Source organism: Pelophylax lessonae (genome assembly GCF_965119305.1).
Source record: "Pelophylax lessonae genome assembly, chromosome: 3".
In the NCBI taxonomy this organism is placed as follows: Eukaryota; Metazoa; Chordata; class Amphibia; order Anura; family Ranidae; genus Pelophylax; species Pelophylax lessonae.
In genome coordinates, this window is record NC_138770.1 from 285,497,130 (window position 1) to 285,641,308 (window position 144,179).

The 144,179-nt window shown below is 45.8% G+C and overlaps 1 protein-coding gene and 1 pseudogene across 24 annotated transcripts in view; both read right to left on the reverse strand.

Moving 5' to 3' along the window:
- Nucleotides 1-29,870: 29,870 nt before the first annotated feature.
- On the reverse strand, nucleotides 29,871-94,361 carry LOC309550473 (annotated as a pseudogene). Its single transcript has 3 exons — nucleotides 94,302-94,361; nucleotides 82,699-83,330; nucleotides 29,871-29,878 (listed from the first exon to the last, which is right to left on the reverse strand). The product of its transcript is annotated as an uncharacterized misc_RNA (transcript).
- A 32,557-nt stretch (nucleotides 94,362-126,918) lies between these two features.
- Nucleotides 126,919-144,179, reverse strand: part of DLG1 (discs large MAGUK scaffold protein 1) — an 818,929-nt gene continuing 801,668 nt past the window's right edge. For all 23 annotated transcript variants that reach the window (XM_082251441.1, XM_082251439.1, XM_082251438.1 and 20 more), the window contains one exon: nucleotides 126,919-127,362. In XM_082251441.1, coding sequence (XP_082107567.1) covers nucleotides 127,256-127,362 — 107 coding nt within the window. In that variant the 3' untranslated portion in view covers nucleotides 126,919-127,255. The remainder of the gene's footprint in view (nucleotides 127,363-144,179) is intronic.

Sequence of the window (144,179 nt, forward strand, 5' to 3'; positions counted from 1 at the left end):
GCCCTTAATAGAACCCAGGGCCAAACGCTTTACTACACCCCTTTGTAGAAACTCCAGCAGACATGATACCGTAAAGGAATGGGGAGGAAACCCCCCACCCCCGAGACTCACACCAAGTAATATACGACTTCCAGACTTGATGGTAAATCTTCAGAGAAGTAAATAATTGCCGAATCCGACAACCAGCCTTCAATACCTGGCTTTCAATAGCCAGTGACCGTAAAGCAGGATGGAAAATAGGTCCTTGAGACAGAAGATCTTCTGTGAGAGGAAGCCGCCAAGGGGCATCGGCTACAAGTCTTACCAGAATGCAGATGATCTGTCCACTGGGACAGGCAAAGCCTGATTGCTGGAATTTCCAGGATGTTGATCGGCAGATTGGACTCCTCCTGAGACCAGAACCCTTGGGCTGATTCCGTGCCCAGGACACCTCCCAAACCCGGTCAGGCTGGCGTCCATGGTAACCACTGTCCAGTACAGGGGGAGAAGATTTCCTTTGTCAAAGCGTCGGGGAGCGGAACCACCAAAGCAGAGACCCTCTTGCACCCCGACTCAACAGGATCAGATTATCCAGGACTGTTGATTCTTGTCCCATTTGGTTAGAATCTCCTTTTGAAGAAGTCTGGTCTGGAACTGAATGAATTGAAACAGCCTCGAGAGCATGCAAGTTCCGAGAGATGACGGGCGATTGGACAACAGGAGCCGAATCGCATGCTGCAATTTCAAGAGTTTTGTTTCTGGGAGAAACACCCGGGCTGAGGCTGAATCCAGAGTCAGCCCCAGGAAGTCCCACTTGTTGGACGGAGTCAAGGCTGATTTTTGAAAATTCAGAGTTTGCACCGGGATGTTCAGATCTTCCTTCAGGACAGATGATGACTCCGCCCTCAGAAGAGGATCGTCCAGGTACCCTAGTACCGTAATCACCTGCTGTCTGAGTAAGGCTAACATCGGGGCCAACACTTTTGTGAACACCCGAGGAGCTGAGCCGAGACCAAAAGGGTAATGCTATGAATTGATAATGCTCCTCGCTGATGGCAAAACGAAGAAAACGGTGAACCCCGATATAAATTGGAATATGAAGGTAAGCGTCCTTGATATCGATGGAGGCCAGAAAGTCCCCTTGATGAAGGGAAGCCACAACTGTGTGAATGGACTCCATTCTGAATTTCTTAACCTTCACAAAGTGGTTCAGGGCCTTGAGATCCAGGATTGGGCGAATCTTCCCCTTCTTCCTAGGGACCGTAAAGAGGTTTGAATAAAACCCCTGAAAATGTTCAGACTCTGGAACTGGTACTATGACATCTTGTGATAGTAAATCCTGCACCGCTCCCAGAAGGCCTTGAAGGACCGGCGCAAATTGGAAGGGAAGAACCATGCCGAGGGCAAGGATTGAAACTTGTAACCGGATCGAATAAGCTTGAATATCATTTGTCTTGGATGAACGAGGTCCATTGGTCCTGAAAGAAATGAAGACATCCCCTCCCCACCCCTAGTACGGGTGAGGGCATCCCTTCAGGCAGGGGAGGGCTCATCCGCGAGACCAGAGGAGCCCGTCTTAGACTTATCACCCCAGGGTCTCTTGGAACCCCTTGTCAAGGAGCGGGAGGATTTAGAACCCTTGTCCTGTGACCCTGCGGGACCCTTGTGAGCCAAAAAGACAGGGCCATGATTGCGGCGAGGCGCCCTGTTTTTTGTAACCTGCAGAAGCAGGGTGCTCTTGCCCCCCCGTGGGACCCTTTATGATCTCTTCCACGGAGGCTCCGAACAAGCGGTCCCCCACAAAGGGCCTTTTTGGAGGCCTGGTCTGCAGACCAGCATTTCCACCAGATCATGCTGCGCAAGGTCACCACTGTCACCGACGCCCTGCAGGCTAAAGGGGCTGCATCCAGGGAGGCAAATATACTGAAACCCCTGTATCAACTGGTCCGCCAGTTCAGAAGAATGCTGACCCTCTTTCAACTCCTGGCGTAAAAGCTTCACCCACTCCTTCAAGGTCTGGGAGACCAAGGTTGAGGCAAACACCGGCCTCAGGATTGAACCTGCCACAGTAAAAAGATGGCAGACCAAAGATTCAGCTTTCCTATCTGCAGGGTCTTTAAAAGATGGAGCATCCTCCACTGGTAGTAATATGACTTCATTTAACCTAGAAACCTGAAAGTCCACCACCGGCGGCATTGTCAGTTTTTTTAAGATGGACTCCTCAAAAGGATACCTCCTAGCGAAACGCTTAGGTATTCCGACCATGCGTTTCGGGAACCCCCACTGACTAGCGACAATGCCATTCAAATAGGAAGGAAAGGGGAACACCTTAGTCACCATGGATGGCCTGCGAGTGCCAAATTGCACCGGTGCAGTCGACGCAGCTGTGTCCTCCATTTTTAAAGTTTCCTGCACTGATACAATCAGTGCCTCCACAAGTGCCTTTTCTTGCTCAGAGGTAGTGGAAGAGGAATTATCCTCACTATCAGAGCACTCGTGTACGCCGACCCCGTGGGGTGACTCACGTCCGCGGCGGCCAAATCAGCCTCAGAATCTGAGGAGGCAAAGGAAACAGGTGAAGGCGGAGGGTGCTTTTTACCAGGTCTCTTTTGTAAGACCATGTCCACTTTAGACACCAGGGACTGCAGGACCGCCGCCATGGTCGCCTCTCAGAGCCGGTCAGGTGGTGACACATATTCTAGAGGCTCCATGGCACCCTGGGGCCAGCAGTAAAAAACAGTGTAAAATTATCAGACAAGCTGTGAACACCCCCCCCCCCACCGCTGTCTCCTGTGGTACCACAGGTTCCAGCAACACTGCAATAGCAGGGGAGGCATGGAGATACCACCCCATGACTCACCACCAAACGTATCTCATCAGGGAGAAGGGAGAGGAGGGGAAGAGCACCAACAGCATACAGCACGCCAATCTGAAAGGAAGAGGAAACGGCCATGCTGTCACTAGAGGCCGCCTGCTGAGCACCACTTCTTGCGGCTTTAAGAAAATGGCAACCGCATTACCTATGGGAAACCACCAACAACATGGCCATGGAGCTGCAGCACATGCAGCTACCAGAAAATGGCAGCGCCGCATGGCGGGTGCATGATTCCTGGGACCCCATGAGGTGCTGTAATTGCCCAGGGGGCCCTTTAGGGACCCCCGCAGGACTAAACGCACACAAGCAGGCATCCAGAGCCACTCAGCGTGCTCCCTCCCCCCCCCTCCAGTCACAGCTCACCTCACCTCAGTGAGGAATGACAGTTTTTTAACCCCATGTAAGAGGGATAAAATCACCATTACACCGCTCAGGCATCCCACGGGAATAGGGAAGGGGGAGCAAATGCAGGGAGGACCCCACTAGTGAAGGGGGGTGCACATGGGTAGGAAGGGCATCTGTGAGACATCCTGACCCAAGGAGGTCCACCCCAAATTTCCAGAGGAAGAGGGGGGTACTACTCATTACACTGGGCTGGCCCCACTCCGGGCAGGTCACTATCCCATCTTGGAATGGGGGGCGCTCCAGGCCATCGGTACGCTGCGACTCAGGCCTCAACCATGTCGGGTGCATCCTCACAAGGTGTTTCACTTGCAAGCCAGCCCCCATCCAGTGGGGCTATGTCACAGCCGAGCTAGAGCGGAGCTGAGGTCTACACGCGCTCGCTGGCCAGACTGGGATGACCGTAAGGATCTAAGATATCCAGTGCGTCACCCGGTCCAGCAGCAGATTGTAGTTCTTACAGGAACAGGCTTGATAGAAGAAAAAAAAACAAAAGGAAAAAGTTCCATCTAAAAAAAGAAAAACATACCAGGACCATAGATACCAGCAAGGAGTTAGGTCCTTACTCCTGACTAGGCAGAATAAAATCTGAGATTCTAGAGCAGGAAGTGGTAGTATACCACCTGGGACTGCCCTATAGGTGTAGTTAAGCTTTGTTAACCCTTTTATGCCTAGTGTTCTACTCCTAGGAAGAGCAGCATTACCCATCTGTCAATGAAGATATGAAGCTGTGTCCGTCAATGAACGAAAGAGAAAGAGCCATTTTATTCCCCATGATTTTTTTGAGCTGTTTTTCATGGAAGATCTGTACGGATCTATTGTGGACCAAAGCAATTTGTATGCTAATCAATTTATCGCTGCAAATCCAAATTTGACCCTTGCCAGACAATTTGGCTGGAAACCTATAACGGTTCCCAAATGTAAAACCTTTCTGGGCCTATCCCCCAACATGGGCATTACTAGACTTAAAGAATTAATTGTGGTCAGATTGGTCCACTGACCCAATTCATCATATGCCCGTGTTCTTTGCTGCCACGGCCAGGGCTCGATACGAGCAAATATTGTGGTTCATGCACTTCAGTGACAATGAACTCTGTTGTCCTCGGGGTGACCCTGGATATGACTTACTCCAGAAAAATCGGCCCCTCGTAAACCACTTCAATCAAAGATTTGCAGCCTTGCTTATTCCCCAACAAGATGTCTGCATTGACGAGTCCCTAAATATGTTTTCTGGCCGCTTTGCTTTCAAACAGTTTCTCCCCAGCAAGCGTGCCAGATATGCGGTCAAGATGTATAAGCTCTGAGACAAGGCAACAGGCTATACATGTAGTTTTATGGTTTACAAGGAAAAAGATAGCAGCATGGAGCCCCCCAACTGTCCAGACTACATAGGGAGCAGCGGCAAGATTGTTTGGAACTTGGTGTCACCCTTATTCAGAAAAGGGTACCTATTATATGTGGACAACTTCCTTTACAAGCATGGCACTTTTTAGACACCTCTTTCAATTAGTAATTGGCGTATGTGGCACAGTGCGATCTAATCGCCTGGGGCTTCCCCCAATGGCTTGTAAATGTCCCACTTAGTCAGAGGGAGAGAGCCTGTTTGAGGTGCAATGAATTGCTTGCAGTGAAGTGGAGGGACAAACGGAATGTTTTCGTTCTGTCTTCCATTCACGGCAGTCCAAATTACAATGGCCACTGGTTGTTGAGAAGCCCCTCTCTGTGTCCACCACTACAACCGTAAAATGGGAGGGGTGGACTTAAACGACAAGATGATGGGGCTGCACCTAATTGCCCATAAGGCCAGACGCTGGTACAAGAAAGTGTCTATATACTTATTCCAATTGGCTCTTTTCAACGCTTATATACTATACAAAGCTTTTGGAAGAAGTGGATCCTTCCTAAAATTCCAGAGAGAGACCACAGCCCTTCTGTATCTCACTTTTTGTCTCAAAGTTTTGAAATTGGAAAAAAGAGAAAAATAAATGCATTTTCCTTTATTTTCTTCATTTTACAAAATAAATGAGAGCTGCAAAATACTCACCGTGCATCTTAGCAAATACCCTGGGGTGTCTACTTTTCGAAAAGGGGTCAGAAAGCCTGAAGGCGGTGATTACGTTTCGGGGTCCTGCACGCGGCTAGACTGCCAAAAAGTCTCACACACGAGGTATCCCCATACTCAGGAGAAGCAGCAGAATGTATTTTGGGGTGTCATTTCACATATACCCATGGCATGTGTGAGCAATATATAATTTAGTGACAACTTTGTGTAAAAAAACAAAAAAAAATAATAATAATTTTCTCGAAACTTGTGTCAAAATATAAAATATTTCATGGATTTACCATGCTCCTCAGCAAATAGCTTGGAGTGTCTACTTTTCAAAATGGGGTAATTTGGGGGGGGGGGGTTGTTATATCTTGAAATTTCTGGGCCTCCGAAACTATGATAGGCAGTGAGGAAGTAAAATGTGCAATTTACGCCATTAGAAAACCTGAAGGTGGTGATCTTTTTGGGGTCCCGTACACAGCTAGGCTCCTAAAAAGTCTCACACTTGTGGTATCCCTGTACTCAGGAGAAGAGGCAGAATGTATTTTGGGGTGTCATTTCACATGGCATGGCTTGAGCAATATATCATTTAGTGACAACTTTGTGTAAAAATAAAAAACAAAAAAAAAATAACAAATTGTAATTTTCCTGAAACTTAGGGCAACATAGAAAATACTCCATGGACTCAATATGCCTCTCAGCAAATAGCTTTGGATGTCTACTTTCCAAAAAGGGGTCATTTGGGGGTATTTGAACTGTCCTGGCATTTTATGCTCAATCTTAGCCACACATCACCCACTCTTCTAACCACTTGAAGACGAAGCATTTTCTGTGACTTTTAGTTTACATGAAAAAATATATATATATATTTTTTTTATTAGAAAATGACTTTGAACCCTCTAACATTATCTATTTTTTTAAAGCAGAGGCCCTACAGAACAAAATGGTGGATGTTGCAATTTTTTTCGTCACACAGTATTTGCGCACAGATTTTCCAAACGCAATTTTTGCAAAAATAACCCACTTTTTTAAATGTAATGCACAAACACACTATATAATTCTTAATGGTTTGGTAAAATGTAAAAGATTATCTTATGCCGAGTACATGGAGTACATAGATACCAAACATGACATGCTTTAAAATTAGAGTGTGAGGGGCTTGCGCTTAGGAAACCTCGGTTCGGTGAATATAAATAAAAATAAAAACAATAACTAAGTAATAAATCAATAAATTAAATACATAAGCTGCTGCTAGGTAGAAAAGGTGATACCTTTCAAACAATACTGAAAAACTAAGTACCTGCGCTGCTTAAACCGAAACCATAAACATAAATATCAGTTGTGTTAATAAATAAATAACATCATAAAGTGCTCGTGCGAATAACTGTGTATATAAATATAGTGTTACACTAAATATAACAGCATAAATATTATAAATAAACTCATATGTGTGACATATCATATATCAAAAGTAATTATAAATATAAAGTTCATAACAATAAATATCTTCCAAACTGAATAAAGTGCAAGTCTCTTGTGCTACTATAAGTGCTCCGTGCTCAAGGTATATGGATAAAGTGCCGGTGCTCAGTCCTTGTGAGTTAGTGCTCCCCTCTCGGTCCCACACTCACCAGAAGCAGAGAGTAATATCGCCTTAAAAACTGGTTGTATAAGGTAACCGCCTCTTATGGATCACCAACAGATATAAGCTGTAGATCTCCTGTGCCTTTATATCCAGGTAAATATCCAGGTGATGCTCCCCAGTATCATGAAAAGAAAAGGGCCATCATCGTGCAGTATGTTCTAAAAGGTTTATTTTCCACGCAATAAAAAGATACACTTACAAAACATAAAGAATCAATCCGCCTTTAGCAAACCCACGGGACGCCAAACGAATGGCCGTGCGTTCCACCCGTGTAACCGGAAGCCGGAAGCCGGAAGAGGTTGCAGCCGGAAATGACGTACTACGTGTTCGGACTATTGGGCTTGACTATTTTTAAGAGACCCCATACCCCTCTCAAGATGTATGTTAGATACATCGACGATATTTTTATAATATGGGAGGGGTCACATAATTCTTTTATGGATTTTATCTCCGAAATAAACGAAATAAACAACAATGGGTATGGGATTGGTTTTACTGAAAGTTTTAGCACTCAGGAAGTAAATTATCTGGATCTTACAATTTTTAAAAATGGTAACAATCTTTTCACTAAAACTTATTTTAAGAGCACAGATCGTAATAGCTACATCCCAACCAGCAGTGGTCACCACCCTAAATGGATCTCAGCTGTGCCGAAAGGGCAACTGCTGAGGATAAAAAGAAACTGTAATAGAGATAAAGATTTTAAGGAACAATCAGAAGTCCTAATTAAGAGGTTTGAAGAGAAAGGATATAAGAGAAAACATCTTGAGAAAATAAGAAATCAAGTGGGTGGCCTGGAGAGAAAAACATTACTGGCAGATAAACCCAAAACTGTGAATAATAGAAGTTTTGAAATTGCATTCTGCACTGAGTTCAATCAACAATATAAACAAGTGGAGAAAAGCATAAAGAAGCATTGGAGCATCTTACTGAGAGATCCTATTTTTAAAAAAATGTTGCCTAATAAACCTAAATTTATTTACAGAAGGCCTCCTGTTCTTAAAGATAGGATTGTTAAGAGTATTCCCAACCCCCCAAAGAAATTAGTTACATTTCTGGATAGAACAGGTTTTTATAAATGCGGGCGCTGTGTGGCTTGCACCACCTGCCGTAAGGACAAAAAAAGGAGCATAAAGAAATTTGAATCCTAGACCACAAAAAAAGAATATGAAATAAAAGAATTTATTTCTTGTAGCAGCACTCACGTGACATATTTGTTACAATGTGAATGCGGCCTGCAGTACGTGGGCCGTACCACAAGGGAGCTTAGAATACGTTTGAGGGAACACATTTGTAACATTAAAAAGGGGTTCCGCAAACACAATCTATCGAACCACTTTAGACTTTTTCACAACAAAGATCCCTCTAAATTAATTTTTTGTGGCATAGATAAAATCAATGCACATTGGAGAGGAACACACATGAGGAGAGCTGTTTCTCAAAATGAAACTTGGTGGATTCAACAGCTTAAGAGCATGGTCCCCTCAGGCCTTAATGTAGATTTAGATATTAATTGTTTTATAAATGATTTTTAATTTTTATACATTTACATTTTTTATATTTTTATATAGTTGTAGTTTGCAGATCACCAACTCAGCACACATCACTTTATGATCTTTAAGTGGAATTTACACAGGATAAATATTAACTGATTTATGAGCCAGCGACATATGTGGCTGAGTATTGTATAAAGTTTGTGTTAGTATCCAAATTAGAGTCCGATATGGACATATGGGTGATAATAACTATATGATAGGCTGCTAGGATATTATGGTGCAATATAACATTATTATTGTGTGTTGTTAATATATTGTAGGTGTGTTGTATTTATTTCTGTATGTAATGTACATGTATAGGGACAATCAGGAAGGAGAACCGGAACTGGACGTTTTTTGATTTTTGATTATATATAAGGTCAAATTAGTTTATCGTTCAGTATATTATACACACCATATGCGTGGCTGGGTTGGCTTAGCCACATATATATATATTTTTTGCATATTTCCACTATATACGGCTTTGGTTCCGGGTGGACTAAGATGGAGTATGACAGTCGGCAAAATGGGGTGGCCTAAGATGGCGGCGTTCCATTTCCGGTCTTCGTCATTTCCGGTCCGTCGCAGGTGTTTATGGTAATTTTAAATTGTGAATGATATATATAGTAGTACGTGTTCGTGACGCCCTCGCTTTTGAGAACGCTTTGATTGGCGGAGCGAAACGCGTCAAGCCGTCCGAACACGTAGTACGTCATTTCCGGCTGCAACCTCTTCCGGCTTCCGGCTTCCGGTTACACGGGTGGAACGCACGGCCATTCGTTTGGCGTCCCGTGGGTTTGCTAAAGGCGGATTGATTCTTTATGTTTTGTAAGTGTATCTTTTTATTGCGTGGAAAATAAACCTTTTAGAACATACTGCACGATGATGGCCCTTTTCTTTTCATGATACTGGGGAGCATCACCTGGATATTTACCTGGATATAAAGGCACAGGAGATCTACAGCTTATATCTGTTGGTGATCCATAAGAGGCGGTTACCTTATACAACCAGTTTTTAAGGCGATATTACTCTCTGCTTCTGGTGAGTGTGGGACCGAGAGGGGAGCACTAACTCACAAGGACTGAGCACCGGCACTTTATCCATATACCTTGAGCACGGAGCACTTATAGTAGCACAAGAGACTTGCACTTTATTCAGTTTGGAAGATATTTATTGTTATGAACTTTATATTTATAATTACTTTTGATATATGATATGTCACACATATGAGTTTATTTATAATATTTATGCTGTTATATTTAGTGTAACACTATATTTATATACACAGTTATTCGCACGAGCACTTTATGATGTTATTTATTTATTAACACAACTGATATTTATGTTTATGGTTTCGGTTTAAGCAGCGCAGGTACTTAGTTTTTCAGTATGCTTTAAAATTGCACACGCCTGTGCAGCGGCAAAAAAATACGTACATTTTTAAAAGCCTTTAAAAGTCTTTACGGGTTACCACTTCGGACTTATAGAGGAGGTCTCTACTGCATGAATTACTGCACTCGACCTGGCGTTCGCGGCGATACCTCACATGCATGCTGCAATTGCTGTTTACAGATGACACAAGATCGACGCTTGCATGCACCTTTGTGGGGGACAGGTGTGCTTGAAATGTTTTTTTTCTTATTATTTATTTTGCTTTTTTATGTTATTTTGACACCTTCCCTTTCATTTTTTTTAATCATTTTTATTGTTATTACAGTGAATTAAAATATCCCCTATGATAGCAATCTGTAGTGACAGGTACTCTTTTTTTAAAAAATTGGGGTCTTTTAGACTCTAGATCTCTCCTCTGACCATAAAGCATCTGACCACACCAAGATTGGTGTGATAAGATGCTTTCCCAATTTCCCAATGGCGCTGTTTATTTCTGGCGAAACCAAAGTCATGAAATGCTAGTAGCTTCCGGTATCTTAGGCCATAGAGATGATTGGAGCCATTCTCGTCTCCAATCAGCTCTATAGCTAGATAACTGAACCACCGGCTGCACTCTCTGGTTACCCGGTGGGACAGGAGAGCCCAAGAAAAACCGCGGAAGGCGGTTTGGGGGAGTCCCCTCCCACTGTTTCTAAAAGCAGTCTAGTGGCCAATTATCCACTAGGATCACTTTTACATTTAAGCCAACTGCTGGCTGTAAAAAACGATACCAAGATGATGCCTAAATCTGCAAGCATCATCCTGGTATAACCACTCAAATTCCAGAAACGTACCAGTACATTGCTGGTCCTTGTTGGCCATATATTGTAGGTTTTTTTTTTTTTTCATGAAACCTGTGAGCTGAACAAAAAAAAGAGAACCCAACAGATTCCTTCATCCACATCGATCGATGTGGATGAAGAAATACCCGCCAGAAAATGTGTAGTATAACCATTAGCCGCCCAAAACATCCAACCCACTTTCTAATGATGGGTGTACATGACAAACTGCAAGCAATTTGTCAGTTTTCAAGCAGGCTCTCGCCCCCCCACTAAGACGAAAATCTACAAGCCATTGGGGGAAACATGCGCCAATTTGTAATTCGAGCAGGTGACTAAAAAGTGGCACACTTGAATAAAAATTGTCCATGTACAAATGGTACCCCTTTCCGAATAAGGGTGACACCAAGTCCCACACAATCTTGTCGCTGCTCCCTATGTAGTCTGGGCAGTTAGGGGGTTCTACAGTGCTATCTTTACCCTCGTAAACACGAAAACGAACTGTATGGCCTGTGGCCCTGTCACACAGCTTATACAGCTTGACCGCGTATCTGGCACGCTTGCTGGGGAGAAACTGCTTGAAAGCAAGGCAGCCAGAAAACTTAATCAGGGACTCATCAATGCAGACAACTTGTTTGAGGGGTAAACAAGGCTACAAACTGCTGATTAAAGTGGTTTACGAGGGGACGAATTTTGTGGAGCCGGTCATATCCATAGTCTCCCCGAGGACGACAGAGTTCATTGTCACTGAAGTGCATGAACCGCAGAATTTGCTCGTATCTCATCCTGGTCATGCATGCAGATAACACACGCATATGGAGGACTGGGTCAGTGGACCAATATGACCGCAGTTCACTCCTTTTAGTTATGCCCATGTTAAGGGAAAGGCCCAGAAAAGTTTTAAACTCGGAAACCGTTATAGGTTTCCACCCGAACTCTCTGGCAAGGGGCGAATTTGGATTGGCGGCGATGAATTGACCAGCATATAAATTGCTTTGGTCCACAATAGATCTGTAAAGATCTTCCGTGAAAAACAGCTCGTAAAATTCAAGGGAATTAAAATTGGCTGTTTCCACCTGAACTCCGGGTTGGGCAGTGAATGGGGGAAGTACGGGCGCTGTAGAATCCGGGGGCTGCCAATTAGGATATGCCAGCACATCAGGGAGGGTACTATGGGCTCTACGGGCCTGTTTTCGAATTCTCGGTGGCTGCGGGCCACTACTTGTGCTAGCCACCGCACCAGCTTCAACTGCACTTATGGGACTCGCCACATGGTCCCACATCACCAAGTGTTACTGCGGTGCTGGTATGTCTAGGACCAGGATGTACTAGGCCACTGGTGCTTGCCAATTCACCAGAAGTTTTAGCGGCACTAGTACCAACACTCTGCTGCATACGAGCACCCTGCAATATCTGCACCTCAGCAACTCCAGAATGGGGTCTGGTACGCCTGACCTTAGCAGGGACCCCTCCTTCGTCTGAGCTTTCTGTCAGGGAGCCACTGCTGTCTACAGGTTCATATACTGGCCCTGATTCTGCCAGTGAGGCTTCCCCATCGCTCTCATCTGACACATGGTCAGTGTAACGGAGCTCCAATACCCAGCCTAGGTATCTCCACTGTATAATCCTTGAAGCTGAGGAAGTGCTACAATATCCATGGCAAATTCCCCCCCAGTAACTGGACAACACGCAGTTCTGGGAGTCAAACTAGACTAAGTTTGTTTATTGAAAAACACAAGGGATCTACAATCTAGGAAAACCCCTCCCTCTTCGAGCCATCCCTCACACAAAACTGAACATCCCATAATAACCTACTCTAGCCAGACAGGAACAATAGAATAGAATGCAGGTATTTAACAATAACAAACCCCCACCCATCTCCTGAGGGACACTGCTCCCTCACTCTTCCAACACAAACCACACTCTTAGTGTCCATTCTGCTACACTGCTCCCCCTTAACCACAAGCCGGCATACACAGTCTGATCCATAACGGATCGGCTTGGGGATGTCCGGGGAGTACTCACCGATCATTTTTCCAGTTCAGTTTGTCGCGATAACCCGTCAGCATTGCCATTCTGTTGTCCATACAAGTAGGGCTGAAGCTTCTTTTCCCTGGGCAGAAGCTTTCTGCTCAAGTAGGTTACGGGTTGTTCTCTGCCATCTTCTCCAACCTGGCTCAATACTGCTCCCAATACAAACATTAAAGTGTCTGGACCTCAGAAGGCCAGTAGGTCTCTGTGATGTGGGCCTGGGATCTGGACTGGCAGGAACGCTGAGGGCAACTGGCCTAGGTCGTTCCCCAGTAAGATGTCGGTGGAGAGCTCCCGTATCAACCCCACATCAATCAGGCATTTTTCAAAAAAGACTGTACAAACTCACTGCAAAGTATATTCCTATGGGCATTAAGTTTAAAAGGCTAAAAATAAAACCTATGTGGATAGAAAATTGGCTAAGAGATAGAATTCAGAGAGTAGTGGTTAATGATTCTTACTCTGAATGGTCTAAGGTTATCAGTGGTGTACCCCAAGGTTCAGTGTTGGGATCCTTACTTTTTAATATTTTTATAAATTATATAGGGTCTGGGATTAAAAGTACCATTTCAGTCTTTGCAGTGGAATAACTTCCTTACAGGATGTCTCTAATTTACAAGCTGACCTCAATGCACTGTTCCCTTGGGAAACTGTGGCAAATGAGGTTTAATGTTGATAAATGTAAAGTTATGCACTTGGGCACTAAGAATATGCATGCATCATACATACTAAGGGGAGTAGAACTGGGGGAAAACCATAGCGGAGAAGGATCTGGAAGTTCTGTTAGATCCTAAGCTTAATAATAGCATGCAATGCCAAGCTGTGGTTTCCAAAGCAAGCAAAGTCCTTTCTTGTATTAACAGAGGCATGGACTCCAGAGAGAGAGATATAATTTTGCCCCTGTACAAATCATTAGTAAGACCTCATTTGGAATACGCAGTTCAGTTTTGGGCACCAGTTCTCAAAAAGGATAATCAGGGAACTGGAGAAAGTGCAGAGAAGGGCAACCAAACTGATAAGAGGCATGGAGGAGGTCAGCTATGAGGAAAGATTAAAGGAGCTGAATTTATTCTCTATTAAGAAGAGGAGACTGGCCATACACTATATGAAAAATCGGGCAAAATTCTATTGTTTTTAACGTTTGGCCAATTTTCTGATAGTTAGTGGATGACGAACGAAAATCTCTTTCAAGTTTTCAGCCTCGAAAAATCGTTTGACAATTTTGAAATATTTTTCTTGAATGATTGAAATTTGGAAGGTTAGTGGCTTTATCGCATGTGAAAAATCGTACGATTTTTCATGCGCATGTACAAGAAAACTTTAACCCGGAAGTAAACAAATTAATGCAACGATCTTTCATCAACACAAGCTCAAATACACATTCAGCTAGCAGGACACATTGTACATTTGGGTTTGCCATTAACTACAGTCATGTAAAAATTGAGCTTAAAAAGTAAAGACAAGCAAAATTTGGAATTTCTTTTTTTTTTTTTTTCAAATAAATCAAAGTGCAAATGTTTTTGTCTCTAGTCCCATTAAGTAACAAGGCTGCATGTTGAGCACATTAAGCAAAATAATGGTAGTACAAATGGTTATGACATCAAATGATGAACAGACATTTGTGGCTATCCACTAAGTAATACAACAAGGCCTATATTGCTTAGTGATTTAAAATAAAGGCATCCTTTTTTTAAACCGCTATGATCATGGATGACATCATGTGCCCACTAAGCAAGATTATGCAACACGCATGGTAAAGTTTACAGGCATGATAGAGAATGAACAGTATGTGCATAATTGTATAGCAGATTTGTTTGAACGTAATTGTGTAATATAATATCTGACGGACACATTATATTGAATCCCCTCTTGAATTCCCCTCACATGTAATAATATTAACCACTTCAACACAGGGCACTTTCACCCCCTTCCTGCCCAGGCCAATTTTCAGCTTTTAGCGCTGTTGCATTTTGAATGACAATTGCGCGGGCAAGCAACACTGTACCTAAACCAAATCTATGTTATTTTTTCCCATAAATAGAGCTTTCTTTTGGTGGTATTTAATTACCGCAAGTTTTTTTCTTTTGTGGTAAACAAATAAATAGACCGAAAAGTTTGAAAAAAAAGTTTTTTGTTTATGTTAAAACATTTTGTAAATAGATACGTTTTTTCCTGCACTGACAGGTACTTATGAGGAGGCACTAATATGCAGCACTGATAGGGGGCACTGATATGCAGCACTGATGGGCAGGGGAGGGCTGGCAACCTTGGGCCTGGGGGGCAAATCCAGTCAAGTGGCCGATTGAACCACCGAATCAGCTCACCATCTATGCCCACGGATATTGATGTTATGAAGCAAGACAAATATGATACAATGTGGTAACATAATTTAATGTTAATAGCAACAAAGGAGGTTTAACAAAAATAATGCATCAATGCAGCCTGACCAGTGCCCATCAGTGCAGCCTGACCAGTGCCCATCAATGCAGCCTGACAAGTGCCCATCAATGCAACCTGACCAGTGCCCATCAATGCAACCTGACCAGTGCCCATCAATGCAACCTGACCAGTGCCCATCAATTCAGCCTGACCAGTGCCCATCAATTCAGCCTAACAAGTGTCCATCAATTCAACCTCTCCAGTGCCCATAAATGCAGCCTCACCGGTGCCCATCAATGCAGCCTCACCAGTGCCCATTAATGCAGCCTCACCAGTGCCCATCAATGCAGTCGGGTCAGTGCCCATCAATGCAGCCTCACCAGTGTCCATCAGTGCAGCTGCACCAGCGCCCATCATTGCAACCTGATCAATGCCCATCAATGCAGCCTCACCAGTGCCCATCAATGCAGTCAGATCAGTGCCCATCAATGCAATCTGATCAGTGCCCATCAATGCAGCCTCACCAGTGTCCATCAGCTCAGCCTCATCAGTGTCCACCAGTGCAGCCTCATCAGTTCCCATCAATGCAGCCTCATCAGTCTCCATCAACGCAGCACCACCAGTGTCCATCAGTGCAGCCTCATCAGTGCTCATCAATGCAGCCTGATCATTGCCCATCAATGCAGCCTCACCAGTGCATACAAGCTCAGCCTTATCAGTGCAGCTTGATCAGTGCCGCCTATCAGTGCCCATCAGTGCTGCCTACTAGTGCTGCATATCAATCCAGCTTAATCATTGCTCCTGATCAGTGCTTACCATTGCCGCCACTTTCTCTGCCCTGCTGACCCCGTCCTATGTCCCACTGAACCCCATCCTCTGCCCTCATGTCCCAGGGTCTGATAAGGAAGCCACAGCCATTCACTGTGAACAGCTGTGGCTTCCTCATCAGACCCTGAGACAAGAACAGTATACTGTGGCTGGGGTGAGACAAATTTAGATGGGGGGGTGCCCAATTTAAGTCTTGCCTAGGGCAGCACAAAAATAAAATACACCACTGGACACTGATGTATTATTGACTAGTGGCAGTCATTAACCCCTTTGTGCTGCATTAGTGGTACCAGTGTCAGTGTATATAAACCATTTCATGCTGCACAATACAGGGGTTAATTAACACTGACACTGGTGCCACTGTCACTAATGCAGCACAAAGGGGTTAATTAACACTGATGATGCCACTGCAACTGATGCAGCACAAAGGGGTTACTTAACTGCCACTGGTCACTAATGCATCAGTGGCCAGTGGCAGTACATTAACCCCCTCCATGCTGCATTTTACAAACAGCATTGTAAATTAACCCCTCCCCCCGAAGAAATTAATCACTTCAGCCAGTTCACACAGCTAAGACACTGACACAACAGTACCTTAGGTAAGGTGTATTACCCTCACTTGCACAGGGCTTCACTGTCTCCTCGCAGATCTTAGCAGAAGCAATCTCCTCTGTCCTCTCTTCCCGCCTCCTGGCCTCTGGATGACATCACGTTCGGCCGGGACTAGGAAGCACCTGTCAGGTGGAGATTGACTCACCAGTCAAAGAGGCCACTTGCTCCGCACAGCTTCCACCCCTGCAGACAGGCATGACACCCGCCAGCCGCCGTTGCATTGTGTTATACTTGCAGAGCTGCAGCAGAGCAGTGACATACTCGCACTTCTCCGCTCTGCAAGTATAACACAATGTAGCGATGGCTGGCGGGTGGCATGCCTGTCTGCAGGGGTGGAAGCGGTGCGGAGCAAGTGGCCTTTTTACGAGGCATCAGAGCAGCCTGGAGGGCAATTGCTTCTCTGCCCCCCGGCCCAGTCCACCCCTGCTGATGGGCACTGATATGTGGCACTGATATGCAGAACTGATGGGCACTGGTGGGCGGCACTGATAGATGGCAATGATGGGAGGCACTGATGAGGAGGGCACTGACAGGCTCCCTGAGCACTGATTGGCATCCCTGGTGGCATGGGTGGGCAATCCTTGATGGCTCTAGTGGCATCCCCAAGGTTCTGCACTGGTAATCAATGCTCTGATTACCAGCACAGACCCCCCCCCCCCCTCCAATCAGGAGAGCCACTGATCAGCTCTCATCTACTCGTGCCTGTCAGGCGTGAAGTGAGGAAAGCCGTTCAACGGCACTTCCTATTTACTATGTGACCAGCTGTGATTGGACACAGCTGGTCACATCGTAGGCTCTTTACTGGGATCGGAGATGCGGTGTGTCAGAGCGGGGGCGCACAGAGCAGTCTATCCTGCTGGACATCATATGATGCCCAGTCAGGATAAAGCAACCACTTTGCGGCAGGTACTTTGTGATATGATGGACGGGAAGTGGTTAAAACTAAAAAAAAAAGGTTCTACCTGCTCAGGTCTACTCATATGATGCCAAACTGTGATCTGAGACTGGGCTAAGGCATTCTGCAGTTGAAATCACAGCTGAAAGAAATGTCAGGGGCAATAAATATTTTACCATGCAGTTGGGCTGCACAAATGCTGTAATGACCATCAAGCCCTAGACCTGCTCAGGATGTTAGGATTAGAAGGCCACTTTTATCATTGGATTTTGGGGGGAACAATGTTCCCTTTAGCATTTGGGTGAGTATACAAATCTCCCCTGTTCCTGTGCAAAAATACTATTTATAATGGTATCCATTACCAATACAGGTTGTGCATTGACAGCCCTACTGCATGGTATTTTTTTTGTCAAAGTTGTAGTTTAAAGATGTGCACTTTAATGACACTTAGGTATGTGTCTCCCCAAAAAAAAAAGAAAAGAAAAAGTAGTAAGAGAGGGGATCAGAAAACAATTTAGAACATTAGTTGTAAAACAAATACCCTATATCAGCATGAACATCACAAATACTGTATGTCATTTATGTTACTTGTTGACAATGATTTTGTAAAGTGCAATATTTTTGAATAATCGGTCATTTTTAAAATAAACTATATAAAAACGATACAATCTTTTAAAACGTTAAGCGTAAAAAACAAAAAAAAGTTCAAATTTTTTTGTTTAACCACTTTACCTCCGCTCACATGGAGGTTACTGCGGCACTTTGCCACGATCCCGTCCAGCGACATAGACCTACGTAGGGCGGGTTCACGGCTCCCAGAGCGCGCTCCCGCGCGCCGCGGGAGCCGAATCCGATCGGATTCGTTTGGGAACCGAACAGTCACCAGATACTGACCAATGATTTTTGGTCAGTGTCTGGCGATCGGTCCCAACCAATGGCAATCTGTCCCCTGTCTGTGTAATGTAAACACAGGCAGGGGAAGTGATGTCACTGTCCCTCCTGGAGTCCTTTCGGTTCCAGGAGAAGACAGAGAGACATCAAAAACGTGAGTTCCACTAAGCACTACACTGACACACCTCACATAGGCACATTTAACCCCTTGATCACCTCTGATCACCCCCAAACCCCTCACAGTGAACACTATATACAGTGGTATACAGATATTTTACTGATCACTGTATAAGTGTCACTTGTGAGCGTAGTTTGCGCTTGCGCTAGGCCCAAATAGGGTTAGGGCACCCGCCACCTATCCCCTAATAAAGTTTTAACCCCTTGATCACCCACAGTTAACCCCTTTACACCCTATTACTCTGTGCACTAAATACAGTATATAGGTAAATACTGATCACTGTATTTAGTGTCACTTGTGACCCTAATTTGCGCTTGCGCTAGGCCCGAATAGGTTTAGGCCACCCGCCATCTATCCCCTATAAAGGTTTAACCCCTTGATCTCCCGCAGTTAACCCCTTCACTCCCTATCACACAGTGCACTAATATATACAGTATATCAGATAACTACTGATCACTGTATTTCCGGAATTCCTCCCGAGTACCCGTACCCAGCAAGCACGGATTTAGGCGTGACACCCGGAATTATTGTCCCGACTGTCCTGACCAACTTGGTCTTTGCCACGGTGACTGTTTCCGTCGCTACTACACACTACTGGATTATTAGCGTAGGGTACAGCACGGCACAGTTTAGGGCACATTTACACAGGGTCTCAAAAGATGTTCGATGGCTATCGTCATTTTGAGAGACCCGAACCTGGAACCTGGAACTCGACGTTTGAAGAAAAAAAAAAAAAAAATACATAAAAGCTAAAAATAGTTGTCGTCTCAGTAATTTTTTATGTTCTTCTACACTTCCTACTGTACTTTTAATGTCCTTTGTTTGTTTTTCATTCTTTTGTGACCTGTTTCTCTTGCAGGTACTCGTCGGCTACCACGCATTGATTTTATATATTCTGACACAAACAGTGTTTGCGCTCAGCATATATGGATACCTTTGCTGATAGCAGCTGTGGTGATTTTCTGATTTCAGCACTGCAGTTAAAATCCTATTTTGGTATACGTGGATAGTGTCGTGTATACCCATCATTAAATTCAGTGGGTGGTTGTTTGGGCGGTTAATGATGAGTAATACTACGCATTATTCCTGTGCTGATTTCTGATAGGTTCTCTTTTTTTTCATTCAGCCCACAGGCTGCATGAAAAAAAAAAAAACCTATATGCCAAACAAGGACCAGCAATGTACTGGTACGTTGCTGGATTTGAGTGGTTATACCAGGATGATGCCTGCAGATTTAGGCATCATCTTGGTATTGTTTTTTTACAGCCAGCGGTCAGCTTACATGTAAAAGCAATCCTAGCGCATAATTGGCCGCTAGACTGCTTTTACATGCAGTGGGAGGGGACTCCCCCCCCCTCCTGCCGCCTTCCGCTGCCTTCCACGGTTTTTCTCGGGCTCTCCTGTCCCACCGGTTAACCCGAGAGTGCAGCCGGTGGTTCAATTATCTAACCATAGAGCTGATTGGAGAGGAGAATGGCTCCAATCATCTCTATGGCCTAAGATACCGGAAGCTACGAGCATTTCATGACTTCTGTTTCGCCAGAAATAAACAGCGCCATTGGGAAATTGGGAAAGTATTTTATCACACCAATTTTGGTATGGTCAGATGCGTTAAGGTCAGAGGAAAGATCTAGAGTCTAAAAGACCCCAATTTTTTTAAAAAAAGAGTACCTGTCACTACAGATTGCTATCATAGGGGAAATTTAAATTCACCGCGATAACAATAAAAATGATTAAAGAAAAAAAAATGAAAGAAAAGGTGTCAAAATAACATAAGAAAGCAAATTAAAAAAAAAAATCAAGCCCCCCTGTCCCCCCGTGCTTGCGCGCAAATGCGCACACAAGCGTTGGTCTAGCGTCATATGTAAACCGCAATTGCAGCATGCATGTAAGGTATCGCCGCGAACGCCAGGTCGAGGGAAGTAATTCTTGTGGTAGACCTCCTCTGTAAGTCTAAAGTGGTAACCTGTAAAGACTTTTAAAGGCTTTTAAAACCGTACGTAGTTTGTTGCCGCGGCGTGCGCAAATTTTTATGTTTCAATAGTTTTTATTGAGTTTGCAAGAAAGATAACAATACATAACTTACACGCACACAATCATCAAACTGCAAGGTTACAAATGGATCAACTCTCATTATAACAAGGAAAACAAAGTTACAGTAGCCCCAAATATCTACCAAATAAGGCTGCGGAAAGGCTCAACGGAGGAATGCGTTGGTAGCAATAATACTTATAGAGGCAAAAGGTGGCAGTAGGGGTGATATCCAAACAGGGGTAAGGGCCAGTTCACCAGGGGCACCCCTAAAGGGAACACACTGTGCCCCACAGAGAAGTGGCAGGAGGAGGCTTAGAAAAAGCAGAAAGGACATCATCCCCTAGCGTTCCTTTAGGGAGGGAGGTAACGAAAAACTTGTTCAATCCGCAATGGAACCATTGGCGTACCATAACTACCAAAAAAGTAGAGTTGAGTTGTCGATAACTAGACCTTACAAACTGTGTCGACAGAGAAAAGGAAAAAGAAAGTCATAGAAGAGAGAACCAGAAGAGAAGGAAGGAAAACAAAGAGTAGGGGAGGGTGGGAGAGTAAGAAAGCGGAGGAAGGAAGGGGAGGGGTCAATAGGGAAGATGATCCCATGGTCCGAGCCTACCAAGGAAAGAAGTATCCACCCACTGCCAGATAGTTCGTCCCCGAAGACCCAGTTCAGAGCGTAATATGGACGTAGGTCGCCCAGGGTTCCCATATCGCTTCAAACTTTGCTTTGGAATCTTCCAGAATGCTAAACATCCTCTCCTGGGTCATGATCCAGGAGATTTTGCGTTTCGCGGAAAGGAAAGAGACTGTGGGTTGTTTCCATTGTTTAGCTATTGTAAGTTTAGCCCCTAGAAAAATAAAGGAGATCAGGGTCTGTGTATTCTTAGGGACTTGAGGAATACGCTGGCAAAGGAGGGCATAGGTTGGGGAATGTGCTATTTGGAACCCCGTGACTCGAAGCACTGTGCAAAAAATTTTATTCCAGAAGTTACGTAGTCTAGGGCATTCCCAGAAAACATGAATGTGGGTACCCAAAAGGCCGCATCCCCTGAAACCCACCGGGGGGGGAGTTGGCAAACATCTCAGCCAGGCGAGCAGGGACCATATACCATCGCATAAGGACTTTTATATTGGCTTCCATGAGACCCACAATGTGGATCCCGCGTGTGGCTCTCACATTACAAGTGTGCCATACCGCTGGGTCCCAGGCAAAATTTAAGTCCTGCTCCCATTTCAACATATATGAAGTCTTGCTATCTGTGTCTATCAGGGATGCATATATGAGTGAAATACCCCCCTTGACATCCCGTATCCTGGAGCACCAACTTTCATAAGGAGTGACCGATAGGGGATCCCTGGACCCACATCTGACCCTAGCCAGGAAATGTGAGATCTGAGAAAAACGAAATCCTTCTGCAGGTGGCATTTTCAGCACATTCCGGCAATGTGAGTATGAAAAAGGACCCTTTGCGTCAAAGAAATGACCGATTCTGTAGAGACCCTTGTCCGTCCACCATTTGAACGCCTTGATATCATTCCCCGGGGGAAAGTCAGGATTATTGAAAAATATGTTTGAGGGGACCCCAGGGTGAAGTAATAGTATTTGTCTTATGCGTGCGCAAATTTTTAAAGCATGTTATGTTAGGTGTCTATGAACTCGGCATAAGATCATCTTTTAAATTTTACCAAACAATTTGGAATTATATAGTGTATTTCTGCATTAAATATAAAAAAAGTGTTTTTTTTACGCAAAAATTGCGTTTGGAAAATGTGTGCGCAAATACCGTGTGACAAAAAAAATTGCAACATCCACCATTTTGTTCTGTAGGGCCTCTGCTTTAAAAAAATATATAATGTTTGGGGGTTCAAAGTAATTTTCTTGTGAAAAAAAAATATTTTTTCATGTAAACAAAAACTCACAGAAAAGGCTTGGTTTTGAAGTGGTTAGAAGAGTGGGTGATGTGTTGCTAAAATTGAGCATAAAATGCCAGGACTGTTCAAACACCCCCCAAATGACCCCTTTTTGGAAAGTAGACACCCAAAGCTATTTGCTGAGAGGCATATTGAGTCCATGGAGTATTTTATATTTTGCCCTAAGTTTCAGGAAAATGACAATTTGTTTTTTTTTTGTTTGTTTTTTACACAAAGTTGTCACTAAATAATATATTGCTCACGCATGCCATGGGTATATGTGAAATGACACCCCAAAATACATTCTGCTGCTTCTCCTGAGTACAGGGATACCCCATGTGTGAGACTTTTTGGCAGTCTAGCTGCGTACAGGACCTGGAAAACCAATCCACACCTTCTGGCTTTCTAAGGGCGTAAATTGTTGATCTCACTCCTTACTACCTATCACACTTTTGAAGGCCATGAAATGCCAAGATGGCACAAAACCCCCCCAAATGACCCCATTTTGCAAAGTAGACACTCCAATCTATTTGCTGAGAGGCATGGTGAGTATTTTGCATCTCTCATTTTTTTGGAAAATTAAGAAAAAACAGGAAAATGCATTTTTTTCCTCTTTTTTCAATTTCCAAAACTTTGTGACAAAAAGTGAGATCTGCAAAACACTTAACATGCCTCTCTGCAAATAGCTTAGGGTGTCTACTTTCCGAAAAGGGGTCATTTTTTGGGGGGGGGGGGGGGGGAGTGTGCTGTCTTGGCATTTCATGGCCTCCGAAACTGTGATAGGTAGTCAGGAGTGAAATCAACAATTTACGCCCTTGGAAAGCCTGAAAGTGGTGATTGATTTTCGGGGGCCTGAACTCGGCTAGACTGCAAAAAAGTCTCACACATGTGGTATCCCTGTACTCAGGAGAAGCAGCAGAATGTATTTTGGGGTGTCATTTCACATATACCCATGGCATGTGTGAGCAATATATCATTTAGTGACAACTTTGTGTAAAAAAACAAAAAAAAAAATAATAATAATATATTTCCCGGAACTTGTGGCAAAATATAAAATATTCCATGGACTCACCATGCCTCTCAGCAAATAGCTTGGGGTGTCTACTTTGCAAAATGTGGTCATTTGGGGGGTTTTTGTGCTATCTTGAAATTTCAGGGCCTCCGAAACTGTAATGGGTAGTGAGGAGTAAAATCAGAAATTTACGCCATTAGAAAACCTAAAGATGGAGATTGATTTTCGGGGTCCCGTACACAGCTAGGCTCCCAAAAAGTCTCACACATGGGGTATCTCCATACTCAGGAGAAGCGGCAGAATGTATTTTGGGGTGTCATTCCACATATACCCATGGCATGTGTGAGAAATTTATCTTTTAGTGACAACTTTGTGTTAAAAAAAATTTTTTTTTTTAGTCATTTTTCAAACACCTGTGACAAAAAAATTAAATATTCAATGAGCTCAACATGCCTCTCAGAACATTCCTTAGGATGTCTACTTTCCAAAAAGTGGTAATTTGGGGGGGTCTTGTACGCCCTGCCATTTTAGCACTTCATGAAATGAGATAGGCAGTCAGAAATTAAAGCTGCGTAAAATTTCAGTATTTACACCATAGTTTGTAGACGCTATAACTTTTGCGCAAACCAATAAAAATACGCTCATTGAATTTTTTTTGTCAAAGACATGTAGCTAAATATATTTTGGCCAAAAAAATGACATAAATTGAGTATATTGGATATTTTTTAAAAGACAAAGTTGAAAATGTCATTTTTTTGCAAAATTTTCGCTCTTTTTTTATTAATATCGCAAAAAATAAAAAGCGCAGAGGTGATCAAATACCATAAAAGAAAGCTCTGTTTGTGTGAAAAAAAGGACGTAAATTTCGTTTGGGTACCACATTGCATGACCGCACAATTGTCAGTGGTCTGGACGTAAGACAGCAAAATCCTCCGGTGGTAAAGTGGTTAAAGTATCAACCAGGTTAAGCAAACTTTGTTGTATTGATGCCAAGAGCGCTTTCATGTTTTCAAGATTTTTGCAGCACACCAGTATGTCTCCAACCATTTTTTGGGCAGTAAAGCCATTTATATAGGTTTCCTCATTATGCACTGTAAAATAAATAAATAACTGCATATGTATATACTGTATTTAGGCTTGTGAAGGATTGAAACATGTGTATGCCTAATATGTTTGATTCAAATTCCTGTGCTGCTGGAAATCTCAGTCGCCAATGCCTCCTCAGCTCTATCTAGACATTTGGAATGGTCAGCTGTAGTACACTCTTCCCCAAAGGAAAACACTGTTTCTTGGTCTATTGGCTGACGAACATCTTCTGCAGGTTCAACTGTGTTGTCATTTTGTCAGAGTGTTCTTCAATAGCTTCTGAAACAACCATTTTGTCTATCTTTTTTTCTAAAATAAGAAGGAATAAAATATTATAAACTGAAGGAATAAAATACCATAAACCATAAAATAACATATTGGATATACAGTGGTGATCGAAAGTTTGGGCACCCCAGGTAAAAATTTGTATTAATGTGCATAAAAAAGCCAAGGAAAGATGGAAAAATCTCCAAAGGGCATCAAATTACAGATTAGACATTATTATAATATGTCAACAAAAGCTGGATTTTATTTCCATCACTGACACTTTCAAAATTACAGAAAACAAAAAAATGGTTTGGGCACCCTGCAGAATTTATAGCATGCACTTCCCCCTTTGCAAGGCTGAGACCTGCCAGTGTCATTGATTGTTCTCAATCATTGTCTGGGAAGACCAGGTGATGTCAATCTCAAAAGTTTTAAATGTCCAGACTCATCTGACCTTGCCCCAACAATCAGCACCATGGGATCTTCTAAGCAGTTGTCTAGAAAACTGAAAATAGTTGACGCTCACAAAGCTGGAGAAGGGTATAAGAAGATAGCAAAGCGTTTTCAGATGTCAATATCCTCTGTTCGGAATGTAATTAAGAAATGGCAGTCATCAGGAACAGTGGAAGTTAAAGCAAGATCTGGAAGACCAAGAAAAATATCAGACAGAGCAGCTTGCAGGATTGTGAGAAAAACAATTCAAAACCCACGTTTGACTGCACAATCCCTCCAGAAAGATCTGGCAGACACTGGAGTTGTGGTTCACTGTAAAGAGATACTTGTACAAATATGGTCTTCATGGAAGAGTCAGAAGAAAACCTCTTCTACGTCCTCACCTCAAAAATCAGCGTTTGAACTTTGCAAATGAACATATAGACAAGCCTGATGCATTTTGGAAACAAGTTCTGTGGACCGATGAGGTTAAAATTGAACTTTTTGGCCGGAATGAGCAAAGGTACGTTTGGAGAAGAAGGGGCACAGAATTTAATGAAAAGAACCTCTGACCAACTGTTAAGCATGAGGGTGTATTAATTATGCTTTGGGGTTGTATTGCAGCCAGTGGCACAGGGAACATCTCACGAGTAGAAGGAAAAATGGATTCAATGGATTCAATGGATTCAATGATGGTAACTTGATGCCATCTGTGAAAAAGCTGACGTTAAAGAGAGGATGGCTTCTACAAATGGATAATGATCCTAAACACACCTCGAAATCCACAGGGGATTACATCAAGAGGCGTAAACTGAAGGTTTTGCCATGGCCTTCACAATCTCCTGACCTCACCTCAACATAATTGAAAATCTATGGATAGACCTTAAAAGAGCAGTGCGTGACAGAAATCTCAAAGAACTGGAAGGCTTTTGTAAGGAAGAATGGGCAAAGATACCTCAAACAAGAATTGAAAGACTCTTGGCTGGCTACAAAAAGCGTTCACAAGCTGTGATACTTGCCAATTGGGGCAGTACAAGATATTAACTCTGCAGGGTGCCCAAACTTTTGCAGACTCCATTTTTTTGTTTTCTGTTATTTTGAAAGTGTAAATGATGGAAATAAAATCTAGCTTTTGTTGACATATTATAAAAATGTCTAATCTGTAATTTGATGCCTTTTGGAGATTTTTCCATCTTTCCTTGGCTTCTTTATGCACATTAATACAAATTTTTACCTGGGGTTCTGTTAAATATTTATTCCAAATTCATAATTCGGCACTTATTGGAATTATATTATATTTACAGCAAGCTTGCAAAATATATGTGATTTTATGATTAATCATAGTATTATTATGTGTGAATGACCTTGATCCAGTGATTAACAATGGAGTTCTTCATCTGAGCTGAGACAGTAAAATGTCAGATAATTCTGGAGAATGTAGCTAGTTGGAAGATGACATATAAGGTATCTGCCGGGATAGTATGTCATGGAAGACAAGAATAGGATCCATGTGTAATAGTAGGAATGACATATATTAGTTTAAATAATGTTAGTTAGGATTAGTGTAATCCCAGTCATAATTAATCGTATTTGTATGTATTTACTTAATGTTATACAAGTCGTATAAGTTGGTTATATGTGTGTTACTTTTGTGTAAGATAAATGATGGTTATATGGTTTAACATGACATCAGCCACATTAGACGTTACAGGAATAGGGTGTTACATGTGGGCTTGTCAATCAAAGATCCACATATGACTCTATGAGCTTAGTACCTCTTCTTGTATAGAACAACTGAAGTTAGCAGAAATTATGGATGATGCCATACAAGGCTTGGAGTATTGGAAGTTCATGACGTATACATGTAAGATAAATTGCCATGAGATTGAGATTTACACAGGACTCTCACACACACAGACCAAGGAAGACCACACATTACTTTTTCTCCACACAAATCTATTCATAGACTTTTTGACAACCTAAGCAGGTGTTTTGCTCTCTGAAACCTAGCAACGTCATTTCCTGCTTCTAACTAGACATTTTACACGGAAGGACACAGAGGAACACACATGGCTATACAGCCATGACTTCAAACTTAACACATTTTTCCATGAATTATTGTTTTTATTCTTCATATTTTTACCTACACTGAACTGAACTGTCATACCTTTTACATTGTATTGTTGATGCCAAGTGTGTTTAAATAAAATCACACTTTGTTTTTGAATCAGTCTGGCTATCAATGCTAATCAAATCGAAACGCCTAAAGAGATTAGAATATTATTAGATATATTCTATATTTTACAGGTTCCCAAACTTTCGATCACCACTGTAGGTAGTAGTTTAGCGTTTGCATTTTAATAACTGGTCCTCATATGTTTTTAAAAGATATAAGCCAAAACAAAATAGGAAAAATAAGCATTTTCATGTTTATTCACTGATAATTTATGTATTAATTAATGTACCTTTCTTGATAATTTTGTGGATTTTGCAGAGCTGATCAACCTCCCTGAGCTTTAAATCAGACCACCGTTTACGAAGCTGGTCCTCGGATCTTTGCACACCGTGTTTAGCATAGATGGCACTGACAACTTTATCCATGATTTGGTCCTTTCTTGTGTTCGGCTTTGGATAGTGTGCATATTTGCCATCATAGTCTTTTCTTTCCAGTATTCGGACCATGGTAATCATTTCTTCCAAGCACATAGGTGTTGCTTTCTTTGTGCTGCGTTGCCACTTCCTGGGCATCACACATCTGTTTCTGGTCTCTCACTCATGGTATGGGTGAACAACAAAATTAGCTCATTAGAATAGTGAATTTTGTCGTGAGGTACCACATCCCTAATTGAGTACACAGAAGTATCGAATGTTGGGGCATAGGTTGGGATTTTAAAGGTACCGTTTTAACATAACCAATATGACACAAGAAATTGTGTGATCTATTATTTTCTTAAAAATATAGCTTTATTGTATATAAATAATCCCAACAGTGGGATGTATGATCATATATCAAACAGACATAATGACAGACAGAAAATCATAAAATACAATATAAAAATGTGCCATGATGGCGAACATCACAGTATCAACATGTAGTCACAGCCTTATTTGAGTGGGTGGACTCCCCAAGAGGTTGCTGCCGGCCTGGGCAACCCTAGCCGATATGCAAACCTCTAGTGTATCCGACTTCCACTACCCGACATGTTTCGCGGTGTGAACCGCTTCCTCAGGGGTATAAGGAATTAACAGTGACCAACTAAAGAGGTGACAGGAGAAAACAAACATTAGCATCATAGTTATACAGTTCGTACTTTAATATCATATGATTGAGTTGTTGCGAATATCGGTATGTGTCAAGAATGGAGCATTGGGCCGTGGCCCCTCAACCTTCTGACACTTGCACGTCATATATTCGATCATAGTTACCACGATTACTTACATAAATAACAGGAAAATGTATTTACACTGACATGCAGGCCGGAGCTCATGCGATATTCCCAGGTGATGAGACTGATGTATCACAAGCATCCAAGATACACGTGCTGGGTGCCAACTAATGTCCCCCAGGCGGGCATGGACGACCACATGTAGAAGGCAGCTTTGCCTAGAATGGTAGAGAGTATATTCTATACTAGTGAATCAATGCAATAAGTGCCAATGGATACTAGTAAGTATTTCATACATAAACCAGATATAGTGCTTAAGATAGACATATGTCCACCCATTAGATAGTTATCATTAGCCATATATTATTGTCATGGGTAACAAAAGAACTCTATGATGGTTGATGAAAATAGTAACAGTATATAATGTCTTGATACCTACCAAAATAAAGGCTAGCAGGTAGCACACTGGTCAGACGATGGATATGGCGGTGTTGCGTACATAGGGAGCGATAGGATATCTATAAGGGAATTGTCCCGTTGTATTCGGGTCTCCAAATGATCCCCTGGATATCTGTGGAGGTATATGTATAGTTGATATAAAATATAAAAAATATATAAAGGAGGTGCTTGACACAACCATGCCAATGTTCCTCAGTAACAGAAAGCCCGAACCCACATGGTTACCCAAAGAGTCAGACATATACAAGATGGGTAAAGACAGGGGTCCGTAGTAAGTGACACCCTGTGCTGGGTCCCAAAGCCATACAAGTACAGCGTGGTAGACGCCATTACCTCTCCTAGTCCGCGTGTCCAGCCTCCATCGTCTGCACCATAACAGTGCCCTGCCGCTGCTTAAGTGTGTGTCGTCAACCCCATCGTCAGTAGAGGGCGACACGCGCCGTACTGACGTCACGGGGTCCGATGTACAACTGCGCATGTGCGTCGATGGACGCAATGCGCAGCTGTGAATACCACAGGCGGCTCCACCTAACAGGGGTTGCGTAGCAACCCGATAACGCCGGAACACAGCATCCGCTGTGGAATGGAAGCGGCGTTAGTGGTGGAAGATTCGTCCGTGTGAACAAAGGGGCGTGTGGCTAGTAAGTCAACACGAGCCTCTGTACATCGCATACCCGCCTCTGGGACTTCATAGGCAGTCCAATGCACTCAATCCAAGGATGGTCTCGGGTTCCACCGGGAGGTGATCGCATGCCATATATTGGGCCGCATGTCAGGGTTCACATCTCTGTAATTATAAAAAACAATAATATGGGTACAATTACAATACTATTAATTGTGTAGCCCTGCACAACAGAGAATGCGATCTGTATTGATGTATATATGCCAAGAAGCCACCCGCATAGGAACTCGACTCTTAGCGGGGGTTTCAATCGTGGCTAAATGATATATCCCTAAATTACAACTGTATATAGAGATAGGGAAAGGAAGTGCACAAGAACATAAGGGGAGAATAGGGTATCACCAGATATTATAATATGGTGGTGTCATTCCAAGTCCTTGAGGTAATACCCCCCGACCCACGGGGTGGGGATTGGGATAGACGGATTTTACAAGCCGAGACTCTTTGGATCGAGAGATTGAATGCTCTCGATCCTCCCGGACTCAACGAGATGCATACCTTCAAAGCATTCTTGTAGTTATATATTATGGGTATAGGAGTGTTTTGATGTTATATCCGATTGTTGGATCCTGGTAGGGGCTTCTCCCCTTGCTTCTTTTCCTTTCCTTTTCTGTATGGTTTTTACTTCCTTTATCCTCCTGTCTGCCATTGCTTTTTTTCTTTACTCATCTGGTGATACCCTATTCTCCCCTTATGTTCTTGTGCACTTCCTTTCCCTATCTCTATACACAGTTGTAATTTAGGGATAAATGGATTTTTGTAAAATCTTACCGTAAAATCCTTTTCTCTTAGCTCATCGACAGACGTAGTCCTCGGTGATACACCACCTTCGGGTTATGTTACCTCCGCAGGAGCAGGACTAGACAGGAAATTAAAAAGCTCTGGCCACACCCTAGGGGCAGTCCCAGAGGGTATATCCTCTCTCTCTCTGCCTCAGCAAATCAGTTATGTGAAAAAGCAGTGCTTAGAGAATTTAACCCAACCCAACTCCAAAACAGAGGGGCGGGGACTACGTCTGTCGATGAGCTAAGAGAAAAGGATTTTACGGTAAGATTTTACAAAAATCCATTTTTCTCTAGCGCTCATCGACAGACGTAGTCCTCGGTGATACACCACCTTCGGGACGTCCCAGAGCAGTATCACAACTGAGGGGTGGGAAAATGGAAATCAAATCCCAATCTAGAAGGCCCAACCGGTGCCAACTAGAAATTTACAATGCTCATCCTTAATGATGAGACTCAACAAAAAAATTTTCAAACAGAAAAAAACCCTCGAGGTAGACCACCGGTCTCCTCAAATTGCGGCCTGCAAAACCTTGCGGCCAAATGAGGCATCCGCCGATGCCGTCACATCAATTTTATAGAATTTAGTAAAGGTATGTACCGACGACCAGGTGGCCGCCTTACATACCTGGACCACTGACGCCTGATGGCGAAAGGCCCAGGAAGTACTGAGCGCTCGAGTGGAGTGCGCCCTAACAGGGAACGGAGGACTCTGACCCTTAATAGAATAAGCCTGTACCACCGTTTGTCTAATCCATTTGGCAATGGTCGCGGCAGATGCAGGCAAACCCTTTCTGGGGCCATCCGTGATCACAAAAAGTGAATCCGTCTTACGGAATGATTCCGTAGCTTTCAGGTATACCCAGATTGCCCGAACCACATCTAAGGAATGCAACGCATGTTCCCGATGATGCTTGGGCTGAGGACACAAGGAAGGTAGTACAATATCCTCATTCAGATGAAAATCTGAAACCACCTTAGGAAGAAAAGATGGCTTAGGATGAAGTACTACCTTATCCCTATGAATCACTAGGTATGGGGACTGGCATGATAATGCAGCCAGTTCTGACACCCTGCGAGCAGAAGTAATAGCCACCAAGAAGGCCACCTTCTGGGATAAAGTAAGCAAGGGAATCTCCCTGATGTTTTCAAAGGGAGGTTTCTGTAGAACCGACAAAACCAAATTAAGATCCCAGGGCGGTAAGGGCGCGCGGACTGGAGGAGCCAGGTGCCGCACCCCCTGGATGAAATTCCGCACCAAGGATTTGGTAGCTAACGGCTTCTGAAAGAAGATTGCTAATGCTGAAACTTGACCCTTGATGGTGCTCAAGGCTAGCTTCTGCTCAACCCCTTGTTGCAAAAAGGCCAATATTCGAGACACCGAATAGGTACGTGGAGGAAATCCTAAAGATTCGCACCACGCAATATAAGTCTTCCATGTGTGATAATAGACTTTGCTGGAAGTCGCTTTCCTTGCTTTAATAAGGGTAGGAATGACTGAAGTAGACAACCCTCTGTCCTTCAGTACTTGGGTCTCAATGGCCAGGCCATTAAAACCAGCGACTGTAAAGCACGAAGGTAACTTGGTCCTTGAGACCACAGACACTCCCTGAGACGAAGTTCCCACGGAACGTCTGCGACTAGCATGTCCAAGTCGGCCAGGCCGGCTTGAGGAGGCCAGCCTAGAATTTCTAGGACCACTGGCGCTGATTGGATCTGAACCAGGCGTCCCTAGAGCTATCTGGCCCCGACCATCCGAGAAAGTCTGGTCGTTTTCTGTTTCCACACATTTATCAGATACCTGATAGTTATCAGGAAGGGTGATCTTTTCTGGTTGAACCTCAGGGACCGAAGTCACCCGACTAGAGGCTACTTGGCCTATCTGGTCAACCAGATCCGATTCCTGTGAGGTATCGGGACTAATCTTAGGAAAGGGTAAAGGAAAAGATCTATTCATGGAACGGTAACTACCGCTTCCTGTGGTACTTAAATGTTGGAAGGGAAGAATCGCACCGGTAGTAGTGGTTGATGCTCGATCTGATGTCCTGAATACCGGTGAAAACGTCCCCCCACCCTGAAACCGGGTGGGGGCGCACCTTCAGGCTGTGTACGCCTTTGCTTCGGGTTTGGCTGGGTTGGTCCTCTGCTTGTCCGACCAGCCCTTCTTGAATCCTCCTGGAGGAGTCTTGCCTTTCCCGCTAGTACCAGCCGGGCGCCCTTTATGGGCGGTAAAGAAAGGTCCTCGCTTGTTGCGAGGTCCCTTAGCTTTTGCAGCCTGTGGCAAGAAAGTGCTCTTGCCCCCAGTGGCATCCTTAATGATTTCATCTAGGTTGGCCCCAAATAGACGATTCCCCTGAAAGGGGAGATTGGTCAAGGTCTTTTTGGAACCTAGGTCAGCTGACCAGCATTTTAACCACAGCACACGTCTGAGGATCACTGCTAACTTAGATGCATGCCCTAATAAGGGAGTTGTGTCCAAGGCTGCGTCACAGATAAACCGTAGCCCTTGTATGATCTGTTCCATCAAATCAGATGTCTCCTGGGGAATATCTTTTCCCCTAAGATCTTGGCGTACCATTTTCGCCCATTCCGTAAGTGTCTGGGAAACTAGACCAATAACAATTACTGGTCTAAATGCTGACCCTATCAGAGAAAAGATAGTGCGGGACTCTGCTTCTATCTTTCGATCCACCGGATCCTTAAAGGACGAAGTGTCCTCCACTGGAATAACCGTGGCTTTATTCAGCCTGGAAATAGGCGGATCCACGACTGGTGGTACCGTCCATTTCTTAATGATGGATTCCTCAAACGGATAGCGTCTAGCAATACGCTTGGAAATAGTAAAGGTACGTTTTAGAATGCTCCCATTCTCCTTTAATCTGATTACCAAAACATTTAGGTACCGGAAAAGCCTTCGCCATCTTGATGGGCTTATTAGTACCGAAAGGCCTCTCTGTTTCAGTTGCCTCTGCCGGTAAAGCCTCAAGTTTTAAGGTTTCTTGCACTGCCACAACTAGTGCGTCCACCAATGCTTCTTCCTGAATTATAGCAGGAGAAGAAGCGTCCTCCTCACTGTCTGAGGGGGCTTTACCTGGGATAACAGCCCTTGCAGAGGAATCTGCAACTGCCGTGACCATCTCTGAATCTGAGTCAGAGGTGTCAGATGGTATAGGGGTAGGCGGGGGTCGCTTCCTTGACCCCCGTCCCTGACAGGCCGCCTCCACCCGAGCCACCATAGACTCCAAAATTGCTGTAAATGACTCTATACTCTGTGCACCGGCGGGTCCCGAGGCCCCCTCGAGGGAAACAGGTGGGGGAATATGTGTGGCAGGGTCCATGATAACTCCAGTTACTTCCTGGATAATATAATTCAAAAGAAAAAAACTTTTTTTTTTTTTTTTTTCTGACCCCCAGCGCCACAAAAAGCCCCTTAGTGTTACCTGCTAGGGATCCCTATCGATCGAGAGAGAGAGAGATAGACCCCCAGGCTCACCACTTGATGCTCAGAGTTAAACTGCAACAGCTTACAGCGCTGTCTTGACAAACAGGAAGTCTTTTGGCTGGCTGCCCAGGAAGAAGGGAGGCGGCTCCGCCCCTCTGCACGCCTTCCGGCGCCTCCCCCAAGCTCCACGAGGTGTAGGATCACCTCAAACATGGCCGCCCCCATGCTGGAGACACGAGGCTACACCAAAATGGCGGCTCGTGCGATCCAGCAAAAAAAATGGCGGCGGCCTGTGCTGACTAGCGGTGTGCTGCAGGACACACAACACTCTCTCTGCATGGGGATATGGCGTGGTTGGCGGTACCGGCCCTGGCGGACCGCATGGCCGTTCGGGAGGCCTGCTAATAGCTGGAGATCTGATTTGGAAGGCAGTCTACATGTCCGTGGCTTCTGACTGGTAGGTAGCTTATACTTAACCCATAAGATTCCCAGAATGCCACAGATTACATCTTTAAAACATGTATACAATAGATTGTTAGCTCCCAAACCAAGCCTCCTGGCTTTTTGCACACATAAAATCACACTCAAAGTAGGAGGATTTGTGACATGTTATAGGATAGAAAGAACTCTTTCTTACCATACAGAGAGGGGCCCGCGTTCACCACAAAACCCGTCAGGGAAAAAGGGGGAACATACTACTCACCATACCGGAACCAGGCGGGCACCAACTCCTGACAGTACCCCTCTCCACCGGGGCGGGAGGGCTGTCGACCGATACGGACGCCGTGACTCATGGTCCTTGGCGTTTCAGCGAGACGTTTAACTCGCGGGTTCAGTCCTTTTAATGGGACTTTGTCGCGGCCGACCCAGCGCGGAGCTATGGCCTGCACGCGCTCGTAGGCTGAACTGGGGTGACCACCGGATCTCAACATCCAGCCCGTCGCCCAGTTCAGCTTTCTTGCTTGAAGATCTCACAGGAACACTGGAGAAAAAAAGCTGTCTAAAAATCCTTTTAGAAAAAAATTCTTGCCAGGACCTAAGATCCCAGCAAGGTATCTAGGTCCTTACTCCTAACTAGACAGAAAATAACTGATTTGCTGAGGCAGAGAGAGAGAGGATATACCCTCTGGGACTGCCCCTAGGGTGTGGCCAGAGCTTTTTAATTTCCTGTCTAGTCCTGCTCCTGCGGAGGTAACATAACCCGAAGGTGGTGTATCACCGAGGACTACGTCTGTCGATGAGCGCTAGAGAAATATCATTTAGCCACGATTGAAACCCCCGCTAAGAGTCGAGTTCCTATGCGGGTGGCTTCTTGGCATATATACATCAATACAGATCGCATACTCTGTTGTGCAGGGCTACACAATTAATAGTATTGTAATTGTACCCATATTATTGTTTTTTATAATTACAGAGATGTGAACCCTGACATGCGGCCCGATATATATGGCATGCGATCACCTCCCGGTGGAACCCGAGACCATCCTTGGATTGAGTGCATTGGACTGCCTATGAAGTCCCAGAGGCGGGTATGCGATGTACAGAGGCTCGTGTTGACTTACTAGCCACACGCCCCTTTGTTCACACGGACGAATCTTCCACCACTAACGCCGCTTCCATTCCACAGCGGATGCTGTGTTCCGGCATTATCGGGTTGCTACGCAACCCCTGTTAGGTGGAGCCGCCTGTGGTATTCACAGCTGCGCATTGCGTCCATCGACGCACATGCGCAGTTGTACATCGGACCCCGTGACGTCAGTACGCGCGCGTCGCCCTCTACTGACGACGGGGTTGACGACACACACTTAAGCAGCGGCAGGGCACTGTTATGGTGCAGACGATGGAGGCTGGACACGCGGACTAGGAGAGGTAATGGCGTCTACCACGCTGTACTTGTATGGCTTTGGGACCCAGCACAGGGTGTCACTTACTACGGACCCCTGTCTTTACCCATCTTGTATATGTCTGACTCTTTGGGTAACCATGTGGGTTCGGGCTTTCTGTTACTGAGGAACATTGGCATGGTTGTGTCAAGCACCTCCTTTATATATTTTTTATATTTTATATCAACTATACATATACCTCCACAGATATCCAGGGGATCATTTGGAGACCCGAATACAACGGGACAATTCCCTTATAGATATCCTATCGCTCCCTATGTACGCAACACCGCCATATCCATCGTCTGACCAGTGTGCTACCTGCTAGCCTTTATTTTGGTAGGTATCAAGACATTATATACTGTTACTATTTTCATCAACCATCATAGAGTTCTTTTCCATCCATTGGCACTTATTGCATTGATTCACTAGTATAGAATATACTCTCTACCATTCTAGGCAAAGCTGCCTTCTACATGTGGTCGTCCATGCCCGCCTGGGGGACATTAGTTGGCACCCAGCACGTGTATCTTGGATGCTTGTGATACATCAGTCTCATCACCTGGGAATATCGCATGAGCTCCGGCCTGCATATCAGTGTAAATACATTTTCCTGTTATTTATGTAAGTAATCGTGGTAACTATGATCGAATATATGACGTGCAAGTGTCAGAGGGTTGAGGGGCCACGGCCCAATGCTCCATTCTTGACACATACCGATATTCGCAACAACTCAATCATATGATATTAAAGTACGAACTGTATAACTATGATGCTAATGTTTGTTTTCTCCTGTCACCTCTTTAGTTGGTAACTGTTAATTCCTTATACCCCTGAGGAAGCGGTTCACACCGCGAAACATGTCGGGTAGTGGAAGTCGGATACACTAGAGGTTTGCATATCGGCTAGGGTTGCCCAGGCCGGCAGCAACCTCTTGGGGAGTCCACCCACTCAAATAAGGCTGTGACTACATGTTGATACTGTGATGTTCGCCATCATGGCACATTTTTATATTGTATTTTATGATTTTCTGTCTGTCATTATGTCTGTTTGATATATGATCATACATCCCACTGTTGGGATTATTTATATACAATAAAGCTATATTTTTAAGAAAATAATAGATCACACAATTTCTTGTGTCATATTGGTTATGTTAAGGGCTCTTTCACACGGGCGGTCCGATCAGATCCGCCTGTCAGTTTTTTAGGCAGATCTGATCGGATCCTCCATGCAGCTCTATGGGGCAGCGAGTGTCAGCGGAGGTCACCTCCGCTGACACCCGCTGCCATCCGCATCCGATCCTGTGCTGAAATCTGGACGGATGGAAACCCTATTTTTCCATCCGTTCAGTAATCGGAGCGGAGCGGATCTGATGAGAGCGGACAAGCGGTCCGCTCTCCTCCGATCCCCCATAGAGGGCAGCGGGTGCCGAGACACCTCCCTCTCCGCTCTGCAAGCGGAGACGGAGCTGTCATCCGCCCGGCTCAGCGGGGATCGCGGATCGATCCCCGCTGAGCAACACGGATCCGCCTGCGGAGGCGGACCGTGTGAAAGAAGCCTAAAACGGTACCTTTAAAATCCCAACCTATGCCCCAACATTCGATACTTCTGTGTACATGGTATGGGTGAAGTTTCGCCTAATTGAGAGGAAGGGCGGAGCACATCAGCTTCTTCCTTACACGAGGTGATGCATTTCCTGTTCCGGGGGACAGATCGTTTTCACGAACAGACTCTTTCACGATTCTTCCATTAATTTTCTTCTGACAAGTATCGGTAAGTAGAAAACTGTACTGCTTTAAAGAGCTGTTGCTAAAGCTAGTATGTATGTATGCATGCTGTGAGTGTTCAAACCATTTTTTTTTTGTTTACAGGCACTATGGTGGATAAGTTTACTTCACCAGATTTTTTACCACAGTTCATACAAATGTATAGAACTGTCTCTGGAAAGGAATATTCAGACAAGCCTAAATGAAGCATATATGAAATGGGCTGAAATTTGCACTGCTGTTTATTCTAAAGCTGATGCTGCTTATGTCAAACGAAAAATAGCAAATATGAGAACTGTGTTCAAATAAGAATTAAACAAAATCTATGACTCTAAAAGATCAGGAGCTAGGGCAGATGAAATGTATGTACCCCATCTATGGTATTTTGAAAGTCTTCGCTTTCTCACTGACAAAGACGATGCTATATCATCAGTATCCAGTTTAGCCAGATACAGAAGATAGGACACAGGACACCAGAGGAACTTGCTGATAATCAGGTAAATTGCATGAAATGCTTTTTATTTGTACCATGTGGATTTTTTTTTTTATGTAAAGAAAAATACATAAACACTTTATGGATTGTCCTTGTTCATTTTACATGCATCTTAAATTGCATGACAAAGAACATCTATGTATACTTTACTGGATAAACGATTATTCCGATAGATGGCTTTGGTATAACCTGACAGAAAATGAGCAGCGGCATACACTCTACATATTATTCTACCAATCTACACCGCCAGGCCCAACAAAGTACGGTATTGCATATATTCCACCCGATTTTGGTGTGCAATTTGACTGAAGAGGCGTGGATGTGCATGGCCTAGGTTCACCAGTGCCTCAGTGTCACTTCGCCAATCACCTAGAATCACATTACCTGCCATAGTGTCCTCCCTATCGAGTATGGCCTGGGCATATATGAAGAGGTAATGCGATGCAGGAAATTGTGCAGAACACAGCAACTGTGCACAATTGTATCAATGTTATCAGGAGAGACATTGATAGCAGTATGGAAGATTCTAAACCTGTTAGCCGTGATACCAAATGCATTCTCAACCACACGTCTAGGTCGTGATAATCTGTAATTAAATATTCTTTGATCTGGGCTAAGATTTTTCATAGGAAATGGTTTGAGTAGATTTTCTCCTAAACCAAATGCCTCATTGGCAACAAAGACAAAGTTGAGTCCATTTACTGCCTCTTGTCTTGATGGCAGATTGGGTGACCCATTTTTTAGACATTTGTAAAACTCAGTTTTGTCTATTATTCCTTCATCGGAGTTTCATCCATTCTTCCCAATGTCCACAAAGATGAACTCGTATTTGGCATTCACTATTGCCATTAACACGATGCTGAAATATCCCTTATAATTGTATTAGTAGGAACCCGAGTTTGCAGGGGTTGTAATACGCACATGCTTCCCGTATATCGCACCACCACAATTTGGGACATTCCAATAATCTTGAAATTGCTTGGCTGTGGCCAGCCATTCCTCCACAGAAGTTGGTAACTGTAACAGAAAATAATAATTGTTTAGAAGATTGTGTGCAATTTTATGTACTATAATAAATTACATTTTTTTTTCTACACAGGATCTATTCTTCAATCCATCGGAACCTTCACATCAGCAGCTAAAACATCAAACGGTTAAAAAAAGACGATCACTACAAGATTCAACTAACAGCTTTCTTTCACAAGCATCTGCTGCACTGAATCAAAAGAGGGATAAATGGCCTAACTGTTAAGAAGATTGGATGGATGTCAAAAGAGCAAAAACAACTGCCTGAACCATTACTGATCCAGCTACTAAATAAGTGAGTCAGAGGGGAGCTCACACAACATACACACTTGGCAGAGTGCAATATCACTCAGCGGCATCAGTCTCAACAATCTCAGCATCCACATCACTGGTGTGTACCATTCCCACAACATGAACAAACGCAAAAACACCTGGGGAAATTATTTCCATTACACATCCTTGTAATTGTGTTCCTGCTCTTTATAAAATTGTGTTAATATGTTTTTTTCATGGTTATACTGTTTACAACCCCCAAAAATGTATTTGTGCTCAGATTTTTGGTTAAATTATGTTTTGGTTAAGAAAAACATATCATTTCTTGCTATACAGAGACAAATATGTACTAAATTCTTTGACACATACTGACCAAATTGCTGTTTTTTGTAAATAATTTCAAACAATAGAGATAATATGATTACCTTTAAATATTCAGTTTGCAAGAACTTTACTATAGCTGCACAGGTTTCTGGGATGATGCGACGTACTGGGCCGATATGGCTGTGGCAAACCTGAGATCTTCATATGTCCTTCCAGGGCTTCCAATAGCCCGAAGTGTTGCTATTAACCGTTGCTCTGCTGTTATACTTTGTCTGAGGACAGTATCCTGTCTTCTTATGAAGGGTGCCACATGGCTCAATAGCAGCTGAAAGGCTTCATCCGGCATTCTTAGATAATTCCGAAAGTCATCCGGATTATTCTCCTTCTGGTCTCTCAACAATGTCACGTGAGAATATTTTTCATGGTTCCTCAGCTATTGCTTGGTCCATTGTCTTCTTCTAGTTTTCGTCTCATGTGCCTGTTGTATTGCCATGATACAAAACATTGCTAAGGCAATGGTCCTCTCATCCACACGATCCATACTGAATGAAAAGCTATGGGGATGGTAATGAAGCGAACAAAGAGGGACAGAAAGATCTGTCCACAACTAATGTACGGTACACCAAGCTTTCACATGCTTTTTTTTTTCCACCTGCACTGTGAATGTGTACATGGTGTGTTCAATAAAAACATGGCAACATTTCATTCTTTGTGTGTTATTAGTTTACGCAGACTGGGATTGTCTATTGTTGTGACTTAGATGATGATCAGATCACATTTTATGACCAATTTGTGCAGAAATCCATATCATTCCAAAGGGTTCACATACTTTTTCTTGAAGCTGTATGTTTAAGTTTTGTTATATGGTTAATTGTTTATGGTAACTTTTATGTGTAAGGAACTTTATGTATTTTTGATGTCCATTAAAGTCTTGTTTTATGTTTTTTATCAAAACTGCTCTTGGTGTGTCTGTTCATTTTTTTTTTATAATATTCACTAGATATTTCAGTGGCTGTCCAGTATACCTTCATTATAAATTTTGTTATTCCCACATTTGATACAACTGGCGTAGTTCGGCAGGATACTGTATGGTCACTAAATATAGAATATTTGGATGAAATATTGTGTTATAGAGGGTGTATGAGGATTATTCATTGAATTGCTGCAAGACTGAGTCAGCAGTTTAGTGAATAATCCCTAAGCACAGTCACTTTGAGTTAGAATAATACATAAAGATTGTGATGAGTTGAGATGCATACTCTGTTTAACCTCCCTGGCAGTAATCCTGAGCGTGGCTCGGGGTTAATTTTCAGTACCAAAAGCGATAACATCGAGCCACACTTGGCATTAACCTGTAGTGATACTTACCTTGTCCCTGCAATCCCCAAATGTCCTCCTGCTGTGTCCGCCGGCCAATGCCGGCATCCGTCTTCTGGGTTCCCTTCCTTGCGAGCACCGTGATGCAGGGAGGCGGAACCCGGGTGGAATTTAAAAAAGTATAAACAAAACACACACATAGTAATACATTGTAATCTGTCAGGATTACATTACTGTGTGAAACCATTTCACCTCAGTTTTGTCCCTAGTGATTTGTCCAGTGCCCTGCCTGCACATTTAATGTTCTTTCTGCCTGGAAACTTCCATGGCATCCAAAAAGCCTTCCTTTAGATCAAAAGCAGTTTTCGACCAGCTAGAAAACAGCGATAGTGAATAGGAATTACTTGAATAATTGAACGATAGTGATTTGTTGGGAAATTCGTCATCAGACACTGAAAGTGATGACCGCGACGATTCTGTGACTGAGCTCAGAGATGTGCGAACTTAGTGACTGTGGTACAGATCAGGCAGCACCTGGTATGAAAGTAGACGTTGAACCCCTTGGCATAGTTACAATTATTTTTGACCGATGAGGTTATTGAAAAAATAGTTACTGAGACAAACCAGCTACTAACCAGCAACAATTAGCTACTCTGCATCGGAAGTTTTCGAGAAGCAGAAAATGGGAACCAGTGACCAAAGAGGACATTTGGAAATTTCTGGGCCTAATAATACTTCAGGGAGTGGTGGACTTGCCACTCCATCCTTTGGCAAGGTCATGTCAGAGTACAGATTTTCCCTTACATAGTTACATAGTTACATAGTAGGTGAGGTTGAATAAAGACAATAATCCATCCAGTTCAACCTGTGTAGGTGTGTGTGGCTGTAATCATCTCACATACCCCTGAATGTTCTGATCCTTGAGATGTAAGTCTAAGAGTCTTTTGAAAGCCACCATACTACCCGCAGAAACCACCTCTTGTGATAGAGAATTCCACAATCTTGTAGCCCTAACAGTAAAGAACCCCCCACGTTGCCTGAGGTTAAAACGCTTCTCCTCTAATCGCATTGTATGCCCTCGAGTCCTCATGCAATCCCTTCGAATGAACAGCTTTTTTTCTAAGCTGGGATCCCCATTAAGATATTTATAAATTGCTATCATGTCCCCCCTCAGACGTCTCTTCTCCAGGGAGAATAAATCGAGCGATTGTAGACGCTCTTCATAGTCAAGGTCCTCCAATCCCCTAATTAGTTTAGTTGCCCTTCTCTGGACTCTCTCCAGCTCCAACACATCCCTCCTGAGGACTGGCGACCAGAACTGGACAGAATACTCCAGATGCGGTCGGACCAGAGTTTTATAAAGTGGAAGGATTATAGTCTTATCTCTGGAATACATCCCTTTCTTTATGCATGCCAATATTCTGCTGGCTTTGGCAGCTGCCGCTTGACATTGCATGCTGTTGCCTAATCTATCATCAACCAAGACTCCCAGATCCTTCTCCATTTTTGATTCCCCCAAGGGTTCCCCTCCTAACGTGTATTGTGCTTTTATGTTTTTAGTCCCCAAGTGCAAAACCTTACACTTCTCCACGTTAAACCTCATTTGCCATGTCGTTGCCCACTCTGTAATTTTGTCCAGGTCATTCTGTAGGATATCTGCTTCATGCTGTGCAGTTATTGCTCTGGCCAATTTTGTGTCATCTGCAAAAACTGATATCGAACTACTGATCCCGACCTCAATGTTGTTTATGAATAAATTGAACAAGGTTGGTCCCAGGACTGAGCCCTGGGGCACCCCGCTTACTACCTCAGACCAGTCTGAGTATGCGCTGTTTATTACCACTCTTTGGACACGCCCTTTAAGCCAATTCCGTATCCAAGAGCAAACCCTGCTGTCGATACCTGCAGATCTTATTTTATAAATTAAGCGCTTGTGTGGAACTGTATCAAACGCCTTAGCGAAATCCAAGTACACCACATCCACTGGTCTCCCCCTATCTAGCTCACAGCTCACCTCCTCGTAAAATGTTAATAGATTGGTTTGACAAGAACGCCCATTTGTAAACCTGTGCTGATTACTGCTGATGATGTTGTTGTCTTTAGCAAACTCTACGATATAGTCCCTTATCATCCCCTCCAGAAGTTTACATACTATTGATGTCAAACTGACAGGCCTATAATTTCCCGGGATATGCCTCTGGCCCTTTTTGAATATCGGAATCACGTTAGCTTTCTTCCAATCCCCTGGTACATCTCCTGTCCTAATACTGTCAGCAAAGATCAGGAACAGTGGTCTGGATATAACCTTACTGAGTTCCTTGAGTACTCTCGGATGTACGCCATCCGGGCCTGGTGATTTGTTTGTGTTGAGTTTATCCAGCCTTTCCCTGATTTCACCCTCTGTTAGCCATAGTGGCAAGTCCTGTGTATTACTACTAACCAAACAGTCATGGTCAGTGTACCCCTCCGTTTCCTGTGTAAAGACTGACGAGAAAAAAGCATTCAGCACGGTTGCTTTTTCAGTGTCCTCTGTAACCATCCTCCCATCATTGTTAATTATGTGTGCAATATGCTCTGCCCTAGTTTTTTTGCTGTTGATATATTTAAAGAATTTCTTTGGGTTTTTTTTACTATCCTCCGCTATTTGTCTCTCAAAGTTGATTTTAGCCATCTTGATTTCTTGTTTACTTTTCTTATTTGCCTCCTTGTATTGCTCGAAAGCCGATACTGTGCCCTCTGATTTATACTTCTTGAAGGCCAATTTTTTTCCCCTAATAAGTTTTTTGACGCTACGGTTTAGCCAGCCAGGTTTGGCTTTGTCTCTTCTAAATTTATTTCCCATAGGAATGCACTGCAAGATGCCTTTGCCTAATATGTTCCTAAAGCATTCCCATTTTTCCTCTGTGGTCAGGGATCCCAGGGTTTGGTCCCAGTTTACCCTTTCCATCAATGAGTACAATTTTGGAAAGTTTGCCCTTCTGAAGTTTAGGGTTCTTATGTTCCCCACTTGCCTTGTTATATTGTTATTTATACTAAATGTGATCATCCTGTGATCGCTAGAGCCCAGATTGTCCTGGACTCCTACCTGCGAGATTAGGTCTGGGTCATTAGTGATCAATAGATCCAGGACTGCATTTTCTCTAGTCGGAGAATCCACCAACTGTGACATGTAATTATCCAGTAAGGTTTCCGTGAATAGGCGGGCCTTCTGTGAGTGTGCAGTCCCCTCGTCCCAGTCAATGTCGGGATAATTGAAGTCCCCCAATATGACGACTGATCCCAATTTTGCCACTTTACTCATTAGTGCTAAGAATTCCAGCTCTACCTCCTCCCCTTGGTTAGGTGGCCTATAGCAAACCCCCACAATTACTTTCCCCTTTTCTCCTTCCCTATGGAGTTCAACCCACACAGATTCTAAATCCATGCTCATCCCATCCGTAATGTCACTCCTTTCTCCCTGATCATGAAATATTTACATTTTGAAAACATCGAAGAATTTGATGAAACTACTCATCCTGCACCAAAACTAAAGAACATTTGGGAAGTATCTCAAATGATTCTAAAGAATTTTAAACGGAGCTGTGTGCCAGAAGGAGATATCAGCATAGATGAAAGTCTAATGGCCTACATGGGAAAGTTCAGCTGGGTACAATACATTGCATCAAAGAGGGCACGATTTGGGGTAAAATCCTACATGCTATGCGAATCGTCTACTGGCTACATTTGGAATTCAGTCATTTACACTGGAAAAGGAAAAAATCAATCCAAAATACAGAAACTATGGAATGGCAACATCTTCCATTCTTTCACTCATTGAGCCATTGTGAAATCAGGGCTATTGTGTAACAATCGACAAATTTTATACGTCTCCTGAACTTTATGAGTTTCTTCTGCAAAACAAAACAGATGCCTATGGAACTATTAGGACTAAACGGTGCGACATGCGCCAACGTTTGACAATAAGAAGCTGAAGACTGGAGAAATTGTTGCCTAGCAGAAAGGCAAAATGATGGCACTGCGATGGCGTGACAAGAAAGATGTGTGCCTAATGAGTACAGTTCATAATACCTCCACTGTTATGGTACGCACGAAAGGTGGGAAAGAAATTGTGAAGCCACAAGTAGTGATAGACCACAATAACAATAGGAGGTGTCAACAGAGCAGACCAAGCAATGACATTCTACCCAGCAATGAGGAAACAGCAAAATAAGTACTACAAGAAGATCTTAAGACATCTGCAATGCTTGAGGAATGCCTACATTCTGTTCAAAAAAAGAAAAAATGACAAGCCTGTGATTCATTCTGACTTAATTTTGAAAGTTGCTAAACGTATCTTTGTGAACTACCAAACACCATCAATGGCTGTGAATAGAAGAGCTGAACATTGTGCTGTTGGTGTTGTCAACCCGGAACGCCTGATTGGTCGTCACTTCATGGAGGACATCCCACCAACCGAGAAAAAGTCAGCACCTACAAGGATGTGCGTGGTTTGTTGCTCGAAGCGAGATGACAGTGGAAGGGAAATCAGAAAGGAAACCAGGCTCTATTGTCCAGATTGTGACGTCGGACTTTGTGCAGTCCCATGTTTCAAAACTTTTCATACCCGGGATGTTTACCAAACAGTGCCTAGTGCAGTGTCTAGTATTACAGTGATAAGTAATATTGCACCCTTGTTTGGACAAATGTCAGTGTTTTTGGTTTGATTACATTATTGAATAAAATGTAATATTATAATATATGATTTTGTGTTTCAAACATTATCATACTGGGGATGTCTACTAGAATCTTGTTTGGACAGATTTAAGTGAGTTATTCCTGTAGCAGTACTCTCATGGGAGCTGCTAAATGTGGGTTCCCCTGGGTTACCATTAGCAACAGTAGGACATTTAAGCATGTTTCCAAGTGTGATTACCTCAGACAAGAACCAGTCCAGTTTCTTTGGTTTTTAGGGTTTATTGAGAACTTGGATAGGAGAAGGGATGAGTGGGATACTCCACCAACTGAACTATGCACAAATAGGCAGGGACTATACAGAATTGCTAATTGATGCTGGTTAGCGCTAACTAACGCTGATTAACGCTGACTGATGCTGGTCACGGCTATGACGCTTACTTTAGCTTCACCTTTGACTGTGAAAAGTCCTTTAACCACTTGCCTACAGTGCACTTTCACCCCCTTCCTGCCCAGACAGATTTTCAGCTTTCACACTTTGAATGACAATTACTTAGTCATGCAACACTGTACCCATAAAAAAAATTGTGTCCTTTTTTTCACACAAATAGAGCTTTCTTTTGATGGTATTTAATCACTACTGGGTTTTTTATTTTTTGTGCTATAAATAAAAAAAGACTGAAAATATTGTGAAAAAACGCATTTTTCTTTGTTTCTGTCATAAAATTTTGCAAATTAGTCATTTTTCTTCACAAATTTTGGCCAAAATTTATACTGCTACTTATCTTTGGTAAAAAAATAACCCAAATAAGTGTATATTATTTGGTCTTTGTGAAAGTTATAGAGTCCACAAGTTATGGCGCTAATCATTAAAAATTTATCACACTTGATCACACCTGATGCACTGAAGGCCTATCTCAATTCTTGAGACACTAAAAAGTCAGGAAAGTGCAAATACCCCCCAAATGACCCCTTTTTGGAAAGTAGACATTCCAAGGTATTTAATAAGGGGCATGGTGAGTCTTTTGAAGTTGTAATTTTTTCCCACAATTCTTTGCAAAATCAAGATTTTTTTGTATAAATTGACGTATTAACAGGTTATTTCTCTCACACAGCATATGTATACTTGCAACTACACCCCAAAACACATTCTACTACTCCTCCTGAGTATGGCGATACCACATGTGTGAGACTTTTTCACAGCCTAGCCACATACAGAGGCCTAACATCCAAGTAGAACCGTCCGGCATTCTAGGAGCATAAATTACACATATAAATTCCTGACAACCTATCGCATTTTTGAAGGCCCTGGAGCACCAGGACAATGGAAACCCCCATAAAATGATCCCATTTTGGAAAGCAAACACCCCAACGTATAATTTTTGAGGCATAATGAGTCTTTTTAACGTGTCGTTTTTTTCCACAAGGTTTTGGAAACTGTGGAAAGAAAATTAAAATGCTTTTTTTTTTTTACACAAAGTTGTCAATTTATGAAAAATTTCCAACACATAGCATGTACATAGCAAAAATTGCACCCCAAAATACATTCTGCTACTCCTCCTGATTATGTCAATACCACGTGTGAGACTTTTTCACAGCCTGGTTACATACAGAGGCCTAACATCCAAATAGCACCGTCCGGCATTCTAGGAGCACAAATTACACATAATTTCCTGACAACCTATCACACTTTTGAAGGCCCTGGAGCGCCAGGACAATGGAAACCCCCATAAAATGTATAATGTATAATGAGTCTTTTGAATATGTCATTTTTTTTCCACAAGTTTTTGGAAAATGTGGAAAGAAAATTAAAATGCATTTTTTTCCACAAAGCTGTACATTTATGCAATATTTCTAACACATAGCATGTACATAGCAAAAATTGCACCCCAAAATACATTCTGCTATTCCTCCTGAGTATGGTGATACCACATGTGTAACACTTTTACACAGCCTAGCCACATACAGAGGCCTAACATCCAAGTAGCACTTTACACAAAGTTGTCCATTTATCCACTTTAAGACTGGGCCTATTTCTGACACTTGGTGTTTACAAGCTAAAATCATTTTTTTTGCTAGAAAACTACTTAGAACCCCCAAACATTATATATTTTTTTTTTAGCAGAGACCCTATAGAATAAAATGGAGATCGTTGCAATATTTTTTAACACACCATATTTGCGCAGCAGTCTTCCAAATGCAATTTTTTTTTAAAAAATTAACTTTTTTAAATTAAAAAAATAAGAAAACAGTAAATTTAGCCCAATTTTTTCCATAATGTGAAAGATAATGTTACACTGAGTAATTAGATACCCAACATGTCATGCTTCAAAATTGCGCACGCTCACAGAATGGCGCCAAACATTGGTACTTAAAAATCCCCATAGGCAACATTTTAAAAATTTCTACAGGTTACCAGCTTAGAGTTACACAGGAGGTCTAGGACTCAAATTATTGCTCTCGCTCTAATGATCGCGGGGAATACCTCACATGTATGGTTTGAACACCGTTTACATATGTGGGCGGGACTTGCGTATGCGTTGGCTTCTGCGCGCAATCTAATGGGGACAGGGCGCTTTAATTTTTATTTTTTATTTTTTTTCCCATTTATTTTATTTATTATTTTTACACAGTTTTAAAAAAAAATGTTTCGATCATTTTTATTCCTACTACAAGGAATGTAAACATCCCTTGTAGTAGAAATAGGCATGACAGGTCCTCTTTATTGTGAGATCTGGGGTCAAAAAGACCTCACACCTCACAACTACACTAAAAAAGAAAAAACGGAATTTTTGTAAAATCTTACCTGTAAAATTCCTTTCTCTGAGTCCTCCGACAGTCGCCGCCTCTTCATATTCGTCACATATGGGGTATTAGACTTTGCTCCGAAGGAGTAGCTAGGCAACAGAATATGTTAACATTAAAGCTTTTAACATATCCCACCCTCAAGGGGTGGTCCCCTCAGTCAATACCCTCCTACTTCCTGCAACCATATCTCAGTTTTAGTGGAATAGCAGTAGAGTATACAACCAAACCCCAAAAGAGGGGCGGGGGCGGCGACTGTCGGAGGACTCAGAGAAAGGAATTTTACAGGTAAGATTTTACAAAAATTCCGTTTTCTCTTACGTCCTCCGACAGTCGCCGCCTCTTCATATTCGTCACATATGGGGACGTCCCAAAGCAGTGCAAACATGAGGGGTGGGAAACGCATCCGCGCCGAAAGGCAACGCAGTCTCCGCATCAAGGAAAGGAACCTTACCAAAGGAAGGAAACCAGCTGGGCAACAGCAAAAAACAAGTGCTCAACAGGAGCAACAACCCAGGAAAAGACAAAAAACCAGGGGATATAAAACTTATCCCAACAGCCAGGAGTCCCCAACAAGGGACCCTAGGGAACAGCCGCACTAAGAACCTTGCGGCCAAAGGAAGCATCCGCCGATGCCTGAACATCTACTTTGTAGAATTTTGTGAAAGTGTGCACGGTCGACCAGGTCGCCGCCTTACACACCTGGGCTACAGAAGCCCCATGACGACAGGCCCAAGACGTACTCAGAGATCTAGTAGAGTGCGCCTTCACAGGCACAGGGGGAACCTTCCCCTGCAAAGCATAGGCCTGTTCAATGGTCTGCCTGATCTATTTGGCGATGGTAGAGGCCGAAGCCGCCATGCCCTTCCGAGGACCCTCTGGAAGAACAAACAAGGAGTCCGTCTTTCGAAAAGACTCAGTCGATTTAAGGTAAACCCTTATCGCCCGAACAACATCCAGAGAGTGCAATCTCACCTCCTTTGGATGTTTAGGCTTCGCGCACAACGAAGGCAAGACAATATCCTCATTAAGATGGAATTCCGAAACTCGTTTCGGAAGAAACGAAGGATTAGGTCGCAAGACCACCTTATCCAAATGAATAACCAGGTACGGAGACTTGCAGGACAAAGCCGCCAGCTCCGACACTCTGCGAGCCGAAGTGATCGCCACCAAAAAGGCGACCTTTTTGGACAACATAGACAACGAGATCTCCCTGATCTGTTCAAAAGGAGCACGTTGTAACACAGATAGAACGAGATTCAAGTCCCAAGGGGGCAGAGGATCCCGCCTAGGGGGAACCAGATGCCGCACACCCTGAACAAAGGTGCCAACCAATGGGTTGGAAGCCACGGGACGTTGAAACAGAACGGCCAGAGCAGACACCTGACCCTTTATCGTAGCCAGCGCCAAACGCTGATCAACACCCGTTTGAAGGAAAGACAGCACACGGGACACCGAGTACGTGCGGGGTGAAAACCCCCTGGACTCACACCAGGCAAAATAGGCCTTCCAAGTACGGTAATAAACCTTCCCTGAGGAAGACTTCCTCGCGTTGATTAAAGTATGAACGACCTCTGGAGAGAGACCCCTCTCCTTCAGGACCTCGGTCTCAACAGCCAGGCCGTCAAAGCCAGCGACTGTAAAGCAGGATGGTATATCGGTCCTTGAGACAGTAGATCGTCTCGAAGAGGCAGACGCCACGGGGCGTCGACCGCCAGATTCACGAGGTCTGCGTACCAGGACCGGCGAGGCCAGTCCGGTGCCACAAGAATCACCGTGTTGCGTTCCGAGTGTAACCTGCGAAGGAACCTGGACAGCAACTGAATCGGTGGAAACGCGTACATCAGCCCGTACTGATGCCACGGGGCCACTAACGCGTCCGACGCGTCTGCCCGAGGGTCGCGCGTCCTTGCCACGAACCTCTTCACCTTGTTGTTGAGGCGAGACGCGAACAGGTCCACATCTGGAAGACCCCACTTCGCGCACAACATCTGGAAGACAGCCGGGTGGAGAGACCATTCCCCCTGATCCAGGGTCTGGCGACTCAGATAGTCCGCCTGCCAGTTCTCCACTCCCGGAATGTGAACTGCCGTTATCGCCGGGACATGAGTCTCGGCCCAAGACAGAATGTCGGCCACTTCTCGAGCCGCTCGGGCACTCCTGGTGCCCCCTTGGTGGTTGATGTAGGCCACCGCCGTGGCATTGTCCGTCTGCACCCGAACCGGGCAACCCTGCAGCCGGTCCGTCCAGCGATGAAGACAGAGACTTATCGCACGCAATTCCAGAATGTTGATCGGAAGGGAAGACTCCCCCTCCGACCAAGTCCCCTGGGCGGACAGAACGCCCAGAACTCCACCCCAGCCCGACAGGCTGGCATCCGTGGTGATTACCGTCCACGAGATAGGACGAAACGACTTGCCCCCGGACACCAACGGGGACTGGAGCCACCACAGAAGGTTTCCTCTGGTGCGATGACTCAATGAGATTTGAAGATCCAGAGATTGAGGTCGCCCGTCCCACCTGGACAGGATCTCCGCTTGGAGACCCCGCGTGTGAAACTGGGCGAAAGGAATCGCCTCGAAGGCCGAGACCATCAATCCCAGACATCTCATACACGTCCGCAGAGATGAGTGCGGAACGTCCCTGAGGGACCTGACTTCCTCCCGGAGAGTCCTGAGTTTGTCTTCCGGCAGGAAGACCTTTGCCTGCACCGAGTCCAGAATCATTCCCAGATAGGGGAGACGAACCGACGGACTCAGTGTCGACTTTGGAAAATTTATCGTCCAACCAAACTCCTGCAGAGTTTGCATCGTGACAGACAGGTCCTTCTCCAGACCCTGGCTGGTCGCAGACCGAACCAGAATGTCGTCCAGATACCCCAGGACAGAAACGCCCTGGGCCCTCAATAATGCCAGAACCGGTGCAAGCACCTTGGTGAAGACCCGCGGAGCCGAGGCGAGACCAAAGGGCAACGCCACGAACTGGTAGTGATCCTCCGCAATGGCAAATCGAAGGTATCTCTGATGACCCTCGAATATGGGGATGTGAAGGTACGCATCCTTCAAATCGATGGAGGCCATGAATTCCCCCGGAACCAGGGCAGCCACCACCGACCGCAGGGATTCCATGCGGAACTTGCGAACCCGCACAGAGCGGTTCAGAGCCTTCAAGTCCAGAATCGGACGAACCTTGCCCTCCTTTCTGGGCACGGTGAACAGATTGGAATAAAACCCCCGAAACCTGTCCCGATGAGACACCGGAACCACCACTCCCTGAGCCCTCAGGTCCCGCACCGCCAGGTGCAGGTCCCGCAAGCGCTCTGGAGACAGTTGAAGATTTGAGGGAAAAAATCTGCTCTCCGGCCGAGAGAGAAACTCGATCTTGTAACCAGATCGAACGATTTCCTGAACCCATCTGTCCCGCACACGGGCCAACCAGGGCTGAAGAAAACCGAGCAAGCGTCCCCCCACCCCAAAACTGGGTGAGGGCGCCCCTTCAGGCCGAACTGTTATGGGCTGCAGATCCGGATTGGCCGGACTTCTGTTTACCAGACCAGGGCTTCTTCTGAGAGCCTTGACCTTTGAACGGTTTGCCCTTGTAGTGCGGCCGAAAGGCACGAAAGGACCCCTGAGGGGGCCGAAAATTAGCATGCTTCTTCCCAGAAGCCCCCTTAGCCTTGGGGAAATGGGGCAAGAGAGTGCTCTTACCCCCGGTGATCCCCTTAATCAACACATCCAGGGACTCCCCAAAAAGGCGAGACCCATCATAAGGTAGATTGGCTAAGGTCTTACGTGAAGATTGGTCCACCGACCAACATTTTAACCAAACCAGGCGGCGAGACAACACCGCCACGCTGTGCACACGTGCAGCCAACGGAACCAGGTCCAGGTCCGCATCACACAGATACATGACACCCTGGTGGATTTGATCCACCATATCCAGGGTCGCCGGCGAGGCCGAGTCGGCCACTAGGACGCGCCTAAGCATCTGCGTCCAACTTGCGATCGCCTGGGCCGCCATGAGAGAAGCAAACAGAGCCTTAAGCATAGAACCCGTAACAGAATAAGTATGACGGGCAAGAGACTCCAGTCTCCTATCCGTGGCATCACGGAACACAGGGGAATCCTCTGCAGGAATCGCAGTGGCTTTGTTCAAAACCGCAATTGCGTGATCCACTGGTGGAGGCACACACCACCTTTCATCAGTGGAAGGCGAAAAAGGATAACGCAGCTTGAATCTACTTGGAACCGCAAAAGGTTTGCGCAGATTGCGCCACTGATCCTTAACAGCGCGCTGAAAATCATCATTGCAGGGAAAAACCTGCGGCGTCCTGCATTTCCTCTGCGTCCCATAAGCCGCCAAGGCAGCGGGGGGACACACTTCGTCCTGCAAACGCAGCGTTTGCTTAATGGAAGCAATCAACTCATCCATGATTGCAAGCTCTTCAGGCGAGCCAGGGGGAGAATTATCAACCCCCTCAACTTCAGCCTCCACCTCAGACCCCACTAGATCAAGAGAGGAGCGGGACCCCGATAAGGAGGCCCCCGCCATAACAGCCCCATCACCTTCACCCTCAGAATCAGAGGAAAGAGCAACTCTGGGCCTTTTAGTAGATTGAGCAGCCACCAGCATCTGCACCTGAGCAGCAAGGCCAGCCACAATAGTGGCTAAATCCCCCCCTGGGGGGGAAACAGCGGTCCCCTGGCTTTCCACCAATGCTGTAGGAAATTTGCCCTCCTGAGAATCCATTGCCCCTGTAATGCCAGACAACCAAGGGTTAACTGCCCCTTTTAAGCAAGCGCGGCAAGCGCAGCCCACCGCACCACACTCAAGCACAATGAGACCCCCACAGGGAATATGCAAACTGAACACAGGCAATGGATAGCAAGAACAGAAGGATAAAACCTGAGGAGACCCTCGCCGCTGCTGCTGCCTCGATCGGTGTTCCTGGAAAGAGGAAGCGATGCTGCCAGGGCGCTCTATGTAAGCCTATGGAGGCTACAAGAAAATGGCCGCCATGCATGTAAAACATGCGGCCGGAGCGAGTGTAGGCAAAATGGCGTCGTTTGGCGCCGAAACCGCCGCTCCACAGTGCATTAAAACACACATTACATTCCAGTATCAGAATACATGTCAGATCGCCGCAGCGATCGCTGTATATGCCCAAACATGCCAAAAAAACATGCCCCACAGCACACAGCTTCTCACACTGACCAGTCTGACACACACAGTGTCATACAGCTCCCCCCCCCCCCTTGCAGCCCACAGCATGCAGCCGAGAGATAGGGAGACAAGCAGTGTGAATAGAGGCAGGTTACACAGTCCCAGACTGACACCCCCCCAGACAGACAGGTCCCCACATAAATACACTTACCTCACATGGCGTGGGGGACCCGCACAGGCGAACAAGCCGCTGCACATGAGGCGGGGAGAGTCGCATTCAAGACGCACACAAGGGGGGTTAAGAAACCGCACAGCGTCCAGTGAGGTAGCCACCTCACCAATCATCCCTGCACCGAACAGGGATGGGTCGTTCACTGTGCCAGGAGCGTTACCTGGCTGAACGCTCGATGGCAGACTGGGAAGCCACTGACCCACGACCTGCGACCAGGGGGATCAGCCCGAGACCCAGTCCGCATGATCCTCTTCATCCGAAGAACTAACTAACGCTGACAAAATAACAGCTAAGTAAAGGGAGAGAGAAAAACTCAAACAAAATTTTAAAAAGAAGAAAGAGTCTGGGACAGAAAGTCCCAGCACAGAGAGAGCCAGCCACTCCTGACAAGCTAGACATTAAAACTGAGATATGGTTGCAGGAAGTAGGAGGGTATTGACTGAGGGGACCACCCCTTGAGGGTGGGAGATGTTAAAAGCTTTAATGTTAACATATTCTGTTGCCTAGCTACTCCTTCGGAGCAAAGTCTAATACCCCATATGTGACGAATATGAAGAGGCGGCGACTGTCGGAGGACGTAAGAGAAAAAAAAATTGTTGAAAAAGAAAAAAAAAAAGCGGCCCTTTAAACCGGTTGCTAGGCAACGACTTTTGATGTAGCTCCGGTCCTCCAAGACCATAGAGTCTAGTGAGGGCCATCTTGCCCTCACTGGACTTCCTGACTCTGAGGATCCGGGACCGGATAGTTTTCCCCGCTGCCGGCGGGAGGGGGCACCTCTTCCCCTGCACCATAAGGGTAATTCCGTGGTGGATCCGCCACTGGGACCACCCTTATCTGAAAGCCGACCGCCCGCCATTTAAAAAAATACTGGGGTTATGGCAGCTATCTGCTGCCATAACCCCAGTATTTAGCTTTTAATGGCCGACGTATATAGTCGCTAGGTGGTCGGTTAGTGTGCATGCATATAGCAAAAATTGCACCCCAAAATACATTCTATAAAGGAAAGTGTACAGGAATAGTCCGAGTCCATCTCCGATCCGCTACTATTTGCGATTTCAAATTCCGAATCGGATTCGGATACTGATGAGAGCTCCATGGTGCTCTCATCAGTCATGGAGAGGACCTGAAGGGCCTCCTCGCTGCTGTACATCCTTTTTGACATGCTGGCTGTGATGGGCTGTGCGACGGGTGACTGCGAATGATCACTGATGGGTGGCAGGTGACAGTCACTGATGGGGTGACAGGTGACAATGACTGATGGGGTGACAGGTGACAATGACTGATGGGGTGACAGGTGACAATGACTGATGGGGTGACAGGTGACGATGATTGATGGGGTGACAGGTGACGATGATTGATGGGGTGACAGGTGATGATGATTGATGGGGTGACAAGTGACGATGACTGATGGGGTGACAGGCGACGATGACTGATGGGGTGACAGGTGACGATGACTGATGGGGTGACAGGTGACAATGACTGATGGGGTGACAGGTGACAATGACTGATGGGGTGACAGGTGATGGTCACCGATGGGTGACAGGTGACGGGCGATGGTGCACGGCGGTACTGATGGCAGTCTCTGGTGACAGGTGCACTTTAGGCTACGTTCACATGTGAGCGTAGCGATCGCGGGCAGAATCACCACGCTTCTGCCCGGGATCCGGAAATCATTGCAAATCGTGGGACGCCTGTGCATTGCCCGTGATTTGCAATAGCACCCCAAACGCTGTGCGATGTTGCCGCGATTTCCGCCTGCCGAATCGCGGTAACATCACGCAAACAACGCATGATGCCCCAAAGAAGCTCTTGTACCTTTTTTGGGCTTCATGCGTTGCTTGCGCGATGTTACCGCGATTTGGCAGGCGGAAATCGTGGCAACATCTCACAGCGATTGGGGTGCTATTGCAAATCACGGGCAAAGCACAGGCGTCCTGCGATTTGCAATGATTTCCGGATCGCGGGCAGAATCATGGTGATTCTGCCCGCGATCGCTATGCTCACATGTGAACGTAGCCTTATGGGTGGCAATTTCTGGGCACTGATGAGGTGACTGTTGGGTGACAGGTGCAATTAGGGGGGCTGAGGACTGTGTGGGGACCTTTATTTTTGTAATTTTACTTTGACAGGTACACAGAGCAGTAACTCACTGTCTCTGGCTCTGCTCTCCTCACACTGGAAACTGTGTGAGGGGAGAAGAGCTAGTAACAGTGAGTTACTGCTCTGTGTTTACATTTTGTGATCGGCTGTGAATGGATTCACAGCCGATCACATAGTAAACAGCCACTGCCGGTGACTAGCTGTGTTCCTAGGGAACACAGAGCCACCGACATGACCACACTGCGCGCTCCCGATCGCGCATGCGAGGTCTCCTTCCGGGCTTTCCTATTGTGATCGGCTGTGTGATTGGAACACAGCTGATCACGTGGGAAACAGCCATGCCCATTGGCTGTTTACCCCCTGCCGGTGACACGCTGCCACCGACAGTGCAGGGTGGCGTGCACACGATCGCGCGCCTGCCCTGCCTGAATGGGCGGACGTCATATGACGTCCGCCCAGAACAATGGCCGCACCGTCCCGCCGTCATTTGACGGTGGGCAGGTGGCAAGTGGTTAAGCTCCCTAAGGTACTCTTTCTGTACTGCTGACAGACACTTCAAGGCCATTCCTGGCGCCCCCTTTACTCCCTATTTTTCAGGGCTTCAAAATTTGGCACCCCCTTTACTGCAACATTCCAGGCTAGCTGTATCTCTGATCCCCTTGAACTCTCAAGGAGTGATCCTCTCTCTTAGGCAAACCCCTGGCCAGATCTTGAGTACTCACAAATGCTGGTTTTACAGAAGAATCCTGCCCCACAGCTCCATTTGGCCAGCACACACTGGATCCTCCACAGCACAGCTCATTCCCTGGTCCCTAGGCTGACTGCCTGGACCACCGTCCTTAACCACTTTAGCCCCGGAGGATTTGGCTGCTCAATGACAAGGCCCTATTTTGCGATTCGGCACTGCGTGAATTTAATGGACAATTGCGCGGTCGTGCGACACTGTACCCAAATGTAGGTGAGGTCCTTTTTTTCCCACAAATAGAGCTTTCTTTTGGTGGTATTTGATCACCTGTGTGATTTTTATTTTTTTGCGCTATAAACAAAAAAATAGCAACGATTTTGAAAAAATAATATTTTTCACATTCTTTTATATGAAATTCTCAAAAAAAATTTAAAAATCAAAATTTTTTAACATTTTAGGCCAATTTGTTTTCTGCTTGACGGACACAGTCTCTGTTCTTCATAACAGTAGGGTTATACTGCCCCCTACAGGAGTAGGTGTTCTGGCTACACCTATGGGCAGTCCCATGAGGTATACTCCCCCTCTCTGCTATAAATTGTCAGTTTTGTAATAAAGCAGTGTCAGAGAAAACAATACCAACCCAACTCAATAATAGAGGGGCGGGTACTGGGCCCGCCAATGAACTTTAGAGAAAAGGATTTTACGGTAAGACAAAAATCCAATTTTCTCTATCGTTCATTGACGGACGCAGTCTCTGTTCCTCATCACAGTAAGGACGTCCCCAAGTAGTGCCATAAAAATGAGGGGTGGGAACAGCAGAAAATAATTCCCCAAGGCTGAACCATAGCCAACCAGGCAAAATAAGACTCATCAGAACAACAAGATGAGAACCACCTGAAAATACATCAAACATCCTCAAGGGAGACTAAAAAAAAACACCCTTAAACGGCATCCTGCAAAAATTTGCAGCCATAGGAGGCATCTGCAGATGCCAGCACATCCACCTTGTAAAACTTTGTAAAGGTATGGACGACCAGGTAGCCGCCTTGCAAAAAAACAAAGATAAATTGGTTCATAAGGTCCCAAAACCATCTGCAAACCATGGATGTTGAAGATGGTACTTCCTAGATTGATATACTAGATTATCGTACGGTCATTTTGACCATTAGCTGCAGCAGCTATAACAATCACAGTATTAATCAAAGAGTCCGAGTTCTGCCTTGGGCAGGAAATCCAACAGAAAAGCTGCAATTGAAACTCAACACCGATATAAATGCAAAATTACTTTTATTGAATATAGACTGACACAAATTCCAGCTGCCAGAATTTCAGCAGGCAAAAATCTTAAAACGCCCAGTGGTACCACATATTGAAAATACCAGTCATTCAACCAGCACATAAATGGGCCCCACACGTCCAGCCATGCTCTCATATGTCAGAACCTCAGAATACCTGCAAAGATGATCCTAGGCAATATAGCCACTCTTCAGTCGGTTAATTAGTGCTTTCACCAAACATACCATCACTGAGCAAGTGTTGGATTCTTAATAGCAAATATTACAGCTCTAAGCAACTAATTAATTAATCTTCCAGCTAATTGGGGAACATATCCCCTACATGATAGCAAAGACCAACTCTAATATATATAACTGCTCAGTTACACTCATATGTAGGGTAATTTATTTTTGGCATCCATCCCAAATATATAACAAAAAACCTGGAACAAATCCTCTTCCTCCTTTTCCCTTCACGCCAGGTCCGCTCTGGTCCTTTTTTGCCCCTGTCCTTGTGGTTCCCAGGTGAGGACCGCCATCCTGGTATGCTCCCGGGCTCCTTGGATCATACAACCTTACAATATATTATTTATAGATCCATGATATAGATGTTGGTGGACCACACATCTATGTAAGTTGTGCACCCACTTGCATTGGTATTACAGATATATTGTTTGTATGATATAGATTACTTATTTGTTCTATGTACTGTATATACAGATGTTTGCTGAGAGAGCTGCAGACCAATATACCCCCTGAAGAAGAGTTTGTTAAAGTTGAAACACGTTGGGGTTTGGGGGTCCGACACCTTGTTACTCCATCACCCACATGCTGTGTGATATCCACCTTTACATGTCCATGTTTGATCATGTACTGAAGAGGTTTTTTAGAAATTGATGTGTTTTTATAACAAGTTGTACATGCAAGTCCCTTTAAGACTGCTTTTTTGTAGTTTTGTCATTATGCAATAAAGTTTTTCGCCTTTTATACATATCTTTTGCTTCATACCTTTTTGCAAATAGTTTACTCACAAGGCATCTCAAACATCCCCTCTCCCCCGTTACTTTTGGGAAAATCCTTTTCTAGGATTTGTTCCAGGTTTTTTCTTAAAGACCAACTCTAACAAGGCAATCTCCAGCTCACAGATCAATGTAATTATCCGTGATTATGGACACCTATATGAAATGCTCCACTTTGTAAATGGCACTGTTTTTTAATGAATTTAATTCCAGAGATGGTCAACAAAGCTGTAAGGCAGTTTAATGTAGTAAATCTACAGATTGCAGCTTGGTAGTTTTCCCAGTTGTGTCACAGAGTTTCTGGAAATATTTGGACAGATTGCCTTCAGTGATGTAGGCCCCATACACATAGTCACATTAGTTCCACGCGGCAGCAGTGCACTCCTTTCAAATTGCCAGACAAATTCCTCTGACACAGAATACAGCCACATAATGCATTTACTCAGGGATAGTATTGACAAGTTTAAGACAGTCTCTTTGGGTAGGGTTCAACATATAAATCAGCCTTAAATATTGGTAGTGGGTTTCCCCGCCAATAAGCAAAGTTCCCTTTAGGCTTTAGATGTGAACTCCTTACCCCTGTCTGTAGCAGGTACTTGTCCCCAGAGAGCGGTCATCGGCCAGTTTTCAGAGGAGTTTTCAAAGGATCGCTTCAGCAGCTGCGGGAGGAGCCTTTACTGCCGTTTACACGGCGTTCGGAACTCGACGATTGTAGCCAGAAGCTGGCCGGAAGGGAGCAGAGCTGTTGCATTGGAGAGCTAGGCGGGACATAGATGCCTACATGCCTATAATGTCAACGTGTTTTGCGTGCATCATGCACGCTTCGTCAGGACGTAATGACGCTGGCTACGTCCTAATTTTATAGTGCCGTCTTGCAAACCTGAACCACAGATGCCTGATGGCAAAAGGCTCAGGAAACACTAAGTGCCCAAGTAGAATGCGCCCTAACAGGGAAAGGTAGAACCTTACAACTGTCTAATACATCTGGAAAAAGTCACAGGAGACACAGGCAGCCCTTTCTTTGGTCCATCCGTGAGTACAAAGAGCGTACCTGAATTTTGAAAAGACTCGGTAGTCGCCAAGTACACCCCGATTGCCCGAACCACATCCGAAGTATGCAGTGCAAATTCCTTAGGATGTTTAGGACACAAGGAGGGTAGCACAATATTCTCATTTAAGTGGAAACTGGAAACCACCATCGGAAGGAAGGACAGATCCGGATGAAGCACCACTTTATCCCTGTGAACCACCAGATAGGGAGAACGACAGGACAACGCCGCCAGTTCCGTCACCCTGTGTGCAGAAGTAATAGCCACCAAAAAGGCCACCTTTTTGGATAAGGTAAGCAGGGGAATCTCCCGAATATTTTTGAAAGGAGGTTTCTGGAGAACCGACAGCACCAAATTAAGGTCCCAAGTTGGCAACGACGGTCGCACCCCCTGGATAAATTACATATTAGGGAATGGGTGGCCAACGGCCTTTGGAATAAAATTGCCAAGGCTGAGACCTGACCCTTGATAGTACTCAAGGCCAATTTTTGGTTTGATCAACTCCCCATTGAAGGAAGGCCAATATCCGAGCCACCAAGTAAGAACGAGGAGAACCCCAAGAGACACCACGCAATATACGACTTCCATGTACCATGATAGGTCTTTCTAGACTGGCATCCATGGTGACAAATGTGCAAATGGGGGGAGGAAGGATTTTCCTACTTTGAGTGCCGGGGACCAAAGCCAGCATATCAGGGACCCCCCTGGTCCCCTGGCTCAGCTGGATCTGGTTGTCCAGGAAATTTGGATCTTTGTCCTATTTGAGAAGGATTTCCTTATGGAGGATTCTCGTGTGGAACTGAGCGAAAGAGACCGCCTCGAAGGACGACACCATCAGTCCCAGAACTCTCATACAAGTCCGAAGGGGTGACCATTTGCTGGACAGCAATAACTGAATCGCAGTCTGGAATTTTTGGAGTTTGTCCGGAGAAAGGCACACCCTGGCTGAGGAGTCCACAGTCAGGCCCAGATAATTGAGTCTCATGGAAGGGACCAGGGACAGCTTCTGAAGGTTCAGAATCCACCCGAACTCCTCCAGAGTTCTCATGGTGACCTCCAAGTTTTTCACCAGAGATGTGGGAGACACTGCACGGAGAAGCAGATCGTCCAGGTAACCCAGGATCGATATCCTCCGCTGGTGTAACAACACCAAGACCGGAGCCAAGACCTTTGTGAAGACCCGAGGAGCAGAGGGGAGACCAAAGGGTAACGCCACAAACAGATAGTGATCCTCTCCCACAGCAAAACACAGAAACCGTTGATGTCCTGCACATATTGAGATGTGAAGGTAGGCATCTTTGATGTCTATGAAGGCCAGGAAATCCCCCTGATGTAGGGAAGCCACCACAGTGTGAACGGATTACATCTTGAATTTCTGAACTCGCACAAAGCAATTCAGTGCTTTTAGGCCCAGAATTGGACGCCTTCTTTCTTAGGTACCATAAACAGGTTTGAGTAAAAGCCCAGATAACGTTCTGAATTTGGAACCGGAACTATTACTCCTTGTTTAACAGGTCCTGCATCGCCCCAAAGAGCCTGTAAGCGATCAAGGGACGTATCTGGGATACGCCACAGGTACGGGAACTGGTAAAGATGTCCCCCCACCGCATATACGGGTGGGGACGCAACTTCAGGCTGAAGGGGTCTTTTCCACAGGTCTGGAGAAAACCGATTTCTGTTTGCTAGACCAGGGTCGCTTGGAGCCACCCGAGGGGGCATTGAAGGTCTTTGATCTCTTATCACTTGACCCTGAGGGACGAAAAACTTTGTTTGCTGAAAAGGAGGGACCCCGTCTACAACAAGGGTCCTTACCCTTGTTAGCCTGTGGGAGAAAGGTACTCTTACCCCCATAAGACCATTGCTAATGTCATCAAGGGTAGCCCCAAACAGGCGATCACCTTGAAAAGGTAGATCAGATAAGGCCTTCTTGGAGGTCCGATCCGCAGACCAGCATTTTAGCCAAAGTATACGCTGATCGACCACTGCCGACACCGACAGTCGCCCCAACAGTGGAGCCACATCCAGCGAGGCATCGAAAAGAATTTGCAGCCCCTGAATCAACTGGTCCGCAAAGGCAGGGGGGAGATGTTCCCCTTCCAGGTCACTGCATAGTAACTTGGCCCATTAAGTCAAGGTTTGTGACACAAGGGCAATAGTAAACACTGGTCTGAGTGCTGACCCTGCCAGGGAGTACATATTGCGAGCCACAGACTCCGCCTTTCTATCCGCCGGATCCTTAAAGGATGGGGAATCCTCCACTGGAATCATGATAGCTTTATTCAGTCCACCGTAGGTGGCACAGTCCACTTCTTTATAGTGGACTCCTCAAAGGGGTAGCGTCTAGCAATCCACTTAGGCACCCCCCCCCCGGGAAATGCTTTGGGCGGTCCCACTCTTTTTTGACCATGTTTTCAAAATACCCAGGAAAGGGGAAAACCTTTGCCGCTCTGGATGGCTTGTGAGTGCCAAATGTAACCTGCCCCTTCAGTCGTGTCCCACCTTTTTTAGGGTCTCACGCATAGATACAACAAGTGCGTCCACCAGTGCCTTTTCTTGCACGGTGGTGGAGGGAGAGGTGTCATCCTCACTATCAGAGGAGACAGGGATTTTAGGGATTTTAAAAACATGGCCGCCATTGATTTTCAATGGGGATCCACCCCAAAATTGCTTCTGGGCTACAGAAACATGGCCGCCCATCCTATGCAGCACATGGGCTACAAGAAAATTGCGGCAGAGCTTCTGAGGGCCCCCGGGGGATATGGGGTGCTTGCAGCTAACCCTGGGGGACGATTGATCATGGTAGTGACAGGTGAGTCCCCCCTGCGCAATCGATTGTCCAGTCGCTGGCGGCGCACCCCCCGCCCCCATCATCTGCAGGACGCCCAGTCCTAGCCCCCCAGGGTTAGCTGCAAGCACCCCATATCCCCAGTGGGTTAGGGGAGGGAGGGGAGGGGAGACAAGTAAGGGGGGGTGCATGACAGGACATAGGGGAAGCCCGGGGGTCTGACTGTCCTAGGAAGGGGCCAGCGTCCACCCCAAAACACACCATACCTGGAACAGGTGGGCGCCATCTCCTGACAGAATCCCTCTCCACCAAAGTGGGGGGCTGTCGGCCTAGGGACACTGAAACTTGGGCCTAGACCTGGTTGTGTGCGACCAGGCGAGACGTTTAACTGGCAGGGCCAGTCCCCGTCCGGTGGGACTATGTCGCGGCCGACCTGGCGCGGAGCTGGGGTCTGTGCGTGCGCGCTCGCTGCCGGCTGGGGTGACCACTGGATCTATATATCCAGCCCGCCGCCCAGATCCTTTTGCTGTTCCCACATTTGATACAAGGGGTCATTGGGGGGGGGGGGGGGAGTTGTGCTATCTTGGCATTTCATGGCCTCCTAGGATTACTTATAAGGCAATCTATTACTCGGCTTCTGGTGAGTGGGGGACTGAGAGGGGAGCACCTACTCCTACTAGGACTGAGCACCGGCACTTTGTATGAGCACGCAGCACTTTTTATGTTGGGCACAGAGACTTTCACTTTAATATAATAATATTGAATGAAGACCATATGAACTTTTTTGCACAAGAATTAATTAATTTTGGAAGATATTTATTCACCAATTTGTATTTTGTATTGTTACACTAATTTGAAATGATTGGATAATGGTTATACTAGACATAGTTTATGCACGAGCACTTTTAGCACATCATTGATGAGCTTAATTTAAGCACAATTATTAATTTGGTCATATATTTATTAAGCACATTTCTGTTTTATAAGCAGCGCAGGTACTTTGTGAATTTATTGATAGAAAGGTACCCCCCTTTTTTATTAGCAGCAGCTTATTTATATAATATCATATTTATTCATTGATTTTTATACACTTATTTATTAATTTTAGTAGGTAATCCTAAGCGCTAGCCTTCCATACTTCAATCAGGGTGATTAACTAAATACGTATGAAAAAAATTGTGTATAAACAAATTCCAAATATATTGAAATACAAATGTAAATGTCAATGTCACTTGACATTTACATTTGTATTTCAATATATTTGGAATTTGTTTATACACAAATTTTTTTATACGGATTTATTTAATCACCGATTGATTTTTTCACTTGGCGCAGTAATATTGATTCATTTAATATATAATTTAAGTGACAACTTTGTTTAATAAAATAAAAATAAAAATGTTTTATTTTCACAAAAATTGTGGCAAGATATAAAATATTCCATGGACTTCAACATGTCTCTCAGCAAATAGCCTGGGGTGTCTACTTTCCAAAATGGGGTCATTTGGGGGGTTTGGGGCTATCTTGACATTTCATGGCCTCCAAAAAATGTTTTTTCGTTTATATTGCAACAAATAAAAATCCCAGTGGTGATCAAATACCACCAAAAGAAAGCTCTATTTGTGGGAAAAAAGGACGCAAATTTTGATTGGATACATCGTTGCATGACCGTGCAATTACCAGTTAACCACTTTAGGACCGGAGGATTTTCCTGCTTTACGTCCAGGCCACTTTTTGCAACTTGGCACTAAGCGACTTTAACTGACAATTGCCTGGTCGTGCAACACCGTATCCAAACGAAATTTACGTCCTTTTTTTCCCCACAAACAGAGCTTTCTTTTGGTGGTATTTGATCACCTCTGCGATTTTAATTTTTTGTGATATTAATAAAAAAAAAAGCGACAATTTTGAAAAAATACCGATATTTTTCTACTTTGACAGTTAAAAAATATTCAATATATTCAATTTTTGTCATATATTTAGGCCAAAATGTATTTTTCACATTTTCTTCTATGAAATTCCCCCCCAAAAAAATATAAAAATCAAAATTTTTTAACATTTTAGGCCAATTTGTTTTCTGCTACATATGTTTGGTAAAAAAAATCGCAATAAGCATATTTTGATTGGTTTGCGCAAATGTTATCGCAGCTACTAACTACGGGAAAGATTTATGTCATTTATGTAATTTTTATTGTTTTTTTTTTTTAACAAGTAATGGCGGCGATCTGCGATTTTTTTTTGCGGGACTGCGACATTGCGGCGGACAGATCGGACCCTTGACTGACATTTTTGACACTTTTGGGGGGACCAGTGACATTACTACAGTAATCAGTGCTATAAATATGCACTGTTACTGTAATAATAACACTGGCAGGGAAGGGGTTAACTTTATTGGTGATCAAGGGGTTAAATGTATGCCTGGTGCTTACTGATGTGTGTGGGGGGAGGGGACTGTGTGACACAGGCACAGATCGCAGGTTCAGCTATGCTGAATCCTGTAATCTGTCCCTGCCTGTCACATAGGAGATCTGCCCGCTTTGTTTACACAAGCGGGCGGATTTCCTCACTCGATCCCCGACGATTGGGGAAGAGCGGCGGTGATCACCGCCTCTCCTCCCCTGGCCCGACTCCCGCTGTGTCTGAATACAGCGGGAGCGCGCCGCCCACAAGGGGAGGAGTCCAGCGATGTAGGTCTATGTCGCTGGACGAAATCAAGCCACTTTGCCGCAGTACGCTCCATGTGAGCGGTCGGCAAGTGGTTAAAGCAGCGCAGTGCCAAATTGCAAAAAGTGCTCTGGTCAGGAAGGGGGTAAAACTTTCCGGAGCTACAGTGGTTAATTACCACTGGGTTTTTTTTTTTCTTAATATAAAAAGGTAAAAAGACCAAACCTTTTGGGAAAAAAAACTGTTTTCCAGTTCCTAGTATAAAAATTTGCAAATAAATCTTTCTTCGGAAATTTCAGCCAAAAATAGTATTTTTGTACTTACCGTAAAATCCATTTCTCTGAGTTCATTGACGGACACAGCGTATTTTCAGAACCATATTTGTACAGTTATATCAACCCCTAAAGGAGTAGGACACTATGCAACTTGGCTACGTCTATGGGCAGTCCTAGCTGGTATACATTCCCCTCTGTACTATAGACCTTCAGTTTAGTAACAAGCAGTGTCAGAGGTATTAATAGTCAATGAACTCAGAGAAATGGATTTTATGGTAAGTACAAGAATCCTTTTTTCTCTTTTGTTCACTGACGGACACAGGGCTCCATATTCAAAACCATAGGGACGTCCCCAAGCGGTGCCAAACATAAGAGGTGGGACAAAAAAAAAATTCCAAGGCTAAACATAAGCCTACATCAGGTAGACAGGAGCTCAAAAAAAAAAAAAATGGAGCCCAACCTGAACAACACACCCCCGAAGAGGGGACAGACCCTGTAAACAGCAGCCTGCAAAACCTTTCAGCCAAAGGAAGCATCCACAGATGCCAACAAATCCACTTTGTAGAATTTAGTGAAAGTTTACACCTAAGGGGCCGCCTTGCAAACCTGCGCCATTGACGCCTTATGATGGAAGGCGCAAGAAGCACTAAGCACCCGTTTAGAGTGCACCGTTACAGGGAAAGGAGGAACCTGACCCTTGATGGAATAGGCCTGAGTCACTGTCTGATCCATCTGGAAATGGTCGAAAAAGCGGGCAGTCCTTTTCTTGGCCTGTCCATGATTAAAAACAAAGAGTCTGAACTCCGTAAAGACTCTGAGACTGCCAGATACACCCGAATCCCCTCCAGGGCATGGGCATTCCAATACCTTGGGATGAGCTGGCATGGGACACAAGGAAGAAAACACAATGTCCTAATTTAAATGGAAGTCAGAGACCACCTTAAGTAGGAACAATGGGCGTGGACATAGAACCACCTTATCTTTGTGGACCACCAGATAGGGGGAACAACAAGAAAAGAGGTGATGGCCAACACAAAGGCCATCTATTCAATCTCTGAATATTTTCAAAGGGAGGCTTTTGGAGAACAGAGCACCAAGTTCAAATCCCACGGCGGTACAGGAGACCGCACTGGCAGATTCAGGTGTCAAACCCCTTGAATAAAAGTACACACCAATGAGTGTGTGGCTAAGGGTCACTGAAACAAGATAGTACTCAAGGTCAACTTCTGCTCAACATCTCGTTAAAGGAAGGTCAAAATCCGAGCCACCAAAAAATAAAAACGAGGGTGTACCCCAATTGACTCAACACGAAATGTACACTTTCCATGTATGATGGTAAATCTTTCTATGAGGTAGATTTCCTAGCCTTCAGCAGTGTCGAAAGCACCGACCCAGGCAACCCTCAACCCTTTAGCACCAGGTTTTCAACAGCTAGCGACTGTAAAGCAAGATGGAGGATTGAACCTTGGGACAGCAGGTCCTCTCCTGAGAGGCAGTCTCAGAGGAACGTCAGCGAACCAATCGCACCAGGTCAGTGTACCAAGACTGGCGAGGCCAGTCCGGGGCCACCAGAATGACCGGAATTCCTTCGGCCTGGATTCTGTGCAGAAGCTGCGGAAGAAGCTTGATAGGTGGGAAACTTCGGTAAATTTCTGAGCTGAGATGCCAACAGGTTCACCTTGAGGGTAACCCACAGCAGACATATCAGATGAAACACATCCAGATGAAGGGACCACTGCCTGCCATTTTTCCACTCCTGTAATGTGTATGGCAGAGAGGGCCAGAACAAAGCGTTCTGCCCACGAGAGAATGCCGGCTACTTCCAGAGCTGCGAACATACTTTTTCACCCTGGTGATTAACATAAGCCACCACCGTGGCATTGCCCGACTGGATCCACACTGGGAGCTCCCCGGGGGCCGACTTGTCCAGTGATCCAGGCACAGCCGAGGTTCCAAGACATTGAACGGGAGTCTGGATTTCTCCAGCGTCCAACAACCCTGAGCTGAGCTCAGTCCAAGGCCACCTCCCCACCCTGACAGACTGGAATCCGTACTGACCACTGTCCAATACAATGGGAGAAAAGACTTACCCTGCCAAATAGCCGGAGATCGAAGCCACCAGACAACCCCTGGTTTCCCGGCTCAGCCAAATCTGATTGTCCAGAGACTTTGGACACTTGACCCATTTCACCAGGATCTCCCTTTGGAGGGACCTCGTATGGAACTGTGCAAAAATAACTGCCTCTTAGGTAGATGCCATCAGGCCCGGAACCCGCATGCAAGTCTGGAGGGAGGACCACCTGCTGGACAGCAATAGATGAATCGCAGCATGCAACTTCTGGAGTTAGTGCAGAGGAAGGAACCCTTCCCGACTAGAGCTGAATCCAGAGTCAGACCCAGATAATCCAATTTTCTGGAGGGAATCAGAGCAGACTTCTGGTAGTTTAGAAGTCAACTGAACTCCTTCAGAGTCTGTATTGTTAAGTGCGTTATACGTTTGAGAATATTATTCTGAACGAATATGACGAGTTATATTTAATTGAGTAATTTCTTTTTAATAGCATATACCAATCATAGTGAATACAGACTCCAGTAGAGAATATAGAAGTATGTTTATTCACAAGACATGTATTCATAATAAATAGTTAGACTTGAGGTGACACAAAATGATAACTTTCACATAAAATACAAACTTCAGTGATAAATGCAATTGTGATATAGGGCTCAGTGATAAAAGTAAAAAGAAAGCAGGATTACATTTTACCAGGAATAGTAGAAACCATAGAGAAGGGTTCTAGATATCAGACCAAAATTGTCTGCCAATTGAGCAGCCAACAGTCACTCCGCTGCAGTTGGAGTGAGAATAGGCTATGCAAAATGGGAGACGAAATCGCTAATATAGCGCTAAATTAGTACTAATAAACCAAATGTAGAAAAACAAAAATCAGTTTTTAGAGAAAAATCTACTATGGTTAATACAACTGGGAATGTAATATATTTACTCTGAGCATAAGATTCAAAACATAAGGAAAATAATAAGCAATAATAATCAAATAATTAGCAATGGATATATACCACTTTAAATGGCTGCTGGCTTCAAATGGTCGTTACCAGAGTCCCAAGATGGCTGCCTTTCCCAAAATGGTGGCCGGTTAAGGAGGAGTTTCAAGTGAGGGATGGAGCAGGATGGAGTACGTATGAGTGAGTATGAGTATGGATGGATGTGTTGTAGTCCCTCATCTCACATCTGGGTTCCTTTTTATTTTGTGTTGAACAAAAGGGCCGTAAAAATCATAATAAGCCAAACCCAGAAGCAGGAACTTCTTTCCCATTGGTTGGGATTACTTAACCATTAACTGGTGGGGTTATTGGGCGACACCTCTACTAGTCACCCAGTGTATTATATATTAAAATTGTGATAATTTCTTCATTTAGGTATAATCATAAAAACAATATAAGAATCTGTCCATATTCTCATGGTACAGGCGTGGCCATCTGATATTTCCATCATGTATCTATATAAAGATTGGTTCTGGTAGCGCCGTTTAATAAGGATGCATTATTAAGCACTTTACGACCAGCCGCCGTAGATGTACTGCGGCAGGCTGGCTCATACAGGCAAAGCCCCGTAAATGTACAGCGCTTGTTTCTGGGGCCCTGGGGCGCGCGTCCCCCGCCCCACGGATGGTCTGATTCAGTCATCAGGTCCAGACCAATCACAGACATAGCTGTGCCTGTGAACTGTAAACACAGGCACAGAAAAGGTCCTCTCTCCCCTCCCAAAATCCTTTGTGGATTTCATCGAGAGAAGAGAGGATCAAAACGTGAGTACTGCACCAAGCACACCCACACACAGGTAGGCAGGCATATTTAACCCCCGATCACCCCCCCCCCAGTTAACCCCCACAGCCGTCACATTGCACACTGTATACAGTATATAGCAGTATTTCTGTATTAGTGTGCCTTGTGACATAATTTAGCGCTAGCGACCGTTACTTTTAGGCTTAGGATAACCGCCGCCCCCCCCAATAAAGGTCTAACCCCCCTGATCCCCCCGTTAACCCCTTCCCCCCTGCCACATTGCACACTATATACAGGTAATATAGAGGTTTTCTGTATTCCTGTAATAGGGTGATTGTGACTTCAGTTAGCGCTAGCGAGTTCGTTTCTGTCCCAAGTAGGTTTAGGGTCCCCACCACGCCCCCCAAAAAAGATTTAACCCCCTGACCCCCCAGTTAACCCCTACACCCCCTGTCACATTGCACACTATAGACAGTATATAACATTTTAAACAAGCAAAAAATTTGGGGGAGCATACTCATATTTCTAAAGCTGGTGCAGCTATGAACCAAAAGACATGTATATTAAAAAAGAATAGCGCACACATGCAAAAGAAATTACTACCAAATTTGAAGACAATCCATAAATAAAAATGGGGATTTGGTCCCACCATATGGCCATATAGTGCTCAAGCCCACCACTACGTCAAAGTACCCCATTATCAGTGGGTCCTACACTGTCCATGAAAAAGAGATGAATCCAGCCTTTCTAACCCTTGGAGATAATACTTCTTGCTGGGAAAGATGTGCAAATGCACTACAGGGGACTCCTCCTATATCCACTTGATAGTTGACACTGATAGAGTACAGGTGTGTGTGGGGGGTGGGGTGGGTTGCTCAACCTCGGTAGTCTGGTCAGACCGAATACATAATAAACAAGCAAAAAATTTGGGGGAGCATACCCATGTATTTCTAAAGCTGGTGCAGCTATGAACCAAAAGACATGTATATTAAAAAAGAATAGCGCACACATGCAAAATAAATTACTACCAAATTTGAAGACAATCCATAAATAAAAATGGGGATTTGGTCCCACCATATGGCCATATAGTGCTCAAGCCCACCACTACGTCAAAGTACCCCATTATCAGTGGGTCCTACACTATCCATGAAAAAGAGATGAATCCAGCCTTTCTAAAGGCCCGTACACACGTACCGATCGTCGGCATACAAACGTCGGCGGACGAAAGATCTGCCGATTGTACGCTTGTTAGTATGGTGCCTCCGACAGCAGTCAGCGCACATTCTGCCGACAAGAATCTGTCTTGCAAGCATTGAAATTTTTGTATGCCGACACCAGAACGGCCGATTGTTCGCCAGTCAGTACAGAATTCTGCCGACACACAGCTACAAATCCCAACACGCATGATCAAACCAAATGAGGTCCCGGAAGAATTTTCTCTAGTAAACTCAACATTTTATCCAGAAAGAACTTTCGGCTCGCGGCAGTCCAAGAAATAGGTGAAATGCGGAGCACATGCTCATCTTGATAAATGTGAGAAGAAGGAAGATGCTCATAATGCCATACTTTTCGAATAAAAAGGCATGTGTCCTGTTATGATGAAGATAATGTTTGTCTATTCTACCTGTTCTATAAAATTTTATAATTAAATAATTTGAACTCTTCACCATTATTTATTTTTTTGCACAGCAAAGATCTAACTATTGATATGACCCTTTATTCTTGTATGAATTAATGTCTAAAACATATTTTTCAGGTTATGCACAATATTAAACATGTTAAATTCAGATAGGCCATTTTTAATTTACAATTTTCTTTATTTTTGGATCTCAGAAATAAACAAAATTAAATATTAATACTCTCCGTATTAAAAAAATAAACATAAAAAGGTCCATTTGGACTAAATTAAATTAGAAACTGCCAAACAGGGGTAAAATAAATAATAGGGGGTTACACAAATTAAAGTTGGTGATAGCTATAATCAGGCTGCCATGAGGGCAGGTTTGGATCCTGCTGGCCATATTGCCACTGGCCATGTGGCATTTGGCGAGGTGGTGGCTGTTGTGGAGGTGGAGGGCATGGGTGCTCCTTTGCACGTGTGGCTGTGCTCTGTAAGGACGCCGTTTTCCGCCTTTTGCAGGACATCCAGAATCATTTTGCGGGCATACTGACACTGCCTGAGGTCCACCTTATCTAAAATTTTGCCCGTCATGTTGCCGAAGGACTCATTGGCCTCCGGTTTCCTACGGAGGGCTATGTTGGCCTCATGTATAAATTCGTCAGTGAGGTCATCCACGTGCTTCCTCTTTTGCCTCCGTTTGGCAGGAGGAGGTGGTGCTGGAAATAGTTCCGCAGGCTCCCCAGGCTCCTGGCTGCAACCTGGCTCCTCCTCAGTAACACTTCCCTGTTGATGAAATGAACAATTGATTAGAATGTTATAGTGTATATAAAAAGTCATGTTTGTTATATTATTGTGAACAAATAGCAGACTTTACATACAGTGGCGTATCTAGGGTCTCCAGTGCCCTTGTTGAGGAGCTGTATTTGGCAACAACCCCCCCCAAGATCAATGTAAAAATGTAACCCCCCCCCCCCAAAAAAAATGTAAAAGGGCATTAAATGTTTTTCATTTGTCCCTTGTTTGCCCAGTGTAGAGCTCTCTAGTGGGCAATCATTGTCTCAGGTGTGAAAACCAAGAAAGAGAGGGGTGAGAGATAGAGAGAGGGAGAGAAAGAGGGGGTGTGAGAGAGAGAGGAGGGGGATTTCAGAGAGAGAGGGGCCTGAACTTGCAGAGGGCTTGATGTAGGGCATTGAGGGTGAAGCGGTGCAGGGAAACAGGAATAAGGAAGCCACCTGCCTTGCTGACCCAGAGTGAGAGACCAGAGACATGGAAGCAAGGATGGATGTATCATTTGCAGGAGCTGTTAGTTTGTTAGTTTTGTTTTAAAAAAGGTTGAGCCAGAGGAATGCTGATGCTCCAGCAGTGTTTGTTAGGACTGGAGGTATGCTGGGGATGCAGCAGTGTTTGGAAGACCGGAGGTGTGCTGGGGATGCAGCAGTGTTTGTAAGACCAGAGGTGTGCTGGGGATGCAGTGAGAGGCAGTCTCAGTCTCCTGGTCTTTTGGCTCAGCTGCTCTCAATGTTTTACACCTGCATGAAGCAGCTCTCAATGTTTTACACCTGCATGAAGCAGCTCTCAATGTTTTACACCTGCATGAATCCGCCTGCAAACTGGGGGTTCTGGGGTGTGCAGGCTGAGTGTATTGTTCAAAAAAGAACTAAAACAATGCCAATGTTTTTGCGACCCACCCCCTTGGCCTCCGCCCCTGGCGGTTGCCTGTCATGCCAACCCCTTGCTATGCCAGTTTACATAAAGGGTCAATTATGTTTTAGCTTATAATTTTGTTACATGATTACATTTTTAGCGGACAATATATAGTGAAATGCCATACCTGAGTAAAACTCTCCTCCAGGATATCTTCATCCTGGCTGGGATCAACAGACACGGAGCCCTCTGCCGAAGTCAAAGGCAGCGTAGAAATTGAAGGCCTCGATTCCAAGGTGTCTGCCAGGAACCGCAGGTTATCAAAGTACCACAGCCGTGGTACATGTACATTTTGTGCAGCTGCTCCAGACTGGGTGGAGTCTTCAATTTTCTTAACCTCCCGCCTGTAGGCACTGCGAATACTGTTTATTTTTCGCCGTATATAGTCAGCATTTGCCCCAGGACAGACGGGCTTGTAGAAGGCCACTAAATGGTCAATGGCCTGTTTTTTTAGTTCCTTATTTTTATATTCAGCCGACTTGACTTTCCACAAACAGGGCAGTTGCCTGAACTCATCAATGAAACTGATGAGAAAGTTGTGGGTGGTGTAATTGTCCACCATTTTGCAGGACAGTATATGCCTGCAAGACACAACACAACACAAAACATATTAAAATAGCATGTATTTTGGGACATAATAAAGATATTCATAGTAAAAGCTGTATAGGGCCCAAAACACACACTTTCTAATAAAAAAGTCGTACCTTTGTTTGTGGGGAAAAGTCGTGATTCGCCGTTCGATCGTGCTCCAACCCTCGATATGTCCACTAGCGAATCGTCGGCCGAAAGATCTGGCGTCCTTTAAATACAGCGCATGCGTCAACTCCTCCTCCAGTGGCGGGCTTGTGCAGGGGTGTGTACGCGCCGAAGATCAGGCCTACATGCGACACACACACCTGAAGCAGTGGAACAATCTTTTAATCAAGAAGAATGTCTGAAAGATCTCAGAGTTCATCAAGTGGGGGCCGAAGTGATTGGGCCACCAGAAAATCAAGGGCTACACCCATGACAAAGGCAGAAATGGTGGAGATGGTCGGAATTTTAGAAAAAATGGACTATGATGGCAAGTTGGCAAATTACGACCGGCCCAATGCCAGGAAAGATGGCATCATGGATAAGGTGGTGGCCTGTTTGCTTAAAAAATTCGGTGTGGAGCGATCGAAAGATCAGATTCGGAAACGGTGGTCCGACCTGAAACACCGTGAGCAGGATCAGCTGGGCCAAATCCATCGGATTTTGAAAAAAAGTAAGTTTTTTTTTTTAAACATGCAATATGTTTTTTATAATTTTGTGTATGTTGTATTAACATGTCTAGATTATAATGTCTATGTAAAAAGTTAGATTACTCATTTTAGTTGTCATGTCGTGATTAGATCGATCTATTGTTGATGTTTTAGTATATGACATTAAAAGTCAGGAAGCCATAGTTAAAAATAAATGGATTTTTGTAAAATCTTACCGTAAAATCCTTTTCTCTTAGCTCATTGACAGACGTAGTCCTCGGTGATTCAACACCCTCGGGTTATGCTGCCCTCTACGGGAGTAGGACTAGACAGGAAAGAAAACATTCTGGCCACACCCTAGGGGCAGTCCCAGAGGGTATATCCTCTCACTTCCTGCTCTAGCAAATCAGTTATGTCACAAAGCAGTGTTTAGAGAATTTAACCCAACCCAACTTAAAAACAGAGGGGCGGGTACTACGTCTGTCAATGAACTAAGAGAAAAGGATTTTACGGTAAGATTTTACAAAAATCCATTTTTCTCTATCGCTCATTGACAGACGTAGTCCTCTGTGATTCAACACCCTCGGGACGTCCCAAAGCAGTACCACAAATGAGGGGTGGGAAAAATGGAAATCAAATCCAATCTAGAAGGCCCAACCGGTGCCAACTAGAAGTTTACCATGCTCATCCTCAGTGATGAGACTCAACAGAAATTTTTCAACAGAAAAAAACCCTCGAGGTAGACCACCGGTCTCCTCAAATTGCGGCCTGTAAAACCTTGCGGCCAAATGAGGCATCCGCCGATGCCATCACATCAATCTTATAAAATTTTGTAAAGGTATGTACCGACGACCAGGTGGTCGCCTTACATACCTGGACCACTGACGCCTGATGGCGATAGGCCCAGGAAGTACTGAGAGCTCGAGTGAAGTGCGCCCTAACAGGGAACGGAGGATTCCGACCCTTAATAGAATAAGCCTGTACCACCGTCTGACTGATCCATCTAGATATGGTCGCGGCAGACACAGGCAATCCCCTTCAAGGGCTATCCGTGATCACAAAAGTGAGTCCGTCTTACGAAAACCACTTTAGGAAGGAAGGATGGATTCGGAAGAAGAACCACCTTATCCCTATGAACCACCAGATCTGGGGAACGACAGGATAATGCGGCCAGTTCTGACACCCTGCGTACAGAAGTAATGGCCACCAAGAAGGCCACCTTCTGGGATAATGTAAGCAAGGGAATCTCCCTGATATCTTCAAAGAGAAGTTTCTGAAGAACCGACCACACTAAATTAAGATCCCAGGCGGTAAGGGTGCGCGCACTGGCGGAGCCAGCTGTCGCACCCCCTGGATGAAATTCCGCACCAAGGAATGATTAGCCAAAGGTTTCTAAAAAGAAGATTGCTAACGCTGAAAACCTGACCCTTAATCATGCTCAAGGATAGTTTCTGCTCAACCCCTTGTTGCAGACAGACCAAGATTCGGATCACCGAATAGGTATGTGGGGGAAATCCAAGAGATTCACACCACGCAATATAAGACTTCCATGTGCTGGAAGTCGCTTTCCTTGCTTTAACTGGAAGTAGGAATAACTGAAGCTGACACTCCCTTGTCCTTCAGTACCTGGGTCTCAATGGCCAGGCCATTAAGCCAGCGACTGTAAAGCAAGATGGAAGATCTGTCCCTGAGACCGCAAATCCTCCCTGAGAGGATGTCTCCAAGGAGCGTCCGCGACTAGCCTCACCAAGTCGGCGTACCAGGCTCGACCAGGTCAGTCCGGAATTTCCAGAATAACTGGAATTCCCTCCACCTCTATCCTGCGAAGAAGTTCCCGCAGCAACTTGAGAGGATGGAAGGCATGCCGTAGCTGATACTGCCCCCACGGGACGATTAGCGTTTCTGCTACGTCCGCTAGAGGATCGCGGTGCGAGCTACAAACCTCCGCACCTTTCTGTTGAGCCAAGGTGCCAACAGATTCACATCCGGGATGTCCCAATGAAGGGACAGCTAGTGAAAAACCTCTGGATGAAGAGGCCATATGCGATTGGATCCGAATCGGGCTGCTCTAGAGCTGCTCGATCCAGTTAATTTAGACAAAATCTGATCGCTCTCAGTTCCGATACCCTATTGGTAATCTGGATACTATCGGAAGAAATGACTTCCCCTGGTTGAGCATCGGAGACTTCCTGGTCCGCTCGCTCAACCGGATCCGATTGTCCAGGGAATCGGAATTCTGATTCCATTAAAAAAGAATCTCCTTCAGGAGAATTCGGGTATGAGACTGGGTATACGGTACTGCCTCTAAGAAGGCCACCATCAGTCCCAGCCAATTGACGGACAGCAACATCCGAACCGTTGACTGAACCTTCTGGAGTTTCTCCGCAAGGAGAAACTCTCTTGCCCAGGATGTATCCAACCTTAGGCCCAGATAGTTCAGTCTCCTGGTGGGAACCAGGGATGATCTTTGGGAAAGCGAAAAAACGCTGATGTCCTGCGATGATGGGGATATAAAGATAGGCCTCCTAAATGTCTATGGACGCCAGGAAATCCCCCTGATGCAGGAAGGCCACCACTGTACGGATGGACTCTATCTCTTCCCAAGTCCAGATTTGGACGCACCTTGCCCTCTTTCCTGGGCATTGTGAATAGGTTCGAATAGAACCCCTAAAACCGTTCAATGTTAGAAGGGAAGAATCGCACCGGTGGAAGTGATCGAAACTCGATCCAGTGTCCTCCAGAAACTGGTGAAGACAACCCCCCCACCCCAGAGATGGGTAGGGGCGCATCAGGCTATATTCTTCAGGCTTGGCTGAGCCGGACTCTTTGTTTAGCCAACCAGCGCCCTTTGAAACCCCTCTAAAGGGGCTTTGGAGGGTTTCGCCTTATCGCCCGCCCTCGCGGAACGAACAACTCTTATGAGCAGAAAAGGAAGGTCCTCGTTAGTTACGAGGTCCTTCTATCCTAACAGTCTGTGGCAAGACAGCAGGTGGTACCGTCTATCCTATAAAGAGGAATTCCTCAAACGGATAGCACCTAGCCATGCGTTTGGAAATAACAGGAGTTCGTTTCAAAACGACCCCATTTGGTAAAGGAAAATCCTTCACCCTTTTGGTAGGCTAACAAGTACCAAAAAAGGAATCTCAGTCTCAGCTACCTCTGCCGGTGTAACCTCAAGACTAAAGGTTTCCCGGACGGACACAACTAGTGCATCCACCACTCTTGTGCTATGGCGGAGGCAGAAACGTGCTCCTCACTGCTGAGGAGATATTACCTGAGACAACAGCCCCCTAGGAGGGACCTGCAACTGCATTGTATCTGAAGTATCTGATAAACAATAGGGGTAGGCGGGGGTCGCTACTTGACCCCCGTCCCTGACAGGCCACCTCCACCCGGGATACCAAAGACTCCAAAACTGCCGATAATGCATTAAAAACAAGTGGGGTACTGGAGGGTCCTGCGGCCACTTTGAGGGGATCAGGTGGGGATACCTATGCGGCAGGGTCAATGATTATACAAGACACTTGCCAGCGACAAAAAATGACAAAGTAAAAAACTTTTTTTTTTTTTTGTGTCCCCCAGTCGCAACAGCGCCCCTCAGTGTTACCTGCCTTTTTGGACCCCACAGAGAGAGAGAGACCCCAAGGCTCATCCCTGATGCACAGAAGTTTTCATCAGCTTGTTCAGTGCTGTCCTATTACAGACAGGAAGTCTTTGGCCCTATTTCCTGGGTAAAGGAGGCGGCTCCGCCCCTTAACACGCCTGCCGGTGCCTCCCCCTGGCTCCACAAGGTGTTTGAGTCACCTCAAACATGGCCGCCCCCATGCTGGAGACACGAGGCTACACCAAAATGGCGGCCTCGTGCGATCTACCAGACAATGGCGGCGGCCTGCACAGAATAGCGGCATGTCTGCAGAAGGATCTCGGCCTCACAACCCTTCACCCTTATGGTGGTCAGCGTGGTCGGCGGTACCGGACCCTGGCGGGCCGTATGCGGTCCGTGGCCGTCGGGAGGCATCTGCTAGCTGGAGGAATGATCTGGGATGCAGTATACATGTATAGACATCGCCCTGTGGCTACTGACAGGTAGGATACCTTATACTATCACAGTAAAGTTCTAGTACTGCCACTGACTACAATCATTTTCACATCTTTACAATTAGATTGTCAGCTCCCAAACCAAGCCTCCTGGCTTCTTGTACACAAAAATCACACTCAATTAGGGGGATCTGTGACATGTTATAGGATAGAGGGGAACCCATCCTTACCATTACAGAGAGGGGCCCGTGTTCACCACAAGACCCGTCAGGGGGAAAGGGGGAATATACTACTCACCATACCGGAACCAGGCGGGCGCCAACTCCTGACAGTACCCCTCTCCACCGAGGTAGGAGGGCTGTTGACCAATATGGACGCCATGACTCATGGTCTTTGGCGTTTCAGCGAGACGTTTAACTCGCAGGGTCAGTCCCCATCCAGTGGGACTATGTCGCGGCCGACCCAGCGCGGAGCTATGGCCTGCACGCGCTCGTAGGCTGAACTGGGGTGACCACTGGATCTCAACATCCAGCCCGTCGCCCAGTTCAGCTTTCTTGCTTGAAGATCTCACAGGAACACTGGAGAAAAAAGCTGTCTAAAAAATCTTTTCTAAGAAAAAAATCCTGCCAGGACCGAAGATCCCAGCAAGGTATCTAGGTCCTTACTCCTAACTAGACAGAAAAAAACTGATTTGCTAGAGCAGGAAGTGAGAGGATATACCCTCTGGGACTGCCCCTAGGGTGTGGCCAGAACATTTTCTTTCCTGTCTAGTCCTACTCCTGTAGAGGGCAGCATAACCCGAGGGTGTTGAATCACCGAGGACTACGTCTGTCAATGAGCGATAGAGAAATATGTATTGCGTTGCAATGAACGTTCTTTCCTGCACAAATCTTCTCTGCAAACATTCCTATTAATCACAGATTATTAATCAAACCTTTAAATAGGAGAAAAACGAAAACTCCGTGCCAAACTATGGGAAAGGAGGAGGAGAGGTTTGGCAGCTCCATCTGCAGTGGAGGAAGAAGATGAGGACATGGGCCCAGATGGTGGCACAGATTCGACTAAAGGTAATTGGTTCCTATGCACTGTCAAACATTACTGTACCATATTTTTCGTAGATAACCATGTACATGTCTTCATATTTGTTACTAAAAGAGCTATCAAGCAGGGCACCATGTCCTAACAAATGTACCTCTTGTGACTTTTATGATATGGCAACTTTTTTGTATTATGTAGATGAAGACATTATTCCTAAGGTGATTCTGGTGGAGACAACAAGTGACCAGACACCAGAGCAACAAGAAGGTTGGTAGGCACAGATTTTTGTGTAGTGGGATCATAGAAATATGTGTATTTGCAATGATTGTTTAACCTTATATTCTTGTATTCCCTTACAAATTTACATTGCAGATGTTGCGTCATGCCAGGATGTGGCATCCCCAGCCAGATCAGAACCCAGATCTCCTGGCAACTTGCCAAGCAGCGTGGAAGCCACATCCGAAAATGTGGAGGATCCTGGACCAAGTGTCCAAGAGCCAATTGTGTGCCCACGTAGGTTTTTTCATAATGATTTTTATCAGTGTTATTTTTAGCCTCCAATTGTCAACACTAGTTCCCTATGGGAGCCTCTTTATTTGAATGGAAGTGGCACCGTAAGTCGGATCAGGATGCTCTGACTTGCGGGGCCACTTGCGCTGTGAAGATTTTTGAGGGGGAACTACACAGAAAAATTGAGCAACCCACCGTGGGTGTCCCCCCCAAGTTCACAACCAGGCCTTTGGTGTGTGGTATCGAGTTTGAGGGTATGCCCACGACAAAAAGACAGCGTGGGTTACCCCCAAAACCCCTACCAGACCCTTATCCGAGCATGCAGCTTGTCAGGCCAGGAAAGAGAACGAGCAAGCGGACCAAACACCCCCTGGACCACAGCAGGACACATGCCCTCAACATGGGGGGGTTTTATTGCTTTGGGCCAGGGGGCCTCTGCACCGCACACCCAAAAGCACCTTGCTCCCATGTAGAGGAGGACAAGGGCCTCATCCTCACAACCCTGTCTGGTGGTTTTGGGGGGTCATGCGGCCAGGGGGTTCCTAGGACTTTGGAAGCAACCTTTAACAAAGGGTGGCCCCCAGATCCCAGACCCCAATCACTATGTGAATGGGTATGGGGTACATAGTACCCCTACACATTAACCACATAAATGGAAGTGTATGTGAATAACGACAAGAGACGTTTATGAAATGTTCTTAAATATCTTCATCCGGTCTTCTCCACTCTGCTCTTTGGATCTTCTCCTCTCCACTCTTCTGCTGTCCAATCTTCTGCTCTTATGTTGTCTGCTCTTTTGCCCTAGGCTCTTCTTCTTCCTCCTGTCCTCCTCCCATGCTGTTGCCGTGCATTCTGCCCGTCTCTGGTCTCTGCATCTTAATATATATACATTACGACCATGCCCTCACAATGACGTCATCATGCGTTCACACCCCTAATGAATATATAGTAAGCTCAGGAGACCGGCAAAATCATCAGCAACAGCATTGGAGGAGGACAGGAGGAAGAAGAAGAGCCTAGGGCAAAAGAGCATAAGAACAGGGTAGGTATTAACTCAAGAGGAATTTAAGATTACCTGGACACCAAATGTTTCTCTATTATTATGACCTCATGTAGGTGATTCACATTGACTCATTTTTTTTTTTTTTTACAGACCATGTTTTACATAGTTGCACATTAGCCAAATTGACCCGTGAGGCTCTCCAATGCTGCGCAGACCTGGAACAAATAAAGGAGACTGCAACGGCCTTACAAATCAAAATGCGCAATTTTGTGGACATGATTGGCAAATTTTAAGCCACAATTTTCGTACGTTTTTAATGTTTGTATTGGGATGTTCCTGATGTTACAAATTTTTTATAAGGTTTTATGGCATTTTAATTACACTCAGATGTTAAAGAGTGTACCCAAGTTTGTGAAAAGCACTTTACAATACCCTAACCCGGTGAATGTTTGATACTAAAACATTTTTACATTCAACAATGTATGTTCAATTCTTTATTAGACTTTCGTTGGGGGGGTCGAGGTCTAAAGCTGTGTAAAGAAGCACTAAATGTATGATGGCTGTCCTATTCCGATATTTACATGTTAATGAAAGCATTTTGGACACTGCCATATGCGAGTTGCTGGAGGTGTCAATGAAATGTTAAAGATACCCCCAGTTTTAACGCATATCACAGTGCGATCTGACATTTCACACAGGATCGGATCACACAAGTTTGAACGACTGTGCGATCCTATCCTGATGCGGCTGAATAAATGCATCATGTGCGACTTTTGTGCGAGTGCAGTGCGAATTGAGCCATACAAACTGTATAGCTGATTTTCGCATGAACATCTGATCGCATGTAATAAAGGAGCAGTGCGCTACGATATTACATGCCATCAGATGTGCAGTGTGAATTGAGACATATACACTTTGTATGGCTACATTCGCACTGAACACGCATACAAGTCGCACATGACCCTTTATTTCTGATGTATCTGGATTGGATCGCACAGTGCTTAACACTTGTGGAATACAATCCTGTGCAAAAAGTAAGTGGCGGGTCACCCTTATGCAATGCTGGAAGGCTGCAAAGTCGCAGACTTCCCACATCGCATAAGTGTGACTCAACACTCAAGGTACTAGCAGTCCTAGGATTCAATATGGCATTGATATTGCCAGTAGCAATCAGTGTAGGGAGATCAGTGTAATCTCTAGTGTATTGCTTGTTCGTTGCTCTAGTTCACTTTCCATTACCTATATATATAACACTTTGAGATGAACAATGATCAAGTTTCACATAACACTGACATATCCTAACATTGGTGGGCAGTGAGAAGGATGTCATAAATGAACACAACATAACAGGTGTAGGTACGTTGTTAATACCCTAATGTATTATATGAAATATATAGTATGGGCAACTTCTGGACAATAACCACCAATGTAAGGTGACATTAGATGAACCTTGGGTGTGACCTAGTTCTCAATGTGACAGGGTTTGTGTAAATTTTGTGGTGTGCAGAAGGCCCTTGTATTTACACCACTGGCTCAAAAATAACACATGGCCATCATCACTTTGGATCAGCTGGTGAGAGACTACAGCAAAGAAACCCACTGATGAATGTATTAACCCTTCCAAAGTCACACATATAACGCATGATTTACACCAAAAATTATGTTGGCCATATGTGCCCAAATGATTAGAATCCACAATACAGAATCATAGCAATTTTTGTTTAATGTGTTCAAAAATAATAGATCGCTGACATTTATCTTGTGTGTCAAATCTTTAACAACATTAATGTGTGTGTGACATTGATTGCTGCCAGGACACAGCTCCTCTCCCCAAGAAATAGTCCAGATATTCCTGGCGGATCTGACGGGCCCTGTGTGATGCCAATCCTGACTGTCCAACTTGCATTGACGTCATGGACTCCACTTGGTCAGGAGGTTGGGCCTCTCCACTTGTACCTGGCATAGCAGGGTCAGTATCCAGTTGCTGCAAAACATAATTGTGTACATTCCTGCGTAGGAAGTTGTGCAAAATGCAGCAACACAAGACCACATTATCCACTTTGTACAGTGCCAGGTGTATGGACGTCAGGAATATTCGGAACCGGTTGGCCATTATCCCGAAGGCATTCTCCACAACTCGGCGAGCTCTGGACAACCGGTAGTTGTAAATCCTTTGGTCGGGGGGTGAGGTTCCTCTGAGGGTAGGGCTTCATGAGATGCTCCCCAAGCGCAAAAGCATCATCTGCGATAAACACAAAGCTCATACCCTCAACAGTTTTCTCCCTGGATGGCAGGTTCAGAGTGCCGTTCTTTAGACGACGAGCGAACTCCGTCTGCTCAATAACTCCCCCATCTGAATTGCGGCCATTTTTGCCAATATCCAAATAAATAAACTCATAGTTTGCATTAACTATGGCTAGCATGACTATACTAAAAAAACCTTTATAATTATAATAAAATGTGCCGGAATTCGGAGGGGGGACAATGCGGACGTGCTTCCCATCAATAGCACCCCCACAATTGGGAAAATTCCACTTCTCCTGAAATTGAGCAGAAATCTCCAGCCATTGCTCTGCGTTTGAAGGAAACTGTGGGGAAAAAAAAAAAAATTGTGCTTGAGCACATCACATTATTAATTACACACACAGTTGTCTGTTAAATGCTTATGCAACTTGTTAAAAATATAAACAACAGGAAGGCAAACGTTTGGATTAGGGGATGTAACATCTACATACATTTATTTTCAACCTCCTATTGTTTTTATATTGTAAAGGGCCATACACACTATAAGATTCTCTGAAGACTTGTTCCTGCAGATTTACCTTTTCTATGTAGTGCAAGGGCCTACCAGATTGCATAGGATTTGAAAGTGTTTGCTGGACCTCATATTATTTGGTTTTGGTAAATCGGAAGGATAAATTGTTCTGACAATCTTATAGTGTGTATGGCCCATTATACTCACCAGCTAGAGCAGAGATTTACAAACTATGGCCCTCCAGCTGTTGCAGAACTACACATCCCATGAGGCCTTGTAATTCTATGACATTCACAGACTAGGCATGATGGAAATTGTAGTTCCTGAACAACTGGAGGGCCGTAGTTTGAAGACCTCTGAGCTTGAGCTTTGGTATATGCTGACTTTGAGATTTAGCATGTGGGTGGGGGATGGGTAAGTAAAACTGGGCATTTATACATCAATAAGGGCTTGTGGTCAGTGAAGGTTTTAACATCATTACATAAACATACACAATCATAGGTGGGAATGGATGGACTGATGTATTTTAGATAAATCATAAACTAGGTAATAAAACATTGGCCAAGGAATAATTGTTTGAGGGAAAGGAATAAAATTACAAAAATTCTACATACTGTTAACAGGCAATGCGTTTAGGGACACATAGGAGAGAATGGTGGGGTGGTTAGTGGGTAATTTTACAAATGGTTAAGATAATCTACATCTTTACTACTATGTGCATGCGGACAGAGGGTAGTTTACAAATAATGGCCTGTGTCAATTGCTGTACATCCAAAAACATCATAATTCGGGTGAAACGACTAATACATGTAATGTAAAAAAACAAACATACCTTGATATAGTCCTTCTGCAAGACCTTGATGATGGCAGAGCAGGTCTCAGGGATGATGACTCCAAGTGCTTGGGGGGAGATGCCTGTGGTGAACTTCAGATCCTGCAGGCTTCTCCCTGTTGCAAGATACCTCAACGTCGCAATTAACCTTTGCTCAGGAGTAATTGCAAGCCGCATACAAGTATCCTGCTTCAGAATATAGGGGGACACCAGGGCAAGAAGACGGTAAAAGATGGGATCCGTCATCCTCAAATAATTCCTGAAGTCATCAGGATTATTTTCCTGGAGCTCCCTCAGCAAGGACATATGAGAAAATTGATCACGGTTAAGCAACCAATTTTTCGTCCAGGAGGTCCGGTTCTTCTTCCTATTGCTCGTACGTCGTCTCAGAGCCAAAACTCCAACACTAACGACAGCAACGGTCTAATTCACGGTCGCCATAATAAATTCTCAAACGATGTCTCGGAAAATAGTGAAATGTCGTCAACCAAACAAATGCTACCGAAATCAGCGCGAGATGCCCAGAAGGGTCACGGCCAAACACTCACTTCCTCTTTTGTAGCGGCGAACGTGCGTGGAACGTAGTGACGCCATTTTCTGTCGGCAGACAAATGTCCTGGGCAAGTTTTGAGCACTTTTCAACAGACAAACAACAAACACGCCAGCCGCGAACATTTGTAGGACGTTCTGTCGGCCGAAGATCGGTACGTGTGTACGGGCCTTTAGGATACCCGCCACCCCCCCAATAAAGATTTAACCCCTTGATCACCCCCAGTTAACCCCTTGACCCTCTGTCACATCGCACACTATATACAGTATATAGCGGTTTTCTGAATTAGTGCGATTGTGACTTCAGTTAGCGCTAGTGAGTTAGTTTCTGTCCCAAGTAGGCTTAGGATACCCGCCATCCCCCCCCTAATAAAGATTTAACCCCCTGATCACCCCCAGTTAACCCCTTCATTGCCCTGTCACAGTGTCACTTTTACAGTGTACAGTTTTTTTTTCTGATCACTATTATTAGTGTCACAGGTGACAGTTAGCACTAGCGTCAGTCTAGGACAGCGCAGATCCCCGCCGCATAGTTAGAAATATTAGTTAACCCCTTGATTACCACATACACCTCCATTACTAGTATAGTATCTGAACCAATCAATATCTTTGATCTGATCAGAACTATACTAGCGTCCCCAATAGTTTAGGGTTCCCAAAACGCAGCATTAGCAGGATCGGTCACGACACCTGCCAGCACCTGCGTTTAGCCCCTCTGCCCAGCCCACCCCACCCAGGCAAGTGCAGTAATCAAAAGATTGCTGTCACTTGCAAAAAACACAACATACGAAACCGCTGCGTTAGTAGAGTCAGGCCGGATCCCTGCTAGCACTAGCAGTTTTTTGGTAGCGGTTGAAATAGGCCTTGAAAACCAGGTGCTTTTTTACCTGTGAGTCACACTACTGTACCTGTAAATTTAGTTGCTAAAATGTCCAAACGGTGGTACACTAGTGAAAAGGCCTACAGCATACTGACCATGTCAGATGAGAGCGATGGGGAAGCCTCACTGGCAGAATCAGGGTCAGTATACGAGCCTGCAGACAGCAGTGGCTCCCTGACAGATAGCTCTGATGACGGATGGGTCCCTGCTAAGGTCAGGTGTACCCGACCCCATTCTGGAGTTGCTGAGGTGCAGAGATTGCAGGGTGCTCATATGAAACAGAGTGTCAGTACTAGTGCCGCTCACACTTCTGGTGAACTGGCAAGCACCATTGGCCTAGTACACCCTGGACCTAGACATACCAGCACTGCAGTATCACTTGGTGACGTGGCGAGTCCCATAAGTGCAGTTGAAGCTGGTGCGGTGGCTAGCACGAGTAGTGGCCCGCAGCCACCGCAAATTCGAAGACAGGCCAGTAGAGCCCATAGTGCCCTCCCTGAAGCTCTGGCATATCCTAATTGGCAGCCCCCAGATTCTACAGCACCAGTATTTCCCCCATTCACTGCCCAACCCGGAATTCACATGGAAACAGCCAATTTTACTCCCCTTAATTTGTTTTAGCTGTTTTTCACGGAAGATCTTTTCACATCTATTGTGGACCAAAGCAATTTATATGCTGGTCAATTCATTGCAACCAACCCAAATTCGTCCCTTGCCAGACCATTTGGCTGAAAACCTATAATTGTTTAAGAGTTTAAAACTTTTCTGGGTCTTTCCCTTAACATGGGCATAACCAAAAGGAGTGAGTTGCGGTTATATTGGTCCACTAACCCAATTCACCATATGCGCGTGTTCTCTGCTTGCATGTCCAGGGCGAGATACGAGCAAATTCTGCAGTTCATGCACTTTTCAATGACAATGAACTCTGTCGTCCTCGTGGAGACTCTGGATATGACCGGCTCCACAAATTTCGGCCCCTCATAAACCACTTCAATCAGCGGTTTGCAGCCTTGTTTACCCCCCAAGTAGTCTGCATCTTGTTTACGAGGGTAAAGATAGCACTGTGGAGCCCCCCAACTACCCAGACTACATAGGGAGCAGCGACAAGATAGTTTGGGACTTAGTGTCACCCTTATTCGGAAAGTTGTACCATTTGTACGTGGACAATTTTTATTCAAGCGTGACACTTTTTAGTTGTCTTCTTCCATTTCAAATTGGCGCATGTAGTACCGTGCAACCAAATCACCGGGGCTTCCCCCAACAGTTTGTAGATTCCAGTCTTAGTCGGGGGGAGAGAGCCTATATGAAAACAGACAAATTGCTTGCAGTGAAGTAGAGGGATACACGGAATGTTTTCGTTCTGTCCTCCCTTCATGCAGACACGACTGTCCAAATTCCTACGGCAACTGGTGTTTTGGAGAAGCCCCTCTGTGTCCACGAATATAACCTTAATATGGGTGGGGTGGACCTCAACGACCATCTTTTGGTGCCTTATTTAGTTGCCCGACGCTGGTACAAAAAAGTGTCTGTTTATTTATTCCAACTGGCTATGCTGAGCGCCTTGGTCTATGCATCGGGGAATGTTTCCAACGCTACCACACACTAGTGGAGTATTAGCGTAGGGTACAGCGCGACACAGTGTAGGGCACACATACACAGGGTCTCGAAAGATGTTCGATGGCTATCGTCATTTTGAGAGACCCTAACCTGAAATGTTACAGTTGAGTTGAAGAAAAAAAAAAAGTGAAAAATAAAAAGTTAGAAAAAAAATTAAAAAAAAGTTACAAAAAAAAATATAAAATAAAAAAGCCAAAAATAGTTGTAGTTTGAGTTATTTTTCTGTTCTTATTCTGCTCTTCTACTCTTAATACTTTACTTTTACTGTACTTTGTTACTGTTTTTCATTGGTAGCCATTTTTTACTTTTCAGGTACCAATGTAATCTTTTATTTCTATTCTATTGTTAACCAGTTTGCCTTGCAGGTACACTCATCAGCTGCCACACTGATTTTATATATTCTGACACAAACAGTGTTTGTGCTAAGCATATATGGAAATCTCTGATGGCAGCGCTGTAGGAGGTGATTTCAGCACCTCAGTTAAAAAAACAATAGGTATACATGGAATTTGTCATGTATACCCATCATTAGAAAGTGGGTTTGGATGTTTTGGGTGGCAAATGATGGGTGTACTTCACATTTTCTGGTGGAGATTTCTGTTGGGTTCTTTTTTTTTTTCCTTCAGCCCACAGGCTGCATGAAAAAAAAAAAAAAACTACAATATATGCCAAAGGACCAGCAATGTACTGGTACGTGGCTGGACTTTGAGTGGTTATACCAGGATGATGCTTGCAGATTTAGGCATTGTCTTGGTATCGTTTTTTACAGCCAGTGGTCTGCTTACATGTAAAAGTGATCCTAGCAGATAGATAGCCGCTAGACTGCTTTTACAACCTGTTTGTATGCCCTACACTGTGTCGTGCTGTACCCTACACTAAAACTCCTCTAGTGTAAACCAAATAGTGTAGCGCTAATAAACAAAGCAAAAAATGTGTTGTGAGTGCCACATAAATCAAAGATAAACGTGCTATTAAAAATATATGTTATTAAAAATATATACAAGTGATAAAGTTCAAAAACATGAGTCCTAGAATGGATAATAGGTGGAGAGCTGTTATCCAAAGATAGAATCCCGATAGATAATGAGGCAGAAGGGAAGACACCCGTGAGAGGTGATGAAAGATGGCTGCTTACCAGAATATATGGGCCCCCAAATTAATGGATAGGCCACAAGAAGCTTTGTGGGAAATCAGCATTCAATCTTGCCTCCACACACACAGGGATAAGGGCTTAGATCCATAGACCAGTAATCGACCTTGACTCCAAATGCAAAGGGTGAAGCGGTGGACTCATATGCAGCTCCAACAGTGTTTGATATTGTACACATAGGAAGGAAGATTAAGGAAGATCATAGCGTAATCCAGTTTAGTGGAATAAAACATTTATTAAAATTGCACTTACATATGGGTAGACGAATACAGGCGAAAACATTAAAACCGCGGCATCCCGCAGATGTACGAAGCAAGCCAGCGTTCCGAGGGGTGTGGTCAATGTGGTGTCCGATACCGCCAGTTAAAAAAACAATAGGTATACATGGAATTTGTCATGTATACCCATCATTAGTAAGTGGGTTTGGATGTTTTGGGCGGCAAATGATGGATGTACTTCACATTTTCTGGTGGAGATTTCTGTTAGGTTCTTTTTTTTTTCCTTCAGCCCACAGGCTGCATGAAAAAAAAAAAAAAAAAACCTACAATATATGCCAAAGGACCAGCAATGTACTGGTACGTGGCTGAACTTTGAGTGGTTATACCAGGATGATGCCTGCAGATTTAGGCATCGTCTTGGTATCGTTTTTACAGCCAGTGGTCGGCTTACATGTAAAAGTGATCCTAGCAGATAATTAGCCGCTAGACTGCTTTTACAACCTGTTTGTGTGCCCTACACTGTGTCGTGCTGTACCCTACACTAGAAACTCCACTAGTGTATGGTAGCGACGGAAACAGTCCCTGATGCAGAGACCAGGTTGGTCAGGACAGTCGGGACAAAAATAACGGGTGTCACGCCTACATCTGCGCCTGCTACAGACACAACATCTTCTTTGGGGGTGTCTTTCGGTAGGGTTACGCGGGAGGACTTATGGAAAGTGCCTCTCATGCAGCCGGCTCACTGCATCTGGAAGGGGAAGTTGGACAGGAACACCTCCTGTGTACAGGTAGGCTTTGATGATCTCTTCCTGGAATTCTCGGAAGGATCCGGTTCGTCCTGACGCCCTGTATAGGACAAAGGTGCTCAGCATAGCCAGTTGGAATAAATAAACAGACACTTTTTTGTACCAGTGTCTGGCTTTACGGGCAACTAAATACGGCGCCAAAAGCTGGTCGTTAAGGTTCACCCCTCCCATATTAAGGTTATATTCGTGCACACAGAGGGGTTTCTCCATAACGCCAGTTGCCATAGAAATTTGGACTGTCGTGTCTGGGTGAAGGGAGGACAGAACGAAAGCATCCCGTGTATCCCTCCACTTCACTGCAAGCAATTTGTCAGTTTTCAAGCAGGCTCTCTCGCCCCCGACTAAGACGGAATTTACAAGCCGTTGGGGGAAGCCCCGGCGATTAGGTCGCACGGTGCCACATGCGCCAATTTGTAAAACGAGAAGGTGACTAAATAGTGGCACGCTTGTGTAAAAGTTGTCCATGTACAAATGATACCCCTTTCCGGATAAGGGTGACACCAAGTCCCAAACTATTGCTCCCTATGTAGTCTGGGAAGTTGGGGGGCTCCACACAGCTATCTTTTCTTTCATAGACCCGGAAACTAACTGTATAGCCTGTGGCCCTGTCACAGAGCTTGTACAGCTTGACCGCGTACTTGGCATGCTTGCTGGGGAGGTACTGTTTCATAGCAAGGCGGCCAGTAAATTTAATCAGGGACTCGTCAACGCAGACAACTTGTTCGGGGATAAACAAGGCTGCAAATCGCTGATTGAAGTTGTCTATGAGGGGCCGAATTTTGTGGAGCCGACCATATTCAGGGTCTCCCTGAGGACGACAGATTTCATTGTCCTTGAAATGCATAAATCGCAGAATTTACTCGTATCTCGCCCTGGACATGGAGTACACGTGCATATGGTGAAGTGGGCTAGTGGACCAATATAGCCACAATTCACTCTTTTTGGTTATGCCCATGTTCAGGGAAAGGCCCAGAAAGATTTTAAAATCAGGAACCATTATTGGTTTCCAGGCGAATTGTCTGGCAAGGGGCAAATTTGGGTTGGCGGCGATGAATTGTTGTGCGTATAAATTTGATTGATCCACAATAGATCCGAAAAGATCTTCAGCTCAAAAAAGTTCAGGTGCGTAAAACCAGCTGTCTCCATGTGGATTCCCGGTTGGGCAGTGAATGGGGGAAGCACTGTAGAATCAGTGGGTTGCCAATTGGGATATGCCAGAGCATCAGGGAGGGCACTATGGGCTAGAGCCCATCTTCGAATACGCAGTGGCTGCGGGCCACTACTCGTGCTAGCCACCGCACCAGCTTCAACTGCACTTACGGGACTCGCCACGTCACCAAGTGTTACTGCAGTGCTGGTTGTACTAGGTCCAGGGTGTACTAGGCCGCTGGCGATTGCCAGGCCGCCAGAAGGATGAGCGGCACTAGCACTGACACTCTGCTCCATACGAGCACCCTTCGATTCCTGCATCTCAAGAACTCCAGAATGGGGTCGGGTACACCTGGGTCTAACAGGGACCGATCTGTCGTCGGAGCTATCTGTCAGAGAACGGCTGCTGTCATCAGGTTTGTATACTGACCCTGATTCTGCCAGTGAGGCTTCCCCATCGCTCTTATCTGACATGGTCAGTATACTGTAAGCCTCTGCACTACTGCACCGTTTGGACATTTTAGTAACTAAATTTACCGGTACAGTAGTGTGACTCACAGGTAATAAAAGCACCTGGTTGTCAAGGACTATTTCAACCGCTACCAAAAAAAACTGCTAATGCTAGCAGGGATCAGGCCTGACTCTGCTAACACAGCGGTTTTGTGTTTTTTGTAAGTGACAGTAATCTATTGATTACTACACTTGCCTGGGGGTTGGGGTGGGGTGGGCAGAGGGGTTAAACGCAGATGCTGGCAGGAATCAGTGCTGATCGTGCAAACACCGCGTTTTGGGAACCCTAAACTATGGGGATGCTAGTATAGTTCTGATCAGATCATATATTGATCTGTTCAAACACTATACTAGTAATGGAAGTGTATGTGCGTGTGTGTGTGGTAATCAAGGGTTTATTTCTAACTATGCCCTGGGGATCTGCGCTATTTTAGACTGACGCTAACACTAGCTAATGTCACCTGTGTCACTAATAATAGTGATCAGAAAAAAAACTGTACACTATAAAAGTGACACTGTGACAGGGCAATGAAGGGGTTAACTGGGGGTGATCGGGGGGGATCAGGGGGTTAAATCTTTATTGGGGGGGTGGCGGGGACCCTAAACCTCCTTGGGACAGAAACGAACTCGCTAGCGCTAACTCAAGTCACAATCACACTAATACAAAATACAATAAAACACTATATTACGTGTGTATTAGTGTGCAATGTGACAGGGGGGAAGGGGTTAACTGGAGGTGATTGGGGGGGGATCAGGAGGGATCAGGGGGTTAAATATTTATTGGGGGGGGCGGCGGGTATACTAAGGATAAAAGCAGGCGCTAAACCTGGTCACAAGTCACACTTATACGGGTATATAGGAAAATGCTATATACTGTATACAGTGTGTGTTCTGACAGGGGGTGTAGGGGTGATCAGGGGGTTAAATCTTTATGGGGGGGGTGGCGGGGACCCTAAACCCACTTGGGACAGAAACAAACTCGCTAGCGCTAACTCAAGTCACAATCACACTAATACAAAATACAGTAAAACAGTATATTACGTGTGTATTAGTGTGCAATGTGACAGGGGGGAAGGGGTTAACTGGGGGTGATCGGGGGGATCAGGGGGTTAAATCTTTATGGGGGGGTGGCGGGCATTTTAAGTGTAAAAGGAAGGGCCGCAAACGCTAAACCTGGTCACAAGTCACACTTATACGGGTATATAGGAAAATGCTATATACAGTATACAGTGTGTGTTGTGACAGGGGTTGTAGGGGTTAACTGGGGGGGGGGGGGGGTATCGGGGGTGAAATGTGCCTAAGTGTGTACAGTGCCTTGCGAAAGTATTCGGCCCCTTTAACTTTGCGACCTTTTGCCACATTTTAAGCTTGAAACATAAAGATATAAAACCGTAATTTTTTGTGAAGAATCAACAACAAGTGGGACACAATCATGAAGTGGAACGAAATGTATTGGATATTTCAAACTTTAACAAATAAAAAACTGAAAAATTGGGCGTGCAAAATTATTCAGCCCCTTTACTTTCAGTGCAGCAAACTCTCTCCAGAAGTTCAGTGAGGATCTCTGAATGATCCAATGTTGACCTAAATGACTAATGATAAATAGAATCCACCTGTGTGTAATCAAGTCTCCGTATAAATGCACCTGCACTGTGATAGTCTCAGAGGTCCGTTTAAAGCGCAAAGAGCATCGTGAAGAACAAGGAACACACCAGGCAGGTCCAAGTTACTGTTGTGGAGAAGTTTAAAGCCGGATTCGGATACAAAAAGATTTCCCAAGCTTTAAACGTCCCAAGGAGCACTGTGCAAGCGATAATATTGAAATGAAAGGCGTATCAGACCACTGCAAATCTACGAAGACCTGGCCATCCCTCTAAACTTTCAGCTCATAAGAGGAGAAGACTGATCAGAGATGCAGCCAAGAGGCCCATGATCACTCTGGATGAACTGCAGAGATCTACAGCTGAGGTGGGAGACTGTCCATAGGACAACAATCAGTCGTATACTGCACAAATCTGGCCTTTATGGAAGTGTGGCAAGAAGAAAGCCATTTCTTAAAGATATCCATAAAATGTGTTGTTTAAAGTTTAAAGTTTGCCACAAGCCACCTGGGAGACACACCCTAAACATGTGGAATAAGGTGCTCTGGTCAGATGAAACCAAAATCTAACTTTTTGGCAACAATGCAAAACGTTATGTTTGGCGTAAAAGCAACACAGCTCATCACCCTGAACACACCATCCCTACTGTCAAACATGGTGGTGGCAGCATCATGGTTTGGGCCTGATTTTCTTCAGCAGGGACATAGAAGATGGTTAAAATTGATGGGAAGATAGATGGAGCCAAATACAGGACCATTCTGGAAGAACACCTGATGGAGTCTGCAAAAGACCTGAGACTGGGACGGAGATTTGTCTTCCAACAAGACAATGATCCAAAACATAAAGCAAAATCTACAATTGAATGGTTCACAAATAAACATATCCAGGTGTTAGAATGGCCAAGTCAAAGTCCAGACCTGAATCCAATTGAGAATCTGTGGAAAGAACTGAAAACTGCTGTTCACAAACGCTCTCCATCCAACCTCACTGAGCTCGAGCTGTTTTGCAAGGAGGAATGGGCAAAAATTTCAGTCTCTCGATGTGCAAAACTGATAGAGACATACCCCAAGCGACTTACAGCTGTAATCGCAGCAAAAGGTGGTGCTACAAAGTATTAACTTAAGGGGGCTGAATAATTTTGCACGCCCAATTTTTCAGTTTTTTATTTGTTAAAAAAGTTTGAAATATCCAATAAATTTCGTTCCACTTCATGATTGTGTCCCACTTGTTGTTGATTCTTAACAAAAAATTACAGTTTTATATCTTTATCTTTGAAGCCTGAAATGTGGCAAAAGGTCGAAAAGTTCAAGGGGGCCGAATACTTTCGCAATGCACGGTATATACAGTTTTTTTTATAATATGCGCATAGGTGTGTACTGTAGGCTATGATTTATGGCCTAACACAGCTGGCAGCCAAGTTGCATTTTTTTTTTTACTAATAATTAGGTTGGCCCTCAAGTCATTATCTGTCCTTTTGATATGTAGAGCATACCTGGTTTGGGTCAGTCTCTTCTTTTCCAAATACCAATGTGGCCTTGCAAAACATTAACATCCTTTTGATGTGTTAAATTAACTTGTCACTGGTCTGTCCCAGAATGTCTGTATGTGAACCCATCACCATACATCCACATACATATATAATATTCTACATAAATCGGCCAACAATTTACATTTTACAATCCCTTTTAGATAACTGCTTTGGCCCTTTTGATATGTAAAAAAAATGCAACTTTTGCAAGCGGTGTTAGGTGCACTGTAGGCTATGATTTATGGCCTATGTACATATAAAAAATGGTGTATATGTATATAAAATATCCTACATGAATTATCCAACACTGGTGACTGAGGTACGCTGCCTGCTAAGTCTCGACTCCTTGAATGTGGATTGATGGGAGAGCCGTGATGCTTCTAGCCTTGCTGCTGCACTATGCGTTTTGCTGTAGTGGTTGGTATAGGTCACTACTGTGACATTGTTTATTGACTCCCAACTGGGAACCCCCCCGGAAAAGCCTGGGAGTCCACTCACAGAAGCAGGTTGTCCAGATGCTACGCAAACCCAAATGGTCTCACCGGCCTAGGAATAGGGCTAGTAACTTGGAGAATGCACGGAGGCCATCCCAAAGGGGAGCACCACAAAACCATGATTTGTGTCCCCCAATGCAAAGAAATGGTAACTACATATGTCCCTTGTAGATGGGAATGTGCAGGTACAGAAAATAATCATCCCCCCCCTTTAAAATAATCACATTTTGTTGCTTTGAAGCTTGAAACGAAGACAGACAGTTTTTATCCAGCTGTACTTACTCATGTGCAAGGTCTAACATTCCAAGCTAAAGATATAACACCAACATGTCATAGCAAAATAAATAAATCAAAAATCAAAAACAGAATCAATGTGTTGGAAAAACGATCACCCACCTCCTAAAGATGACCCATAAACTCAATCGGGTGTAGCCAATTACATTCTCAATGGCACTCAAAGCCATTTGACTTTCCACTGTGATCAGCTGGGGTAATTTTGATTAGCTCAGTATGAAAATCGCTTTCCTGTAGCATTTCATTCCCCGGTAGTGCAACTGAAGCAAACAATCAACTATGGGTGGCAAGGCATTGTCAAAATATCTCCCGGATAGTTTTGGACAGGCACAAGTCAGGAGATGGATACAAAAAAAAAAAAAAAAAATCAAAGGCTTTATCAATACCTAGAAGTACAGTTAAGTCTATTAACCACATTAGGACCGCCCCCTGCAGATTAACTGCGGCAGGCTGCCTCTCCCGCATGAACCAACAGCGGTCACGCGCGTGGTGCTGGAGGGGCCGGCGCGCTCCCACCCCCACTAGACAGCGGGGATGCCGATATACGGGGCCAGCAGCCGCGACTGCCACCGTACACCCGCGATTGTTCATCGCTGAGAGAGGACGGTCAGCTGTTTTAAACACAGTAAAAATAGTGTAATAAAACACCAAAGCAACTGCGCACAGGATAAAGCTGATAATAGATGTACCACCCTCCTAGGTAGGTGCTAGGCAAAACATACATGTGACCCTTTTCTGCTTATCAGGAGGGTCTGATCTGTTAGTTTTGCCTGTCACATGTTTCCAAGTGTAATTCACTGGGTCTGAGGCAGTGTCCCCACTGCAGCCAATGAGGGAGCTCATTGGACAGTGAAGGAAACCTAGCCAGTGGCACACTCTGTTTTATGTCAGTTTCAGTGGGAGGGCATTCCTGCAATGCATCCTGGGATTGCACATAAATAGGAGGGGAGCATGTGACAGGGTGTCTTTGGGCGGGAAGCCAGGTCTCAGGAGGAGGGTGATGGCTGTCTCTCCTGTTGCTGAGGAAGGTGGTCCAGGCAGTAGGCTTAGGGACCAGTGGATGAGGTGTGTTGTAGAGGATCCTGTGTGTGCTGACCAAGTGGAGCTGTGGGGCAGGATTCTTCTGGAAAACCAGTGTTGCGAGTACTCAAGATCTGCCCAGGGGTCTGCCTAAGAGAGGGGGCCACTCCAGAAAGGTCAAGGGGATCAGAGAGCCAGCTAACCCGGGATGTTACAGTAAAGGGGGTGCCAAGTTGTGAAGTCCTGAAGAATAGGGAATAATGAGGGCGCCAGGAAGGGCCCTAAGTGTCTCAGCAGTACAGTCTACACTACAAGTCAGCTACCTCAGGAAGAAGTACCTTAGGGAGCTTAACCACTTACCTACAGTGCACTTTCACCCCCTTCCTGCCCAGGCCAATTTTCAGCTTTCATCGCTCTCACATTTTGAATGACAATTGCACAGGCATGCTACACTGTACCCATATGAAATTTTTATCATTTTTTTCACACAAATAGAGCTTTCTTTTGGTGGTATTTAATCACCTCTGGGTTTTTTATTTCTTACAAAAAAAAAAAGAAAGAAAGAAGAGAACATTTTGAAAAAAATATAAAAGTTTTTCTTATTTTCTGAGTAAAATTTGAAAATGTTTCTCTTTCACTGATGTGCGCTGGTGAGGCAGCACTGATAGGCACTGATGAGGTGGCACTTATGGGCACTGATGAGGTACTAATATGCCGCACCGATAGCTGGCACTGATGAGCACCGATAGGTGGCACTGATGAGCACTGACAGGTGGCACTGACAGTGCCCACAATTAGTGCCGCCAGTCAGTGCCTAGATGAGCAGGTACTGATGGGCACTGACTGGCAGCACTATGGGCACTGATGGCGGGCAGTAATTGGCACTTTATTTACATTTTGTGTAATCAGGACACCGATCAGTGTCCCGATTACTTGTACTTGTCTCCCCTATGAGGAGCCGCTGATCGGCTCTCCTCGCCTCACAGTGTGAGGCAAGGAGAGCCGAATAATGGCACTTCCTCATTTACATGTGAGCGGCTGTAAATGGACACAGCCAATCAAATAGGTAAAGAGTCATGTCATTGACTCTTTACCGAGATCGGGGTCCCGCCGTGTCCTAGCAACATGGCACAGCCACGATCGCCACTCCGCACGCCCCCGGGGGCGCACGAGAGAGGCCGTTCTGGTGCGCCGTCATATGACAGCGTCCCAGAACAATAGCTGCACCGCTCTGCCATCATTTGACAGCGGGCGGGTAGCAAGTGGTTAAAGGACTTTTCACAGTCAAAAGTGAAGCTAAAGTAAGCGGCCTAGCCGTGACCAGCAGTCAGCGTCGATCAGTAGTTCTGTATAGTCCCTGCCTATTTTGTGCATAGTTCAGTTGTTTGAGTATCCCATGCGTCATTCTCCTATCCAAGTTCTCAATAAACCCTAAAAACCAAAGAAACTGGACTGGTTCTTGTTTGAGGTATTCATACTTGGAAACATGATTAAATGTCCTACTGTTGCCAATGGTAACCCAGGGGAACCCACACACAGCAGCTCCCATGGGTGTAGTGCTGCATTTGGGGGCTCGTCCGGGATGTCGCCCTGGGGTACCAGCCCGGTTGCCAAGGGCAACAGCCGAAGAAAACTGTCAAAATCTCAATTTTTTTGTCCGGGACTTTGTTCTAATGCTCAATCTAAGTGTGAGGCCTGCTCTACAGGAGATAGGGAGAGTGGGATGAAGATAGAAATGCACTGTGAAGGTTGCCCACAGCAACAAGGAAATTTCAGTCTGAACTGTAAAATGGTGGGAATCTTTCACCTCAGCTATGAACTGTATGCCACTGTAAAATGCTGGATGGTGGGGTAAAGGCCTCTGACTGTGAATAAAGACTGTATCTGCCAAAGCATGGGCTAGAAGATTCTGCCTAGCAGGAGGAGCCACCGCCAAACAAGGAGTGTGGGTGGAGACGTCGGTCACACCCAGCCAATCAGGAGTGACACGGGAAGTCCATAAATTACTTTCCCCTTCGGGTGTGGCTGAGAGGGAGACACGTGCAAGGAGAAGCAACATGGAGTTTGCTGGAAAGCGAAAGTGTGCAGCCGCAACTATTCCACCCATCGGCGGAGAACCTGCTGGGCAGACCTGGGTGCAGACTGAAGAGCAGGAGGCGACTGTCCTGTGGGATACAGGAGTGCGGATGGTGCCCGATGGAGGACTGGCGTTATGCACTAGAGATGTGGAGCACTTAGGCCTGGTATGTTCCCACAGTGTGTGAGTGTGACCATGCGGGTGTGGAGCCAGTGAGGGCACTGCGGCTATCTGCTGCTGCGGGCGGAGAAGAGCGAGGGTCGGCCCAGACAGTTGTGTGTGTCGTGGGAGAAGGGGATCACTCGAGTCGTGGCAGCTATGGAGTCGGGACCCCTCCGCGGAGGCGGGAGGGGAGTTTTCAGAGTATTGATGGGGCTGGAGGCCATGCAACCTGGCAGTGGTCCAGCTTACCCATCAGAAGAAACCCGATTGCCAGATGAAGGGTGCGTGCAGGTAGTGAGGGCCGGGAAGTGGCCACCTGATGCACCGAAGGTCCCCACAGCAGTAACAGGGTCTGCTCCCATCCCTATTATGGAGAGAAGATGGCCGGCGGCAGTCGGGACTCCTTCCGCCAGTGTGAGCAGTGAAGAGGAGGCCGAGGCCATCAATGTGGGGTCTCCAAGCTTCCAGAATAAGTTTGGGTCAATTGAGGAAGGAATTGACAACTGGAGGTCTGAAGATGAAACAGAATGGGACTGGGGATCTGAGGTTGGAAGCAGTTAGCCAGGTCCTGATACAGTGGAAGTGCCTGACAGAGAGAGACCAAGGAGTCTGTAGCGAGAAGGGAGCTGGCTCAACGTTTGGTGTTCTGTGAGGCCTTTTCAGGCTCAGGATCACAATGAGGCCTATAGCTCCCTCATCAGGCGTGAGGAGACCCCATTCTCTGTAGCTAGGATAGGAAACAGGAAAATTCTCCCTAGGTTTTCACGGATGCAGCAATGGTTACAGGGCAAAATAGCCATTGAATACAGATACGATTACCCATATGTTCCCAGGGAGATCATGCTTGAAATTTAATACAAAAGAGAGGCTTGGTGTGATTAAGCAATCTGGGACTTTCTATTTGTTCCAAAACCATTCCGGGACTCAACTAGTGCAGATCTATGGGACAAACTCACTGCAACGGAAACCAAATGGTACTAGGAGAGGTCCATATATGTGGACCGAGTGGAGGCCAGGCTTGGTCGGCCCGTGTCCAGGGCAATCAGGGAAACCTAGTAAGGGTTCCCCATCCAGAATATTATATTTAAAGAGGAGCTGTTTTCAGAAGAAGAAAATGTCTGGTTAGCCTGCTCAAAGAATACAGAAGTGGACTCAAAAAGTTGCTGTTTGTACCCCATTTTTCCATCACCCTTACCCTTCTAATAGTACAGAGGTGGATGAGGACTAACCTTTTTATTCTACAGACCTCTTGGGCCATCGGGCCGGGGGCACCAAAAAGGGACTCTAAGCTCTTAGATCCTTTGGGCCAACGGGCCGGGATCAGTGGATTACAAATACCAGTGGATTACAAATGACAGCTTGATGAGGCTGTCCTTGGGCCATCGGGAAAAAAAAAAAGGTTGGACTATGTGGGTGACCATTGCAGGAATGGGCGGTGCATCCAGGAAGTCTGGTGGAGGGTGCTCTGGTGCCAGAAGCCCCCAAAGAAGACAACCCTGACTTGGTAGGACTATGGGTCACTCAGGCTCCAGTTAACTATCCTGTCTCAAGACAAGGAAGAGTGATGGTGGACTGCTGTTAAGGAATGCTGCACTCACTCTTTCTATTGACTCTGCATTAGGTAGTTAGTGATAAGGGCACAGACATGCCTATCAAGAGGATGAGGAACGTCGTGTCAAGACTACCGCAGAGAAGTTAGGGAACAGGATGAGAAGGCCGCCTCTGTGGAGAGGGTCTTCTTATCCAAATTGAAGATAGCCAATGTAATTGTGAATATGTAAAGTGTGCTTAACCCTTGCTTTCTCTTCTACAGGGAACATTAAACCATAGAGGTAGTCAGCTAGACTGTATGTATATATTTGTTGATTCTTTCATCAGAGTTCGTTTGGTGGGGGGGGGGGGGGGGCGCATCCTTTTTATGCACCTCACTTGTAAATTTGTACAGCAGATGCAATCATATATTTTTGCACATAATTTATTTGCTTGTATACATGTTCTTTTTCCCCTTTCCAAGTTTGTGGGATACTCCTAAGTTTTTGATAGGATTTTTGTAGGGGGGCGGCTGCCCCAGAGCCAACGGAACGTGGCTCATTTTTGGTGGGGGGTGGATGTAGCACCCTCCTAGGTAGGTGCTAGGCAAAACATATCTGTGACCCTGTTCTGCTTATCAGAAGGGTCTGCTTTGTTAGTTTAGCCTGTCACATGTTTCCAAGTGTGATTCACTGGGTCTGCGGGAGTGTCCCTACTGCAGTCAACGAGGGAGCTCTTTGGACAGTGGAGGAAACCTAGCCAGTGGCACACTCTGTTTTATGTCAGTTTCAGTGGGAGGGAATTCCTGCAATGCATCCTGGGATTGCACATAAATAGGAGGGGAGCATGTGACAGGGTGTCTTTGGGCGAGAAGCCAGGTCCCAGGAGGAGGGTGACGGCTGTCTCTCCTCCTGTTGCTGAGGAAGGGTGTCCAGGCAGTCAGCCCAAGGACCAGGGGATGAGCTGTGCTGTAGAGGATCCTGTGTGTGCTAACCAAGTGGAGCTGTGGGGCAGGATTCTTCTGGAAAACCAGTTTTGTGAGTACTCAAGATCTGCCCAGGGGTCTGCCTAAGAGAGGGGGCCACTCCAGAAAGGTCAAGGGAATCAGAGAGCCAGCTAACCCTGGATGTTACAGTAAAGGGGGTGCCAAGTTGTGAAGCTCTGAAGAATAGGGAATAAAGAGGGTGCTGGGAAGGGCCCTGAAGTGTCTCAGCAGTACAGTCTACACTACAGGTCAGCTACCTCAGGAAGAAGTACCTTAAAAAGCTTAAAGGAGTTTTCACAGTCAAAAGTGAAGCTAAAGTAAGCGGCCTAGCCGTGACCAGCGTCAGTCAGCGTTAACGAGCATCAGTCAGCGTTAACGAGCATCAGTCAGCGTTAACCAGCATCAATCAGTAGTTCTGTATAGTCCCTGCCTATTTTGTGCATAGTACAGTTGTTGGAGTATCCCACTCATCCCTTCTCCTATCCAAGTTCTCAATAAACCCTAAAAACTAAAGAAAACTGAATTTTTGTAAAATCTTACCTGTAAAATTCCTTTCTCTGAGTCCTCCGACAGTCGCCGCCTCTTCATATTCGTCACATATGGGGTATTAGACTTTGCTCCGAAGGAGTAGCTAGGCAACAGAATATGTTAACAATAAAGCTTTAACATATCCCACCCTCAAGGGGTGGTCCCCTCAGTCAATACCCTCCTACTTCCTGCAACCATATCTCAGTTTTAGTGGAATAGCAGTAGAGTATACAACAAACCCCAAAAGAGGGGCGGGGGCGGCGACTGTCGGAGGACTCAGAGAAAGGAATTTTACAGGTAAGATTTTACAAAAATTCAGTTTTCTCTTACGTCCTCCGACAGTCGCCGCCTCTTCATATTCGTCACATATGGGGACGTCCCAAAGCAGTGCAAATATGAGGGGTGGGAAACGCATCCGCGCCGAAAGGCAACGCAGTCTCCGCATCAAAGAAGGAACCTTACCAAAGGAAGGAAACCAGCTGGGCAACAGCAAAAAACAAGTGCTCAACAGGAGCAACAACCCAGGAAAAGACAAAAAACCAGGGGATACAAAACTTATCCCAACAGCCAGGAGTCCCCAACAAGGGATCCTAGGGAACAGCCGCACTAAGAACCTTGCGGCCAAAGGAAGCATCCGCCGATGCCTGAACATCTACTTTGTAGAATTTCGTGAAAGTGTGCACGGTCGACCAAGTCGCCGCCTTACACACCTGGGCTACAGAAGCCCCATGACGACAGGCCCAAGACGTACTCAGAGATCTAGTAGAGTGCGCCTTCACAGGCACAGGGGGAACCTTCCCCTGCAAAGCATAGGCCTGTTCAATGGTCTGCCTGATCCATTTGGCGATGGTAGAGGCCGAAGCCGCCATGCCCTTCCGAGGACCCTCTGGAAGAACAAACAAGGAGTCCGTCTTTCGAAAAGACTCAGTCGACTTAAGGTAAACCCTTATCGCCCGAACAACATCCAGAGAGTGCAATCTCACCTCCTTTGGATGTTTAGGCTTCGTGCACAACGAAGGCAAGACAATATCCTCATTAAGATGGAAGTCCGAAACTCGTTTCGGAAGAAAAGAAGGATTAGGTCGCAAGACCACCTTATCCAAATGAATAACCAGGTACGGAGACTTGCAGGACAAGGCCGCCAGCTCCGACACTCTGCGAGCCGAAGTGATCGCCACCAAAAAGGCGACCTTTTTGGACAACATAGACAACGAGATCTCCCTGATCTGTTCAAAAGGAGCACGTTGTAACACAGATAGAACGAGATTCAAGTCCCAAGGGGGCAGAGGATCCCGCCTCGGGGGAACCAGATGCCGCACACCCTGAACAAAAGTGCCAACCAATGGGTTGGAAGCCACGGGACGTTGAAACAGAACGGCCAGAGCAGACACCTGACCCTTTATCGTAGCCAGCGCCAAACGCTGATCAACACCCGTTTGAAGGAAAGACAGCACACGGGACACCGAGTACGTGCGGGGTGAAAACCCCCTGGACTCACACCAGGCAAAATAGGCCTTCCAAGTACGGTAATAAACCTTCCCCGAGGAAGATTTCCTCGCATTGATTAAAGTATGGACGACCTCCGGAGAGAGACCCCTCTCCTTCAGGACCTCGGTCTCAACAGCCAGGCCGTCAAAGCCAGCGACTGTAAAGCAGGATGGTATATCGGTCCTTGAGACAGTAGATCGTCTCGAAGAGGCAGACGCCACGGGGCGTCGACCGCCAGATTCACGAGGTCTGCGTACCAGGACCGGCGAGGCCAGTCCGGTGCCACAAGAATCACCGTGTTGCGTTCCGAGTGTAACCTGCGAAGGAACCTGGACAGCAACTGAATCGGTAGAAACGCGTACATCAGCCTGTACTGATGCCACGGGGCCACTAACGCGTCCGACGCGTCTGCCCGAGGGTCGCGCGTCCTTGCCACGAACCTCTTCACCTTGTTGTTGAGGCGAGACGCGAACAGGTCCACATCTGGAAGACCCCACTTCGCGCACAACGTCTGGAAGACAGCCGGATGGAGAGACCATTCCCCCTGATCCAGGGTCTGGCGACTCAGATAGTCCGCCTGCCAGTTCTCCACTCCCGGAATGTGAACCGCCGTTATCGCCGGGACATGAGTCTCGGCCCAAGACAGAATGTCGGCCACTTCTCGAGCCGCTCGGGCACTCCTGGTGCCCCCTTGGTGGTTGATGTAGGCCACCGCCGTGGCATTGTCCGTCTGCACCCAAACCGGGCAACCCTGCAGCCGGTCCGTCCAGCGATGAAGACAGAGACTTATCGCACGCAATTCCAGAATGTTGATCGGAAGGGAAGACTCCCCCTCCGACCAAGTCCCCTGAGCGGACAGAACGCCCAGAACTCCACCCCAGCCCGACAGGCTGGCATCCGTGGTGATTACCGTCCATGAGATTGGACGAAACGACTTGCCCCCGGACACCAACGGGGACTGGAGCCACCACAGAAGGTTTTCCCTGGTGCGAAGACTCAACGAGATTTGAAGATCCAGAGATTGAGGTCGCCCGTCCCACCTGGACAGGATCTCCGCTTGGAGACCCCGCGTGTGAAACTGTGCGAAAGGAATCGCCTCGAAGGCCGAGACCATCAATCCCAGACATCTCATACACGTCCGCAGAGACGAGTTCGGAACGTCCCTGAGGGACCTGACTTCCTCCCGGAGAGTCCTGAGTTTGTCTTCCGGCAGGAAGACCTTCGCCTGCACCGAGTCCAGTATCATTCCCAGATAGGGGAGACGAACCGACGGACTCAGTGTCGACTTTGGAAAATTTATCGTCCAACCAAACTCCTGCAGAGTTTGCATCGTGACAGACAGGTCCTCCTCCAGACCCTGGCTGGTCGCAGACCGAACCAGAATGTCGTCCAGATACCCCAGGACAGAAACGCCCTGGGCCCTCAATAATGCCAGAACCGGTGCAAGCACCTTGGTGAAGACCCGCGGAGCCGAGGCGAGACCAAAGGGCAACGCCACGAACTGGTAGTGATCCTCCGCAATGGCAAATCGAAGGTACCTCTGATGACCCTCGAATATGGGGATGTGAAGGTACGCATCCTTCAAATCGATGGAGGCCATGAATTCCCCCGGAGCCAGGGCAGCCACCACCGACCGCAGGGATTCCATGCGGAACTTGCGAACCCGCACAGAGCGGTTCAGAGCCTTCAAGTCCAGAATCGGACGAACCTTGCCCTCCTTTCTGGGCACGGTGAACAGATTGGAATAAAACCCCCGAAACCTGTCCCGATGAGGCACCGGAACCACCACTCCCTGAGCCCTCAGGTCCCGCACCGCCAGGTGCAGGTCCCGCAAGCGCTCTGGAGACAGTTGAAGATTTGAGGGAAAAAATCTGCTCTCCGGCCGAGAGAGAAACTCGATCTTGTAACCAGATCGAACGATTTCCAGAACCCATCTGTCCCGCACACGGGCCAACCAGGGCTGAAGAAAACCGAGCAAGCGTCCCCCCACCCCAAAACTGGGTGAGGGCGCCCCTTCAGGCCGAACTGTTATGGGCTGCAGGTCTGGATTGGCCGGACTTCTGTTTACCAGACCAGGGCTTCTTCTGAGAGCCTTGACCTTTGAACGGTTTGCCCTTGTAGTGCGGCCGAAAGGCACGAAAGGACCCCTGAGGGGGCCGAAAATTAGCATGCTTCTTCCCAGAAGCCCCCTTAGCCTTGGGGAAATGGGGCAAGAGTGCTCTTACCCCCGGTGATCCCCTTAATCAACACATCCAGGGACTCCCCAAAAAGGCGAGACCCATCATAAGGCAGATTGGCTAAGGTCTTACGTGAAGATTGGTCCACCGACCAACATTTCAACCAAACCAGGCGGCGAGACAACACCGCCACGCTGTGCACACGTGCAGCCAACGGAATCAGGTCCAGGTCCGCATCACACAGATACATGACACCCTGGTGGATCTGATCCACCATATCCAGGGTCGCCGGTGAGGCCGAGTCGGCCACTAGGACGCGCCTAAGCATCTGCGTCCAACTTGCGATCGCCTGGGCCGCCATGAGAGAAGCAAACAGAGCCTTAAGCATAGAACCCGTAACAGAATAAGTATGACGGGCCAGAGACTCCAGTCTCCTATCCGTGGCATCACGGAAAACAGGGGAACCCTCTGCAGGAATCGCAGTGGCTTTGTTCAAAACCGCAATTGCATGATCCACTGGTGGAGGCACACACCACCTTTCATCAGTGGCAGGCGAAAAAGGATAACGCAGCTTGAATTTACTTGGTACCGCAAAAGGTTTGCGCAGATCGCGCCATTGATCCTTAACAGCGCGCTGAAAATCAGCATTGCAGGGAAAAACCTGCGGCGTCCTGCGTTTTCTCTGCGTCCCATAAGCCGCCAAGGCAGCGGGGGGACACACTTCGTCCTGCAAACGCAGCGTTTGCTTAATGGAAGCAATCAACTCATCCATGATTGCAAGCTCTTCAGGCGAGCCAGGGGGAGAATTATCGACCCCCTCAACTTCAGCCTCCACCTCAGACCCCACTAGATCAAGAGATGAGCGGGACCCCGATAAGGAGGCCCCTGCCAGAACAGCCCCATCACCTTCACCCTCAGAATCAGAGGAAAGAGCAACTCTGGGCCTTTTAGTAGATTGAGCAGCCACCAGCATTTGCACCTGAGCAGCAAGGCCAGCCACAATAGTGGCTAAATCCCCCCCTGGGGGGGAAACAGCGGTCCCCTGGCTTTCCACCAATACTGTAGGAAATTTGCCCTCCTGAGAATCCATTGCCCCTGTAATGCCAGACAACCAAGGGTTAACTGCCCCTATTTAGCAAGCGCGGCAAGCGCAGCCCACCGCACCACACTCAAGCACAATGAGACCCCCACAGGGAATATGCAAACTGAACACAGGCAATGGATAGCAAGAACAGAAGGATAAAACCTGAGGAGACCCTCGCCGCTGCTGCTGCCTCGATCGGTGTTCCTGGAAAGAGGAAGTGATGCTGCCAGGGCGCTCTATGTAAGCCTATGGAGGCTACAAGAAAATGGCCGGCCATGCATGTAAACCATGCGGCCGGAGCGGGTGTAGGCAAAATGGCGTCGTTTGGCGCCGAAACCGCCGCTCCACAGTGCATTAAAACACACATTACATTCCAATATAAGAATACATGTCAGATCGCCGCAGCGATCGCTGTATATGCCCAAACATGCCAAAAAAACATGCCCCACAGCACACAGCTTCTCACACTGCCCAGCCTGACACACACAGTGTCATACAGCTCCCCCCCCCCCTTGCAGCCCACAGCATGCAGCCGAGAGATAGGGAGACAAGCAGTGTGAATAGAGGCAGGTTACACAGTCCCAGACTGACACCCCCCCAGACAGACAGGTCCCCACATAAATACACTTACCTCACATGGCGTGGGGGACCCGCACAGGCGAACAAGCCGCTGCACATGAGGCAGGGAGAGTCGCAATTCAAGACGCACAAAATGGGGGTTAAGAAACCGCACAGCGTCCAGTGAGGTAGCCACCTCACCAATCATCCCTGCACCGAACAGGGATGGGTCGTTCACTATGCCAGGAGCGTTACCTGGCTGAACGCTCGATGGCAGACTGGGAAGCCACTGACCCACGACCTGCGACCAGGGGGATCAGCCCGAGACCAAGTCCGCATGATCCTCTTTGTCCGAAGAACTAACTAACGCTGACAAAATAACAGCTAATTAAAGGTAGAGAGAAAAACTCAAACAAAATATTAAAAAGAAGAAAGAGTCTGGGACAGAAAGTCCCAGCACAGAGAGAGCCAGCCACTCCTGACAAGCTAGACATTAAAACTGAGATATGGTTGCAGGAAGTAGGAGGGTATTGACTGAGGGGACCACCCCTTGAGGGTGGGATATGTTAAAGCTTTATTGTTAACATATTCTGTTGCCTAGCTACTCCTTCGGAGCAAAGTCTAATACCCCATATGTGACGAATATGAAGAGGCGGCGACTGTCGGAGGACGTAAGAGAAACTGGACTGGTTCTTGTCTGAGGTAATCACACTTGGAAACATGCTTAAATGTCCTACTGTTGCTAATGGTAACCCAGGGGAACCCACACTCAGCAGCTCCCATGGGAGTAGTGCTACATATAAAAGTGATAAATACGTGAATGAATAAATTATTAATATATGTGATTTCATAAAAATATACAAAGTACAATTTATACATGCTGAGCAGCTCGTCTAAACAGCAAATGTGCTTTAAATATTGAAATACAGAGGAGACCGCACTCAAAGTATAAACAAATGAATCAAATAAATTTGAAAAAAGTCTGTTAAATATATGAATAATAAGTCCAATGTGAATGTGTGTCCGTGTCCAAAAAGGTTCCCTTGTGTCTTGTTTCCACAAGTGATGCACCTATGTTAATGCATATTGATTTTTTTTGTACTGTCTTTTTTACACCCTGAATAAAAGTTTGTAAACAAAAAAAAAAAGTGTGCTAGGTTAGCAATTCCTCTACAGCCACTATTCATTCATAATTGTGGATATGTGCTCTCCTCCACCAACACCGCATGCACAACCCATTTACCAGATACCCTTGAGAAGCAGTTATTTGTAAATCCCCCAAAAGTCCACTTGATGTCAGACAAGGACCAGGACCCGATCATATGCAGGGAAAGGATGAAGAGGCTTTATAGTGTAGTAGGTTTTAGAATAACATTTATTAAACAAGTAGCGACTTACAGTTAAAGTTCATAACAACCGGCCGGAGAATTTGGAATGCTGTTCCGTTTTCAACTGCGCTCAAAAGACCAGAAGTGACGTAGCCACGTGCTCTAGACTTGAGACGTTTTGTCAGTAAGAACGTCTGACGTCATCAGGAGTCATATGGTCAGCTACGTCAGTTCCTTATTTATATGCATAATCGAAAAACACAGCTGACCGTTGTTCTCTCTGAAATGATCACAGGTCTCTATGGTCATTTCACAAGCCCATCCCCCATACAGTTAGTAAACACTCCCCTAGGCTCACACTTAACCCTTTGGCAGGGAAGGGGTTAACCTAGGGGTGATCAATGTCATAATTACAGTAACTGCATATTTTTAGCACGGATTACTGTAATAATATCACTGCCCCCCCCAAAAGCGTCAAAAATGTCAGTTAGGGTTCAGATCTGTCCGCTACGTCGCAGACCCGCTAAAAATCGCAGATCGCCACCATTACTAGTAAAAAAAAAAAAAAATAAATAAAAATGACAAATCTTTCCCCTAGTTTGTAGATAACTTTTGTTTTGCGCAAACCAATCAAAATATGCTTATTAGCAGGTCTTCTTTTACCAAAAATATGTAGCAGAATACAAATTGGCCTAAAAGGATGAAAAAAATGAATTTTTGTAAAATTTTACCGTAAAATTCCTTTCTCTGAGTCCTCCGACAGTCGCCGCCCCTCATATAGCCTTCACCAATGGGTATTGACTTCCGCTCCGCAGGAGTAGCTAGGCATAAGACTTGTTAAAAACAAAAGCATTTAACATAGACACACCCATGGGGGCTGTCCCATTGGTCAATACCCCCCTGCAGTAAGCCATCCCAACTCAGTTTGGTAGCATAGCAGTAAGTGTACAAGAACCCCAAAAGAGGGGCGGGGGCGGTGACGGTGACTGTCGGAGGACTCAGAGAAAGGAATTTTACGGTAAGATTTTACAAAAATTCTGTTTTCTCTTACTTCCTCCGACAGTCGCCGCCCCTCATATAGTCTTCACCAATGGGATGTCCCAAAGCAGTGTAGACATGAGGGGTGGGAGACGCAACCGTAGAAAAGGCAACACAGTGCCCACATCAGAGAAAGGAACCTTACACGCACAGTAAGAGAACCTTCTGGGCAACAGAAAAAAAGGCTCAACAGGAGCAACAACCCAGGAAAGTAAATAACCCAGGGGATAAACACCCCAACAGCCAGGGACCCACAAAAAAACAAGGGTCCCCTATGGCATTGCCGCGCTGAGAACTTTGCACCCAAAGGAGGCATTCAGCTGATGCCAGAACATCAACCTTCTAGAATTTGGAAAAGGTGTGCACCGACGACCAAGTCGCAGCCTTGCACACCTGGGTCACCGAGGCCTGATGCCGGTAGGCCCAGGATGTACTCATCGATCTGGTAGAGTGCGCCTTAACAGGGAAGGGCGGAACCCGTTCCCTCAAAGCATAGGCCTGGACAATCGTCTGTCTGATCCATTTGGCAATGGTCGCCGCAGACGCAGCCATGCCCTTCCGAGGTCCCTCAGGAAGGACAAAGAGGGAATCTGATTTCCGAAAGGATTCAGTGGACGACAGGTAAACCCTGATCGCCCTGACAACATCCAAGGAATGCAACGCAACCTCCTTAGGATGCTTAGGCTTCACACAGAGCGAAGGCAAAACAATGTCCTCATTAAGGTGAAAGTCAGACACCGCCTTAGGGAGAAATGACGAATTAGGTTGCAAGACTACCTTATCTTTATGAACCACAAGGTAAGGAGAGCAGTAAGACAACGCCGCCAACTCCGACACCCTGCGAGCCGAAGTGATCGCCACTAGAAAGGCAACCTTCTTAGACAGCAGAGGCAACGATATCTCCCGGATGTTTTTAAAGGGAGAAAGCTGTAACATGGACAGAACCAAGTTCAAGTCCCATGGAGGTAAAGGCTTCCTCCGGGAGGGGCCAAATGTCGCACACCTTGAATGAAGGTGCGAATTAAGGAATGAGACGCCACAGGGCGTTGAAAAAGAACAGCCAGTGCAGATACCTGGCCCTTTATCGTGGCCAGCACCAGGCGCTGGTCCACACCAGTCTGGAGGAAAGCCAACACTCTCGTCACCGAGTATGAGCAAGGAGAAAACCCCCTGGACTCACACCAGGCAAAATAAGCTTTCCAGGTACGGTAATAAATCTTACCAGACTAGGCTTTTCTAGCCTTGAATAAAGTAGGAATGACCTCTGGGGAGAGACCCCTGTCTCTCAGGACCTGGCTTTCAACAGCCAGGCCGTTAAAGCCAGTGACTGTAAAGCAGGATGGAAGATCGGTCACTGAGACAGTAGATCTTCTCGCATCGGCAGCCTCCAAGGAGGCTCGACTGCTAGGTGAACGATGTTCGCGTACCAGGACCGGCGTGGCCAGTCCGATGCCACTAGAATCACCAAGTTCGGTTCCGAGGCCAGCCTGTGAAGGAACCTGGATAACAACTGAATCGGAGGAAAGGCATACATCAGACGATACTGACGCCAAGGGGCCACCAGCGCATCCGAGGCGTCCGCCAGAGGATCGCGCGTTCTTGCCACGAACCTTTCCACCTTGTGGTTTAGCCGAGACGCAAACAAATCCACGTCCGGGGATCCCCACTTCGCACACAGCATTTGGAAGACCTCCGGGTGTAGGGACCATTCCCCCTGATCCAGGGTCTGGCGGCTCAGATAATCTGCCTGACAATTCTCCACACCCGGAATGTGAACTGCCGAGATCGCCGGGACATGAGCCTCGGCCCAAGACAGAATGTCGGTCACCTCTCGTGCCGCCCTGGCACTCCTGGTGCCCCCTTGGTGGTGTATGTAAGCCACTGCGGTAGCATTGTCCGTCTGTACCCGAACGGGACGGCCCCGAAGTCGATCCGACCACTGGAAGAGACAGAGTTTGATCGCTCTCAATTCCAATATGTTGACCGGAAGGGAGGATTCCTCCTCCGACCAAGTTCCATGGGCAGACAGGTTGCCCAGTACTCCACCCCAGCCCGACAGGCTGTCATCCATGGTAATCACTGTCCACAGTAACGGACTGAAGGATTTGCCTTCCGACACAGCCGGGGACTGACGCCACCACAGAAGATCCATTCTGGTCTGGCGACTCAACGAGACACTCAGATCCAAGGACTGAGGTAGTCTGTCCCACCTGGCCAGGATCTCCGCTTGGAGAGACCGTGTGTGAAACTGAGCAAAGGGTATCGCCTCGAAGGCTGACACCATCAACCCCAGGCACCGCATACAGGTCCTGAGTGACGAGGATTGGTTGTCCCTGAGGGACCTGATCTCGTCCTGAAGGGTCCGGAGCTTGTCCTCCGGCAGAAAAACCTTCGCTTGAGCAGAGTCCAGAACCATTCCCAGATAGGGAAGACGAACCGAAGCAGACAAAGTCGACTTCTGAACGTTGATGGTCCAACCGAACTCCTGGAGCGTCTGTACCGTACTCGACAGATCGCACAACAGACTGACAGGCACTCGATCTTAACAGGAGATCGTCCAGATATCCCAAGACCGCAATGCCCTGTGCCCGCAACAGGCACCAGCACTTTGGTAAAGACTCTTGGAGCCGAAGCGAGACCGAAAGGTAGCGATACAAACTGATAGTGGTCCTCCGCTATGGCGAACCGGAGGTACCTCTGATGACCCTCGAAAATGGGGATGTGCAGGTACGCATCCTTCAGGTTGATAGAGGCCAGGAATTCCCCTGGACTCAGGGAGGCCACCACCGAGCGGAGAGATTCCATGCGGAACTTTCGAACGCGCACGAAGCGGTTCAGAGCTTTTAAGTCCAGGATAGGACGCACCTTGCCCTCCTTTCTGGGCACAGTGAACAGATTCGAGTAAAACCCCCCGAAACCTGTCCCGATGAGGTACCGGGACAATCACCCCCTGGGCAAGGAGATCCTGCACCGCTTGATGCAGGTTCTGCAGGTGCCCTGGGGTCAAATGAATGAACGTAAGAGAAATTTAGATTTTTTAATTTTTCTTGGGAATGTTATATAGCAGAATGTGAAAAATATACATATATTTTTTCAGAAATGTCACTCTTTTTGTTTATAGTGCAAAAATAAAAAAATCGCACAGGTGATCAAATACCACTAAAAGAAAGCTGGTATGGTCTGGTATGGAATTTGAGGGTAGCCCCACGCCCGAAAAAAATGGCGTGGGGTCCCCCCCAAAATGGCCTGGTTTGGAAGCTGGGGGGGAACCCCACGCAGTTTTTTACCATTTTTGGCGTGGAGTTCCCCCTCAAGATTCTGATTCATTCTGATCCGACTTGCGGTGCGACTTCCATTCAAATCAATAGGCTCCCATAGGGAACCATTGATTTTGAATGGAGGCAGAAAAAACGCTGCTAAAAGCAACGTGGCCAAACGTGCAATAACGCCAATGGAAAAAGCTACTGAAAGCACGTTTAACAGCTGCTTTTTCCTGGCTTCAGAACTAGCTTTGCAGCACGTTTTTTCTAACATCCCGTGTACATGGAGCCTAACACGGACCCTCAGATTAAAGGACACTCAGGCACATCACACCAGTGATTACCTTCAGAAGTTAGTGGAGGGTGTTCTAGAAGATTTTGAAATTGCAAAGGAACAGATTTTATGTGTTGTGACAGATGACGCTTCTAACATGTTGAGCACAATTGAGAAGATGAACGCAGATGAAGAAGGTAACAAACAGATATTAGTTAGAGGAAGTTTTTAACAACCCCCTATTTCCCTCTGGACTAATATCAAAGCCTTCCATTGGTGGCTTAACAAGGGCCTATTTCGCATTGGACACTTCTTTAACTCCATGGGGCCCCTTTTTTTCCCACACTGTGTCAATTTCCTCAAAATGCCCCTCACTGAGAGATATCGCCACTCCCAGATATCACATTTCCTCCACTCCGTATGGGACGATAAACCTGACCCTCCACAAATCACTCTTTATGAACGCTGGTGCTCGGAAGGGACCAAAGGGGAGGGATTTCCCTCATCTATTCAATACTATCCAACAGCGATGTCAAACCTGCATATGCGCTAGACTGGGAGAGGGACCTGGACGACTGGGGTTTTTGCCTTCAACGCTCCTTTACAGGTATACTGAATGTTTCTCTTATTGAAGCTAATGTTAAATTGCTCACCAGATGGTACCTGGTCCCTACCCGCATTGCGGCCATGTTTCCAAACGCCTCTCCACAGTGCTTTAGGGGCTGCGGTTCATCTGGTGACCACTTGCACACTTGGTGGGCCTGCTCCAAGATTAGGCTATTCTGGAATAAATTATTCCAGATCATTCATAAAGTACTTGATCACCCCATCGCTCAGTCTCCACAAATTGCACTTCTCAACGTCAAGGTCCCTAAACCTGCTCAGAAACTCCTCCATTTTATGCTCCTGGGAGCCAAACTCACCATAGCCAGAGCATGGAAAACACCCAGGGTGTCCATCAGGGAAACCAAGCTTAAGATCTCCTGGATCATGTCACAGGAAAAAATCTCTGGTATTATCAATAATAATGTGGTTAAATTTGAGACCATCTGGGAACCCTGGGCTAAATATGTACAGGTTTCTATTTGATCTGGCCGCCAGACCCTCTTTCTTTTTCCTCTTTTCTCTCCTTATTTCAGCTAACCTCTTGAGCCTCCTATGCTCTTATTCCCTTCTACCCCCTTCCAGTCTATCCTACCTTACTCCCCCCCACACCACCCTTCTTTGCCGCCCTACCACTCTTGGCGGCTTTCTCTGGAAGGGGAATGTGCTGGACCCATATGTCTCGCCACCCATTGGGGGCATGGTATCCCCTCATACTTCCCCTCCTGGAGATACCCTCCGCCTTACCTCGTTGTATATTGCCTGTGGTTTATTCTTGGGCTTTGTATCCCTCTATATGGGGACTCGACCCTCTGCATCCTGTTTCAGCTCCCATAGCGCGTTGGGGGTGGATCTTTGGACTACCCTCTTTGACCTCAACACAGTCGGTTAATGGATATGCCCCCCCTCGAATGTTAGTACTCCTCAATTTTTTATGTATGGTATTCAGGACCATGTCTAGCCTGATCGTTTTACCATGTTTGTTGTATTTTGTATTTGACTTTTTCTCAATAAAAATCAATGAAAGAAAATAGTTAGAGGAAGACAGCTCTGCAAGTATTGGAGAAAGTTTAGAAACTGAAGAGAATGCTGACATTTTTTTAGACAACTTTGTTGAAGAAGCATTAAAGCTTGCTACTATTCATCATATGCGATGTGCTGTTCATACACTGCAACTTGCCATAAGAGATGGATTAAAAGATCGCCATGCAGCTACACTATTTGGCAAATTACGGCAAGTAACTGTTGCAGCCAGGGCCTCCAAAACAGATGCAATTTTGAAAAGACGTGCAGGAAAAGGAGCCATTTTGGATCAAACAACTCGCTGGGGAAGCACTTAATGGTGAAGAAGAAATGGACAATGAAAATCTTGCATTAACTGAAAACCAGTGGACACAAACAAAAGAGCTGGAGAACCTTCTTTCTCACCCCTTCACTGTCACCATGAGGTTGCAATGTGATGTGATGATCTAACCCTGGGTAAATTCCTCTTGGAATGGAAGAGCCTGTTATATCGCCTGAACAAAAATGGAGGGTTAATAGCTGAGGGCATTGCATCTTCAATGATGAAAAGAGAGTCTTTTGCTGGAAAATGAAATCTTGTTAGTTGAAGAAGCCATCCTTGTTTATCCAGAGATCGTTAGTGATGTGGCCAGAATAGTTACTGCAATGCCACCCACCCAAGTCAGTGTCGAAAGATTAATACATATTAATACAGAGGAGTCGGAAGTACAAAAAAACGGAGGAGTCGGAACATTTATCTACCGACTTCACAGCCCTGGCTGTAACGTGGCGCATCTGTACCGTGTATAGAACCTGCTGCTGTAAAACTTAAATTTATATATATATATATATATATATATATATATATATATATAAAAAAGACATTTAAATTGATCTTTCTTGCAAGGTTTCTTTATTTTGTAAATAACGGCTTGGGGAGCCAGTCTGTATAATAAGAGCAAAATTTAGTGCACAATATTAGTGACTTTGTGGATAAATTCTGGTTTCTCTTTGGAAGGAAATAAAGTTTTGCACCACAGTGAGCAACCCTTATGCAAAGAAGCTAAGTTATAGTACACTCAGGCCAAGATTAAAAATTTTTTTAGCTAAAGTTTGGCAACTCTTTTTCAGACTTGGGATAGAAGTGCAAAAAAATTGGTCTTTGGGTGTTGGTGGTGCCTTTACACCATAAACCTATAGAGGTACTCTTGATAAAAGCAAGAATTGGCCTTGCAGAAAAATCGGTCCTTGGGTGTTAATTGTGCTCATGAAATCTATACCAAAAATGATTTCAAGATACAAATCAACACCCACAAAGATAGGCTGCCTAGACAGTCTTGCAGAAATTCAAGATCCCAAAAACACTTGTTCAACGACATTGGCATCAGGGGATTATTAGCTGCTGTTAATCCAGGACTGATTCATTTTGACTCATGTCAGCCAGTCAATAGAGTGCGGACAGACGTGCCATTTTATTTGTTACAAGACCTCCGGCAGCACTAAATGCTCGTTCCGAAAGGTCGCCGGATGCACGGCAACCCAGCAGCTCAATAGTATACTGAGCAAGTTCTGGCCAGCGGTCTATTCTTATGACCCAGTGGATCATCTACTGGAAAGCACTCCATGTCTGTTTTCGCGCATAAATTATCTTTCACTATGATGTAGACACTGCCAATGGGATGCTAAAGCTGACAGCCCTGGGCGCCGATTAAAAAAATGTTGAAATGCATCACTTAGCGGCTCCCTTCTCCACTGCTCCTCGGTTGACCAACAGAAGCCCCAAAACTACCTTTTTCCACGAGACTGCAACCTGCCAGAGTCTGGAAAGGTGTTACATAAGCTCCTCTTTAAGGTATCCTCAAGATATTTCACACTGTGCTCCCTTCTGCGAGAGAAGGATGAGTTCCGAGACTTTCCCCTTATAAGAATGGTCAAGGAGGGTTGTCAACCAATAATGATCCTTCTCCTTGATGCCACAAATTCTCTGGTCTTTTTCCAGGCTTTGAAGAATTAGGGAGCTTATGCACCACATGTTTTCGGAGGCATGAGAAAGAGTCCTTGGGGTCACTGAGGATTACAGTATCTGAAACTGCCTCCTCTCAGCCACGTACTACTGCCAAGGTTTCTGGGGACTGAGAACCATCTCTTAAGGTTTGACTTATGTCTTTCTCTGCTTCAATGCCTCCAAAATGGCCAGAATCCTCCTCTTGTGTGTTCTGTGGCATTACAAGAATGGCGTCTGCATGAAGTGGGCCTTGAAAGGAAGTCTTCCTCTTCCTCCCGCTGCTCTGCCTCAATGACCCTGTCCATGATTCCTTGTATAGTATGCTCCAGCAGGAACACAAGTGGGATTGTGTCACTGATGCAAACATTGTCACGGCTTACCATCCTTGTCACCTCCCCAAATTGTGAGCGCAGTGCATGCATCCTTTTATCAGCAACTATTTGCGTGGGGGAAAGAAAAGCCAAGCTGCCCTGAGTCTGTCCTTGTTACATACTCACACTGGTACTCATTGATGGCCTTTCACTGCATGTGAAGCCACTGCAGCATTTTCAAAGTTAAGTTCCACCTAGTGGGTATGTCACACATCAGGGGGTGTATGGGAAGGTGGAATTCCCACTGAAATTAAGTCAACCGAAGACTAGTTGTGTATGACCGGCTAGAGACTCTTCTGGCCTGCTTTTGAAGATCTTTCAACCCTGCATACCGGTTCAAAAAAATCGCCACACCACCAAACTTATGACATGTGCCTCTGACAGGAGGGGGTGAGCATGGAGCCTGGCCCATTGAACTGCCGGGATTTAAGCATTAGGTAGCCCCAGAGCCAACATAGCTACTCAAATCTACACTGACAGATTGGATTGAACTAACTTCAGGGCTGACCATCTTTATTTTCTCCAAAATCTTCTGCTGTACCGAATCTATATCGTATATTTACCAGAAATCAAACTCTTTGGGCTGGGACCAGATTCTATTTCTCCAGATTCAAAAGCCATCCAACTTATTGACTCGTGACCTTCGTTTCTTGCAGATTGGTCAACAACTGGCTTTCTGACTCCACAAACAGCAGTAGGTCATTTAAGTAGGGAACTGTAGGTGCAATATCTTCTTCCCCAAGTGTACCGCCAGACGCAGGAACTTCTGTGAGGAACGTGCTATCAGAACGTGTAAGTATACATCCCGAAGGTCGATGGATGCCACTAGGCCTCCCAGATTGAGCAGCTTCCTTACTGAGAATATTGTGTCCATCTGAAAACATTTGTACCTGATGAACCGGTTTATAATTTTGAAGTTCAAAATCAAACAACTTTTCGGATTGTTTCTTGACCAGGAAGATATAGGAGTAAAACCCCAAGCCCCCCTGCTCCCTGGAGACCTAAATGATAACTTCCTATTCGATCAGCTCCTCTAAGAAGGAAGTTCTAGCCAGGGCCTTTTCCTGATCCCCCTGGGAGATTGGTCTCAAAGTATCTGCTTGGGGGTGTCCAGGAAAACTCCAGACTGTAACCTCGTCTGATGATGTTCTAGACAGACGAGCTCGATGTTCCTTCTTCCCAATGAGGAAAGAAGGCTCGAAGCCTCCCACTCACCGGAAGTGGACTATCATTGTTTTATTTTTTAGACGATTGCTCTGCAGGCCTGAACAGCACCTCAACTCTACTTCTCTGGGGGTTCCATGCTATTCTTTGCTCCTTTTGGGGCTGTGAGAAAGCACGAAAAGTCTTCCTCAGCAGAGTATTCTTTTTCTTAAGATGGAAGTCTTTCTTTCTATCCGCCATCCTATCCAACAGGGTTTCCAGCTCTGGACCAGAGTGAGTCACCAGAAAAAGAAATCCCACACAGCTTGACTTTTGACGCGGAGTCCCCCGACCACGTCTTGAGCCATATAGTGCATCTGGCTGAGATAAATGAGAGCCGATGACCTGGCTGACATCCAGATAGACTATGCCGATACGCCCACCATATATCTTACTGCTTTAGTAGAGTAGGAAAGGACTCCAACAAATCCTTTCTAGAAGTTCTTGCTTCTACATGCAACGACAATTGTTCGACCCAGCACTTCAGATTTCTGGCCACTACTGTAGATGGCATTGCTGGTTTAAGGTTGAACAAGGTCGAATCCCAAGCATTTCTAGGGAGTGCGCCCTCTTGTTTATGGCATCCTTGAAAATGCCCATGTCTTCAAACGCTAGGTCTGTGCATTTTGAGACCTGCGAGAAGGTGGCGTCAATCTTTGGTTTCTTGTTCAATACCAAAGTTTACTTCCTCAATGGGGAGTATTTTCCTAATGAACTTAAAAGAGTGGACCCAGAAGGGGTTTCTGTCAGAACCTTGTGAATGGGGAAGACTATGTTTAGGCTCCTCAAGCCCTTGGCACATTTTGTTGTGAAAAGACAATTGTGCCCTCTCTTCTTGGATCTCAAGGGTAGTATATATCGCTCTTTAAGAGATCGTCCACCTCCTCCAAAGACAACTTGTAACAGTAACCTTGATGCCTCCCCTTCCCATTTATCCTCTTTAGAATCCCTTATGGAAGGGGGAACGCTTTCTCTGTTCCTACGATTCGCTAGACTTAACTGGGGCGGATGGCAGAGGACTGGAAAGGGAGCTCTGCCGCAAACCCGACTCCTGCCCTGGTACCTTTTTCAGCAAGAAACGCACAGACACCAAAGTTCCACTAATTCTTTCCGGACGGAAGAAAAAAAGCTTACTGCGAGGATTCTTCAACAAGATCCAATATACAAGTTCTACACAGGGGCTTTGGCCAGGAGTCTCTAAGCGGGTTTTTACAAGAGGGGCACTTTTTTCCACCTGAGGGAGTTCTCTTGATTTTAGTGGTGGCTTTAGCCTGAAAAACAAACAGACATGTCACCACACCTATCCATAAGGGCCAGCACTGCACACAACTCCAGTGCTGCAAGACCAATCACTAGACAAAAAAGGGTGCCACCACAGAGAGAGAGAGAGAGAGAGAGAGAGAGAGAGTTCCCAGGCTGCCCTTGTGCAGAACATCTCCCCCATGTTGATGTGCCGAGAGACGTGACCCCCGCACTCGGCAGCAGGCACCTAACAGGAAGAACAGTAAAACAACAGTCCCACAGGAGAAAGACAAGGCACCTCTGTACCTCTCTTACCAGGGCCTTGTTGGTGGTCTGGGTGCCCGATCCTATTGCCAATTATGCCTCCTCCATTGTAGAGTGCACAGTGGCTGCTGTAGAGTAAAAACAGCCTCAAAGTTATCCAGCGTCCCTGCCACGAGGACAAGAAGGAAGACTCAGCCAGGAGACCCACTTCGTCCTCTTGTGTTCCAGTGGCTGGAACCACTAGCAGCCATGCCCCTGCAGGATATGTCTCCCACTGAAACAATGTCATCTGCAATCCAGGACCCGGAGCAGACATACTGGGAGCCCCAGGCAAACTACATGAAGGCTGCTTTCCAGCTGATATCCACAGCTTCTGGGCACACCAGGCAGACCCCCTCGGCTGGCCATCACTCCCCTGAGCCAGAGGAGGAAGGAAGGCACCAGAACACCCCCCTACCATACAGGGTGGTGCTGTAACCGTCCACCACCTTCACAGAGGTACTGCTAACAACTCTTGGATAGAGCGATGCCCCTCGGTATGGTGAAAGGGGCTGAATTTAAAGGGTGTTGTCACTGCAGTGTCTCCTGTAAAGTAGGTGGAGCTGCGCTTTTTCCAAGGCGCTGTCCTGAAAGGGGAGGGTAGAAAAGAACCACACAGTGGATGAAGGAGAAAAAAGATGGGCCCAAAGATTAGACATATTTTTGTTTCTTTGCAGTTACTGATCCCATTCTTATGTTGTTTGTACATGTGTTGCACACTGCTGCTTTTCCTGGAGATGATTGAGATGAGAAATAGTCCAAGACTACACTTTTACTCTTCCTCTCCTCATCCATCTCGATTTCAACTTTAAAGACACAAAAAAGATTAAAGAAATGGCTTGCTGAAGCTGAAGATGCTGTTGATGCTGGCACTCTGTTGTGGGTTAGTGGCTGACGCCTGGCAGTGTGGCTGGCTTGGTGTCACCCTGTTGTGAGTGACTTGCTTGCCGGAACACTGTGGTGGCTGGCGTCACCCTGTTTTGGGTGGCTGGCTTGTAGGAACACTTGTTTAGGCTGGCTGGCTTGGTGTCACCCTGTTATGGGTGGGTGGCTGGCTGGCTTGGTGACTGGTGTCACCCTGTTATGGGTGGCTGGCTTGCAGGAACACTGTGGTGAGTGGCTGGATTGCTTTGGTGTAACCCTGTTATGGGTGGCTGGCTTTCAGGAACAGTCTCTGTGGTGCCTGGTTGGCGTGCTTGGTGTCACCCTGTTATGGGTGGATGGCTTGCAGGAACACTGTGGTGGGTGGCTGGATTGGTCTCACCCTGTTATGGGTGGCTGGCTTTCAGGAACAGTCTCTGTGGTGCCTGGTTGGCTTTCTTGGTGTCACCCTGTTATAGGTGGATGGCTTTCAGGAACACTGTGGTGGGTGGCTGTCTTGGTCTCACCCTGTTATGGGTGGCTGGATTTCAGGAACAGTCTTTGTGGTGCCTGCTTGGCGTCACCCTGTTATGGGGGGATGGCTTGCAGGAACACTGTGGTGGGTGGCTGGATTGGTCTCACCCTGTTATGGGTGGCTGGCTTTCAGGAACAGTCTCTGTGGTGCCTGGTTGGCTTGCTTGGTGTCACCCTGTTATGGGTGGCTGGCTTGCAGGAACACTGTGGTTGGTGGCTGGATTGGTTTTACCCTGTTATGGGTGCCTGGCTTGCAGGAACACTGGTGGCTGGCTTGCTTTGGTGTCACCCTGTTATGTGTGGATGTCTTGCAGGAACACTGTGGTGGCTGGTTGGTTTGCTTTGGTGTCACCCTGTTATGGGTGGCTGGCTTGCAGGAACACTGTGGTGGGTGGCTGGTTTGCAGGAACACTGTTGGGTGGCTGGCTTGCAGGAACACTGTGGCTGGCTTGCAGGAACACTGTGGTGGGGGGCTGGCTTGGGGTCACCCTGTTGTGTGGGGGGCCGGCTTGGTGTCACACACTCACTCACCCTGGCCTGTTGTGGCAGGAAGCTGGCTTGCTGAAACACTGGTCACGGTGGCGGCGGGGGGCTGGCTTGGTGTCATCTGGGTAGCTGGTTGCTTGCTCGTTGGGCTGGCATCCTGTTGCGGTGGGTGGCTGAGGCCAGGGCCTGTGTGTGGATGGATGGCTGGCAGCAAGACCAGAACGGACTGCATCCAGCTGTAACACGAGGCTGTGTGAGGCGTGGGAGGCGGTCTTAAGTGCGTGGTGAAATGGCGTCATGTATGGGCCGCGCAGGCGTGGGAGGCGGTGTTACAAGGCAGAACGTGTGCGCTCAACATATACGGAATGATGTCACAAAAATATCGGCAATATCAGTAAATCCAAAGTCTGATACAGATATATTGGGGAAAATGCATATCGGCCCCTGATATATCGGTGTTGCCGATAATCGGTTGATCCCTAGTTTACACCAGTTAGAACCGCCCATAGGGAGCGCTGCATTTTTTTTTCTGCCTAGTGTCCTACTCCTGTAGGTGAAGCTATAACCCCCAATGGTCAAGAATCAGAAGAGCTTTGTCCGTCAACGAAAAGAGAAATTCTGCCTTAGACAAACAGGCCACCTGTTGCGTTGCTGTAATAGTGCTTGTACTGGATGCTGTAGCCAGCAATAAGACTGGCTCCTGCTCCGGTACAAAGCATGCATCTTCACTTTGAGGTTGAGTGGGCATTTGGCAGAGCAAATACTCGCCTGTTTAGAGTTGGCTCAGTTTTGCCTGATCTCTCCCATAGCTACAAGTAGGGGTGGTTCCCTGTGGGGTACTCACAGATTCCAGTGTGGGAGATTAGATAAGCATGTTCGGTGGGAAAACGCTGTAAACCACGCTGACACTGACTTTCCTGCAATAAATCCTTTTGGCAAAGGGGCCGGAAGAAGTGCCTGAGTACTTTATAGGTCTGAGGTGGAATTGGTTTTAAAGTGTGCAACCAAGTTATACTGAAGCGAATACATTCCAAATATAACCCCATTTTACACAGTAACGGTCAAATATATAGGACTGTGTACAAAATCCATGATTCTTCCTGTGGCCCAGTCTTCAGGAACTGGGTTCCATGGTGATGGACCTCTATAGCACATTGCGGCTAACGCTGCATTACATCAAATTAAAGTGAGCACCGCATGTAGGATCCAGTCCCCTAAGCATTATTACAGGTCCAGCGTAGGGTCTAGATATGGTTACAAAGGTGTTACATAGAAAAGTGACAGAAGAAAAAGACAGTAGCCCATTCAAGTCTGCCCAATTTTTAAAATTGTATTTAACTTTGTCTGAGCATATATCTAGGTTTGTCTCAAACACATTTGAAACCATTTACTGTTGACTGTCTTGCTACCTTTTTACGGAAGTACTCTATGGCTGAAAGCATGCAGATGGGGCACAGACAGACCCTTTCAGTAATCCTATCAGTTTGAGAAAAGCCATGGTGAGGCAAACATCAATTTCTTCAGAAAAGAGAAAGATATGACTCTGGAATAGCTAAAGTCTTTCCAATGCATAGTCTCCTTTTCTATATGAATCTCAATTAACACATTTACAGAAAAAGGTGCTTTAAAGTCCAACTCCATTAAAAACCTAAAAATAGAGAAAGAAATGGTTAGAACCTGTTTCTTTGGTTTACCTTTTAGAGCTTCACTTTCTCTCCTGTTGGCACCCAGCAACACTCTCCATTACTTCCAGACCTCCACCTTCCTAATGTATAAAAAGAAAAAAAAAAAAAGAGAAGCTCCCCTACCTATGTATAATAAAACAGTGTATTGGATGCTGCGCTGCTAAAATAGCATAAAATGAATTCAAATTTGTGCACATATACATACAAATTGTAATCTGGTGCTGGGTTATTATGCTTTCAAAAAGAAAAAGGGTAAAGGGTAAATAGATGAGTAACATAACAGTTCGTTCTATCCTGGTATTCACAGGAATAAAGTAAGAAATGTGATGAAGATAAAGTTCTGAGAATAAATATCACACAATTCCTTGGGAGTGGCGTGTGCTTGTGTTTTTTTTTTTTACATTAGGTGCCACTCTTGTGTTGCATGCTCCCTGGCCCCTCACCTCAAATTAGGTGTAATATGGAAGGTATAGGATTATCCTCCTATGTATGGTTGGTGGTCTCCACCTTGTATCCTCTAGGGGGCTCTCTTTTTGGGCTTCCTATGGGTTCCAGTACTGGGGGATGCTGTGCCTTTAAGGTAGGTCTACATTTATGCTGCCCAGATGCTGATCTCATATATAGTTATACAGATTAAAAAGCGCTATGTTTACAAAAATCCCAGCCCTTGATGCCGCATTACGTCACTTCTGGTCTGCATCTGCCACCTCTCACACTAGGCATTATGTCACTGTCATGCGGCTTCCTCAGGGTGCATTTTAATTTATATAACTATATACAAGCTCGGCATCTGGGCAGCATGAATATAGACCTATCTTAAAGGCACAGCATCCCCCAGTACTGGAACCCATAAGAGGTCCCAGCAGAGAGTCCCCTAGAGGTTAAGAGACCACCAATATCTAGGAGGATAATCAAATACTTGCTATATGATACCTAATTGGAGGTGAGAGGCCAGGGAGCACACAGCACAAGGGTGGCACCTAATGTATAACGTCACAACCCCCCCCCCCCCCCCTAAATATTTATTCACAGAACTATAGCTTCATCAAATTTCTTACTTTATTCCTGGAAATACCGTGATCACCTGGAGAACACAAACTGGTACATTTATTTATTTACTTATTGTTATATTTGGAAGCATATTTATTAACCCAGCACCAGATTATAATTTCTATGTATATGTGCACAAATTTAAATTTTATGCAATTTCAACATTGATTTCAGCAGAGCAATATCTGATACAGTTTTTTTAATTAAATTCAGCTGTGTGGGAACACACAGCAATGCTAACAGCAGCATTTGAATAATGTATCACAAGTATTGTATTTGATCACCATTTTTATACTCTAGAACCAAGGTAGCGCTGTTGTATCAATTTTTTTAAACAATTGTCCGCTAGCTGGGTATTGCACTCTGCTGGCCCCTCCTGCCACTTGTCCACATTGCACAGCAAAGCATTAGGTCTAAAATAAGTCATGTAAAAAAGAAAACAAAGGTTGTATTTAAACATTTGCCACGTTTTGCCAAGCAAGGAGGAGGACCTAGGGAGGGCAAAACATAGTTGGGGAAAAAAAGAAAATCAGAATGTTGGAAAAAAAAAAAATCAATACTTTTTCTTCACAGAAACCTGTGTTGAGAGCATAAGTAAGTTGTAATCAGTGAACTCTCTTAAAAATGTGAACTGCCTGGCTGTAGTATAACTTACTGTACCCCAACTACAACACAAGGCAGAATGATAAATCACCAGAGACACAACCACCTGTTTGAATGGCATAACAGAAAGAAAAGCATATTGATTTGGCAACCAAGAAAATCCAACTAGGCCAACTATCTACATATGAAAAAAATGGTGTTATACCAAAATGAACTGCGCAAGTGGATGATGATTACAAAAATGCACTGATTAGTGCCGTATTAACTTTTAAGGAATATAAAAAAATTATAATAGTGAATATGTGATTTGTGGGAATCCCTTCCACACTGCAAGCAGCAAACAAAAATGTATAAAACGTGATAAATGTGAAAATGGAAATGGATATTGCGCTCAACAATAATATTCTCAAAAAAGTGCTTATGTGCATAAATATAAAAGCTGATCTAAAATCTAAAATTGCTAAAACCATTTATAGCTCCAACTACGTATGGATATCAATGCTGATTATGACCCCCTATAATTAAGGGGTCATATCCTTCTGGTAAGGAGTATCTTAATAGAGCACTGGGTGAAGGTGTTGTGGTGAAGGTTCCCCATCACTCCTATCAAGTCCACGCTTTTTACATTGCTGCGATTAATTATTAATCACTTTTATTCAAGCACTTTAAGGACTTTATTTATTTATATATTTATTCAGTTGAATGTATAAGCTGGCCTTTTGCTTTTATCCATTGTTGTAGTTGGAGCTATAAATGGTTTTAGCAATTTTAGATTTTATATCAGCTTTTATATTTATGCACATAAGCACTTTTTTGTGAATATTATTGTTGAGCGCAATATCCATTTCCATTTTCACATAACTATCTACATACATAAGTTTGAACATGGGATTTTTTTTTTTTTTTTTTTACCAAAGCTAAAAAAAAAAGAAATCAGGCTGTGTGGGAAAGCTTTAGACAGAAATCTCTGTCTTGACATTGGCCAGCCCCACAACACATTCACAAATGATAAGACCACAAGGCTGGAACGAATAGAACTGGTGGGAAAAAGTGTCTTACCTACATACAAACATTACTTAAATACATGAACATTAAAATATTTAGGTTAAATTAGGACACACTGCACACATGCACATTGTTCCATAAAATTTTATTTGCTGTTCTCCTCTTTCTGACAAATGGAATGAATAATGCTGCTTGTTCATCACAAACTAATGCTTATTTGGTAGAGGTTTTAGGAGGATATAGGTTTTTATTAATTCCAAAAATCAAACAAACAAACAATCGATAAGTACCAAAGAATTATAATTCTAAACTTTTATCCCCCCTCCCCACACCCAAAGGCTCCCTTTAAAATTGTTGTGGCTAAAGACAGGTTGTCATGGACATGATACATGCAAGCCTTGTGAAAATGCACAAAAAAAAAAAAAAAAAAACAACTTAGGACTACCGTAGCTGACATATCACACAGTGTAAAAACATGCACATTGCATAAAAAATAAAACAGAGGACTCTTCAGAAGAGAGGAGAACACGCCTGGATTTAATTAAGCGGCTAACCTTCCTTATTCCAGCATCAATTAACACAGCCACTGATGTTTTGTTCATATATCACATGAAAGGAAGATATAATAAATTCCATTTGTCTTCCAAAAGAAAAAAAAATTGGTGATAAAGAGAAAAAAAATATATTTTTATATTTATATATGCACATGTGCAAGAAAAGTACTCCCATAGTTAGAATTTAAAGAAAGTTTAATATATATTTTATTATAACAAAATAGGCAGTTATTGTGGGTAAAATATTAAAATCTGTCTACTAAGAATACACATACAGCATTAAGTCTATGAATCCAATTCTCCAAATGAGATGTAGGGATGTGATCTCCTGTAGTGTTTATTTACATTAGAGAGGCTATGTTAATGACCTGAAAGATTCAACTGTCTTTCACAAAGGTGATCCATATCAAAAATTTGTCATTTTAAATTGTGTTATATGCATATGATTAATCAAGTTTAAAAGTCATTCATATAAAGAATGCTGGAGTACATACAATTCAACAAGACAAAACCAAAATAGATCTTATGACAAATGATTGAAGATAACCTTTCCATTGCCAGAAGGTGCTTTAAAGCATATTGCAGAACCAAAATGTTATGCAATGCAGCAGCAACCAGGCAACAGAATGCTAAGAGAAACTCTGCCTATGTAGAGAACCGGATCAAGTCAAAAGAATAGAGAATTAAATGCATAGGCCAAACCATGCTGTTAAATGCGAATTGTGCAAAGATGCTCACAATATTGTTAAGACCACTTATTTCATGTAACGTTTTTCATTTTTGAAAATTGTCTATAAAGCTTTTTTTTTTTTTTCTTTAAAATGTATTTGCAACTTTCCCTTAAACATTAAGGAATTTTTGCCACTTATTTTCTAACCTTAAATAACTGCTCTAGTCTTTCCACCTTCTTTAAAAACAAAAGAAAACGTTAAGAAATCAAATTTGACAGTCTTAAAATTAAATAAAATATAACCGTGTGAAAGGTGGATGGAAGGGCAGCAAATAAGTGGCAAGAGAACAGTCCCAAACAAATGGGGCCTGCTCCTATGGGAGAAGGTACAGGATGCTGTGAATGGGCAGTGATACGGGCTCCAAACAGAGATTTCTTCATGTTTCATAACTTCTCTTTTGCAGGTATCCAGATGAAGGAGCCAGACTGTTCTTCTATGATCTGTTTCACTTGATTGTAAATTTCCTCCAAAGTATCGCCCTGCACAATTGCTACAAAAAAAAAAATAGTGGCATCAGAAATATTATTGAGGCCGCATTTGGTTTTTATACCATTTTTTTCTGAGACAAATAGCAATTTTTTTACAAGTTATATTTATCACAATCAAAAGATTACTTTACCATACTTGCCAAAAAAAATTAAATTACTTATTGACTCCCAATGCAAACCTTAAAGGATTGTAAATTCTTGTTCAAAAAAATAAATAAAACAAACATTTTATACTTACCTCCTCTGTGCAGTTGGTTTTGCAGAGTGGCCCAAATCTTCCTCTTCTCAGGTCCCTCTTCACTGCTCCTGGCCCCTCCCTTCTGAGTGCCCCCACAGTAAGCAGCTTGCTATGGGGGCACCCGAGCCGAGCTGCAGCTCCGTGTGTCCATTCAGAGGTGGCGCTGCCCCTCTCTCTCCTGATTGGCTCACTGACTTTGATTGACAGCCGTGGGAGTCAATGGCGCCACGGCTGTCTCTCAGCCAATCGGGAGGGAGAGTCCCGGACGGCCGAGGGACTCGTGGACATCGCTGGACAGAGGGGGCACAGGTAAGTATTAGGGGGTGCTGGGAAGGCTGCTACACCCAGGCGGCTTTTTATGCCAATGCATAGCATGCATTAAGATTGAAAACCTTTCTGCCTTTACAACTCTTTAAAGGGTTAGATCACCTTTACTGAAAAACTGTCTAGGCGGATAAGGGGCATCCTTTAGATAAATACAAACTGTGCAGCTCTGACTGAAGTTGGAAAATAGGTGTAGGCTATTTACATACCTCCTGAAGTCTGACTGGAATACACCCAGTAAGTTACTAAGTGAAGCCTAGTCATTATTTCTCATCTCCACCATCACAGGAGTTATGGTCTATTATGGGAAGGAGGTGGGACTTTGACTGCTGGAGCAGATTCCACTAACTCAGAGGGTACAAAATGCTTAAAATAGGATCAACCTGATGCACAGCCAAAGACAAAAATCACAAACAGGCATGACTATTTTAACAGGACACTGAGTCAGCACCAGTAGAGGCTAAGAGAGTAAGGCTCGGTTCACATTTGTGCGATGCGGGAATGCTGCGAATATGCAGCGTGATCCCCCATCGCATCCGCACATCTGGCAGTTCACACTGCCATATGCGATACGCAGGGGGTGTCAATTAAATGTTAACCACACCCCCAGTTTGATCGCATATCGCAGTGCGATCTGACAGTTCGCACAGGATCGGATCGCACAAGTGTTAACCACTATGCGATCCGATTCTGATGCGGCTCAAAAAAAGCCTCCTGTGCATGTTTGGTGCGGATACAGTGCAAATTCAGCCATACAAAGTGTATGGCTGAACTCGCATCCGCACATGAGATCGCATGTAATGAAGGAGCAGTGCGCTCCGAATTACACGCGATCTCGCAAGCCGCAATAATGTGAACCGTCACTCAAGCAGCCACCAACAGGTGGAGAAAAACGGAATTTTTGTAAAATCTTACCTGTAAAATTCCTTTCTCTGAGTCCTCCGACAGTCGCCGCCTCTTCATATTCGTCACATATGGGGTATTAGACTTTGCTCCGAAGGAGTAGCTAGGCAACAGAATATGTTAACAATAAAGCTTTAACATATCCCACCCTCAAGGGGTGGTCCCCTCAGTCAATACCCTCCTACTTCCTGCAACCATATCTCAGTTTTAGTGGAATAGCAGTAGAGTATACATTCAAACCCCAAAAGAGGGGCGGGGGCGGCGACTGTCGGAGGACTCAGAGAAAGGAATTTTACAGGTAAGATTTTACAAAAATTCCGTTTTCTCTTACGTCCTCCGACAGTCGCCGCCTCTTCATATTCGTCACATATGGGGACGTCCCAAAGCAGTGCAAACATGAGGGGTGGGAAACGCATCCGCGCCGCAAGGCAACGCAGTCTCCACATCAAAGAAAGGAACCTTACCAAAGGAAGGAAACCAGCTGGGCAACAGCAAAATAAGTGCTCAACAGGAGCAACAACCCAGGAAAAGACAAAAAAACCAGGGGATACAAAAAACTATCCCAACAGCCAGGAGTCCCCAACAAGGGACCCTATGGAACAGCCGCACTAAGAACCTTGCGGCCAAAGGAAGCATCCGCCGATGCCTGAACATCTACTTTGTAGAATTTTGTGAAAGTGTGTACGGTCGACCAAGTCGCCGCCTTACACACCTGGGCTACAGAAGCCCCATGACGGCAGGCCCAAGACGTACTCAGTGATCTAGTAGAGTGCGCCTTCACAGGCACAGGGGGAACCTTCCCCTGCAAGGCATAGGCCTGTTCAATGGTCTGCCTGATCCATTTGGCAATGGTAGAGGCGGAAGCCGCCATGCCCTTCCGAGGACCCTCTGGAAGAACAAACAAGGAGTCAGTCTTACGAAAAGACTCAGTCGATTTAAGGTAAACCCTTATCGCCCGAACAACATCCAGAGAGTGCAATCTCACCTCCTTCGGATGTTTAGGCTTCGTGCACAACGAAGGTGAACCGCCGTTATCGCCGGGACATGAGTCTCGGCCCAAGACAGAATGTCGGCCACTTCTCGAGCCGCTCGGGCACTCCTGGTGCCCCCTTGGTGGTTGATGTAGGCCACCGCCGTGGCATTGTCCGTCTGCACCCGAACCGGGCAGCCCTGCAGCCGGTCCGTCCAGCGATGAAGACAGAGCCTTATCGCACGCAATTCCAGAATGTTGATCGGAAGGGAAGACTCCCCCTCCGACCAGGTCCCCTGGGCGGACAGAACGCCCAGAACACCACCCCAGCCCGACAGGCTGGCATCCGTGGTGATTATCGTCCACGAGATCGGACGAAACGACTTGCCCCCGGACACCAACGGGGACTGGAGCCACCACAGAAGGTTTTCCCTGGTGCGATGACAACGAGATCTGAAGATCCAGAGATTGAGGTCGCCCGTCCCACCTGGACAGGATCTCCGCTTGGAGACCCCGCGTGTGAAACTGCGCGAAAGGGATCGCCTCGAAGGCCGAGACCATCAATCCCAGACATCTCATACCCGTCCGCAGAGACGAGTGTGGAACGTCCCTGAGGGACCTGACTTCCTCCTGAAGAGTCCTGAGTTTGTCTTCCGGCAGGAAGACCTTCGCCTGCACCGAGTCCAGTATCATTCCCAGATAGGGGAGACGAACCGACGGACTCAGTGTCGACTTTGGAACATTTATCGTCCAACCGAACTCCTGCAGAGTTTGCATTGTGACAGACAGGTCCTTCTCCAGACCCTGTCTGGTCGCAGACCGAACCAGAATGTCGTCCAGATACCCCAGGACAGAAATGCCCTGGGCTCTCAATAATGCCAGAACCGGTGCAAGCACCTTGGTGAAGACCCGCGGAGCCGAGGCGAGCCCAAAGGGCAACGCCACAAACTGGTAGTGATCCTCCGCAATGGCAAATCGAAGGTACTTCTGATGACCCTCGAATATGGGGATGTGAAGGTACGCATCCTTCAAATCGATGGAGGCCATGAATTCCCCCGGAACCAGGGCAGCCACCACCGAGCGCAGGGATTCCATGCGGAACTTGCGAACTCGCACAGAGCGGTTCAGAGCTTTCAAGTCCAGAATCGGACGAACCTTGCCCTCCTTCCTGGGCACGGTGAACAGATTGGAATAAAACCCCCGAAATCTGTCCCGATGAGGCACCGGAACCACCACTCCCTGAGCCCTCAGGTCCCGCACCGCCAGGTGCAGATCCCGCAGGCGCTCTGGAGACAGTTGAAGATTTGAGGGAAAAAATCTGCTCTCCGGCCGAGAGAGAAACTCGATCTTGTAACCAGATCGAACGATTTCCAGAACCCATCTGTCCCTCACACGGGCCAACCAGGGCTGAAGAAAACCGAGCAAGCGTCCCCCCACCCCAAAACTGGGTGAGGGCGCCCCTTCAGGCCGAACTGTTATGGGCCGCAGGTCCGGATTGACCGGACTTCTGTTTCCCAGACCAGGGCTTCTTCTGAGAGCCTTGGCCCTTGAACGGTTTGCCCTTGTAGTGCGGCCGAAAGGCACGAAAGGACCCCTGAGGGGGCCGAAAATGAGCATGCTTCTTCCCAGAAGCCCCCTTAGCCTTGGGGAAATGGGGCAAGAGAGTGCTCTTACCCCCGGTAATCCCCTTAATCAACACATCCAGGGACTCCCCAAAAAGGCGAGACCCATCATAAGGCAGATTGGCTAAGGTTTTACGTGAAGATTGGTCCACCGACCAACATTTCAACCAAACCAGGCGGCGAGACAACACCGCCACGCTGTGCACACGCGCGGCCAACGGAATCAGGTCCAGGTCCGCATCACACAGATACATGACACCCTGGTGGATCTGATCCACCATATCCAGGGTCGCCGCCGAGGCCGAATCGGCCACTAGGACGCGCCTAAGCATCTGCGTCCAACTTGCGATCGCCTGGGCCGCCATGAGAGAAGCAAACAGAGCCTTAAGCATAGAACCCGTAACAGAATAAGTATGACGGGCAAGAGACTCCAGTCTCCTATCCGTGGCATCACGGAAAACAGGGGATCCCTCTGCAGGGATCGCAGTGGCTTTGTTCAAAACCGCAATAGCATGATCCACTGGCGGAGGCACACACCACCGTTCATCAGTGGCAGGCGAGAAAGGATAACGCAGCTTAAATTTACTTGGTACCGCAAAAGGCTTGCGCAAATCGCGCCATTGGTCCTTAACAGCGCGCTGAAAATCAGCATTGCAGGGAAAAACCTGCGGCGTCCTGCGTTTTCTCTGCGTCCCATAAGCCGCCAAGGCAGCTGGGGGACACACCTCGTCCTGCAAACGTAGCGTCTGCTTAATGGAAGCAATCAACTCATCCATGAATGCAAGCTCTTCAGGCGAGCCAGGGGGAGAATTATCAACCCCCTCAACTTCAGCCTCTACCTCAGACCCCACTAGATCAAGAGAGGAGCGGGACCCCGATAGGGGGGTCCCCGCCAGAACAGCCCCATCACCTTCACCCTCAGAATCAGAGGACAGAGCAACTCTGGGCCGTTTAGTAGATTGAGCAGCCACCAGCATTTGCACCTGTGCAGCAAGGCCAGCCACAATAGTGGCTAAATCCCCCCCTGGGGGGGAAACAGCGGTCCCCTGGCTTTCCACCAATACTGTGGGAAACTTGCCCTCCTGAGAATCCATTGCCCCTGTATGCCAGACAACCAAGGGTTAACTGCCCCCTTACAGCAAGCGCGGCAAGCGCAGCCCACCGCACCACACTCAGGCACAATGAGACCCCCACAGGGAATATACAGACTGAATACAGGCAATGGAACACAGGAATAGAAGGATAAAACCTGAGGAGACTCCGCTGCTGCTGCTGCCTCGATCGGTGCTTCCAGGAGAGAGGAAGTGATGCTGCCAGGGCGCTCTATGTAAGCCTATGGAGGCTACAAGAAAATGGCCGCCGTGCATGTAAACCATGCGGCCGGAGCGGGCGCCGGTAAAATGGCGTCGTTTGGCGCCGAAATCGCCGCTCCACAGTGCATAAAATCACACACAATATTATCCCATTATATGGATACATGTTAGATCGCCGCAGCGATCGCTGTATATGCCCCAACATGCCATTAAAAACATGCCCCACAGCACACAGCTCCTCACACTGCCCAGCCTGACATACTCAGTGTCATACAGCTCCCCCCCCCCTTGCAGCCCACAGCATGCAGCCGAGAGATAGGGAGACAAGCAGTGTGATTAAAGGCAGGTTACACAGTCCCAGACTGAGACCCCCCCCCAGACAGACAGGTCCCCACATAGATACACTTACCTCACATGGCGTGGGGAACCCGCACAGGCGAACAAGCCGCTGCACATGAGGCAGGGAGAGTCGCAATTCAAGACGCACACAATGGCGGTTCAGAAACCGCACAGCGTCCGGTGAGGTAGCCACCTCACCAATCATCCCTGCACCGAACAGGGATGGGTCGTTCACTGTGCCAGGAGCGTTACCTGGCTGAACGCTCGATGGCAGACTGGGAAGCCACTGACCCACGACCTGCGACCAGGGGGATCAGCCCGAGACCCAGTCCGCATGATCCTCTTCGTCCGAAGAACGAACTAATGCTGACAAAAATAACAGCTAAGTAAAGGTAGAGAGAAAACTCAAACAAAATATCAAAAAGAAGAAAGAGTCTGGGACAAAAAGTCCCAGCACAGAGAGAGCCAGCCACTCCTGACAAGCTAGACATTAAAACTGAGATATGGTTGCAGGAAGTAGGAGGGTATTGACTGAGGGGACCACCCCTTGAGGGTGGGATATGTTAAAGCTTTATTGTTAACATATTCTGTTGCCTAGCTACTCCTTCGGAGCAAAGTCTAATACCCCATATGTGACGAATATGAAGAGGCGGCGACTGTCGGAGGACGTAAGAGAAAATGGATTTTTGTAAAATCTTACCGTAAAATCCTTTTCTCTTAGCTCATCGACAGACGTAGTCCTCGGTGATACACCACCTTCGGGTTATGTTACCTCCGCAGGAGCAGGACTAGACAGGAAATTAAAAAGCTCTGGCCACACCCTAGGGGCAGTCCCAGAGGGTATATCCTCTCTCTCTCTGCCTCAGCAAATCAGTTATGTGAAAAAGCAGTGCTTAGAGAATTTAACCCAACCCAACTCCAAAACAGAGGGGCGGGGACTACGTCTGTCGATGAGCTAAGAGAAAAGGATTTTACGGTAAGATTTTACAAAAATCCATTTTTCTCTAGCGCTCATCGACAGACGTAGTCCTCGGTGATACACCACCTTCGGGACGTCCCAGAGCAGTATCACAACTGAGGGGTGGGAAAATGGAAATCAAATCCCAATCTAGAAGGCCCAACCGGTGCCAACTAGAAGTTTACAATGCTCATCCTTAATGATGAGACTCAACAAAAAAATTTTCAAACAGAAAAAAACCCTCGAGGTAGACCACCGGTCTCCTCAAATTGCGGCCTGCAAAACCTTGCGGCCAAATGAGGCATCCGCCGATGCCGTCACATCAATTTTATAGAATTTTGTAAAGGTATGTACCGACGACCAGGTGGCCGCCTTACATACCTGGACCACTGACGCCTGATGGCGAAAGGCCCAGGAAGTACTGAGCGCTCGAGTGGAGTGCGCCCTAACAGGGAACGGAGGACTCTGACCCTTAATAGAATAAGCCTGTACCACCGTCTGTCTAATCCATTTGGCAATGGTTGCGGCAGATGCAGGCAAACCCTTTCTGGGGCCATCCGTGATCACAAAAAGTGAATCCGTCTTACGGAATGATTCCGTAGCTTTCAGGTATACCCTGATTGCCCGAACCACATCTAAGGAATGCAACGCATGTTCCCGATGATGCTTGGGCTGAGGACACAAGGAAGGTAGTACAATATCTTCATTCAGATGAAAATCTGAAACCACCTTAGGAAGAAAAGATGGCTTAGGATGAAGTACTACCTTATCCCTATGAATCACTAGGTATGGGGACTGGCATGATAATGCAGCCAGTTCTGACACCCTGCGAGCAGAAGTAATAGCCACCAAGAAGGCCACCTTCTGGGATAAAGTAAGCAAGGGAATCTCCCTGATGTTTTCAAAAGGAGGTTTCTGTAGAACCGACAAAACCAAATTAAGATCCCAGGGCGGTAAGGGCGCGCGGACTGGAGGAGCCAGGTGCCGCACCCCCTGGATGAAATTCCGCACCAAGGATTTGGTAGCTAACGGCTTCTGAAAGAAGATTGCTAATGCTGAAACTTGACCCTTGATGGTGCTCAAGGCTAGCTTCTGCTCAACCCCTTGTTGCAAAAAGGCCAATATTCGAGACACCGAATAGGTACGTGGAGGAAATCCTAAAGATTCGCACCACGCAATATAAGTCTTCCATGTGTGATAATAGACTTTGCTGGAAGTCGCTTTCCTTGCTTTAATAAGGGTAGGAATGACAGAAGTAGACAAACCTCTGTCCTTCAGTACTTGGGTCTCAATGGCCAGGCCATTAAACCCAGCGACTGTAAAGCACGAAGGTAACTTGGTCCTAGAGACCACAGACACTCCCTGAGACGAAGTTCCCACGGAACGTCTGCGACTAGCATGTCCAAGTCGGCCAGGCCGGCTTGAGGAGGCCAGCCTAGAATTTCTAGGACCACTGGCGCTGATTGGATCTGAACCAGGCGTCCCTAGAGCTATCTGGCCCCGACCATCTGAGAAAGTCTGGTCGTTTTCTGTTTCCACACATTTATCAGATACCTGATAGTTATCAGGAAGGGTGATCTTTTCTGGTTGAACCTCAGGGACCGAAGTCACCCGACTAGAGGCTACTTGGCCTATCTGGTCAACCAGATCCGATTCCTGTGAGGTATCGGGACTAATCTTAGGAAAAGGTAAAGGAAAAGATCTATTCAGGGAACGGTAACTACCGCTTCCTGTGGTACTTAAATGTTGGAAGGGAAGAATCGCACCGGTAGAAGTGGTTGATGCTCGATCTGATGTCCTGAATACTGGTGAAAACGTCCCCCCACCCTGAAACCGGGTGGGGGCGCACCTTCAGGCTGTGTACTCCTTTGCTTCGGGTCTGGCTGGGTTGGTCCTCTGCTTGTCCGACCAGCCCTTCTTGAATCCTCCTGGAGGAGTCTTGCCTTTCCCGCTAGTACCAGCCGGGCGCCCTTTATGGGCGGTAAAGAAAGGTCCTCGCTTGTTGCGAGGTCCCTTAGCTTTTGCAGCCTGTGGCAAGAAAGTGCTCTTGCCCCCAGTGGCATCCTTAATGATTTCATCTAGGTTGGCCCCAAATAGACGATTCCCCTGAAAAGGGAGATTGGTCAAGGTCTTTTTGGAACCTAGGTCAGCTGACCAGCATTTTAACCACAGCACACGTCTGAGGATCACTGCTGTCTTAGATGCATGCCCTAATAAGGGAGTTGTGTCCAAGGCTGCGTCACAGATAAACCGTAGCCCTTGTATGATCTGTTCCATCAAATCAGATGTCTCCTGGGGAATATCTTTTCCCCTAAGATCTTGGCGTACCATTTTCGCCCATTCCGTAAGTGTCTGGGAAACTAGACCAATAACAATTACTGGTCTAAATGCTGACCCTATCAGAGAAAAGATAGTGCGGGACTCTGCTTCTATCTTTCGATCCACCGGATCCTTAAAGGACGAAGTGTCCTCCACTGGAATAACCGTGGCTTTATTCAGCCTGGAAATAGGCGGATCCACGACTGGTGGTACCGTCCATTTCTTAATGATGGATTCCTCAAACGGATAGCGTCTAGCAATACGCTTGGAAATAGTAAAGGTACGTTTAGAATGCTCCCATTCTCCTTTAATCTGATTACCAAAACATTTAGGTACCGGAAAAGCCTTCGCCATCTTGATGGGCTTATTAGTACCGAAAGGCCTCTCTGTTTCAGTTGCCTCTGCCGGTAAAGCCTCAAGTTTTAAGGTTTCTTGCACTGCCACAACTAGTGCGTCCACCAATGCTTCTTCCTGAATTATAGCAGGAGAAGAAGCGTCCTCCTCACTTTCTGAGGGGGCTTTACCTGGGATAACAGCCCTTGCAGAGGAACCTGCAACTGCCGTGACCATCTCTGAATCTGAGTCAGAGGTGTCAGATGGTATAGGGGTAGGCGGGGGTCGCTTCCTTGACCCCCGTCCCTGACAGGCCGCCTCCACCCGAGCCACCATAGACTCCAAAATTGCTGTAAATGATTCTATACTCTGTGCACCGGCGGGTCCCGAGGCCCCCTCGAGGGAAACAGGTGGGGGAATATGTGTGGCAGGGTCCATGATAACTCCAGTTACTTCCTGGATAATATAATTCAAAAGAAAAAAACTTTTTTTTTTTTTTTTCTGACCCCCAGCGCCACAAAAAACCCCTTAGTGTTACCTGCTAGGGATCCCTATCGATCGAGAGAGAGAGAGAGATAGACCCCCAGGCTCACCACTTGATGCTCAGAGTTAAACTGCAACAGCTTACAGCGCTGTCTTGACAAACAGGAAGTCTTTTGGCTGGCTGCCCAGGAAGAAGGGAGGCGGCTCCGCCCCTCTGCACGCCTTCCGGCGCCTCCCCCAAGCTCCACGAGGTGTAGGATCACCTCAAACATGGCCGCCCCCATGCTGGAGACACGAGGCTACGCCAAAATGGCGGCTCGTGCGATCCAGCAAAAAAAAATGGCGGCGGCCTGTGCTGACTAGCGGTGTGCTGCAGGGCACACAACACTCTCTCTGCATGGGGATATGGCGTGGTTGGCGGTACCGGCCCTGGCGGACCGCATGGCCGTTCGGGAGGCCTGCTAATAGCTGGAGATCTGATTTGGAAGGCAGTCTACATGTCCGTGGCTTCTGACTGGTAGGTAGCTTATACTTAACCCATAAGATTCCCAGAATGCCACAGATTACATCTTTAAAACATGTATACAATAGATTGTTAGCTCCCAAACCAAGCCTCCTGGCTTTTTGCACACATAAAATCACACTCAAAGTAGGAGGATTTGTGACATGTTATAGGATAGAAAGAACTCTTTCTTACCATACAGAGAGGGGCCCGCGTTCACCACAAAACCCGTCAGGGAAAAAGGGGGAACATACTACTCACCATACCGGAACCAGGCGGGCACCAACTCCTGACAGTACCCCTCTCCACCGGGGCGGGAGGGCTGTCGACCGATACGGACGCCGTGACTCATGGTCTTTGGCGTTTCAGCGAGACGTTTAACTCGCGGGTTCAGTCCTTTTAATGGGACTTTGTCGCGGCCGACCCAGCGCGGAGCTATGGCCTGCACGCGCTCGTAGGCTGAACTGGGGTGACCACCGGATCTCAACATCCAGCCAATCGCCCAGTTCAGCTTTCTTGCTTGAAGATCTCACAGGAACACTGGAGAAAAAAAGCTGTCTAAAAATCCTTTTAGAAAAAAATTCTTGCCAGGACCTAAGATCCCAGCAAGGTATCTAGGTCCTTACTCCTAACTAGACAGAAAATAACTGATTTGCTGAGGCAGAGAGAGAGAGGATATACCCTCTGGGACTGCCCCTAGGGTGTGGCCAGAGCTTTTTAATTTCCTGTCTAGTCCTGCTCCTGCGGAGGTAACATAACCCGAAGGTGGTGTATCACCGAGGACTACGTCTGTCGATGAGCGCTAGAGAAACATAACTTCCTGAATGAGAACAGAAAAACAAGAATGATTAACAAAAGGGAACACTGGCAGGTTTCCCAGCCTCAAAACAAATCTCGAAAGAAAAATTGGACAACAGGTCCACAAGGTTAAGATCAGCCAGTCTAAGGAAAACAGTCTCCAAGCCTTAAACTTCTGATCCTACATATCAGGGAAGAAAGGCTCCAATGAGTAGGGAAGTCTTGTACAACTATCAAATCCCACGTGACAAAAAAGTTCAATACCCCAAGAAAATTGGTCAAAGACCTCAATATTTGGACATAACCCTTACAAAAACACCTGAAGGCAGAGAGACTGACAAAGGGGAAAATTGTGCAAACATTAACCCCCACAATAAATATCTTGCAAAAGTGTGAAGAATAGTAAATAAAGTGCAATATGTGACCAATTAAAGGATACAGATGAACATGAATAGGTGAATTAATATAAACACAAGTGACTGGTATGTAAAGTGCCAAAGTGCAACGTACTTGTATTGTGTACCTAATAATAATAAGGTATATTAAATAAACTCAAGTAATATAAGTGAATTAAAATAATGTAGTAATATGTACTGCACTATTTTTCTATTGTTCAATGGACTATTTATTATTGAATTATTTATGGACTATTTATTGATGTGAGGTTCTGGAATTGCTGCTATATTTATTTATTTATGGTGGTTTCAAGTATTTATATTTCATATACCCACTGTGAGGGTCAAATTATTCCCAGCTGGTATTTCTAGCACCTATATAGTACATTTTGGAGTTAGCATTATCCTATCACCACTCTTCTCCAATTTATCACGTCACCACGGATTTATTTTCTATTTGTGCGCTACTAATTTATGATCAGTTGTGTCATCATCATATTATTATTTTTTTTTATTTTCACCATTTCTATATTGCACCTTGTTGGATTTTACTTTTGTATACCTGGCATCACGTTTTTAATATAGACACCTACCTTTTACCTACTTACATCACCTGAGTTTATTAATTACATATTACTACATTATTTTTATTCACTTGTATTACTTGAGTTTATTTAATATACCTTATTATTATTAGGTACACAATACAAGTACGTTGCACTTTGGCACTTTACATACCAGTCACTTGTGTTTATATTAATTCACCTATTCATGTTCATCTGTATCCTTTAATTGGACACATATTGCACTTTATTTACTATTCTTCACACTTTTGCAAGATATTTATTGAGTGGTAAGAACAAATTGGCAGCGACACATTCCTTCCCATATTGAACCCCAAATTTTCTATATATCTTCGGAATATAGTTTGAAGGGGGCTGCAGCCAACATTCACCAATCAACTTGATATATCCTAAGCGCGGATTTCTCCACATACATTAACCCCCACAAACAGAAGTGGGAAGACAAACACCCCATACAGTTGCAGCAACATCAGAAAAAAGTAGGGGGAGCAGGACAACTGTCATTTTCACTAGAACCGGACAGGAAAAAAAAAAAACAAAAACAAAATTGAAGCAGTCTGTGTACCTGATTCAGGGCATGGTAATATCTGTCCTCTGATTTTCCACAATCCAGTAAAGTGCCCATAGCTGTGTAAATGGGAGGAAGTTTAGGCAGCAAGCAGATTTTTTTTTTGTGGAGGGGGGGGGGGGGGGGGTTCGCACAACGGACCACCCCATAAACAGAGGGTGCATATAAGGGACCATTGCAACCGTAAGAACTGCTTGTAGGTCTTGCCTCAAGTCCAGTCTCCCAGATACCAAAGCGGAGATTGAGGAAGAGTGTCCCACTAGCACCTATATGGGAAGGAGGTGGGATTTTGTGACTGGTGGGGAAGATTTTGCTATCTCAGAGGGTGCAGAATGCTTAAGCTAGGATCTGGTGAGCCTTGCTCATTGGTAACCAATCGCTACCAGCACTGTAAAGCCCTAATATGAAACTTGCAGGAGTTGGCCCCTTCAAGAGAATTCTGGCTATTCGATCCAGTTAATCTGACCACTTTCATGGGATGTCTTTTAAAAGTACCATAAAAGGGATCATCAAAAAAAAAAACACACACTTACGTTTATTATGCACGGATTTTTTATTATGTGTGTATATTTTGCACTATTTTTGTAAAAACTTTCAATAAAAATCATTGGAAAAGAAAAAAAACACACACAATGGTGGGCATAAGGTCCAATGCAATCAACAAGTACTAGTGCCCTTAAAGGACACCAAGGGAGCAGGACACTGCTAGGGGAGGGAGCAGTGGAAACTGGTCCCGACTAACTCACTCAGTAGATACCTCTGGAAAGAGGGAATACTAAGTATTATCATTCAAGGGTATAGCATTTACCTGAGGAGAATAATTACACCTTGTAGGGAATGACTTTTAAGGGCAGTTTTATTCTAAGACAAGAAGGGGGTGTCCTAAAATGCAGGGGACCAAGGGAGAACAGCTATGTGTAGAAGCACAGGAAACATTCTGCAGGGCATCTGAAATCGATACCTTCTTCAAAAAATTAGTCCAAAGGGTGTGTGATATAAGCATTCAAAAGTCAAGGAAGCACAACCCTGGGAACCCATCCAATTGTGCAAACAGTCCTGAAATTAAAGAAGTGGGAGTGCATCTTCATGCCAAAGGCTTGCCAGGGGCTATGACTGATCTCCAGCTTCTGGACCTATGATCTTAGAGGGTGTTGGACTCCAAGCATCTACAAGTATGCACTGCTAGGGGAGAAGAGGTAGAGTGATGGGGCTCCTATGACCTTTTCGCAGATCTCCTGTGCTCTGGTAGAAGCATAGTGTGGCCACCTGAGGTGCTGTTAATGACCAAGTCAAGAGTTGGTCTAAAAAGACCATGTTCCTTTGAAGGGAGAATGAAATCAGATGTTTCTGGACCGCCTTAGCTTCCCAGACACGGCTAGAATTCCCTATGCATCTGTATAGACATAAGCCTATGCAGGACACAAGTTCAGAGGCTTATAATAGACCATCACAGCTAAAGCACAAAGCTCTCCAGATATTTCCCACCTGCTCCATGAAGCAGGGACCTAACCCAGCAGTGCAAGGAATTTCACTAAGGAAAGGTCTTTGCAGCCGCTGGAGCTTTAAATGACCCAAAGCTAAAGCAGGTTAAACCTCAAAATGCTATAAACTCTGAATTTTAATCAGAAATAAAAACCGGAGCTGTAAACCAGGTTTGGCACAGTCACAGGAGTGTCATAACAAGACTATGTCTGGGATATCGCCAGAGTGCTTAGAACCAGACAGATCGAATGATCCAGTATTTGGACAACAGCTAGGAAGCGGAGGCTTGAGCGCCGCCAGACAAAGTTGAAATAGACTCCGCAAAATTAGGAGGCTACCATTAGTCCCAAAACCCTCAAGCAGAAACGCACTGAGGTGTGCTGTTTGGATCTGAGAGTCTGTGTATGGGACCTTAGGGAGGCAACTTTTTCCTGAGGAAGGAAAATTCTGGCTTGATTATCCCCTAATACTCCAGGCAGTGTAAGGACTAGAGGGCAAATTATCCAGCTGAAAGTTTCAAAATAAAATACTCATTCTCTGGATGGTGACAGACAAAGTTGTGGCTTAGATATCCTGCAATGGGAGATTGTCCAGGTACGTTGTAATATGAATGCCTTGGGTACACAGAAGAACCATAGGCAGGGCAAGCACCTTTGTGAACATTTGGGAGCCAAAAATTGGAAATGTTGGCCTCCCACAGCAAAACACAAAGTGTTGATGCAAGGTAAAAATTAAGATGCCTTGTTCAAGATAGACAGTCACCTCTTATGCAAGAAATTACCTTTGTGTGAGAGACGCTATAACAGATATTGTTCATTCCATCTGGAATTTTGGTACACAGCAAAGAATAAATAAAAATCTGTTTAGTGAATTTGTTAAGCATAGTGTTTATTATTATTTTATCAAACTATACATAGTAAAATGAATATTGCACAGTTGTAAGCAGAAAACCTATAGTAAAGCAATGAATGGCAGTTTATCCATTTAGCACGGGAAGTAGAACAGGTAAACAGGAGCAGTAAACTAATGTGGCTTACTCAAGATGCATGTTTAGTTAGTGAATACAAACAGGAAGGAGTCATACTATAGATATTAGCTTAGGCCCTAGTCCAGCGGAGAGAACTCCTGTGGGGCAAATGTCCTGGGCCAGAAAAACAATGCCTCCACAATTAAACAGTGAGAGGACTATGAATAGTCTACTAAGCCAATATACACTTATTGAGATATGGTGTCTGAGTAACAATCAACTGATCCCCGGCTCTATAGAACGGACTTGGTTTCCTGAGCTGGATTGCTAAACAATGGTCATAGCTCATTGTAAGGTTCATCTGAGTCTTTGCATCGGAAACATTAAGAACCGCTCTACTTTCGAAGGATCATTAATCTGGCAGTACACTGTATATGGACTACCACTGGCCTAAATTCATCAGGGAAGTCATCCACTCCTATGCTGAGTAAAGCTACTGCAGCATTGGGTTTTGTCAGACAACCTGTGACCACGGAGAGTATAATACCCTGTTCCAAAAGCTTTTTAGATGCGGGCAATCGGGTATGGAGCAGGGTACCCACTCCCTGACATCCTCTCCAGCATAAATTATTAGGGATGCACCGAAATTTCGGCCACCAAAATTTTCGGCCGAAAATGAGCCTATCCCATTTCGGCCGAAAATAGGTTAAAAGTGCCGAAATTAATGGCCGCCGTGAGGAAGGAGGAGGGCGCAGCGCAGGTTTGAAAAGTCCCTAATTCTCCCGTCCTTAGGATAGGAGAATCAGTCTTTTCAATTACGGGCCAGTAGCTGCAGCCAAGCGGAGCGTCTGTGACACCTTCTCTCACACAGCCCAGCAGCGAGCAGTACTCACCCCTCCCAGACACGGACAGGAGAGGAGAAAGGCATGCAGCTCATCCTCCTCCCCCTCCCACCCCAGGTTTTCTGTGTCTGCCCGAGGCCGCCCACTCTCCTATCTCGAGTATGTCTGTGCAGGACAGAGAGAGGGATGTGGGCGGGAAATATGAAGAACAGCAAGCAGCTACACATTCCAAGCCTTGTGAATGATACCTGAGCCATCCAGCCTCTGCCTCACCCTCGGACCTTGAATGAGTGAGCACTGCATGCATTTACACTTTTCATTACACATAACTTAACTGTCCCTATCTCCCTCCCTTGTCTCCCCTATCTGCTCCCCCCCCCCCTGTTCTTCCAAGTTCCATTGAGCACTTATGCAACCCATACATTGACTGCTTATTTAATTGTTTGATCATTATGCTGAAGAAAAAAAAAAAAAAAAAAAAAAAAAGGAGCAGAGTGAGAGTAAGGAGATTGCATCCTTGGGATGTGGAGGGACGCTGAGGCAGTGGGGGGGTTAGCTGAGGCAGCTTACATATGGAATTAGTATTATGCAGCATGAGGGGGTTAATGTATTGCCACTGCTGGTCACTGCTGCATTAGTGACCGACCAGTGGCAGTTAATTAACCCCTTTGTGCTGCATTAGTGCAACCAGTATCAGTGCAACCAATGGTAATTAACACTGATACTGATTGCACTAATTTGCACTAATGCAGCACAAAGGGGTTAATTAACTGCCACTGGTCGGTCACTAATGCATCAGTGACCAGCAGTGGCAATACATTAACCCCCTCATGCTGCATAATACAAATACCATTGGTAATTAAATTAACCTCTTGCCAA